Source organism: Rhipicephalus microplus, unplaced genomic scaffold (genome assembly GCF_043290135.1).
Source record: "Rhipicephalus microplus isolate Deutch F79 unplaced genomic scaffold, USDA_Rmic scaffold_18, whole genome shotgun sequence".
In the NCBI taxonomy this organism is placed as follows: Eukaryota; Metazoa; Arthropoda; class Arachnida; order Ixodida; family Ixodidae; genus Rhipicephalus; species Rhipicephalus microplus.
In genome coordinates, this window is record NW_027464591.1 from 8,918,279 (window position 1) to 9,062,457 (window position 144,179).

Here is a 144,179-nt window from a genome sequence, read left to right on the forward strand (position 1 = left end):
GTGTACCTGCAAGACGCCTTTGCTTGTAACTAATAATGTACCGGCCAGCACCTACATTGTACGCCTGACTTTGAAGAAAACTTGCATGCACAATGTGAGATTTTGTAATCTGCCAGAGTTGCTTTTTATAAAATAATACACTGCCAGCATGTTCAAAATATGTTTCGCTGCTGTGTGGCAGGGGTGCGGTTATCACGCTGTTGTGTAGTTGCTGATGCAAGCACTTATAGTTTTGATGCGTTAATATTTCTCATCTAACTCATCAGGTGTTTGGCTGTTTCAGCACAAACAAGGCAAAGAGAGAAGGAAGACGGGTAATGACAGGACCAGTGCTGACTTTTGTTTGCAGGAGAATACCCATGTTGGTGTATTTATTGTGACAGCCTTTCTGTGTTGCTTTTTTGCCCAATTTATGCAACAACACAGTTGTCAGCAATATGAGAGAGAACACTGAAATTTGCTTTTAAAGATCATGGAGACTAAATGCCTAGTAACTCACAGCACAAAGTAACAACAAAAGACATCAGTATGATCAATGTGGATGAGTACAGTCTTGCATCTAAAAAATATATTGTGCAAAATGTTGCCTAAGTAAGAAACCTCTCTATGTTTGCAAATAGTGTGACGTCACTTCGAGCACCGTGCCAGCCATTCCCTCCCTCTGTGCAAGGGCTGGTTGGCAAGGAAGTTGTTTGTGACGTTCCTGATAGACCACTGAGATGTATGCGATTCTAAACCTGTAGCCTAATATATACGTAATCTTTTGTGCAGTTACATCGCTGCATCTGACACCTACAACTTATTTGCATATTTACATTGCTCCCTTAGGACCTAACAAACAAACTTGTTGTTTACATTGTCACTTCATGAATATCGAGCGGTAAAGGTACTGAGTATATGTGAAACAAGAATCTCTGCTTATTACATGAAGACATATGAGGCCTTCGATAAAACGAGTTATACCTTCATTGAGCTTGCGTACTCGTCGGGGCGATTCATACATGCAGCTTCAGCAAATGGTATCTTCCAGCCCGGTGACCTTGCAATTTTTTTCTGCACACAGCGCAAACACCGAGATGTACCCACTCGCAGATGGTCGCGTCAAGTGCATATTTACCTTGACTAAAATGTCGAATCAAGTTTTTCATCGACCGGTCCCTGCCATGAGTGCTAACGTCTTCGCAAACAAGACACATTGTTATTGACACTGCACACACCACACACAGTATTCTCAGTTGAACCGATATTCTCAATACCTTTCAATGCACACTACATGCCGCAATCAACAGTGCACATTTTTGAAGACTATGCCGCTGTTGCTCGCACAGGCCACCACGTGTGTTCACTTCAAGATAAACAGACAGCGTGGCAAATATTTTACCACACAGTTTACCACACAGCTGGATGTTTGCTGACACATACTACAGCTAATGTCGACATTGTAACGTGAAGTGTAAGCTTTGAAAAATTAAAACTTGCCCCAAACACCGCACGACTGTACCGGGCTGAGCCACCAGCGGGAGTGTTTTTCCAGCCACACCTTTTACATTTGCCAGTGACATCATGCTGTGACGTACCTCGGTAGGGGCCTATCGCTGCATACTTTATGTGAATGAGGGTCCTGTTAGTGAAAGCAGGCATTGTTGATTTCGTAACTTGTTCATGCCCAACTGGACCTTCATTTGCACAAGTTGTCTGACTGATATTCAGGCGAACTTTTGTGTAATAATGTATACAGTTGGCAGTCTGTGCTTGCCCCATACTGTTGTTACTGGTGTTTCTTGTTGTTACTTTGCACTGCTCATTACTGCTCACCTACAGAAACTAGCCTATCTTGCTGCTGTTTTGGACAAGATGCAGCTGGCAAGTGCGATAGTGTTCATAACTCTAAATTCTCGAGCAAAAATTATCGTTTCATATTCAGTTAGTTGCATTCATATAAGTACATTATAAGAAATCATTGATTAAACATGAATCCGTGTTCCTTTACATAATGCTCACAACTTTTATATCAAATTGAATGGTGTTTATAAAAAACATGGGTTTTAGCTGAACTTCATGCTCTTTTCTCGAACAGCTGACAAAACCCTATTGCATGCTTACTTGCCATGAATCGGACTGTGTTCGAAATACATTGCAATTCTTCACCGGACTGCCAGTACACTTCACATTGGGGGAACATTTATTAACCATGGATTGATTAATTAAGAACGGAAAGAAAGAAGCGGCAGGCCGGGATACTTGATATTGGCATCCGTTTTGCTACCCAGCGCATTATCATGCAAACTTCCCATAGAGTGGTTATGCGTCTTGCATGTGTGTCTGTAACCCAAGAACTTTGGGTAGAACTATATTTATCTTACAAATGGTTGCAGGACTGTGGAGGCTGTAGGGCTGCCTAGAGATGGTGGAATCCCTGGACATGTGTTCAACCTTGCTGCATCAGCTCCTTGGTGTTTTCACGGCATATTTACAGATGTGTTGGGTGAGTAAAGCAAGCAGGTTTCAACACAAGGAAAAGTATAATATGGCAGCACCTCTTGTGCGTGCCTTACATCCCAAGTATATCAAATATTTATCTTGCCTTGTGGCCTGTAATTTTTAAAGAGACACTTTTTTTTGCTTTATATTTGAGTCTTGATGCTTCGACAGCAATGTATTTGTGTTTGACAGCAAGTGTTCTTGAACAAATAACTGATCTCAATAATGACAAAACACCCTTCATACTTGGTCCTTAGCATAACCTAGCACATATCTGTAGCAGATTCAATTATTCATTTTTCGCTGGGAGGATAATGGGCAAGTAGCAAAGGCAAGTTCAGATTGGAGTGGTCGGTGACGTCTGTTTAGGCTCTGCCATATTGCTTTGCAACCAGAGTCACTTGTGGCCACATATACAATGAAGCCACATGACGTGCATTCTAAATGAGATTACCATATCACATTTCACTGCATCTTAGTATGTGCCAAACAAATGCAGATATCATTAGCTTACCACTATAAAGGGATCCTAAACCAACACAAGGTTGAAATTTAGTCGTGGTGTTGCAGCTGTGTATGACTCTACAATGGATGCATAGCCGTGATAATTTGTCTCTATGTTGTCGCAATTGTAATGTTACACACATTGTACGATACAAAAGAAGTCCTCGCTTATTTCGCTTTTTTTCGCTATGCTTCTTTCTTGTCTCTTCTTGCCATGTGTTCCTCCTCACTGTACAAGGAGCAAGAGCAGTGGGCACACAAACACGTATTAAAAAAAAATGTTGTAAGGTGAGCACTGAGAAGCTGAACACTTCCAAAAGGCTCAAAAAGGTAAAGGTATTGTTTCTAGCTACTTTTTGGGCACCCATAGCTAGTTGTGCTGCTGCAGTTAAAAAATAAGTTAAATGTTAAAAATTAATTGGAGATGGTTTGGCACCCATAATTGCAGTTACATACAGAACTAGGTTTCAATGCGTAAGCAAAATCTGTTCACTCTAAATCAATCCTAATGATATCTGAAATTCAGGAAATATTCACAGAAAAGCTCAGGAAAAGGCTAAGTGGTTGCCCTTTGAACGTGAAGGAGATACCCTTCTTCTAAAAGGTCAATAGACAGTCTAGTAGTCTCGATATTACATGCACTATAAAATATTCTGGTGTGGTGCTTTTCATGCATGTTATAAAGAGAGGGGTTTTTAATAGAACTGTTGTCACTTTGCCCTGCATTGCTGAAATTGTTCACATAGTTATAATTCATGAATCACTTTATGCCTTTTGATTTTATGCAAATGGTTTGCTTACCCAGTCGGTTTAACTTGATTTGGATAAAATCATAAATGCTCTAAATTTTTTTTTTACTATACAGCAGGTTTATTTTTAAAATACGCGACCATTGATGTGAACGCAGTTGGTGGCGTGCTTGATTAATCCTTCACTATCACCACTCTAACTACACCTGCTACAGTGCATAGTGCGACAAAAGTAATGGTACTTAACATTACTGGCAGCATACACTTTCATGTCTCAAAATAGGTTAAAAAGCCAGGTAAAAATGTGTGTACGTTTTTTTTTCGCTCCAACTAAATATTCTGGTCTACTCAAAGTAGCTTCCGCTCTTTTAAGGTCCTCAAACTTTTAGGTGTTCAAAAGAAGTATCAATGCCATATACTTTCTTTGTCAGCCTACTGACCACTCTAATAATGAGAATTACCCGACAACATTACCCACTAAAATAAAGGGATGTTATAAAAAGTAATGTCAATTCAATTGTCAAAAAACGTTGCCAAGTTACGTTTTTGTTCACTTTTCTTTTCACAACTTTGTTAAAGTTACTTTTGATAACTTCCCCTATAGTTTGTTTGGCATCATTTTCTGCTAGTTCTCATTATAATGTGTTCAATAAAGACAACAAACCCTTGAATTTATAGTTCTTTCCTTTACTCATGAATCTGAAACAGTGAATCTCAGTAATCTTAGCGGTGTGTGACTTGTTTTTTTTTATCAGTTGTGCATGTGTTCAAGTACATGCATTTAGGTGGGAGGGCAAACTATTGCCTCCTCCTGTGACTAGCAGGTTTTCTGAGAACTGACAGATGCATAATGCTGCCAAAGAAGTATAGGGATATTGGAAGTAATCGTAACGTAATTGCAATCGTAATGTAATTGCCAGTAGGCAAAAAAAAGGTGTCCCACACTCGCCATAATGGTAACAGGCAGCGCTGACTGACTCTTCCATGTATAAATGCACATATATACCGTACAAAATGAAAGAGGGATAGCCGCCATGGTAGCTCAGTTGATAGAGCATCGGACATGTTGTTCGAAGTTCGCAGGCTCGGTCCCTGTACAGGGCAGGTTATCTTTTTTTTTCCTTCCCCGCCATGGTGGTCTAGTGGCTAAGGTACTCGGCTGCTGACCCGCAGGTCGCGGGTTCGAATCCCGGCTGTGGCGGCTGCATTTCCGATGGAGGCGGAAATGTTGTAGGCCCGTGTACTCAGATTTGGGTGCACGTTAAAGAACCCCAGGTGGTCAAAATTTCCGGAGCCCTCCACTACGGCGTCTCTCATAATCATATGGTGGTTTTGGGACGTTAAACCCCACAAATCAATGAATATCTTTTTTTCCTTCTACTTTTCTTTCTTCACAATTACAACACTTCTATTCTTCTTGAAGATTTTCTGGTGTAAAAAAGGTACCTTATAATCTGAAGAGGCAAACAGAATGTGCCAGCGTACGAGTTAGCTCTTGTAGTGGGTACAAGTAAGATATGTTTTGAAGAATAAATCATTCTGCCACTTGCCTAAAGAATGGCTACAGGACATGGCGCTGGATGCACTTTGTTATTTTTGAATCAAGCTATCTTGTATTCTATTTTTATAAATTACATGGGATACACATGACGGTATCACACACTTTAACGCCACAAAGATTATGCAGCGAACAATGTTATAAATGCGAAATTGCATAAGGATAAGGTGAAAACTGCACCCTCAACGAGAATGTACAGAAAGCACAGGGTGCAGGCGTCATTCCTTCTGCCCGTGCTTTTCAAGTGCGAGCTGTTTTCACCTCGTTCTGACCAACTAACTAGATTGAGATGTGTTGTTATAGTGCAAGAGGATGCTCCACGGGAAACTAGGTTTGTCTCAAAGTCTGTGTGTGTCTTTCAACCTATATGGTGCCCGGTTGAAGAGTTCATGCAGACCAGATCGTATAAAACAGGACCGTGTAAATAAAATAAAATGGACCATGTAAATAAACAGGATCGTGTAAAATGTCATGTTGTGCTGAATGACCTTTCTTTATATACACTACATAACAAACTTGCTTCGAGTGCATCTTCGGATGCACTCGAAGCAAGTTTCGAGTGCTTCGGATGCACTCGAAGCAAGTTTCGAGCAAGCAAGAGTCGAGTGCATCTTCGGATCGATTGTAAATGTTTGCATATGCGAGGCCTTAAGTTTTATAAGAAATTCCTCAGTGTGCCACGAGGAAATGTATGTTCAGCGAAAATTTGTATATCATTATATACAACTCTTAAAGCCTCGTCTACAACTTTACACAGGTTGACCTTGAGCAGAAAACGAGGAGCGGCAGCAGCCCCCAGAAAAGAGCAAGCACCCTCCAAGCTCCCGAAGCTCTCTTCGACAGGAACAGCAAGGTCACTGTGTGGCATTGAAAACCATTGCAAGGAGTGCCTTATCAGTACACTGTGCTGCTCTTTCATCGCAGAAGACGAAGTTGACCACTCCAGAGGAACTTCACGCTGTGTATTGTGAGTGCTTCAGTGGTTTTGTTTTTGTCCAGCCAGCAGTTAAGAAATCATGTGTCAGATTCAGCCAGGATGGCTAGAGGGAGTCGGGCAGGCATGTTTGGAAATTTGTCTAGCCAAGTAGTGCCAATTTTTGCACTGGTCCTGTTGGAGTTACTGCCACAATCACAGAAGCTACGTCACCTCTCTAAATGTACAGATGTGTCGGGGAAGATTAGCTGCATTAGGTTTTTCTATAACTGATAGCTGCCAACATTCTTCATTATACAGGAGTTTTGTTCCTCACTTATGGGTGTAAAGCCCTCTACAGAAAAAATGCAACACGTCTACTTCCAGAAGACTCCAAGGCCCTACTTGTAGATTTTTTCGGCTTGTATCATAAGCACCTCGTTTGGGGTACATGAACATTTTATAAACCTGTACAGCGAAAATTTTGGGTGGCTGGTCGTTTTGTCGTTATCTTGTTCCTCGCAGTATTCTTAAGCATGTTGTGCATTACGTTGTCAATCTGGTTCTTGTGCATAGAAGACATTACGAAGTTTCAGGCTACAGTATAAAAAGCCTGGAAGCAAGCTATCAGTAATTTTTTAACAGAGTTGCTTAATCTGATACATGATACATCACTAAACTTTCGTGCGTATTCATCAATGTAAGCTCGTCTTAGTGTTATCCAAAATGAAGATGTGAGTCGACAGATGGAAACATCTAGTGGGGTAATCAGGGTGAACAGTAGAAGTGCTTCAGACAGGCTGGCCGATGTTGCGATAGGAGGACCTATTTTTTAGAAGTCACCTTGTCATCCTTGGCGTGTTAGTTTAAATGGGGTCAGTAATGACATCATCTTTTGGTATAGGCGTGTGTGCCTGTTGGAAATGTTTGTCTGAAAAAAAAAAACCTATAACGCAGAACAGTGCAGCCCTTGCTTCTTTTCAAGTTAGGTTGCGCTGATACAAAGTGTTCTCCTGTCGGAGGTTGGGGGTAAGGGAAGCAAAAAAAAGATAAATGATAGAAAAGAAGAAAAAAGAAGAAAGAAAAGGGGAATGCAAAGTAAAAGTAGTGCTACACTGCTCCTACTTTGCATCCCCCCTTTTCTTCTTTTTTTTCCCTTGTTTTCTTTTTTCACCTTTTTTGTTACATTTGCATTGTCCCATCTAGTGCATGAATCAATGACACATGGCCTTGCTATAGCAAAGATGCCTTTGTGGTGTTGAATTGAACAGTGCATTGTACTTCATTTAGTTAATTACAGACTGATCAGTCTTGCAATAAGTGCTTCCTGTCTATCACCACACATGTTCAATTGAAAAGTTTGTGCTTGGCTCTTAGTATGCTGGTATATAGCTTGTGTCTTGGACTACTCAAAATGAATGTTATTTTGCTGCTGTTTATGGTAATGAATTTATCCAACATGAAAATATCTTGCCTTGTGAACTTTGTCGGACCTGCCTTTCTTTTTCTTTCCTATGCAGGCATTGTATGTGAGGGAGGCAGTAACAGAGAGGTGATAGCTTGAGCTTCGGAAGAATAAATGCTGGCAGTGAGGCAATTACGCATCAAACATCCCAGCCATTTTGCCAACCGTCCTAAATGTGTTTTGAAAAAAAAATATTGTGCTCGTTTACTGTATTTTTCTGAAAACAGCAAAATGCTAAAGTATATCGCAGAGAACAAAATATTAGGCCACGTTGGTGCCTTCTGGACTTCCCAGGATGTCGTCTGGGTGTTGTTTGTAAAAAGTAAAGTGTTTCAAAAATACTGCCTCTTCTACACCAAATTCGGTCTTGGTATTAAGTAAAGGTGATTGTGTGTAGTGCATGAAGCTCAGTAATATCAGTGCAATTTTTTCGCCACATCAAAAGCAAGGAAGCAGTTCTCTTTATATGGCAAGTTATATGATTACACTTTGTCCTAAAGTAGAAATGAATTTTTGAAGTTTTCTTATGATGGCTGTTTTCTGCATTTGATGTACGACAGCTTCCGTTCCGAAGTTCCCCATGGCCCTCAATAGGAGACTTCAAAAATTATTTTCCTCATTTAAACAAAAATTGTAATGATAACACTTGCCATGTAACAAGAACTGTTTATTTGCTTTCAACTTACATATAAAAGTAATTTTCAATTAGGCAAACACACAGCTCAAGTTGCATATCAATGTGGACAAAAACGATTATATAGTGATATTTGTAATCTGGACCTAACATTACTTTTTTTCGTAAAATATAACTTCTGTGCAGTGAGTATTTGTGGCTCAAATATTCATACAAAATGCAGTATTGCCATACAAGAAATGCAAACGATAAACAGTTTGGCTGAATTCTTCAAAGCCTATGTAGCAGAAAAATTGCACTAATGTTACTTGACTTCAAATACTTTAAGAAGCATCTTTACTTAATATGTAGATCAACTTTGATATGGCAAGAAAAAGCGGTACTTTGAAATTTTTCTCACAAATAACACCTGCACGACATTCTGCGAAATTCTGAAGGTACCCACGTGACCACTACTCTTTTCTCTTCAAAACATTTCTGCGAATAACTATTTTCAGAAGAGTAAATTACCATCATTTTTTAAACTATACATCTGTGATGGTGGCCAGGCAGTATGGTTTGCATGTTTGGTGTAGAATAGCCCAGTGCAAAAAACAACAAATGGCTGAGCATCGTTTGACGATCGGGCAATTTCGAAAGCATTTGTTTGTTAGCAGCAATTCAGTTAAGCCCTTGTCTTTATGCTTAGGCCCAGAAACAAAACACAAGTAACTAAAGTAGTCCTAAGGGTCATGTAGTCTCACTCTTCCAAGGCTTGTGGAGCCTAATTTAGTGCAAGCTTCACCATTTTTCAAAAATTCAGATTCAACCAACAGGTTTTGGAGGCACAGTGCATTTTCAGCTAACTTGTTTCACACCAGTTACTTAGATAAAAAGCGGAAAGTAGAGGTAAAAATACCATTTTAAAGGCATTGTAGGTAATAACAAAAAGGACTGCTTTCTTTTTTTGTGTGGTGCTTTGCCTGAAGGCTGTGCTTTTTGTGGTATAGTTCATTGTCTAGTGAACATAGGCCTTAAAGACTAACATTAGCCATGTTGAGGTAGATTTCTTGGTTATAGTCATAGTAGCGATATAAATAATTATTACTTCAAACTTGATTGTTCTTTTGAAGATTTTTTTCTTGCATAATGATATTTGAGAGTCTTAGTCAATTTTGTTATAAGAAAACGTGATGTCATAATAGGGTCACTTTTTGTAGAGTCGTTCAGTTCTACCTTACCTTTTACATTCCTAATAGAGCAGTTATTTTCAATACCGGTATTTAAAATGGAATGAGCATGCTGTATGTAGTAAGGTGTAAGCACTTACAGATAGCACATGCACCCAACTTTTCTGTTGGCAGTTTATTTCTGTTATTCTTGATTTATATGTGGGGTTTCACGTCCGAAAACCACTATATGATTATGAGAGACGCCGTAGTGGAGGGCACTGGAAACTTCGACCACTTGGGGTTCTTTAACGTACACCCAAATCTGAGCACACGTGCCTACAGCATTTCTGCCTCCATCGGAAATGGAGCCGGGGTTTGATACCGCGACATGCGGGTCAGCAGCCGAATTTCTGTTACTCTTGTTCCCCTATATGTGTGCAGTTCGGTTATAGTTATCTGGCTTGCACAGATTTTTAATGGCACCTGCCTGGTCCTGCTTGCTTTCATGGTGATTTTAACCTTCATAAGTTGCATAGGTTTAACTCTCAAAATTGTTCAAGATGCCAATTTTGTGCACAAACTGTATAGTATAAAGGCAGCAGATGTACATGCACACACTATTAAATGAACATTGAGAGCTTTCACTTGCAGTTTCTAAAGTTTTAATGTGCAGGAAGCGTTTAAATCATAATTTCATAAGGACATAATAATCGATTATCTCTACCATTGAAAATCGTGACAACCTAGTTATTTTCACTGTGATAAGCATGCTGTTTTTTTTGATGTGGCAGAACTAATTTATACACTCATTCCTTTTATTATTCACATATGCATAACATGAAGGATTGTGTGCCTTAAATTTTCAGTTTCATTCTGTGTGTTATATTTCTTGTGCATGTAAACTATTGTGCTAACATGTGTCTCTGACATTATTTGTGCCAATTATTTTCATTTCCAGGTGCCTATGAAGGACACATAAGTTCTATCGCAGTGACCTTCAAAATTTACAGTGGTGCCGGAGCCTCAAGCAGCATTTCGCCGATCTCCACAAGGCATTCATGATATAAACACAGCGCCACACTTTCACAGTGCTATGATTATTATTTATGTTTAAACATTTCGTTCTAAAATTGCTGTTACCTTGTGCCACCATCCTGTGGCTTAGGTGGAGCTCGTGAAATTGCGGTGCAGTCACCTCATTTGTGTACGATCAACACTGCAATGTCACTATTCACAGCTGGAGCATACAGACAAATAAAAAAACATATTTATTGTAGCAGGGCTGATGTGTATATTAATGCTTCTCTATTGATAATAATAACTTTATAAGTTCTTTAAGTCTTGCATAGAACACTGCATTAATGTGTTGCAATGTAACCACCATTTATGATCGCTAGCATGTTAATTTAGTAGTTTTGTAATGTATTTTATTTAAAAGGTAATTTTGCTTCCGCAACACGACAATTAGTAAGATGCCGATGATTCAATCCCTCATCATGCACATTTAAGAAATATTGTGATTTGTACACAGTATTGCATGTACTCAAGATGTGGACGTCTATTCAATTTACACTTTATATCGCTTTGCACTATATTGAGACGTAACATGCACACATTTCAGTAATTTCCGCATGATACGTCTTTCCATAAGGTGCGGAGTCCGCATCATACGTCTTATGCGGAGACCGCATCATACGTCTTCCATATTCCAATAATTCCGTATGTGAGGTCTCCGCATCTTACGGAACGTTTCAGTAGGGATAGTCGCAACATAGCAGTTATGGACATTTTCCAGTTCTTTCCAGCGAAGAACTTGAACAAATGACAGATGCCTGTCAATCGCCTTTTCATGTATGATACATGTGAGCTCCATGAGAGGTCTCTGTCAATTATAACACCTAGGAACTTGTATAATCGGAGGTGACGTATTCTTTCGCTGTTTATCAGAACGCTGTAGTTATGCATTGGTTTGTGCGTAAATGCCACTAGTGCACGTTTCTCAGAGGAAATTGCCAGACCTCGTTGACGGAGTTAAATAGCAACTTGAGTGGCAGCTCTCTGAATTCGCGCACGCAGCTGTAGACGTGTTACTGCAGACGTCCAAACGAAGATGTCGTCCGCGTACATTGACAATCTGACAGTACTTGGCAGATGCTCATTGAGAGCTATTAGCGTCAGGTTGAATAGTACAGGGCTAAGTATGCCACCCTGGGGAACACCACGGTGGCTGTAATGTAGCGAAGTGTCACCATCCTCGGTTCTCACGAAAAAGGATCGCTCAGAGAGATAGCTGCGTAGCCACTGAATTATTCGACCACCCACTTCTACCTCCTTGAGAGCGGTGAGGACAGCTTCATGTGTGACGTTATCGTACGCCCCTTTAACATCAAAAAAATAAAGAAGCGCAGAGACGCTTACGGCCTTTTTCATGTTGCACGTAGCTGACCAGGTCTATGACGCTATAAATTGATGACCGGCCACAGCGAAATCCCGTCATAGCGTCCGGGTAGATGTTGTGATGCTCCAGGAACCATTCTAGCCGTCCGAGTACATTCCTCTCCATCACTTTGCCCAAGCAAATAGCCAGTGCAATCGGGCGGTATGATGTGAGCACCAATGGTGACTTGCCAGACTTCAGTATTGGAACCAAACGGCTGGTCTTCCAGTTAACTGGGAGGGTGCCCTCTCGCCACGAATCGTTGTATGTCTCGAGGAGGGCACTCCTTGTACACTCACTAAGGTGACACAGTGCTCTGTATGATATTCCATCAGGCCCGGGTGCTGATGTTCGTCTACACAAAGCCAGAGCTGCTTTAAGCTCATGAATAGAAACAAATTGGTCCATGTGGTGATCGTGTGATGTCGTCCCACAACGTGAGAGCGTGGAGATGTTGGGATCTGCGAGTTGACCAGATAAGTTGGCACAGAACTCTTCTGCCACGTCAACCTCCGATCTCTGTTGAGAGAGGGCTAGAGCCTTGAATGGAGACCGCTGAATGGGAGATGTCCGGAGCCCTCTTATTGTCCTTCACAAGTGTGATAAAGGCTTGCGAGGATCTAACGAAGCGCAGAAGGCTGCCCAACGTTGTGACTCTAGCTTGTCTATGCGGCGTTGTATCTTCTTCTGAAGACGTCTAGCGATTCGTAAATCGTCGATTGCTTTCGTGCGTCAGTACCTTCGTTCCGCACGCCGTCGGAAAGCCCGAAGTCATTCTAATTCCACATTAAATTCGGTTACTCTCGAAGAGCATGTGAGGGTGCACACTGTGTCTTTCACTGTGGACTTGACCTAGGGCAAACATTATATTACAATGCTGGTGGTCATAGTGGGCTTTTTCCATATCCTGTGATCTGGTTAAAGGAGACTGATCAGCTTGACGAGCCATGTGAGCCCGATCAATAGCTTCGCGAGCGTACACTAAAGCAGATGGCATGAGAGGCAAGGTGGTTCCAAATGGCAATATGGTGTCGCGACCATACAGGAGATAAGCAAGTGAAAATTCTGTTATGTCATGTCGAGAAAAATTGAATGCGAAAGTCACATACACCAACGTGGTGTCCCAGTCTCGATAATTTTGGGAGACTTACATTGAAAGCATCTTTGTGAGCGTGCGGTTGAGACATTAGGTTAGGCCATTAGCTTGTGGGTGCCAGGTGGAATATAGCTTGGGCGCTGGAGCAGACGATCGAAGGAGGTCGCGACAACTCTGGACAAGAATGAGCGGCTATGGTCCGTAAGCAGCTGTCGGGTTGCACCGTCGTGTAAGATGACGTCATCAAGGAGGAAATGCGCGACGTCAGTGGCGCAACTGGTTGGCGTGGTTTTTGTTATCGCGTAACGGGTCGCATAATCTGTGGCGACGGCGATCCATTTATTTCCCAGTGTCGTCATCGCAAAAAGACCAATCGAGTTTCATGCGGCGAAATGGTTCAGAGAGGGCTTCAATCGGGTCAAGATATCCAGCTGGCAACAAAGAAGGTTTTTTACGATGCTGGCAGAGGTCGCAAGTGGCTCCACATTGACGCACATTGCGGCACAGCCCAGGCTAGAAAAACTGACGTCGCACGTGGTCGTATGTGCGGGAAACGTCGCGGTGTCCCGCCATTGGTTTGGAGGGCATTCGTTCAAGTAAGGCAGGCTGTAGATGACAAGAAATGACAAGTAGAGGCTCAGGGCTCTCAGCGCTGACGTTGCGACGGTGGAGGATGCCGCCATGCAGCACGAACATACGGGATTCAGCATGACGGCTGTCAGGCTGGATTATGTCAATGAGAGTGCGCGCTGACTCATCCTGTCGTTGTTCGATGCGAATATCGTTGATGTTAGTAAGCGCCATTACACGGCTCTGCAGGTCAGGCACAAGATCGGGAGGATCCACTGGATGACGAGAAAGACAGTCTGCGTCCTTGTGCAAACGGTCAGACTTGTAACTGACGCTAAACGTAAATTCCTGGAGCCTCAGAGCCCAGTGACCCAGACGTCCCGTCGGGTCTTTCAGAGAAGTCAGCCAGCAGAGGGCGTGGTGGTCCGTAACGACGGAGAATGTGCGACCGTATAAATATGGCCGGAACTTGTTGACGGCCCAAACTGAAGCTAAACACTCTCTCTCGGTGTTAAAATAATTTCTCTCAGGGGGAGAAAGTAGGCGACTGGCGTAAGCTACCACGGACTGTCCACCGTGGTGCCGCTGAGCGAGAACAGAGCCGACACCGTGGCCACTTGCGTCGGTGAGAACCTCTGTGGCAGCAGAAGGATTAAAGTATGCAAGTATGGATGGCGTAGTTAAGTAGCCGATGAGAGCAGTGAACGCTTGAGCCTGCTCAGGACTTAGGAGAATGTGGTATCCTTCTTCAGCAAATATGTGAGTGGCCTGGCAACATCGGCGAAGTTTTTGCACAAAACGACGAAAGTACGAACGTAAGCCCACAAAGCTCCGGACGTCAGATGTAGAACGGGGCACCGGAAAGCTGTGGATGGTGCGGATGTTTTCGGGATCTGGTTGGACTCTATCGGCGTTTACAAGATGACCCAGAACGGCAATCTAATGGCGGCGAAATTGTCATTTCTTGGAATTCAGTTATAGCCCAGCTGTTCTGAAGACTGCGAGAATTGTAGCGAGACGGGTCAGCTGTCTATCGAAAGTAGATGAAAAAACCATCACATTGTCCAAGTAGCAGAGACAGGTAGACCACTTACAACCGCGAAGGAGACAGTCCATCATCCGTTCGAATGTCGCAGGGGCTTTACATAGTCCAAAAGGCACGACCATAAACTGGTATAAACCATCAGGTGTAATAAAGGCCGTCTTCTCATGGTCCATTGCGACAGAAATCTGCCGGTAGCCGGACCAAATATAAATAGACGAGAACTATGCAGCGCCGTGTAAGCATTCTAATGCGTCGTCGATGCGTGGTAGCGGGTATACGTTTTTTCGCGTGATCTTGTTGAGGTGACAATAGTGAACGCAGAAGTGCCAGGTACCGTACTTTTTCTTCACAAGGACTACAGGAGAGGCGCAAGGACTATTTGATGGTTCTATGCCACCTTTGTTGAGCATTTTCTCAACTTCTGTTTGGATAACTCTACGCTCAGTGTGGGAGACATGATAGGGGCGTCGGCGAATAGGACTGGTGTCACCAGTGTTTATACTGTGCTCCACGGCAGATGTTTGTTCCAGAGGTCTGTCGTCAAAATAAAAAATGTCGGTATTTGACGCTAGAAGGTGACAGGTGTCGTTGCTTGCGCAGGGTTGAGGTCGGGTGCAATCATCTTTGAGAAACGATCTGGCAGAGAGCAGGTGCTGTAAGCTACAGGAGACTCAAGTAAATCAATCTCGGTAGTGAGAGCCACTATTGCGAATTCGTCAGCATTACATATATTGAGCAAAAACATGCCACGAGGAATCATTTGAAGGCAGAAGCTGAAATTAGGTGGGAGCAAGGTACAGTTGTTAGTGACAGTCACAAGCGTATGGAGAATGGTGATGTTGCGGCTCAAAAGGACGTCGGCGAGAGGGAAAAGGACATATTGACCATCGGGAACCTGTGACTGTGCGGTCATAACGACGTAGGTAGCTGCCTGAGGTGGCAGCCGTGCGTCCTGAGGAGAGCACAGGAACGGCAGGGCAAGGTAGGGTTCCGCGACTCTATGAGGCAGCTCTAGCTGAATGACGCCGGTAGCACAATCGATAAGAGCAGAATGATTTGACAAGAAGTCCAGGCCTAGGATAACGTCATAAGGGCAGTGGTCAATCACGGCTAAAATGATAAAAGTAGTGTGGTCCTTTATTCTTAAGCGGGCAGTGCAGAAACCGAGAACCATCGGCTTGCTGCCATCGGCCACACGGAGCATTTGTGCAGCCACCGGTGTCAGAACTTTCTCTAAACGTGTGCGTAGGCTTGAAGTCATGACCAAAACGCTATATATATGAGGCAGCTCTAGCTGAATGACGCCGGTAGCACAATCGATAAGAGCAGAATGATTTGACAAGAAGTCCAGGCCTAGGATAACGTCATAAGGGCAGTGGTCAATCACGGCTAAAATGATAAAAGTAGTGTGGTCCTTTATTCTTAAGCGGGCAGTGCAGAAACCGAGAACCATCGGCTTGCTGCCATCGGCCACACGGAGCATTTGTGCAGCCACCGGTGTCAGAACTTTCTCTAAACGTGTGCGTAGGCTTGAAGTCATGACCAAAACGCTTGCGCAGGTGTCGACAAGTGCTTGTACAAGTACGCCGTTTACTTCAATGTCTATTACGCTTCGTCTGATGGGAACGGAGAGAGGATTTGCTGCGGAAATCGTCGATGCAGCACCACCTCCGGGGGCTGCATTTCTCAGTTTTCCTAGACGCTGTGGCCGGAAGCCACGGGGTACGAGAAGCGCCATGGCTGTCGTGAACTGAACGATGGGCGACGTGTTTGCGATGAACGAGACTGGTGCCCACGAGGTGAAGGCGAGTGGCTGTACCAAGTGTTCCGAGAATTGTCACCGGCATTAAACTCATGGGCAGGTGAAAAGTTGCAGGCCGTACCATCACAACGGGTCATATTGGTCGTTTCACGAGGTGCCGAAGACCATGTGTTGCTACAGTAATGAACAATACGTCCGACGCGGTGGCAGTTAAAACATATAGGGTGGTCATCTGCAGTTCACCACTACGCCGGGCTGTGAGTGGGTTTAAAAAACCATCGGTCGGAGGAGAACACCGCGAAAGGGCGTTCGCTGACTTTGGGCGCGGTGACATGACGCACGGAATGCACTCTAATGTTTCCAAGCTCTTGGCGCACTATGACTTGAACAAGAGGAACAGTGACAGGAGTGGCATCGGTGCTGCGCGAATATAAATCTGAGGGCGATATTGCTTCCAGTTCACTATGAACAATGCGTGTCAGGTCTCCGGGCAGCCTTGGATGTTGTGGTGTGGACTTGTCCTCACAAGTCGATGTCGCAGGTGTGTTCGGAAGTCGGGCGGATGTTTGCAGAATGCAGCAACTTTTCACTTCTTCAAAGAGACGAAACTCTTCGATGATCGCGTCCACGGGGGAACAACCCTTGGGCATTGGGAGATTGAAAGCGTCGTCGGCAATCCCTTTCAGGACATGCCCGACCTTGCCACTTTCTGTGATATCGCTTTCGGCATTTTGGCAAAAGGCCAGCACGTCTTGAATGTGTGCAGGTATGGTTCCGGGGGAAATTCGTCAGGGCAGGCCAATTCCTTTTCGGCGACGATCCTACAACTAGCGGTTTTGCCAAACCCCTCTAGAGTCTTTGCTTTGGTCCCAGCTTGCGAGTTCCTCATTGTTTTCATACCACACCTTGGCCGTACCTCTCAAGTAAAACAGCACATTAGCCAACTGAAGGATCCCATATGTTTCGCACACTGACTCGTTCGAACATGGCCAACCAATCATCAACGTCGACGCCATCGATCCCGCAGAATGTACCGGGATCTTTATGTGGCGTGAAAACATGTGGTTGCAACGCCATGTTCGTCGGAAACGCTGACGTTGACGCGGAGAACTCAGCATTCACAATGGCTGGAAAAGCGATGCGACGTCCACTGCGGAGCTTCGTTGCCTGATGGTTACCCAGCACCTCTCACCAATATGTTACGGGGTTGGTGACTTCTGTACAATATGCATTTACAGAGAAAAACCACAGTCAAGAGTCACAATGGCTGATTGGCACATTGGCGCGCCTGCCAGCTCCTTCTACCCTTCGTATTCCTTTACTTCATCTCTATGACAATATTTTGCTGGGAACATGGGTAGAGGAGTGAAAAAACAGTCACACTTGCATACCATGCCAGTGTCAAGTTAGGTTGGCAGTTCCATTATCACACGCGGTCACGTTGATTGCAAAGGGGACCTTTCAGTACCATTTAATTAAAATACGCTAGAAGGCCCAGAACTTTTAAATTAAATTCTCCAGGGGAACCGCCCGAGGTCTCATACTTAGGGTTATCACGAGACTAAGGCTCTGCGTAAAATAACAGTAATAATCAGCTATGTTGATTATATGTAATCAGAAATCACGTTCCTAAGGTATTGACTATAGGGACAAAAGATGTAGTAAAGCAAAAAAAGAATAGCAGAACTCCGAAGATTTCTTCGCTACGTTATCAATAGAGCGAGAAACAACATGAATGCACGTGAAAATGTTTCGTATAATAAATAACTGTTAACACATCCAGTCGTGCATAACAGCTGCTACTACATTCGCGTGTGTTGATTTCTCGGCAGAAAACTGAGATGCATTCACTAATGCATTTCGAAATCAGAGCTGAAGAGCGTGAAGTTTACCACGTCATATTGCCTGCTACAAGGATGACTGTCCGTGGCGTGATGGCGACAAATATGATTCACATAACATGAGAAACTCCTCAACGCTATGCCACCATAATTCAATTATAACATTGAACCAATGAAAGCTACAGCTCTCATACCTTGCGGGACTGCTGTCTCTCGTAAATGAAACTAGGCTTGCGCGTGAGGCCATTGGGTTCCTGAACTGAAAATCACTGCATCTATCCTTTTGAAGAATATTCCTGTTTCTTTGTTGTTCTTTGTCGTTATTTGTTGATCTCTCGTCTAATTGAGTTAACGTATACATGCCTAGCCATATACCGACACGGCCGTGTGCCGTCCCATCAGTTGCAAATCTAGAGCATAAAAAATAGGCCTGCATGTGCTTCTCAATCTCTCATTTGTTGTTTTCAGAATAATATTTCTGATGAAACAATGTTCATTTCCTAATCAAAACTTTACGGTTAATGTGGCCGCTACAATAAAAGTTTAAGTAAATAGGTATGCCGTCTAGGCCTTCTACAGAAAAAAAGAATAAAATAAGATGAAGGCATGGCACACAAGAAATGATTCCACTGTATCTCGGCTCTTCGTTATAGCTAGACTTAATTCCTTGAGGCAGGACCACTGATGTGGTCGATCGCAGAATTTTAGCAAAGAGTGAAACTTTACTGAAACGGCAAATTCAGAACGTAATGTTTATGTCCTAAAGTATGTCTTGGTAGTCCGGTAAAGTAGACTTATCGTGTCATAGCTGACTAACTAGTGCATAACTGCAGGGACGATGAAAACTTAAAGAGATGAGAAACCCTTGCACAGGGGACGTCACCGCAGTCGACGTCTCGGCAGACTACTTTTGATGGACTTTAAGAAAGGCAAGTCGGTTTGTCCAAACGCGTGCTACAGCGACCCCTTGTGTTCTAATATGTGTCCTCGGCGCAAACTAGCTAGTGAAGAAGTGAAATAAATTATTTCTAGCCCACCTCAGCTAGTCACAAAATTACTGCTTCAAAAGAAAGAATTTTCACATTTGTTGATGTTTTCATACTCCCTTAAAGAGTATAGACACTACTGCGGTTAAAAGAGTGTTTTGTAAGCAAATACATTAAGTGTGAATCAATATGTAAGCTCCGTTGAAGGTGAAGGCTACTGGATGACATTTAATTGGTGTTGTCAAAAACACTAAATTTTTCCACTGGTTCGCTTGCACAAGCGTGGCGTACAAGCGTGAAACCTTAAGCAAGTCTGTTGCGGTGACCTATAACGGCATATACACCGGAAAATTAAGTTGGGATAATAGACGACATTTGGAAGGGGTGCGTATAGAAAGAAAAAAAAATAGAGGACAAATAATTTCGGCCGAAGTCTCATCTCGATATTTTTTTCTGGGTGTGTGTGTGTTTTGTTCTGAACCATTATTTATATGACCATTGGAACAGTAGAACCACTTCTCGTTGTCATACGCTTTTCTTAACGCGAGAAATGAAATTGCTGGCTTGTTCCCATCTATACTACCTATAAATATTTTTCATTACTTTTGTTACACGGAAGTTGAACGCTTATGATTATGTTCTGCACTATCCTTGTTCCTAGTGTGCACCCTACCGTAAGTCATGATTCCTAATTGACTAGCCCACTAGTACCTCTTCATCAAAATGATATTCTATGGAGCCAAACTGCATTGTATACCTCCCTATGGGTGCGCAGCATATGACTGGAGTGCGCAGTACAAGCGAGTCGTCATGATGGTTGACCAAATACCCAACCTTCCCGCTAGCCTTTCAACGTGCTCAATTCTTGCCGGACTGACTTGGTTCGTTTTCCCGGAGACTACAATTCCGTTCCACCATGTTGTGAAGGAAATGGAATAGCCTTTACAACTGAATAAACAAGAAATGAAAGCCCGTAGAGTGCGCTTATGCACCCAACGAAAAAATCAGAAAATAAGTAGAAAAGACCATCGATGTAGGCTGTCGGTAAGAAGCGGGGTATAAACACCTCGCGATAAAAATGGCGGCGCGTCTTTCGTGGCTACGTTTGGGAAATTAGGGTAAGCCGATTGCACACTCGCTCGATTGCATCTGCAGAGGACGACGCGTTCAGCCTCGGGTACCACACTGGAAAAACGAGCTTAGAAGAAATGCGCGCAGATTTTTACAAGTGCTGACTCGCCTCCCCCTTCACGACGTGTGTCGCGACGAGCCAGGTGTGCCGTGACAATCTACGATATTGGTGGAGACCCGCACGTTCAAGATTTTCTTTTTTTTTGGCAAGGTTGAGTCGAGGTCACGCATTAGTTGCACGACTGCATGGTGACAGCGTTAGAAGTGGATAATGGCCAGTGACAGCGCAGATCGGTGGCTCTTCTTTTGGCATGAGGCTTATAAAGGTTAGTTCTGACATGTAGCTGTAAGTGCAGCGTCTGTCATTACAGCTGGCTGTCGTAAATTACCGTTTAGTAAATCAGTGTCCGTATGCGTTGACGTTGTAGATGTTGGCGAGGTATGTGCAAGACACTCCTAATTGCAGTTGTATGAAGAGAGTACGGCTGAGTCCGTGTGGAGTGCAACGATGGGAAGAAGCTTGGAACAGCAGGTGTTAAACCTGGAAGGTGGGGAAGGAAGCAATTCAATCTACGATGTTTTTTTCGCATGCCGAAGGAAACACAAGAGTAGGCTGCATGTCACGACAGCCTACATTTATTTTCGGCACATTTATTTCGGCACTTTTATTTTCAAGGCGAAAGCCTTATATCCCTCATCAAACCTTTTTGGGGAGAAGCTCCTTAGGGTCGTTCTCTCTTAGAAATAATGTGTTGTTGTAGTACCCAATTCTAGTTATTTTTTAAAATTTCTGACTACATGGAGTTGTGTGTATATGTCCTATATATCCTTAGAAATATCACTAGATGTCGTTGTGTATATATGTCCTTGGAAATAATTTTCCATGGACATATATACATGGTGAAAAAATGTGTGTTATTATACTCGGCACTTTTATTTTCAAGGTGGAAACCTTATATCCCTCATCAAACCTTTTTGGGGAGAAGCTCCTTAGGGTCGTTCTCTCTTAGAAATAATGTGTTGTAGTAGTAGCCAGTTCTAGTTAGTTTTAAAAATTGCTGACTACATGGAGTTGTGTGTATATGTCCTATATATCCTTAGAAATATCACTAGATGTCGTTGTGTATATGTGTCATTGGAAATAATTTCACTAGACGACGTTAATAGTTTTCGCATATTTAAGAAGTTCACAGCATAAACACGGTGTGAATTATGATGAGTGAGGCGAAGCATCCGTCTGTCCGATGCGTGCTCTAGTGTGATAGGAGCGGATGGACGGACTGCCGAATGGACGGACAGACAGACAGACACACAGACACGAAGACAGCCAGTTGTACTGATGGATGGACAGACAGACGAGTCGATCGACAGTAAGATGGACAGATGGACAGACGCTTTGCCTCACTCATCAATATTCACTCCTAAGATACCCTGTAAAGTTTTCGGTTTTTATTCTTTATTTTTGTATTATCATAACTGTATTAGGCGTCCGTTTAGCATTATATATATATTACCTTGCCTGACCGACAACTGTGACTCCTACGTCGCTATAGTTCTCCACGTAAAATTGCGATGCCTGTTTTTGGTCATTCATTCACATGCAGACTTCATTCAGTATGCAACACCCACTTTTTCTGACTATATGCAATAATAAAGATCACCTTGGTGATCCGCACACGTGGTCGATACTATTATTCAGTCAGCCAGTCAACTAATCCATCAATCAATCAATTAATCAATTAAATCATTCGACGCTTCATATTTTTTACCAAAATCAGCTGTGAATCTCATGATCTTTTTTATTTGATGATGGCTTGCCACCTATGTGTCTTTGTTCTAATATAACTCGATCTTTCTTTTTCATGTCACGGGTATGATTTTTTAACGCTGCGTCTTAAGACTACTCTAGTAAATTAAACGCTATAATGCGGCGTAGCTTTTATGATTAAAATTACTTTATTTTTTAAAATTTTATTAATTATTTATTATTAAAATTTTCTTAATTAAAAATTTATTAATTATTTTAAGCTTCACTTATTTCTCGCTAAGAACCAGCAGCCGGAATGCAGATAGACACGCATATTGACCAAAGTTTCACCCTACCAGACTCAACGACATCATCTAGGAGCCAAGATCGATCACCTTCATGCAAGGCTGCTATCCGAAGACAAGTTTCTGGGATTTAAGTCCATGGTTTCCCGCATGCGCAAGGCCACGAAAGCACTGCTGAGCCTCCTATGGGCGACTGGATTTCATGAGTCTCTGTGAACCTCCAGCAGAAGTTCGTGCTGTGTGTGTTCTCATTAACTGTCGACTGTTTTCTTTCTCTTGTTAGTTCTTACCCGTCTTATCTCTTATATGCGAAGCAGCTCTTTCACTAGCTTGCATAACGTGGTCCGTCCGTGTCTCCGTGCCAAGGCCACGCTACCACGTTACCCTCACTGTAGTTGCTAGAACGATGCCAAGTAGGTCAAGTCGCAGCTGGACGTTGACGGCATTCTCTCTCTCAACCGCAGCGGCTGCTGTCTCCACCGCCAGCTCCCAACATGATTCTGTCTCGCTTCACCTTCTCCAGGGCCCGCAACGATCCACCAAACGTCGAGTGCAACGACTCGCTTGTCTGCGATGAAACTCACACGAAACCTAACCCGCCTCCCATGTCTTTGCATTTTAAACAAACTTTTACTCGAGTAATTGCACATAGTTTCGTTTCAAAACGTTCTTCCGCACCCGCGTCGACACCCGGGGTCAAAGCCGTGTGCACCGGTGCTGCTTCGCATCTCGTTGGTCAGGTTACCTTCAGAAAAATGGTGCATAACTTTTTCTCATTCCGTAATCCCACGTGTAGGATATGAAACTGGGTCAAGCTTGGTCAATTTCACCGCCTTTCATCTTCATTTCTCTCCATCTGTACCGAAACAGAGCCGTAGCTATAATTGGAATGCAGAGCCAATATTCAGCAGTATTACCTCAAGCACGACCAATATAGCAGAAGTACTTTATTGAGAGTGGCGTGCCATCGAACACTTAACTATGCGTGCGTGTCCTTTTGATTGCTATTAGAGGTGAGTCGAAATTCCCCATAGCTCTCAAGCCGCACAACGAAAAGAAACTGTCTCGCTGGCCAAAGCATTCTTTCGCATAGCAGATGTCACCACAAAATGACGGAGTGGCTATATCAGGAGATGGTGCCTTTATTGCGGACATAGCTTTTCATAAGGTTTTTCGTTATGCTGCATGTAAAAATAAATCCTTCAGTGATTTTATCTCCTTATTATGGTCAACCCTTATGCGAATGAACTTTTTTTGATCACCAACGATTATTTCGGTGAAAGCGTTATAATTTGGGAATCTATTCATCGAAATTAGGCAGTGTTTTCATTATAATAGCGAAGTATTTTCAGCGCTTCAAAATATTTTTTGTAAAAAGACAAAAAATGAAGGGAATGTGTGCTTGTTTTTTAAGGAAAATAACAGTGCTAGAAAAGAACCTGGAGGTGTTTTATTGACTGCAGTTCACGCTACGACATAAATTAAATTCAATTCTATAACTGTGTTTCCTCGGAGACAGTGAAGACAGTGACGTTGATCTCTCACGCCAGTGCAGAAAAAATTAGAAAGAAAACTGTAGCTCAGATCATACAAGGGATTTATGCGCATTACCAGCAAAGACGTGTAAGAAAAATTTCGTGGAGACCACGAAAGCAAATATCAGTGATCTATACCGTCACTGGGTCGCATAGTTATAGCCACAAGCTGCTCAAACGCTCGAAAACAACAGCGCCCAGTATGCAAATTCTTTCTCTTTGGCTCACCATTCATCATTTCTCATAATACAAATATAACAAGCAATATTTCACAAATATGTTTTGAACAAGCTTGGCCTTGAATGCTTTTGATCTTTACTATAAACAGAAGTGGGAAATTAACTAAGCATCATGCATAATTCACATAACTTCTACGTCTTGCTTTCCCATTTTTTTTTGTAAGGGGTAAGGGGAATGAGACTATGTGGCAGTAGTGCTATGAAGAGCAAAAAACCAGAGAGAAGCACCACGAGCACTCTCGACAGAGTTTCGAACTTTTCTGGTGTGTTGTAACACGCAAATACGTGTTTTGTTGGGGCCATAGAGCGTAAAAAAATCACAGCATATCCACGCAGTGCATGATGATGAGTGTGGGGAAGCACCGTATGTCCGTCTGTGCCGCCATTCGTCCGTTCGTTCTTGCTTCCGTCCATCCTTGCGCCCATCTGTGTGACCTTACGTCTGTCCATCCGTCCGTGAATCCATCAGCCCGTCCATCCATCCATCCGTGCATCTATCTTTTTCTCCATACGTGCGTCTGTCCATCCCTCCGTCCATCTAGTGAGCTCTCCAAGTACCGCCATCTCGCATCTTTTCATCATATAGAAGTACCGCCACCCAACAGACATTCCAAGGACTAAACGAGAGGTGGCACGGCTGGACTAGAGGAGCGGCATGTGCGCACTTTCTTACGGCCTGCGCTTCGTGTCTAGTTCCCACATTTCGCCACCCCTAGTTATTGGAACTGCGGCCCAGCACTCGATAAACCATGCTACACCCAAGGAGGCTACGCCCAGCGAGTTCAACGTGGCAACCAGATAGGGCTCAAAGTGCGTCCTTCTGATACTAGTTTTTTAATGAGCATCAAGTATGTTCTGTTTTGATTCAGACATTGGTGTATAACTGTTAGTTGGACAGAGAACAGAATCAGCAATCAGAGTGTTTGCCACGTAGTTACTAGAGAATTGCCCATCAACTGCGGGCTTAGGCCATTCAAAAAACGCGGCTAACGCTTTTTCTTAGTTCCTGCTCTGCGAGTACATGAAATGATACACCGTAAACCACGCTTTAAACCAATGCTCTGAAATAAAAAAATCAAAGCATATCCACGGATTGCATGAGGACTAGGGCGAGGCATCCGTCAGTCCGTCCGTGCGTCAGTCCGTCCGTTCGTTCTTGCTTCCATTCGTTCATGCGTCCGTCTGTGCAACCGTCCATGCTTTCATCCGTCTGTCCACGTGTCCCTCTGTGCGTCCATCCATCCATCTGTTCGCGCGTCCGTCCGTTCATCCGTCCATTCTTCCGTGTGTCCGTGCGTGCGTCCATCCATACGCCCATCCTTCCATCCATTCGTCCATCCGTTCACCCGTGCGTCTGTCCATTTGTCTGTCCATCTAGTGAACATTCCAAGTACCGCCACATGGCATATTTTCATCATATTATCACAGTTATTAGCCGTAAGCACAACAAAGGAGGAAGAAGCCAGCATCACGAGTGGCAGTCTCTGGCGTTTTTCAAGGAAGATGACGTTACGCGTCTGCACTTGCGCTTTGTTTTTGTGTGCGAATGGAGCCTTGCTGTTCAAGTCGAAACAAAGTCTTGTGTCCTGTTCTTTGCACGTTGCGACGATATATTCATCATATAGAAATACCGCCATCCAGTGGACATTTCAAGGACTAAACGAGAGGAGGCACGCGCGCACTCTCTTACGGCCTGCGGTTCGTGTCTAGTTCCCATCTTTCACCGCCGCTAGTTCATGGCACTGCGGCCCAACCCTCGCTAAACCTTGCTAAAACGAAGGAGGTTACGCCCAGCGAGTTTAACGTGGTAACCTTTTCTGGTAATATAGTGCTCAAACTGTGTCCTTCCCTTACTAGTATTTTTTTAGTAAAAATCAAATTCAACACAAGATTTATTGATGATTAGGTCACCGATACTCGTCTCCGTCGGTTCTTTATTGAGAAACAACAATCTTTTATTATAATTAACGCACGTGGGTTTCCTCTTCAATTCAAATGAGTGCACGCGTGCCGCTCCTCTAGTCCAGCTGTGGAGGTGGCTACGCACTACTACGACGACGAATACTACTACTACATACATCGCGGACGCACGAGCGACGGCTTAAGGAGCTTCGCATCTAAAACAAGTGATCCGTCGCACATTGCGGCAAAACATAATTTTGTTCGCATCGAAAGGTCGCCGAAAGCGTCGTTGAAAAAACACCATCATTCCCAAAGACAGAGCGTCGCTGCGTCCCTCGAATACCATCTCCACTGTTTAACGGCCACATACACATCGCGAAACATACAAGGTGAGCTCTATACGTTTTCGCGTAGCTGGTGGAGGACGTAGCTGATTGAAAAAAAAATGATTTAACTCGTTTGATCTGCTGAAAAAAATACAGGCAGCTTTGAACCAGTGACACCAAGCTTGAGCGAAGTGCGCAGCAGGGTAGCCTTCTCAGTTTATTACGTTTTTGTTTCTGTCTGTCCTTTTTATTTCTTTTTCTCTTTTTCTCTTTTTTTTATTGGTCACTTTGTCTCAATACTTTTATTTATGTATTTTTGTCCGTAGTTTTTCTTTCCTTCAGTCGTAATGGGTTCATGTTTCACGTGGCGACAAACAGGCTCGTAGAGTGGGCCAGACTCGCCCGCCATGGCTACAGATGGCGCTGACTGACACTCCCACGTTTCATTCACATATATATCGAATAAAGGGAGGGAAACTAGAAAAAAGGAAGGCAGGGAGAATAACCAGATGCTAGTATCTGGTATGCTACCCTACACTGGGGTAGGCGAATAAGGGGTTCAAAGATAGAGATAAAGTTAAAAAATAAATAGGAGCAAAAGACGGACACACACGCACACACAAAATTAGTCCACTCAGAGGCGACAGGCCAGTAGTTCGCAAGAAGCCCAGTCAGCTTGCATGGCCTTCTTCTGTGATGATGAGTCATGACGATGGCGCAGTATACTTTCTTCTGACAGCTGCTGGTCATCTAACTTGTTTAGTGTATTAGAACGGTATTGTCTTTCTAGGTTATATTGCGGGCAGTCTCACAGGACGTGTCCAATTGTCTCTTCATCTCTGCAGTATGCACAGGCGGCGGTGTCGGCCATCACTATGCGGAACGCGTACGCACTGGCAAACACGACTCCCAACCATAGTCTGCACAGAGCAGTATGTAGCGTCACCTTGTCGAAGTTTTGTTGAAAATCGGGAGCTTAACGTAGTATCAAGAGATTATAATCTTGCATGCCTAAAAACAGGCTCATACCAAAGTGACATGGAGCATTTGCGAGCAAGCATGCGGAGCCTCCTAGCAGCGTCCGTCCTAGAGAGAGGTATTTACTGGTCTTTGTCTTCTGTATGGGCTGAACGGGTAGCTTGATCGGACCGTTTATTGCCAATAATTCCACAGTGGCTTGACAACCGCTGAAATATAACGTGGTGCCCTTTCTCGGCTACATGGTGTAGCATTTCTGCCGTCGCAAATACCAACTGCTCGTGCGGACCACGGCCTAGATTTGACAGAAGTGACTGCAGTGGCACCTTGCACTCACAAAGATCGTCCACCGTTGCGTGCTTTGCTGCAAGCTCTGCTGTCGCTGATGTGATTGCATGAGCTGTCCTGAATTTGAGTGTTGCGGCGCGCGTTGGAATAACGACCGCCGCTGTTGAGCTGTTTGGCAGGTTGGAGCCGTCGGTGTAGACGTGGGTGCAGCATTGGTACTTCTTGAACAGCAGAAGTAAGGCGAGCTGCTTGACGGCTGGTATTGACAAATCTTCTCTTTCTAGATGGCTGGTATTGTCAGGTTGATGACTGGCTGTTTGAGACACCATGGAGGGACTGAAGGTCTTACTGCGTAAAACTAGTTTGTAGACAGTCACCATGTGCAGTTATTACTCAACAAGAGGAAGTATGAAGCCTATCCGCTTCTAGAGAGGCTAGGTGTTGGCGGGAATTCCGTGCCACATGCCTTATGTGTGTCCTCAGAGCTGCAATTTGAATATAGGTCTGCACGAGGTGGTTCGAAGGCCGCAGGTTACGTTCCTGCCCACGGCAAGTTATCTTTCTAGCAACGTTTCTTTCTTCCCAGTAACATAACGTTCGGCCTAATAACTTCCCCTATATACGATTCACTCTAATAACTTTCCCTGTACGTTTCTTGGCATCATCGTCTATTAGATTTCATATATCTACATATATACGACTGCGTAAATATTTACCTGTGCCATATGTATAAGGCATGCCTTTGCGTCGATAAAACAAACGGACTGCGCTATCGCGAACTGTCCCCGGACCGTATTGCAGTATCTACGCAACGCGTACTCACTCGACCGCATAGAAAGAGAGCCAACTTCCTCGTCCTGGCTGTTGCCTCACACAACTTTGCGATTCGTTGGAAAAGCTAGATGGCCATAATAGGAAATGGCACTGTGGTTCACTAATGCGCCGCTGCCATGGGCCCTGGTTCACGCTCGCCGAAGGACCATAATGGTCATGCTGCTTTTGCGCCGAGAACTCGCCGGAAACACAGCTTCCACTGCATACTTTCTCGCCGGCTTCCCTAGAGAGCAAATTACGCCGCTTGTCGAGGAGGCAAAGTAAATCACCATGCAAGGCTAGACAAATCTACCTGAGCGGCTTTGCTAAGCGGGTCAATCCGAACTTCTGCTGATTGTTTCCATCGGGAAGACAAGAACACAGAAAGAAGAAATAATCGAGTGGCATATTTCCGTGTATACTTAGCAGTCGTCGTTGAGTCCTCCTTGAAGTCGACGTCGTAGAAATCGCCCACTGCACGCTTTCAAGATGTGACAGCAAGGGCACTTAAAGGCTCAGTTTACTTATACTAGTTAAACAGAAATAGAATCCTATTGTCATACCTAGGTAAGCTACTGAGAACAAGTATTGTTTTACACATATCGACACTTGCAACTTCGGTTGCGACGTCATAGTAACTTTATACTAAGCTTCGACTTTCGCAATTGAAGGATTGTTAATACTAAAGAAGGTAAGACTTGTTCAAGGATATTGGCATGTTTTTTTTTAATCAAAATTTATGTTCATAGGTCAGGTGTTCCAGAAAACCAAGGTTCAGTATATGGCTTCTGGAGGCAATAAATGTCACTAGAAGGCATATTCACGTTAAACGGTGCACAGTTCGTTGCACCCAGCGCTTTAGAAGAAGGGTGAACAGGTAAGTCATTCATGTAAAAAAAAATTGGTGAAGTTTCCTGTAAACTACTAAACAACGAAAACGCTAAACTGGACGAATGTAATGACTATCATATATATATATATATATATATATATATGGTTTCTCCATGGGTTCCTCCATGGCTGAAGTAAAAAAGTCATTTTTGATTAATAAATTCAAAACACTATCTGCCGGCATGCACGAGAGACCGGGTACGCTTACTTGCATATTGCCTTAGTAAATCGCTTTTTTGTTTTACTGACAAGTGTATATTCTTCGCACGATATTGGCCTATTGTCAATTAATACCTACATATTATAGGTGGCCTTTGTCACTCCATCATTTTACTCGCATTCATTTTGCTCTGCCTGCTTTGTGATTTTGTTTATCTCTCTAAACTTCTTTTTCTTTTTTGAAGGCTTACTGAATGTTTTTAGGCTGTGATTATCCCGCAGAACGTATGACCAAGTGAGCTACTGCGTGCGCAGTCTGTCATTTTGCTGATCTGTTTCATTCCACACAAGTTGTAGGGTATCAAATACGTGCCAATTCACTATTGTATAAAGACACGCGTTTTCAGCTGTATATGCACTATAGCCGCGTACCTTTGGTGATATATAATCTTGTTTCTTAAACTACTGATAATGACTTAGCCGTGTGATACGCAAAGAAGCGGCTTATATATGTGCCCTGTGTGCCATGTGTAACCATTCACTCCGACGAAGGCAGCCCCACCTGCCGAAACGTTAGTAAAACTAGTGTTTTTTCGCACGTTTGTCGACCTCTTTTTCTACCATATATATATATATATATATATATATATATATATATATATATATATATATATATATATATATATATATAAATATATATATATATATATATATATATATAAGGGAAAGAAGTGTATACCTAAGGGCTCGTTTTTCCGTGTTTTTAACACAATAATAATGAGATATAACAGACAGTAATGCCAAGGAATGTACAGGGGAAGTTATTAACATTAATGGAATGTAAATAAGAAGAAAGAAAAGTGGATGAAAAAATTACCAACTGTAAGCAGGAATCGAACCTACGACCTTCGAATTACGCGTTCGATAATCTAACCACTGAGCTATTACAGCGGCCCTCCCTCCATCCACTTTTTTGGGTTTATCTGTGAATTAAGAAGTAGGAGCGACAGTCAGCGCCATCTATAAGCCAAACAACGAGTGTGAAAACACTCTTATGCGCATGTTTGGCGTCACGTAGCACGTGAACTTATTATGAGCGGGCAGCTGATTAATTGTCCCTCTTATACAACCTAAACACACCAAGTCTGCCAGTACGAGACCCTCGTTCAATGAAAATAAGGGAAAGAAGTGTATACCTAAGGGCTCGTTTTTCCGTGTTTTTAACACAATAATAATGAGATATAACAGACAGTAATGCCAAGGAATGTACAGGGGAAGTTATTAACATTAATGGAATGTAAATAAGAAGAAAGAAAAGTGGATGAAAAAATTACCAACTGTAAGCAGGAATCGAACCTACGACCTTCGAATTACGCGTTCGATGCTCTAACCACTGAGCTATTACAGCGGCCCTCCCTCCATCCACTTTTTTGGGTTTATCTGTGAATTTAGAAGTAGGGTTATCTGTGAATTTAGAAGTGTCGCTCCTACTTCTAAATTCACAGATAAACCCAAAAAAGTGGATGGAGGGAGGGCCGCTGTAATAGCTCAGTGGTTAGAGCATCGAACGCGTAATTCGAAGGTCGTAGGTTCGATTCCTGCTTACAGTTGGTAATTTTTTCATCCACTTTTCTTTCTTCTTATTTACATTCCATTAATGTTAATAACTTCCCCTGTACATTCCTTGGCATTACTGTCTGTTATATCTCATTATTATTGTGTTAAAAACACGGAAAAACGAGCCCTTAGGTATACACTTCTTTCCCTTATTTTCATTGAACGAGGGTCTCGTACTGGCAGACTTGGTGTGTTTAGGTTGTATAAGAGGGACAATTAATCAGCTGCCCGCTCATAATAAGTTCACGTGCTACGTGACGCCAAACATGCGCATAAGAGTGTTTTCACACTCGTTGTTTGGCTTATAGATGGCGCTGACTGTCGCTCCTACTTCTAAATTCACAGATAAACCCAAAAAAGTGGATGGAGGGAGGGCCGCTGTAATAGCTCAGTGGTTAGAGCATCGAACGCGTAATTCGAAGGTCGTAGGTTCGATTCCTGCTTACAGTTGGTAATTTTTTCATCCACTTTTCTTTCTTCTTATTTACATTCCATTGATGTTAATAACTTCCCCTGTACATTCCTTGACATTACTGTCTGTTATATCTCATTATTATTGTGTTAAAAACACGGAAAAATGAGCCCTTAGGTATACACTTCTTTCCCTTATTTTCATTGAACGAGGGTCTCGTACTGGCAGACTTGGTGTGTTTAGGTTGTATAAGAGGGACAATTAATCAGCTGCCCGCTCATAATAAGTTCACGTGCTACGTGACGCCAAACATGCGCATAAGAGTGTTTTCACACTCGTTGTTTGGCTTATAGATGGCGCTGACTGTCGCTCCTACTTCTAAATTCACAGATAAACCCAAAAAAGTGGATGGAGGGAGGGCCGCTGTAATAGCTCAGTGGTTAGAGCATCGAACGCGTAATTCGAAGGTCGTAGGTTCGATTCCTGCTTACAGTTGGTAATTTTTTCATCCACTTTTCTTTCTTCTTATTTACATTCCATTAATGTTAATAACTTCCCCTGTACATTCCTTGGCATTACTGTCTGTTATATCTCATTATTATTGTGTTAAAAACACGGAAAAACGAGCCCTTAGGTATACACTTCTTTCCCTTATTTTCATTGAACGAGGGTCTCGTACTGGCAGACTTGGTGTGTTTAGGTTGTATAAGAGGGACAATTAATCAGCTGCCCGCTCATAATAAGTTCACGTGCTACGTGACGCCAAACATGCGCATAAGAGTGTTTTCACACTCGTTGTTTGGCTTATAGATGGCGCTGACTGTCGCTCCTACTTCTAAATTCACAGATAAACCCAAAAAGATGGAGGGAGGGCCGCTGTAATAGCTCAGTGGTTAGAGCATCGAACGCGTAATTCGAAGGTCGTAGGTTCGATTCCTGCTTACAGTTGGTAATTTTTTCATCCACTTTTCTTTCTTCTTATTTACATTCCATTAATGTTAATAACTTCCCCTGTACATTCCTTGGCATTACTGTCTGTTATATCTCATTATATATATATATATATATATATATATATATATATATATATATATTGTTATAGTGAAAGAAGAATGTTTAGTTGTATTTAAAGCACTACAGGTACTGCATCATCTCCCGACTGTCTACACAGACCCCGAGCCTGTGCCATATACCACCAGCAAAAAGTATGGTGCTAATTCTATAGTACCCCTGCCATGTCCCTTGCTAAGCGCGGTTACGACCAACCACGGTTCGCCGATGTTACACAGCTACTATAGAGATGGAAACGCATACCGCGTCTCTCTCAAACAAAAAAACTCCACGCGCACTCGCGGCATGCACCCATCGGGGGTGGGCGCCGCAATTTTCTCGGTTATCTGCCTAAGCGAGGTTGCTAAGCTCTGTTTCTTAAACCGCGGTAGGTGGCATAACTGCGGTTTCATGTACCATGCAACATCATAGAATCACGCTTAACGTTACCGTAGTTAGCATAACCGCAGTTTAGACGGCCTGTGTCACAAGGTAGAGTGTAACAAGGTATGTAACAAGCTCAGAGTTGCCTGTTTTAGCTATAGTCAACGAAGCTCCCATGCACGTCAGAGCCAAAGAAGAACAAAATGCATATTTAGCACAGAATTAAACTACGACTTTGGGAAGCACATCTGGCTGAAGCGACAAGTAACAGTCTGGTATTGCAGCAACTTGTGTTATTTTTATTCATACTTTACATACGTTCTTCAAAACATCCACTGGTTGAGAACGCGCATGCTAACAAATATTTAAAGGGTAGAGCTGAATCTTGCTTACCTAAGGAGTGGATGCAGTACTGTAGACGTGACATGTTTTATTCAGAACCCCGTATTTAGTGCTCAAGAGATCCTCGCCGTCCAAGCTCGTTTCTTCACCTGTTGTCTTGTAGTGGCTCACCGTTAGAGCGCACACCAATAAGAAGCTTAGTGTTCCGCCTTCCGTTGAATTAATAAACAGAGGAGTTGGGCGCTGAGCATGGCAGCTTCATATAGAGTGGCTCTACAGGCAGGGAGCTTATGAAACTCCAACTGGGAAGATAGTCTACATGGAAAAACTCCAATTACGAAGTAGCTGGAACTCTTGAAGAAAGAAACGCGCTTCAAGAGTTTCTAAAAACGCTCGCATACATGACAACTGAGTTCAAGCTTCATAATCAAACGCTCCTGGTTACGTTAAATATTGGGATGCCCAGTACATCCGTTAGGGTGCCTGAGCCGTACCAAATGCATCTCTTAATAAAAGAAAAACACAACGTAAGCGTTTATTTCGATTCCGATTATACGATTACCTTCGAAATAGATATGTAGTGGTGGGGTCTTTATCCATTACGCCAGTCTTTTGTATAGACATCGCCTTCATATTGACCAGTCAAGAAAAAACTGTGACACGCAAGCGCTGAGTTTTTTTCTTATCAAAAACATGATGAATGCGCATGCAGAAACTCATTTTCTTTAAACGAAAAAGACCTATCGAAGGAGTGCTGTATGTATGTATGTATGTATGTATGTATGTATGTATGTATGTATGTATGTATGTATGTATGTATGTATGTATGTATGTATGTATGTATGTATGTATGTACGTACGTATGTATGTATGTATGTCGCATGTTTGTCTGTCTCTATGTTTGTCCATTCGTCCGTCTATCTAGTGAACATTCCAAGTACCACCATCTCGCAAGCATCAAAAAGGTACTAGGCCTACCTATGAGCACCAGCACGGACCGGCTCATGAGTCTGGGCATGCACAACACCCTCACGGAGGTGACCGAGGCACAAACACTAGCTCAGGTCACGCGACTCTCCTCCACGAAAGCTGGCCAGCGTCTCCTACAGTCGCTGGAATATCATCATACAGCAGGGGAGGAACAGATCTTCTTATCACAAACAATGAAGGGCATGTACGAGGTGACACCCTTGCCGCGTAATGTTCATCCACAGTACAATGTTGGCTGGCGAAAGGCACGGGCCAAGTCTCTCCTTGATTTCGTAGCTAAGTCCACGGGTAGTGTAGCTTTCGTCGATGCGGCGCAGTACGGCCGCTCCGATCGTTTTGCAGCTGTGGTCGTTGATCATCGCGGTCGCGTACTCAACTCAGCTTCCATGAGGAAAGCGTCTGCCTCCGTAGCAGAGCAGGTAGCTATAGCCTTGGTGATGACAGACCTTTCACGTCCAGAGATATTTACTGACTCCAGGGGTGCCGCCCAGGCGTTTGCCTCGAGGGTAATCTTCAGGAAGGCTGCCGCTATTCTAAATTCCAGGGAGGTAGTAGGCCACCACACAATCGCCTGGTTTCCGGCCCACATGGGCTCAGAGGTGCATGCGACTCTTCCAAGCGCCAAAGAACTTGCCCATAACCGTGCGCGAGAAATCACGTGCCGCGGCGGTCCGGGCGGATACGGAGATGGGCTCGCGGATAACTTTAACGATCCACTTGGCACCTTTAACGAAGTGACGTCCCATTATCAGTTGTCTAGGCGGAGGTACCCGCTTCCGCATTCCAAGCTCACTCGGCCACAGTCGTCGGTTCTTCGGATGCTACAGGCAGGTTCATTCCCATCTCGTAGCACATTCAGCCACTTTGCTGATGGCATAACTCCAGGATGCCCTAGTTGGGAGGCACATAACTGCACACTCTCTCACATGCTCTGGCAGTGCCCGGCGTTACATGGCGCAAAGTTCAGCACAGAAGAAGACTGGGAGAGAGCTCTTAAAAGCACCGAACTCTCAGTCCAATACTCGGCAGTCCAGGAGGCCTGCGAACCGGTGGAGAGCCACGGTCTTCCAGTCCTGGCGTGGACGCGGCCAGCAACTGCGGCGGACACCTCTTAGGGGGCGTCTGACCAGTTCCTCAGGACCAAGTAAAGTTCATTTCACTCACTCATCATCTCCCATCTTTTCATCATATAGTCATCATGCACAGGTACCGCCATCCAGCGGACTTTCCAAGGACAAAATCAAGAGGTGGCTTTAACATACAGGAGGCCTACGACCCACACCTTAAGGAGCTTTGCCCCGAAAACAGCGAAGAAACAACAAGGAGGAGACAGTAGAAACAGAACAAACAGAGAAACTCTCTGTCATGTTCTGTTTATTCTGTCTCTTTTTTGTTGTTTTTGCGTTGTTATAATTGCTTGCTCCTTTCACTCGCGGCTTGTCCTATTACAGAGGGTGGCGTGTACACCAATGTTGCATGTACACTTCTGTGGTCACACTCAAGTATGCCTCCCCTGTGGTTCCAACAATGCTCACTAGGTGGCGCACCACCACCCTAGGCGCTTTTTTTCTCGTAGTGCAGGGGTCGAGTTTAGTAATTATCGAGTATAGGGACAATTGGTATCAGAAAGGCATGGTTAAAAAGACTGTAAAGTGTTCAGGATGTGGAGTGGGTTTCAAAGTGGACCCAAGCGTAGAAGCGGATGGAGAAGAGGCTGACGCGAAGTGTAGGCAATGTGAGGTCGAGAAAAAAATAGAGAAAATGATGGTTGCCCAGAGTGAACTGCTGATGAGAATTGCTGAGCTCGAGACTGCGTTGGCGACAGAGCAAGAGAAAACGAGGGCAACGGAAGAAAGACTGAAGTCCGCCTAGGAAGCGCTACCGAAGCTGAACAAAGAAGCGACCTACCGAGAGAACAATAGGGAACCGGATACCAGAACGGTGGAGAAGGAAAAGCAAGCAAGTTTGGAAAAAACAGGTTTAGCCGGTTCAACTGTCGCAAGGCCCAGCTTCAGCGAGGTAGTGGTGGGGCAGGGAGGGAACAAAGCAGCCGGCATCACAGGTGCAAGTAGGCCCCAGGTGCAGAACGCTCCAGCTGAAAAGTCACAGCATGTGATAATCACCGGGGACTCGAATTTAAATCGATGCACAGAAGCCATCAAAGAGAGGGTAAGAGGTGACAAGAGGGTTGCAGTAGGGGCGTTCCCAGGACGCAAGCTGGAAGCAGTCATGAGGCAAGCGAGCGCAAAGCTCAAAACGACAGCTGATAGACGAAACCTCGAGATAATTTCAGGCGGTTTAAACGATGTCCTAAATGAAGATGCAGCAGGACTAGCTGCCACACTGGCGAAAGGCGTCGATGACAGGCGCGCCACTTCTCCTAAGGTACAGGTAGTGATATGCACGATACCGGAGGTACTGGTGCGTGATAGCAACCTGCAAAGAGTGGTGGTCAACGAAAACCAAGAGATATGGCGGATGAGTCGAGAGAAAGGCTTTGAGGTGGTGGAAAAAAACAGAGAGGTGCATAGGGGGGGGGGGGGGGTTCAACGAGACGGAATTCACTTCGATGGGCGGCTAGGTCATGAGGTGGGTTGGCGACTTGCAGGACGCGCAGCAGCTTTTTTGGGGGGCAAGCGAGCCCTTCGGGGTGCAGGATAGCTAGTAACGAGGAAAACAACCAGGGAGACTCTTCGACAGGTGGTATGGACAGATACGATACCAAAGTGGCACCAATATCTAAGATAGGTAGAGTCCGGGGCCTAAATAGACGTAGCCACGAGCGCCGAGCCAATTCAGACATAGGGTATATTAACATGCAGGGTGGCAAGAACAGGCTGAAGTGGGAAGAGATAGAAGAACAGCTAAGAGAAGAGAGGCCGATGGTATACGGTTTTGCAGAAACACATCTCAGGGACATGGAACAAGCTCCTAACAATCCGGACTACGCGTGAGAATATTGTAATAGAACAGAAAGCAGCAGAAAAGGGGGTGGTATTGGGGCATTCATTCATAAAAGTACAGACTGGGAAAGGGTCAAGCAGGAGTGCAAGGAACATTTATAGCTAATAGGGAAAGTGGCAGATCAAATGACACTCCTTGGTTTTGTGTACTTGTGGACGGGAGCAAAGGCCAGAGAGGAAAACCAGACAATGGTAGAGTGTATATCAAAGGACATTCAAGAGTTAGGAAGAGAGTGCGAGATAATTATACTAGGAGACATGAATGCGCACATAGAAGATATAGATGGGTATACCAACCAGACAGGCAAAATGATCATGGATATGTGTGAAAGGGTTGATTTGATCATTTGCAACAGTACCAAGAAGTGTGAAGGGCAAATAACATGGGAGGTAGGAAGGCTTCAGTCGACGATAGATTATGCACTGATGTCGCATAGGGTGTATGATAAGCTCAAGGGAATGCACATTGATGAAGGTGGCTCCAGAAGTCTGGGTAGCGATCACAAACGTATCAAGCTAAGTTTTGGAAGAGCAGTGAAAGTGGGAAGGAGACAAGATGAGCAACTACAGGAAAATTTTTATCCAGAAAGGCAAATTGAAATAGCCACTAAACAAATTGAGAAAGTAATCACAGAGGATAATAAGACAGTGTGGACATACACGAATCTAATTAGACTCTTTGAGCTAGAGCTTGCTAAGACGCATGACAAGTCACTCCGGAAAAGAAGACACAAACCCAAAAGTTGGTGGGATGAGGAAGTTAAGAGAGCCATAGCAAAACGTCAGGAAGCCTCTAGGGAACACAGACATGCTAAGCAGCGGGGTGAACCGACAGATGATGTTGAAAGAAAATGGGCAACCTTTCTAAGCTGTAGAAGGGATGCATCCCTTCTGATCAATGAAAAAATTAGAAGGCCGGCAGATCAGTGGCTGGCAGAAGTACATAAAAAAGATAGAAAGGCAGCTGCGAAATTTTGGAGCCATCTAAACTCCCTAAGAAATGAGACGAGCCTAGAGCAGAGTTTTATAACTACAGCCCAAGGTGCTAGGCTAGAAGGGGATGAAGCTATTGAATATATAAGAACAAGGGTGACAGAAAAATTTCAACAAAGAAGTACTTTATGCACCACAATAGACAAGGACGATTCAAGTGGTGCAATGGCTCCATTTTCACAACAAGAGTGGGAAAGGGCTTAGAAAAGGGTTCGTAGTGGTACATCAACAGGCCCAGATGGCATTCCAATTAGGCTGACAAAGACATTAGGTCCGAAGTCTAAGCAGGCTTTGAGAGAGGCAGTGAGCACAATAATAATCGATGGTGAAGTTCCCGATGGATGGAAACTTAGCAGGATGAGCATGACCTATAAAGGAAAGGGGGACAAAGCTGACATAAACAACTACCGTCCTATAACAGTGACATCAGTGGTCTACAGGCTGGCGATGCAGATTATAAAGGAAAGACTGCAGGCGTGGATAGAGGATGGGGGAGTGCTGGGGGAACTGCAAAATGGGCTTCGGAAACACAGGAGGTTGGAAGACAATCTGTTCTCACTGACGCAGTGCATCGAAATAGCAGAAAAGGAACACAGGCCCCTGTGGCTAGCATTTTTGGATATCAAGGGAGCGTACGATAGCGTGGTTCAAGAGGAATTGTGGGGAATACTGGACACACTAGGCGTGGAACATGTAGTCACTAATCTTTTAAAGGGTATCTATAAAGGTAACAAGGTAGTTATAAAGTGGGAAAAACAGGTATCCAAGCCTGCAGAGGTAAAACGGGGGCTTAGGCAGGGGTGCCCCCTGTCACCCTTATTATTCATGATGTACCTACAAGGATTAGAGGCAAAATTAGAAGGAAGTGGACTGGGCTTCAACCCCTCTTCAGTCAAACAAGGAAAACTTATTGATCAGGCACTACCAGCTTTAATGTACGCAGATGATATAGTGCTAATGGCCAACAACAAGGAATATTTGCAGAGATTGATGGACATCTGCGGTAATGAGGGAGATAGGTTAGATTTTAGATTCAGTAAGGAAAAATCAGCAGTCATGATTTTCAATGACAACAAAGGTAGTGAGCTTAGAATACAGGAGGTCACGCTAGAGATAACAGATAAATACAAATATCTGGGCGTATGGATAAGCAATGGGACCGAGTATCTGAGGGAACACAAAATATACGTGACGACTAAAGGTAACAGGAATACAGCAGTCATGAAAAATAGGGCACTGTGTAATTACAATAGGTATGATGTGTTGAGAGGAATATGGAAAGGGGTCATGGTTCCTGGGCTGACGTTCGGCAATGCGGTCTTGTGCATGAGATCAGAAGTTCAAGCAAGATTAGAAATAAAGCAACGTGGAATAGGTAGGCTTGCTTTAGGAGCTCACGGGAATACACCAAATCAGGGAGTACAAGGTGATATGGGATGGACATCATTTGAGGGCAGGGAAGCTAGCAGCAAGATAAAATTTGAGAAGCGATTGAGAGAAATGGGGGAAGAGCGTTGGGCTAGGAAGGTTTTCAGCTACTTGTACTAGGAGAATGTCGATACAAAATGGAGGAAGCGAACCAGGAAGTTGACTGGTAAATACTTAGAAAACAGCAGGTGGCCAAACTAAAAAGAACTATTGGTTAAGAAGAAAGTGAAGGAAACGGAGACTGACATGTGGAGAATGGGCATGATTAAGAAGTCCGCACTAGAGATCTATCGAACTTTTAAGCAGGAAATTGCCATGGAAAGGATCTATGATAATACTTGGGGTAGTTCTCTACGGTTTGAGGCCAGGACGGGAGTACTGCGAACCAAGACATATCGGGCCAAATACGAAGGGGTAGACACAGTATGCAGTGCGTGTGGAGAGGAAGAAGAAACTGCCGAACACTTGATAATGTTCTGTTAAGAGCTTCACCCTGGGCGTTCGCTGCTGGCGGCTGCGTTCCTTGTTCGTGCCTGCGGCTGTGTTCCTTGTTCCATCCTCAGGGTTGCGGTCAAGTAGCCGGCGGTTACTTTTATTTTATTTTATTAGATCTACCTCTTGTTCCGCAACTGTTTTAGTGCATTGATAAGTGTAACTTCTTATTTCATGTCTGTTTCTTCTCCGGGCCAGAGGCCTGCCCTCTGGTCAGCCTCTGTTCCCCCTCAAGATCTTCCTCTGGAGTTGTTTCTCCGCAATGGAACCCGTAGCGTTCCTGTCGCTTTGGTGCCGACCACCGGTGGGTTCATCCGCATGAAAAACCCCAAGACAATCCAAACGGAACTTCGTGCGATCACTCCCCACTCTCTACTGATAACAGAGGTTCGTCAGTTTGGACGCGGGGGGATACTATGCTGCTCACCAGACAAGGCCTGCATCCAAGACCTTCTGAAGTGCACTACTTTTGCATCACATCCGGTGAGCTCTTTTATCCCACCTCATCTAGCTTGCTGCAAAGGATTGGTTCGGGGGGTAGACGCAAGTCTAAGCCCAGCAGAAGTCTTGGACATCTTTTCCCCAGCAGGTGTTATTTCTGTTTACCGCTGTACCAAACAGGAAAACCAACAGAAAGTTCCCACTGAAACTGTAATTGCCACATTCGCTGGAACAGTTCGCCCTTCGGAGATCAAGGCATGGCCGCTTATTTATAAGGTCGAAGCTTTGGCTCCCCGTCCGCTGCAATGTGCTAAATGTTGGCGCTTTGGACACAGTACTAAAGGTTGCCGATCGGAGACTCGATGCCGCATATGCGGAGCCATATACGGGGCTGGTCATAGTACTGCTGAGTGTCAATCAGACAATAAGACATGCTGTTTGTGCAAGGCAAATCACGCTGCAGACGATCCTAACTGCCCTGCAAGATCAAAGAAACTTCAGGTGATTGAAATCATTGAAAGGAGGCGATGCTCTCGTAGAGAAGCAATTGCAGAAATTCAAAGCAGGAGTCAGGGTTATGCCGGTATAGCAGCTCGTCCACCTCTTTCTATGGATGCATCACTTTCTCAGTCCATTTCTGCTATGGTAGAAAAGGCCGTAGAAAAAGTATTAGAAAAATTTTTACTCAATCTGTCCGACTCACTCAATAGTATTATGGATTCACAGATGTCGGGTACATCTGATCGAATAACTAAGCGTATCCAACCTCCTAGTGCCTCAATTAGTAAACCTGCCGAACATCTGTCAGATGTCTCTATCGATAATGAGGCAATGCTTTCCAGTCCTAACACAACTGAGCAGGAAGGTGTATCTGATTCAGAATCAATAATTAATCGAGATGTAGATATGGATGCTCGCCTTTTGAAACGCACCAGATCACCCACTAGCAAACTTAATAATTCTTCTCATCCGAAAACAAAAAAGAGTGTGAAGGAACCTAGGACTAAAGCGGACTTCTTAAAAGATAGTATCTTAGATCAAGCAGTTGCTACTGCTTGCTTATCATCATAGGGTACCTTAGAGTACTTCAGTGGAACTGCCGTTCAATTCTCTCTGCAACTACAGACTTATTATATCTAATTTCTCAACAATCTCCAGACGTCATAATTTTACAAAAAACTTGGCTGTCTTCTGATCAAAACTTCTATCTAAAAGACTATCAGTGCTTTCGACTGGACCGAGACTCACGTGGTGGAGGATTAATGTTTTTCATTTCATCCAAAATTTGCCATAAAGCACACTTAGTTTACCAACAAATATCACACGATTATGAAGTATTGGTTCTGGAAATTCACTTTCCCGGATGCGCGCCACTATCTATAGTCAACAACTACTTTCCGGCTGGAATACAAGATGAAAGAGCCCTTGACGTGACTGCGAGTTTTTGCAGAAACAGTATGCTATTTGTGGGAGACTTCAATTCCCATCACGTTTCATGGGGATTCCGCACTGATTCATCAGGAAAACGGTTGTGGGACTGGACTAACCGGAATAACCTTATTTGTTGGAACTCCAGAGTTCCGACATTCGTTCGATGTAATTCGAGGTCCGTCTTAGACTTGACATTTGCTAGCTCAAGTGTGACAATATTGTCTTGGACTGTTCTTGATACTGCTACAAGTAGTGATCACTGCCCCCTGTTATTTGAAGTAAGCATTCCTTTAGTGACGGTGGATCGCCAGGTGCAAAGTTTTGTAAACTACTCTAAATTTAAAAAGAACTTACAGTCAACGCTGTCTTCTTTGCCCAATATGGAAACAAATATGAAAGCTATGAGCCTTTGTTCCACCCTAAAGTGTACAATTAAAAAATCACAGTTCACTATATCTTCAACAAAGGGAAAATTCATATCTGCCTGGTGGAATGCGGATTGCGCCAGAGATTATAGACGCCGCAACGCTGCATGGAAAAAACTCCTCACCAACCAATGTCCGACTAATTGGAGAAACTATTTATTTGCTAAAGCTACCTTTAGGAGAACAGTTTCATTAGCGAAAGACGATTATGAAGAAAAACGGTACAGCTACTTATCCAAGAGTGGCAACAAGAAAGCTCTATTCAGATTTCTCCGTAATTGTAAAGCTATTACAGCACACGTAAATATTGACTCAGTTATTTTTTCTCCAACTGATTTGGAAAATACATTAACAGAAATTGCAATAGAATTGGAGAAGAGATTTACATCACAAATCAAAATAAAGTGTGCAAAACCGTCATTTGAAAATGATTTTATTGAAGTAAGTAGGGATGAACTTGCGCACGTCGTTCGTATTCTGCCAAACACAGGTCCTGGACCAGATGGCGTCACTTCGGAAATGTTAAAAATATTATTCGACATCTCTCCTGAAGACCTCCTTAACGTTGTCAACTATTCACTTGAAAATAGTTGGATACCTCCTGACTGGAGACTTGCAAAAATAATACCACTTCTTAAAAAACAGGGACTAGGAATGCAGATAGATAACATTAGGCCAATCGCTTTAACATCACACGTAGTTAAGTTAATAGAAAGAATACTTTACATTAGAGTTACGAAGTTCATAACAGATAATGCGATACTCAGTGCGTGCCAGATTGGATTTAGACCAGGTTACTCTATAAGGTGGGCGCATGTTGATTTAGAGGCTCGTATAAAGCTTGCTCGGCACAGACGACAATATGCAGCCCTAGTAACCCTTGATTTAGCCAAGGCATATGACAGTGTTGAACATGCTATTCTTATCAATGTCCTAAATGATCTTACGTTCCCGCAGTACATAACAAATTGGATATACGAATTTTTAAAAGACAGAAAATTTTATTGCTTCCAACGAGGTATTTCCACGCCGAAGTATAGCCAAACGAGAGGTGTTCCTCAAGGCTCTGTTCTATCGCCTGTGCTATTTAACATTTTGTTAAGTTCAATACCACAGAGTGATAAGGTACACGTATATGTATATGCAGATGATATCGCGTTCTTTGCATCTGACAACGATATTTATTCACTACATTCGACTTTACAGTGTTATTTGGCAACATTAGAAACCTGGTTTCAGAAAATTCATATGAACCTGAACGTAACTAAAAGTGCTCTAATAGTTTTTCCGTTGGACGCACCAGTTACTATTACTCTTCAGTACCATCAAGAAATAATACCCCAGGTTAATTGTATTAAATATCTGGGTGTACTGTACGATCAAAAACTGAGCTGGCGTGACCACATTGAATATATTAAAAGTAAGGCTACACGCGCTGTTGGAATGATAAGTAGGCTTGGCCGCCTCCGTTCCGGTCTTCGCAGAGATACGATGATCATGATTTATCGCATGTACGTTCGTCCGATTCTTGAATTTGGATGTGTACTATTCTCTGGTGGACCAGCATACAAAATAAACCCCCTCATTCTCTTAGAGCGGGAAGCCCTACGTAGTTGTTTAGGTGTGCCAAAATTCACAGCTAACAATGTTTTGTATCAAGAAGCTCGGATACCCACCCTTGCTTGCAGATTTCGTATTTTAACAGTAAACACCTATTTAAAATTTTCTGAATCCACTTTAAGAAGGCGACAATTTGTATTCTTTGCCGAGCCTGGTGTCTTTTTCAATGAGCATTGGTCCCGTGTATATAAACCCCAAGTGCTATTTGTTCAAACACTTCTAGATGCTTTAAATGTTAATATATTCGAGATCACACCACCTGTCAAACCAATCGGCCAAGTGCAAATAGAATTTGACGATATCTTTCCCATGAACGCTAAATACTTGCCCTCTAAATATTTGATTGGTTTATTAGAACAACACCTGTCTCAATTAGGTACTAATACAGTATTGCAACGGATGCATCTATGAGTGGCGAGAAGGCAGGTGTGGGTATTTTTTCTCTCTCATTATTCTGGTCATTTTCATTACGCTTCCCAGATTATACACCAATATTTGAAGCGGAATTAACGGCCGTTGTACTAGCTATTCGTAAACTTCCTGTGACTCATTCGACAGCTGTGATAGTGACTGACTCGTATTTTGTGTGTTCATTCTTATCATCGTCGTCGATCTCAGCAGTACTAGAGACTTTTAAATCATTAATCCCAGCAAACATCCGTCTAGTGCGAATGATATGGGTGCCAGGCCATCGTAGTATATTTATAAACGAGATGGCTGACAAACTTGCGCGAACATCTCTTGATCTTCCGATTGTGCCAATCATGCCTCCTACAGCTTATGTAACAGCAGCGAGGTTTAGAAAACTTTCCCTTCTTGAAGACTCATCAAAAACCATGATACCGAATCCAGATTTTTCGCACCTGCACTTCACATGGAATAATAAATGGTGTCTCACGCGTAAATTGGAAGTCTTGGTAACAAAATTACGTTGCCGTGTACCACCTCTTAATTTCTACTTAAACAGGTCTGGTCTGGTGCCATCCCCTCTGTGCTCAAGCTGTAACGAACCTGAACATATCGACCATTTTCTTATCACATGTCACCGATTCAAAAATCAAAGAAAAAACTGCTTCAAAATTTTATTCAGAAAGTTAGGAATATCACTTAATACTCCCAATATTTTGTCTTTTGGGGCCATTTCATTGGGACATAGCGACAGGAACATCTGCGGGGCTCTCTGCGATTTCATATATAACACAAGAAGATTACCTTGCTGAGTCAGCAATCAGCTCTCGAATTTTACTAGTCACACTACCACTTACTATTTAGCTGATACACTGCAATGATTCAACTTTCAGGAGAATTTCATATAACGATTCCACCACAGATATTTAACAAATTCTATTATTTCTCCCCCCCCCCCTTTTGTTTGTTTTTTTTTCTTTTTTTAACATTGCGCCAAATTAATTTCACAGTCAAAACACAGTATTCATATTCCCCTAATCTAGAAAATCTATAGGTATTTACTTGCATTAACCACCGGCTTCTTGGCCAATCCCCCTTAGTGGGTGAGAGCCACAAAAGAAAGGAACAAGCAAGCAAGCTTCACCCTATAGTTCAGGGTGATGGCGCAGAGTTTTTCAAAGCACTGGGGTTTAGGGACCGGGAGGGCAAAATAAACTTTAGGCGGGTAGACTTAACTAGAAGGAGGTTATCGATTGGTGGGTAAAGTCAAGGCACGGCTGAAAATTAAACTCTTCACTGCATAGTACGTAGCCTCAAACTCACTTTAAAAAAATCTAGTTTTTGGTTCATTAAGTATTACGGCTTGGTGGCGCTAGCCACCGCCCGATATAAAGGGTACAGCCATATCCATCTATCCATCCATCCATCCGTCGGTTTTCGATGGCCCGCACGCTCGCCTCCTCTAAGTGGATTTCGAAGAAAAAGAAGCGAAGAGAAAAATCTGTCATCGTAACTGTCTCTCTCTCAGGAGGTTCCCTGAGCAACGCCATACGGGGGATTGGTAGTGGGGAGAGAAAGAAGTGTGAAAGAGAAAGCAAAAGAGGAGGGTGTCAGTGGCATTTGGTGTGGCCACGCGCGACCGCGTGCGACCTCCGAGCCAGCAGGAGAGAGAAAAAAAAATTGGTTCCAAATCTGCGTGCTACACCCCAAATGTCGTCGAAAGACGATAGTCTTGCGTGTGGAGAGAGTGGACAAAAGGTCTATTTGGTGTTCTGCGCAAGAAAATTCGAGAATGGTATTCTGGAGGCGCTGCGTTAGAGTGGCTCGAGCGTGTAGCGGAGGCGAACGAGCGCATCGAGGCACGTTAAACACAAACTACATCAGGCAATTATCTTCGAAAACGAAGGCGTGCAGCCCGCGGAGAAAGATGCGCGCCAGTCTCGGAGGTGATAAGGTGTAGAATACAAAGTGACGGGCAGGTGCCACCACCGTGATATCCTAACAAAGCGTTGGAAACACCTTTCTGAGCATCACGTTGCACTGTCAGCGCAGCAGCGCGATAAACGCTACATTCCTTAGAGGTACTTGTGTGTGCCTCTTTAAGTATAAAGGCAGACATACAATACATCGAAGCGTTGTTGTAGTGCCTCAGATATGCGCAATATTTGCTTTTTAATTGCCAATCGCACAGCTATGAACGCTAAACCTTAAGCAATAATTGTGAGCGCTGCAAATGGGGTTAGCCGTTTGGTGCCGTTTGAGGTATCCTTTGGACGATCAAACAGACAAATGTACAGACAGACAGACATATCAAAATTTTTTCGTCGAAGGTCCCCAAGAAAGAGTTAAAAAACGTCAAGTAGGCGAGCAGAGGGAGGATCGTCACTTCGTAGGCGCGGCAGGACGTGAACGTTTCCCTACGATGAGGTTTACGCACGGACACCAATATCCTCTCAAGCCCCCTCACCTGCCTGTTCTCCACCATGTTGAAAAACACCTAATAGCTCCACGTCTATCATTTATCAGCGTTAAGCATTTGAATCACAGCAGCGGCCAGTATGGCACAAAGGGGCAGGTGGCCAACGTTCCGATCGACGTGGCCAACACTGTCAAGTGCTGGCCGCGGAACGTGCCCAACAACGCTGCCTTCGACGTACATATCACGCGCAGGCTAGTTAACAAGCCTTTCTACAGAAATGGTCTCACCGAGAAAGATCCCGTGCACCTCCGAGAAAGCTCCTCTAACATCTTTAACTTTGTGGATATGGCAGTCATCTTCTGAAGTGTGAATATCTTATAATGGCTTTCACCGCGGGTGCATTCCGTTGTTTGTCAAGTCGGTTACGGTATCTGAAAAGCGGGGGCAGATCACACATAAAATTATACAAGCGGACTTGATTGATAAGCTGGGTGATCAGTACGCTTGCACTCCTTCGATATGTCTTCTTCGTAAAGAAAAGGAGTTTCTGGGCAAGTAGTAATCATGCTTCTTGTGATGTGTCAGCGCTAGTAATTCTGTGTATCTTACGAAATAAGCCCATTCGAAGTCAAGAAAACAAAATACTTTGAGTTATGCACCCCTTTAAGTGTTTTCAAGGCGAAGTGTTTGTCGACCGGCTGTTGAAGTGCGAACTATACGAGGCGTCTCCAATGCACAAAGGCTCTTTTTAAAGGTGACAAATTGTTGCTAGGTATATTAACATAATTGAGCCGCGAAATAACACAAACACAAAGTAAATAAACCCACGACGACAAGGACAGACTTACGATGTTGTCGACGCTAGTATGCAAGCTGGGAGAAGACATACACGAAGACATGCCAGTTGCCCTAGAACTGTGACTGAATATATATATATATATATATATATATATATATATATATATATATATATATATATATATATATATATATATACATATATATATAAATATAGCGTCAACACTGAATACCATGAAAACGAAAATTCTGTTTTGAGATGTCTCAAATTCTGTCAGTACTCCACTAAGGGACGCACTGTGTATCAAGGCACCTACGCGTGATTATAATTATACTCTCTTTCTCAACACTGCTTTGTCTCGTGAACGCATCGAATAGCCAACCATCGCTGGCGATCTCAGCGCGCTTAACATGTCAAGCTCCATCGAGTGCACCCAACATCATGCGCTGTCAAGCAAAAGACGATACGATAAGCGCTGTCATTTTTCCTCTCCACAAGCCTCTTTTCAGGAGTATGTCACGTGGGATTCTGCACAATATTCAGTACAGTTCAGTTTATTATTCATTTAAAATACAAAAGTTCACGTTTTGTAGTATGCAAACAGTAGTCCGAAGGTCAAGCGACTGCAGCGGGATTTTCACTTAACAACAACACAAGAAACAGGAATTAGGCAAGGTGTCAAAATTACATAGCGCAAGTGAAAGTATATAGTGAACGATTCAGAAAAAAACAAAAAACACTTTGAATGCTTACACTAAGTGCAAAAGAATTGGTTTAGGCGTAAATATGCAGGTGATAAAATATAAATTGAAGTTACAAATGAGTGGGAGTTAGGTACCATATATTTAGACAGCTAATAATTATCGATGATAAGCTAACTCTGCAATATAAAACTTTTAGTTCATGTTTTAATGTTTGCTATAACCATGATGACTTTAGCGTGTATGTCAAATAATTGCAAGATTGATTGATTGATCGATATGTGGGGTTTAACGTTCCAAATGCCATTAATTATGAGTGACGCCGTAGTGGAGGGCTCCGGAAATTCGGACCACCTCGGGTTCCTTAACGTGTACCTGAATCTGAGCACTCGGGCCTACAGCATTTTCGCCTCCATCGAAAATGCAGCCGCTGGAGGCAGGATTCGATCGCGCGAACTGCGGATGAGCTGCCGTGTGCCTTAGCCACTAGGCCACCACGGCAAGGCATGCCAAGATTTATTCACCGCGAGGGAGGATGTCATTTTGCCACATTTGGTGTTACATTTAGGTAAAATGGCGTTGTCAATATACACTAACCTAGTGCTATTAGTGTTCGTGAGTAATCTAGGATCAATTATTTAACACACCAGGTGCTTGTTAAGTTGTTAAAGTAACATTATGATTGAGTGAAATCTAAACAAGCCAGGCACAATAAGAATGAAGTTACCCTGAAGGAGTGGAAAAGCATCAGAATGAAAATAACTTTTGGTAATAATGCAAATGACCTGATTCTAGATGTCATACATGAATGAAAGATGAGTGTTATATGTATTTCCCCAAGAAGTAGTATCATAGGTGATGTGATTGTACATGAAGTTGAATAGTAGAAAAAATAAGGCGTCAAGTGTAAAAAACGAGCCTTGATGAGTGATTTTATACCGAACACTGCTTTCTGTTTGTGGAAAACGATGTGGTAATTGAAGTTGAAATAACGGTCTAATTTTATGCCTAGAAAAACATATAGTAAGATGAAGGAGTGAAATGATGGTCAATGGACACTTGCGGCATGAATAGAAGCACTTTTTGAAAAATTGTAAAAACGATCAATTGAGCTTTAAGAGGGTTTAAAATTAAGTTCTTTGAACGCCGTCATTTAACGTCATTGGTCAGCGTTGTTTAGCTTAGTGATCAGACTTGTTAATTTTTTCGAAGTAGAAATAGTCGTATTACCAGTGTAAAAAGTAACTTTAGAATCATTGAGGGAGTTACATAAATCATTAATGTAAACTCGAAATATTGAGAGCCCAGAAATGGAATCCTGTTGTAACACTTGATTAATTAAACAACCCCTATGCAGACTGATTGTTCGCGATGAAGTAGGTAATCTTTATGAGGGTTAAGGATGAACAAGTGATGCGCAAAGACTGTAGTTTTGTAAATGGGATGATATGACTAATAGTGTCAAATGCTTCCGTGAAATCAAGAAATACAGATCTGGTAAGATTACCGTCATCTCTAAAAAATTTTAAGATATCGGTTAATGAAAGTACTGCTAAATTTGCTAAGCTACCTGCACGGAAATCAATTGGACAAAGTTTTACCAACTTGGATGTGTTGAGGTACTTATTAATTCCTTTGAAAGATATGTTTTCAATAACTTTGCTGATTGATAACCGAAGAGAAATCGTATCGCATGTCGTATCGCATGTATTTGAGCGCTAGAATTCACTCAGCCATTATTAGTGAGCTAGGAAACGTGCGACACTCAAAAATGATAATAAATATATTAGTTAATACTTTTGAAATAAGTGGCGCAGCAAGCTTTAGATGAAATGCTAATATATTGTCGAGCTCTGCGCTACAGTTGCTTAGATTTAGGAGAGTAGAATAAACTTCTTCAGAGAAACAAAAAAAAACTAGTGAGGGCAACGGGGGAAGAGGTATGACGAAACTTTGGCCCTGACACTGTATACTTAGAAGTATTCACTGAATGACCCAGCTATACCACAGGATTCAGTATATAATTGATGTTTATACCTAATTTTATCAATGACAGTACTGACCTGGTGTCTCATTAAAACGTCGTTGAAAAGCTTTCATTTCTCATCGTGTTGTCGTATTGTTGTTTTTGACTTACACAGCTATTTTTCATAGTAACGTTGTTTGGATTTTCTCAGATTGTTATTCAAGATGTTGGACGATTTTTTATACCTAGGTCACAGACCCAATCTAAATGCCTGTTTTTTCTAGTTTTCTTGTAGAAATTGACTTTTTTTCGCATGCCTGTTAAGTAACCTTCAGTTAGCCAGGGATTACGGTGAAACTGATATGTTTTCCTATTTGTAACATTTTTAGTACTTGCACAGAAAGCTTTAATAAATAAGGCACAGAAATATTTATTGCTTCGTCGGGATTTTCAGGTTACCCCTGGATGTCCATTCACTACCACGAATTACCTTAATAAATTTATCCTGGCTAAAATTTGCAGTGATGTGACACGTGTTGTGACGAGATAGAATTGCGGCGTAAGTCACAAATCGGGAAGATGATCAGTGATGAGCACATCATTGACTCCTGCGCTTGGTGTTGGAGTGATATTATACTTATTGCGTGGTCAATAAAGGTATTCATTGGACTGCGTTAAAAATCGGGTAGGGGATGAAATTAGAGATTCAAGCCCGAAGGCAACAAAACAATCACTCTGCGCTTTGGTGCTGTTATTCCACAAGTGACAAAACGTCACTTTTCTCCCGAGCCTGCCCTAATCATTGGGATGAAATAAAATTGAATTGAATTGAATTGAGTTGAATTATCTGTATCCATTAGGTTAATGTTGATGTCACCAAAGAGTACAACCTTTTTATTTCCAACGGTGACAATGTTGAGCACAGCAGCTAGATTGTGTATTAAGTTCGGAATAGATCAAGACGGCGAACGGTAATTTCATTCAATGACCAGTTTATTTAGTTTGTTATTTGCGCTGCAGAAATAGGCGTCACTTTAAAGTTGACGAAGCAAACTTCGCTGTCGCTTATCGTACATGGCACAGCGTAACCTGAGCTGATAGCAAGAGGAACAAGGATCTCAATGTCTTTTTTAACGTTCATAATCAAAACATTGCTTTGATTCTTTTCAACACCTAATGAGTTGCTAAGGTTAGGTCGGGCTTAATCTTAACTAAGTGCGCAAAAAAAAAAGTTAAGATGAATCACTCACTCACCCAGCAGTCCGCTCTTCTCAGACATAACACAGTGAACTCTCAGTGTGCGAACTTCTTGCGACCCATACAAAATAGCTCCCTTAAGTGAAAGTTCATTAACTTGTAGAGTCACTTGTAGAATACGGGACAGTGTAGGGCAAATAAAAATCAAATCGGACGTGTGAAAAGAATTTTTAATAAATTCATGATTTTAGTTTAAAGGGGTGTCCATGATGCGCAAGATCAAACAGAGCTGCCCAGAGAGAGAGAAAGAGAGAGAGTGTACGTTTCTGGGCACATCCTCAGCTTTGAAACCTGCTTCAACCATTACTTTTTTATCGCACTCTTCGAGCACCTACTCTTCTACTGTCTCTTCCTTAGCTTTCAGATGAAAAGTGAAAAGAATTACTAAATCTTAATGAAATGCATCGGTACTAAAGCGTAAGTGGTTTGTTTCAGTCTCCCGCACGGCCGCTTTGTCTCGGCGAGGCTGCATGTACAAGTGATCGTGCACCGGCGACGATGAATGGGTGATTTGGGGGTGTGACGCATCGGCTACTGCAGTGCTTCAGAGCGCTAAACTTCAATAACTAATCTCAAAAGTCAGCCAAGGTCGGCAGATGAAAATTCTTCAAGTGAAATATTCACTGATCCGAAGTTTGTCCAACTGAAAGATTTTCGCATAGATTACATAAAAATGCCGTCCAAGATTTCCCAAATGTTCATTAGTTCCTCAATATTCGTTAAACCGACATTCTTACAAGAGATAATTCATCGTATTTCTTTTCTCCAGCAAATAAAATGAGCGTCGTCATATCATTGTTGCTTGCATATTAAAAGTACTGAAATGTTCTCTTTATAAGCATCATAAAACAAATGCTACTATGTGTTTCTTACGTATGACAGAAAAAGGTTTCTTTGCACTTAAAATGCTGAAATAACTTCAACCGCTTCACTCACTAAGATAACGGCAAAAAAAATTAAAACTTTTTTTTCTTTTCATTTCGCCTCCAGAGATTACATCCTGGCCTATCTTCGCAATCCTTTGCTCAAACCAAGGCGGTACGAAACTGTCACTCCGGCGAGCCGAATTCTAGCCTTCGTACTGTCATGCTACAGTTTTCAGACGGCCCTCCCCGAGGGTATCAAAATAGGATGTATTGCTTCTTCCCTTTTTGAAAAAGGGAACAACGTCGAAGCTTACTCTATACCGGCAGACTCTGCTTCATCTATACAGCTTTCGACAGCTCTCCGTGCACCGCTAAAGAAGAATGAATACTTTTCGATATGAAAAACAATCAATTGTTTTTCACCCAGCGTAACACCTATCTATCTATCTATCTATCTATCTATCTATCTATCTATCTATCTATCTATCTATCTATCTATCTATCTATCTATCTATCTATCTATCTATCTATCTATCTATCAACCTATCTATCTGTCTATCTATCTATCTATCTATCTATCTATTATCAGACCATCCGTCCACATGCGTTTCAACTTTTTTTCTGGCAATATTGCAATGGGTCCCGAACTTCCAACCTTACGAGGAACTTCAATGTAGATCAGCAACCACCTTGTTAACACTACTGGTAAAGTAGTATGGTTCCCAGTTCCACAGCTACTGGCACGCGACCTTTTTCACCGCTGTCACCTATTTATTTCACAAAATTACAAATGAAAACAATAATAAAGCTACAAATTGGTTCCACCAAGCTTTCTTCAGATTGATCAACGAAAAAAAGATAAGGCCGAACTTTGTGCGCAGTCGATGCTGAGTGATTTCTAAGAAACCACGAAGGTATACGCTGGCTTCCTATTATAGTACATCGTTTACTAAAAAAATTTCACCTTATATCATGTCGCGTAATTTTGCGCAACAGGAATGACTTGAAGATGTCGATAACGACTGTTGATGTTTATTTCACGAATGCCTTGCCAGGTTATATTAGCTGCGCCCTCACCCTTCACGCCTTGCACTCGAAATAGCTTAGGCATCCAGGCTGACGATGAGTTGGTTGGTACGGTTCTGCTTAACGCGACGATGTACGTTATAATTAACGTGCCGTTTTCGGTGAAGCACCAGCCGAGCAAGAAGCATCTTCTGGGAAGAAGCAGTTATCCAGGGCTCAACATTACTTTTTTTTCGCTTTGTATTTGCGCGCGTCTGTGTCAAAAAAGGAGCTCTATTTTCGGCCTGTGACTAACTGAGGCGCTTGGGCAACGTCAGTAAAAGCAAGCGGCTTCGCAGCTCACGTTTCTGATCCAGTTTCTCAGTTAATTACCGCACGACCCAGCATCGCTCAGCCGTTCCCTATCCTGCATCGTTAATGAGTGAGCTCTTCGGGATCATGTGGCGCTTCAGCGGCCTTCGACGGGCTGTAATCGCACGCGTGTTATCCCGTGGCAGTGACAGCGAGTATATCACCGTGTAAGTTATAGTGAAGAACATGTATTGCCTTAGGCTGACGGTGCAGCAACATGGATGCAGAAAGAAAACACTGCTCGCTTCGAGGAAGTTATTTTCGGAGGAGTCGATGTATCAGAAACATTCGGATGCTATTCCTTAAGATTATCATATGATTCAATTCAGCTGTGCAACCGCATTTGAGGGGCTGATCAGCATGTCAGCAAGCACAATCACATACATATATAAGAGTCCTTTTCAAGGTACTGTGGGCATATCGCTTAAGCGTCACTGCAGTTTATCTTTTTAGCTAGGCTGCCACGAAGTGGAAACCTTGTCGTATGCTCATTGAAATTCAGAGCAGGAATTGACTATCGTTCTTTACCATTGGATGTAAATGGCATAATTGGTGAACGCTGTGCCTTCACGATGTAAATTTGATGCAGTGAATGTATACTTCAACCGAGTGTCATGCTCTTTTCCGTGCTTTCACGAAGGTGAAAAGGGCTGTACAGCTGCATAGATAGGCAGCAACTGCACCTTGATGAGATAATTTCTCGCTTACAGTCATCATAAAGGAATACATGAGAGACCAAGTGATTTTCGGAGACTGACGAATAAAGCACATCAGATTAGAAACCTAGATAACATGGACGAGAAGGAGTTCTCTTTATTGAGGTTCTTGTGGCCCGGAAGATATTCTGTGTTGATTCAGACATTGTTGTAAAACTGTTAGTTGGGCAGACAACATGATCAACCATCAGAATGTTTGCCGCGTACTTACTAGAGAAGTGCACATCAACTGCGGGCTTGGGCAATTCACAAAACGTGGCTAACCCTTTTTCTCCTTTCCTGCTTGTGCGAGTACATAGAATGTTGCACCGTAAACCGCACTTTGAACCAATGCTTTGAAATAAAAATGTAACAACATATCTACGGGGTGCATGATGATGAGTGGGGCGAAGCATCCATTGGTCCGTCTGCGCGTTCATCCATCCGTTCATTCCTGACTCAATCCGTTCGTGCATCCGTCTGTGCAACCGTCCATGCTTCCATCCCTCTGTGCGTCCATCCATCCGTCCATTCACGCGTCGACCCGTCCATTCATCCGTGCTTCCGTCCATTCTTCCGTGTGTCCGTTCGTACGTCTGTCCATGAGTCCTTCCGTGCGTCTGTCCAATTGCCCCTAAATTCGTCCGTACAACCAACCGTGCGTCCATCTGTCCTTGCGTGTGTCCGTCAATACATGCGTCCGTCTGTGCGTTCATCCGTGCATCTGTCTGTCTGTCAATCCGTTCGTCTGTGCGTCTGTCCATTTGTCCGTCCATATAGTAAACAGTCCAAGGACCGTGACCTCGCATCTTTTCATCATATATTCATCATACAGAAGTACCGCCATCCAGTGGACATTATAAGGGCTAAGCAAGAGGTGACATGGCTGCACTTGAGGATTTGCCTGTGCGCACTCTCTTACAGCCTGCGCTTCGTGTCTAGTTCCCACCTTTCACCACCCCTAGTTCCTGGCACGGCAGCCCAACCCTCGCTAAACCTTGTTAAAACCAAGGAGATTAGCCCAGAGAGTTTAACGTGGGAACCTGTTCTGGCCAGAGAGTGCTCAAAGTGCGTCATTCCGTTACTAGTTTTTAAATGCGAAGCATTTCTGAGCGAACTTCGGTGAGTTTGAGCACGTCTATCTATCTATCTATCTATCTATCTATCTATCTATCTATCTATCTATCTATCTATCTATCTATCTGTCTATTTATCTATCTATATATCTAGCCGCATACGACTTTTAGCTCTCCTGGCTGTTTCAATAATGGTATCAATACCAAACTTGATGATGATGAGTAGTTCTTTATGGCGCAAGGGCCAATTTATGGCCAAAGAGCGCCATTTCTATTGACTAGGGATATGTACAATGATATGATGTGTGGCTGTAAAGGGGCCTGAAAATTCCTCGCGCTAATGCGGGTTGAAACATGAAAGTAATAAAATTATCACAGTGGTGTGATCAATACCAAGCTTGGTATGGCATAACATGACTATATGATGAGCATATTTGACTAGTCATAACATGAAAATCATGACACATACGTCAAGAATGTCATGATATACACTTCATTGTCTTGCTGCTCTAGCGGTGGTTTCGTTCACAGGAAATGTTGCAAAACTTGTATGGTATGACAAGATTGCGTGGCAAACACAAGTGACAGACCTTAACATGAGAATCATGGCATGCGTGTCATGGAACAACATGACTACATGCTAGGCCTATGATGCACTCGCGGTCGTTTCGCTGGCGTCACATATACCAAATTTGGTATTACAGTACGTGAATGGATGATGAAGGTATGTGATTGGTGCAAACATGATAATCATGAGATGCGTGTCATGTGACAAGATGACTACATGCCACGCTCATGATGCGCTCACGGCCGTTTCACTAGCGTCACATATACAGTGTTTGGTATTACGGGGCCTGAATGGATGACTAAGATATTTGACTGGTGCAAACATGATAACAATCAGTGTAGGTGCTTGTCATGTAACAATGTGACTACATTTCACGCTCATGATGTGCTCGCGGCCGTTTCACTAGCTTCACATATACCGAATCAGGTACTACGTGTCGTCAATGGAGGGCGAAGGTATGTGACTGGTGCAAACATGATAATCATGAGATGCGTGTCACGTGAGAACATGACTACAAGCCACAGTCAAGGTGCCAATACACTTCGATGTGACCCGGCGCGCGTGCGCACAGGCGTTAGTTTCGTCGCGTCACGCCGGCGTTGCCACACCAGGCGCCGGTCCTTCCATATACTCGCAGGCGCGCGCAGCGTTTCTTGGACCCATGCTCGTTTCAGCACATCCGGCATCCCTCCTTCTCGGAAATAGGCAGACGTAGTGCTGTAGGTAACGAATTGGCGCCAAATGCTGTAGATCGCATTTCGCGCTGGTTGCCGTCGGGCCGCGAGGATGGACGCTGGTGTCAAAGAGCCCTCGTGGCCATGGCGCGTGCCGCCGCGGAAGCCGCAGGGGTCCCGGACTAGGGACTCCTCCTATAGTTTATACAGTGTCGGGCTTTAAGGCCACCCTTACCTCTCTTACTTGTAAATAAATGTTTTTCACCACCACGTCGTCACACTATAGAGTGCTCGCGTTTTGCTAGCGTGGTGTCACTGTGCCCAGCGTGCACGTGTGTCAACGTTACGTTGAAGTATATTGGGCCCTTCAAGATGCACTCGACGCCATTCCGCTAGCTCCACATATACAAAGTTTAGTGTTACGTGACGTCAATGGATGACGAATGTTTATGACTGGTGTAAACATGATAGTCATGAGACGCGTGTCATGTAAAAGCCTGATAACATACCACACTGATAGCGTGCACTCGGTCGTTTCGCTGGCTCCACATATACTAAATTTGGCATCACGTTACGTAAATAGATGACGAAGATAAACGACACATCCAAACATGATAATCATGACACGTAAGTCATGTATGGCATAATTTACGTCCACCTCATAACGTTGTGGTGATTTGAAAGTGGCATATCAACCTTCCTCGTTCGTGCTTCGCATATCACAGATTCCCACTGTACGTGGGATCTGCCAATTTCCTTTTTCTAAGTGAGAATCAAATTCAAAGCAAGCTATAGTGAAGATTAGGTCACTGATCCTCGTATATGTTATTTATTTCATCAAAAACAACTCTATTTCTACTTATGAATAACGTGCGTGGGTTTCGTTCTCAATTGAAAAGAGTGCGCGCGTGCCACTCCTTTAGTCCGGCGATGGAGATGGCTACCTTCTACCAACGGTTTTAGATATTACGACTACTACTACTACATACATTGCGGACGCATGACCCCCGGCCTAAAGAGCTACGCCCCTAAAAAGTTTACTGTGTATGAAGGTTTCCATTTCTAAAAGTTCATTCGAGCACGAACACACGACACGATCACTCACACACGCACACACCCAGGCACCAACCACGTGTGTGAGTGATCGTGTCGTCTGTTCGCGCTCAAATTACCTTTTAGAAATGTTGTACCAACTAGCCCAACCAGAAGTTCTTTTACAGGTGCCCATTTGTGTGTCTGTGGTGGAGCATATGTGATATCACACCGCAGACGAAGCATGCAGAGACAGATTTTAAATTCCCTACATCGTCAGAAGCAGATGCCAGTGGCGCTCCCAGAAGGAGCAAACGGCCCGAAGAATGCAGTCCCGAGACTCCAGCGTCTCCTCTAGCGTCTTTGGCATCCATAAGAGACGCCACTCCGTCACTCCAGCTGCGACGTGCCATAGACGCCACCGGGAGCGGCAGCGTTTTGCAAGCGCTCCGGAAAAATTCTTGTTTCTGACTGTTTAAGTCATTCAATGGCAACTTGACCAAATGTGAAGCTTTCTACGGAATCGACCGCATCATCTGAAGTGATTTCAAGTTACGGCTTTGCAGTTCGCATCAACGAAGATCGACTTTTTGGCAGCGTTCGACTACCTCGGTGGGCCTACCAGCTAGGCCTACCGGCTAAGCCTACCAACATGGTCATCCACGAAACAGAGGGAGAGGAGCATCCCTCCGCCGAAGCTCTCGACGATGATGAAGGCAGCTGGCGTCAAGTGTATGCCAGGGCCAGAAAGCCCGCTTCATCCCCGAAGAAATCAACGCCTGACATCAACACTTCGCAAGAAGAGTCACAGAAATCTCTCCCATCGACTCGTCGCAATGCCCCCAGACCCCCTCTGCTTCCAGCGGACGACTACAAAATAGTTCTGCGAATACGTGGAGGCCTCAGCTGTGCTGACACTCCACTTCCAAAGCTCATTCATTCCGTCCTAAAAGCGGCAGCGCTCACAAGCTCCCTACATGACCAATACCGCATCAACTCTGTAAGCAACATTCTGCTCATAAGCACACCGGACTCGGCACGCACCGAAGCATACCACCGTATCAAGTCCATCAAGATGGACGAGCGCAGCTTTGAAGTGGTCCCCCACATTACCGATCCATCGAATACCTGCCGAGGGGTCATCCGTAGTATTCCTTTGGAACGCACATCTGAAATTATCTTGTCAAGTCTATTGGACAATGACAGACTAGGCCTCATCCTGAGCGGACGCCGCATGGGTTCCACAACGTCCATATTGGTCACCTTCAAAGGTACGCGCGTACTTTTCTACATAAGTTATCAGGGTGGCATCACCAGATGCATACGCTATCGTCATAAGACGGAAGCCTGTTCTCTGCCACAAGCTTGGCCACAGACCAGACGTATGCCCAGGCGCCCCTCAGCCTTTATGTCCAATGTGTGGCAATCCGAATCCACTCCTTGATCACGAAAGTGCACCTAAGTGTGTGGTGTGCAACAGTGACCACCCCACGGGCTCGCCCCAGTGCCCACAGCTCTACAAGCCCAAACCAAAGCACGCACCCTCAACTTTCCAGCAAGATGCAGTTCCATTCCTCGACCCAAGCGCATCTTTCAAGAACGCCCCTAGAGAACGCTCACCCAGTATCACAAGACAGCAAAACCGAAAAAGTCGCAGTCGCAGCCGAAGCCGCAACAAAAGCATTCATCAAGACCCCAGCCCTCGGACTGGCCCTGGACACGAGGTGAGCTGGGCTGATGTAGCCTCCCCTGAAAGCTCCATTCAAAAGCAGCTCAAGCTATTACAGGATGAGATGGCTAAATTGAGGGCAGAAAATGAAAAACCTACGCCCAGAGCTTCAGTCCTTCAAACAACAATCTACCTCCCTACACCTCCCCACTTCATCTTTCACTCCTACACCCATCTCACTAGCACCAGCTCCTCTCTCAACCACCCCTACAGCTGGGCACCCCACTCAACCACCTGCGCAAAAATGAAAAGTCTCTACTCCCACATTGTCATTCGATTAGCGAGTAGACCAAGTCGAAGCAACACTAGAGAAGGTTGACAAACAGAAAGCAAAAGTAACCAAACTTGAGGAAAAGCTAGACAATTTTATAACCTTCTCGACAGCTTCTTTGCAGAAGCTACATGAGTCCGTGGCCTCGATACAACAAGCCGTGTTACCGATGCAACAAACCCTAGATAGAGCCACGCGGTGGATCGACACGGTCCATGCTAACTATCCAGAGCTCGCCCAACCTAAGCCAAATCAACCTAGCGAAAATGGCTGCTCGTAACCAGAATGAACTTTGCGTATGGCAATGGAACTGCAGGGGGTTTCGCTGAAAAAAGGCAAACCTCCTGCAGTACATCAAATCACAAACTACCCCTCCTCCAATCATTTTGTTACAAGAAACAAATTCTGTAGTGCAGCTTCCAGGCTATAGAACGCATCAAAACCCGGATGATACTAAACCAAACACTGCTGTCTCAACTCAAAAGTACCTTACAGTTACCTATTCAAAATTTGCTGACATCGATATTGAGCACGACTTTCTCCACATACTACCTGATAAACTCAACTTACCATTCTTATACAATCTCAACGGATATAGTAGACCACAATAGCAAAGGCACCGTTTCGATTCCCTATTTGCCCGAGCTACATCCTCGGCAGGCAGACACACCCTCCTCATAGTGGGGGATTTCAACGCCTCCCACCCAACGTGGGGTTACACCGCATCTACACCGAAAGGTAGAGCCCTCTGGTTCCATATCCAGGCACATCGTTTTACACTGCACAACGACCCGGAGGAGCCTACTCGTTAGGGGAACAGTGTGAACAAAGATACAACCCCCGATCTTACCCTCACTCACAATGCCCCCAGAATGGTTTGGACTAACACCCAAACTAATCTTGGCACATTATTAGCATTACTTTACAACTAAAACCCAGACCCATTGCACCTAAACCACTGATACTCACATAATGGGACAAATTAAGAGAGATCCGCAACAGCACCTCTCCCTCACGTATTGCAGACCTTACCGAGTGGATTCAACAGCTTCAAAAAGATGTTGAAATTCACACGAAAACTCTACCCCCCGACACCCCGATAACTACTCTCGACTCCAAGCTTCTCCATATGTGGGAAGCAAAACAGTCATGTCTGCGACGGTGGAAACACCAGCACCACAACAGGAAACTCCGCATTAGGATAGCGAAGCTAGACCAACAAATCGAGCGATACACGACTCAATTGGTGGCACAACAATGGGGTCAGCTTTGTGAAAAAATGCATGACCACCTCAGTAATAAACGAACGTAGCAACTTCTTAGACATCTGCTAGACCCCGGCACTTTTCGCGCGCGACACTTTCACGCTATCACTAAACTGTTACACAAGCACAGTGACCATTTAGCACAGCTCTTCGATAACCTCCGCACGTTGAATTTGCCTTAATTACGTAAGCATTTTATACCATCTTACACAGGCAAACCTAATGAGTCGTTAGATGCGCCGATAACGGAAGCGGAAGTTAGGCACACCCTCGCAACACTCCGTACCACGTCGGCTTCAGGCCCCGATGCGTTAACGAGAAATTACTAAGAAGTCTTGACCCTATTTCTATTAAAGCTTTGACTGAGTACTTTAACGACTGTTTTGACACGAGCACCCTTCCACCTTAGTAGAAAAATGACAGAGTCATATTTATACCTAAATCGAACAAAGCTACCTCAGTAGAAAATCTGAGGCCCATTTCCTTAACATCGTGTCTCGGAAAAACTATGGAGCATGGTGTGCTTGCACGCCTCCAGAGACACGTGGAGGATAATGGACTACTGCCTCCAGAAATGATTGGTTTTAGGCCCTCACTATCAGCACAAGATGCGATGCTTCGCCTTCAACACGGCATCACAACTCCTAACCAGAGCGAGGATACTCAGGCAATCTTTGGTCTGGACATACATGGAGCATTCAATAACGTAGCCCTCTCAGCTATATATGCTGGCCTCAACTGCATTTCTTGTGCCGCTAAAATTTACTCTTACATTAAAAGCTTCCTCACAGACCGCACAGCTACATTAACATCAGGACCAGAACATTCCTCACCCTATACAATCGGCAGCTTCGGAACACCTCAAGGGTCAGTGCTCTCTCCAATTCTTTTTAACCTGGCTATGCTACCTATGTATACCTAACGCTCTTTAACGTATCCCTGACTTGAACTTCTCCATCTATGCCGATGGTCTCACCTTATGGGTGAAAGGAGGCTCAGATGGACACATTCAAGACACCCTACAGACAGCTGTAGATATAATAGCAGCACTAACATCTCAGATGGATCTCTATTGTACCCCAACTAAATCAGAGTTACTCCTTCTACTAACTAATCGTATGAACAAACATATTCCAATGATCGAAGTTCACATAAATGGGTGCCTCATTCCTAGAGTATCACGCATTCTTGTGCTAGGTTTATTTATCCAAAACAACCGACTTTATACGTACACACTCGAAGCTTTACGCAATACCATTGAAAACACCTTAAGAATGATAGGAAGAATCTCAGGGAAAAATGAAGGGCTCCGAGAGTCAGAGTTACTTCGTGTAATACAAGCTTTTGTGATTAGTAATATCACATATGCCCTCCCTTACCTTCACCCTAAATTAGTCGAGGAGGAATCGGTCAACACCCTCCTCCGCAGAGTTTACAAATACGTGCTAGGCATTGCAATCAATATCTCTAACGCACTACTCCACCAGATAGGAGTCATAAATACCCTGCGTGAAATCCGTGAAGCCCATTTAATAGCTCAATACGCAAGGCTCGCGACCACTAGCGCCGGTCGCCACATTTTATCGTCTACCCGAATTAACTTCACCTCACTCACCAATGCTAACTACAACACTCCCCAAAACATACACAAACAATTACTCATACCACCCCTTCCTAAAAACATGCATCCAACATATCACACAAAGGATAGAATCCAAACAGCAAAAGCTTTTCAGAAAAAAATGCATGGAGCCAATGACGTGCTCTATGACGATGCGGCAGAATACCCATCCTCCTCATCCTATGTCCTCTCTGCTGTCGACTATAACGGCAAGGTGCCCACAACGGCATGCATCACTGTCAACTCTTCGGAGGAGGCAGAGGAGGCTGCCATCGCTTTAGGTCTATCCCTCCCCAATATCACTATGATTGTAAGTGACTCCAAAACTGCCATACGCAACTTCAGCGCAGGTCGCATCTCATCAACTGCCTTTTCAACTCTTAAGAAACATCCTCCCACGCAAGACGTTGTTGAGGCGGCTCATACTTGTGCTCAAGGAATGACCGGCCGAGCGCAGGCCTCTGATGGCGCCTTAGACCACGCGGCCTTTTTCAGCGCGAGAGATCGTCTTTTGACCTTCCACGATATAATAAATCACTACCGCCTACAGCGCACTATATACCCCCCCCCTTACATCATGGAGCTTCGCGCTATCATGAAATACTATGGCGCCAGTTAGAGACACGTACGTTTCCTACCCCATCCTTTCGCCATCTTATACACCCTGCGATATAACCCTCCCCTTTGTGAACTTTCTGTCAACAAAGAGCTAACCTATACCATATCATGTTGGGGTGTACTCGAAACCCCCCACCCAATTTTCTACACATTGATAGTAAGGAGCAGTGGAAGGCTGCTATGTGCAGCTCGGCACCCGAGCTCCAGGACCAGATCTTGGATTGGGCCAAGAGGGTAGTGGAGACCTACGCTGGGTAGGCTCCTCTGACACTCCACCACCGCACCTTTCCCTTTTGGGATGAATAAAGTTTTCTCCTCCTCCTCCAGCTGCGCGGCAGTGCAACGCCATGAGGAGCCGCTCGCGTTCCAGCGGGCGGGCGTTCGGCGTCTTGGACGAGATTGCAGGAGGAGCTCACATGAGCTGATCGGATCAGGCAGAAGACATAAAAAAATACAGCATGTCAACGGAGTGAATGATGATGAGTGGGGCGAAGCTTCGATGGCTTTTATCGGTAAACTGTGAATCGTCTGTCCATCCGTCCATCCGTCTGTCTGTCCGTCCGCACCAGCTGATTGAGTCATAGCACTAGGCGGTCACGTACCAAGAGAGACATGATTTACAGACCCAGGAGCTTCGCCCCTAGAAATCGCAGCATATCCATGGAGTTAATGATTATGAGTGGGTGTAGCGTCCATCCGTCCGTCCTTCTGTCTGTCTGTCTGTCTGTCTGTCTGTCTGTCTGTCTGTCTGTCTGTTTGTTTCTCTTTCCACCCGTCCTTCTATTACACATCTATTGAAATTTTTTTAAAGGACATAGACACAAAACGACATTTATTTACCATTCATAAACTAGAGGTGTCTACCTACTACTAGTACTACTACTACTACTACTACTTCTACTACTACTACTTCTACTACTACTACTACTACTACAGAGAAGGGATCGACCCCCATTCATTATATAGGCCCATATTCACAAACCATTATCAGCCTTACCCCAAGTTTTTCTCATCGGTTATAAGCTTTTATCGAACTTGGTGTAGAAAGCAGGATTCATGAACGAATCGTGTTGTGGTTTTTTACCTCATTACTATTTTTTGTGCCTTTATAACGCATTCAAAGGGTACCGAAACTTGAGAAAAACTCGAGGCAATGTCAAGGATGGTTGTAATTACGGGCCTTAGTTGCTTCGCCACAAAGTGGCACACCATTAGGCAAACACACGAACTTATACGCCTTTTTCTTAAAATTGTATGCAGTTTTCAAGAAACAACACTCAAGAAAATTTCTGTGCCTCTCACACGTTGTGCGAATCGGTGTCGGGCGTAGCTGTCAGAACGGAGCTGCCTGTTTTGCGACTCTCGGCGTTAGGTGAAGTGTTACTAAGCTTACCGACGACTTTCCTCAAAGTAAGCAATTCTGTACCATAGATGATCTTAGGAGCAACAATTGACGGGTGGTTTGTTGAGAAGCTTTCGGCTCAAAGTGAAACTACACGTGAAAACCAAATGGCTCTTTGGTAGCCTATAGAACATAAGACTGACTTAGAAAATGGCGGTAGAACTAATTCCAAACTATGTAGAAACTGCGGAAACACTCCTTTCGGGATTTCAAACTCTGCAATGAACACCGGCGGCCACCGGTTGAGGCTCGCGTGTTCTGCTGGGAAAAGATCTGTTGCCCCATTAGTGTAGTTTCGTCAGTGCCTGATTGTAGGCCATCGGTCTGACGAAAGAAAACCATACGCAGTTATTCAGGGCTTCTATATTTTACCCAAATTTTTTAATAAACGTCGTGAAATTTTCCCGGTTTTGAAGTATTAAATTGAGTGTCGCACTGGTTAATTATTTCTGTTTTTATTTTTGTTCATTTTTGCTGAGTTTTCAAAATTGTGGTATCTCTTACTCTCTTGCACGGTTAGTTCCATTTTCTTTGTTTCGATCATAAATCAAGTATCAATTGTCACGCCTGGTTAGACCATTTACACACTGTTCGTCAAAAGCCAACTGATAGAAAGCAGCCATAATGAGGCAGTCGAAAATCCCGAGAACCCAGAGAAGTATTTGTTGAGTGCATTGAAGAGAGGCTTCGCACGCAGCCGCTTGTTAGGAGTACGTTTGTTCTTGTTAGGTGGCGCACGTGCATTTCTGAGGTTAAGCTGTTACACCTGTCGCCGCAGCATAGCCTTTTATGACAATATTATTTATATACATTCGTAGCACCTTTGGTCCTTGTTGTTTACGTTTGCTCTGGTGTCAAATGCTTTAACGCCAGCGACGTTATTGCAATGTTTTCTTAAAAGTAACGGTGATTCAAAGCTCGTGCCAGTCAGTTTACATGCTCAGTTTGTCTTCTATTTCACGTTCTACCGCTAGAGAGTAGCTTAAACTTTGATTCTACCATTAACGACCTCTCGGCCGTTTTGTGTACTCATGATTGTTTTGTCTGGCTTGCAACTGTGAAAACGTTGTTCTTGTAATTTTTAGCTTCCTATTCAGCAAGCACGAAACTACAGCGCAAGGTTCACGGCTTCTTTTTGAAATAAAAAGATAGAAAAGCTACGACACTGTCAAAAAAATTCACGACCTCTTGCCCTATCGAAAAATTTCGACCAAGCGAAGCTTGGCGTCTGCATGCCCGACCTCCTACTTCATTCCTTTCTTCTTTTTTTTCATTTTACAGTCGGTTGTTTACAGTCGGTTGTTTTCTTGCTATCTTTTTATTTTTTGTTTTGTTTTTCTCTTCTCTTTCTTTTTCTTCACTTCTGGTCTGGCTTTTTGTGCTCATTCTTTTTCTCATTTCTCTTTGTTTCTTTCCAGTTTCTAGCTTTCCTTTCTTTTTCTTTCTTTTCTTCTTTTCGTTCTATTGCAGTGCGTAATGCTCCCTCAGAATTGTCACCTTGCTCTATGTCGGGATTAAAACTTTCATGGATGATTTTTCAGATGCAAAAAGTCAGTCGCTACAGACTCCAAAGACGGCCATGCGTTCATTCCCAGGCAAAGATCAATCGTCCCAACGTGGAATGAAAAGCCACTTCGATGAAAGATCAGATTTTCATAATAGCCCACCATATCATATTGTAGATTGTCACCGACTAGCCCACGATCAAGTGAGCATTAATTATTGAAAACCTACGCATACACACACGTAAGTCACCGGCCCAACTTCAAATTGCTTACTTGTATTCGCTCGCTGGTGCCGGTCTCATCACATACGATGTCACCCCAGAAGCTTCAACAAGTTTTGCTTCAAAATTTGTCGTTGCCCGAGACCTATACACCTGCGATGGGAATGTATGAGGAGTTGAATAACCATGCTAATTTCCACGAGGTGTCGGGGAAACCAATGACTTTATCAGTGTCTGTCAACACTTACATCTTAGGTCGGACACTCCAACGACCAAATACGGTTGTTACAAGGACGTCCCAGAACCAAGTATTGTACAATAACCACAAAGATGCTGAAATGCCAGTGTGGGAGCAGATATATCTTTGAAATGGCAAACAAAGCGCACAAACCGATAAACCACACATTTTTGTAAGCAGCCTCAATTAGCACTTATATGCGTTTATTCCCACGAAATGAATAAAAAATACAGATTACAAAAGACGTTGTTCGTCACAGTGAATGCTCATTTAGCATTGGTATTGAACAAATGTTTCATTTAGATATTTTTCTAGCCTTACCCACATTCAATTGAACGTTCCTTCGGCGACATACCGCCATTATTGAGAAAATACGCTATGACAATTGAAATGTTAGTTCGAATGATGGAAGTCTTTGGGGGACAACCAGTGCTGAGGGAAACACGACGAGTCTCTGAAAGGTCGCATCGTTACGCTTAGCATTCTCAAAGGAGCCGCAATCTTTCTAATGAGGCGTACATACCCTTTTGGCGTAGTGCTTCAAGCGCTGCGCTTCAGTGCTGTAGAGGCCCAGAATTCGAAGGTAGTGGTAGCCACATGCTTACGTTTCAGCGGTGTGAGTATATTCGCTGCGCTGATACTTCCTGAGTTTGCGCATCGTACGAGACTTCATTTGTGGCTACACGAGTTTTAGGGGTGAAGCTCTTTAGGGTGTGACTCTGTCCACCCTCCGATGGTGTTGTAGCCACTGATTGCACATACCCGAAAGATCGGTCTTTAGAATTGTTACGACCGTCATAATAATTGAATTTTTTCGGCCTTTGTAAATGGGTCGAAAATATTTCGGCGCATTTCAAGCGAGAGTGTACTGCCAAAAAGGGTTGGTTTCCTGTCAGGAAAACGTGAAAAGGGGCCAGGACCGGTCTGCACAAGGAAGGCACAAGGAAGGCACACGAGCCAAGAAAGCCCATTGTGTTTGCTGGGAGCAAGGCTTTCGAAGCAGACACGAAGGCAGCTGGGCCATTTTCTAGGTCACCGAGGATCTGGAAATCTCGGAACCAGCATGGTATTTGCAGTTCAGGCTGCAAGCTAAAACCAAATTGGTTGTGGCTGCATCTTGCGAGGACAAGCGAAGCCCCGGGATATGCGCTGCTAGGTCACAGCTTCTAGCAAACAACCAGGATGGAATGTGGAGGTGAAGAAAAGGATAATGCACTATGTTCTGCAGCCTTGCCGGAGCCCGCCTAAGCCACAAGGGATTAGTTGACTATTCTTTTTCCCCTTTCTCCATAGGATCGGCTGAGTGGCGTGGCATATTTTGAAGATATGCTTACCCACCACTACATTGTCCTACCCAAACAGTCAGGCAAGTTTGACACGTGTACTGGCAGCCGGTTTTTCGAAGCTCACCCAGCTGCCGGAAGAGTCTTCGAAGCCAATATCATCGGACGTGCGCGAAACTTGGGGTAGGTAGGTAGGTAGTAAACTTTATTCACTCAGTTGACAGGAGAGAGTGTGGGACGGCTTTAAGGGCCGGCCCCTTACAAAATCTAGGAGGAGTCCCTAGTCCGGGACCCCTGTGGCTTCTGCTGCAGCACGCGCTCGAGCCACTAGGGCACGCTGGTCCTCTAGGGTCGAGCAACCGAGCAGGGCAGCCTCCCAGCTCTCTCGGGTAGGGAGGGAAGGGGAAGGAAGTTGCGGGACCGCCGGATTTGAGGGGCATGCCCACACTATATGGAAAGTATCCGCGAACGGATTGCCACAGTGCGGGCATTCCCCAGAGAATGCCGGATTGAAATGTTTGAGTATCGCCGGGCACAGTACTGTATTGGTATAGAGACGGAGGAGCCAGCGCTCGTCCTTCTTGGGCAGGCCCGATGCTGGGGGTGGGAAGCGGAGCCTGTTCGATTTGTACATAGCGGTGATTTCTCTGAAAGAGGTAGCCGGATTGGGTTCTGGAACATCAGGCAATGGAGGGCGAGGCGGGTCCCGGTAATTAAGTGCGCGGGCCGAGGCATCTGCAGCCTCGTTTCCAACTAGCCCCGTATGAGCAGGAGTCCAGATGACGGTGCGTGGATTTGGGCGATCTAGATAATAGCATCGCTTAAGGATTTCGGAGGCGCGATCATTGATGCAACCCCGTGTGAGATTTTGGCACGCCCTCCGCGAATCGGTTATAATTATCCGAGATGCGGGGTCCGCTGCGGCGAGGGCTATGGCGACCTCCTCCGCGTGTGTGATGTCCGGTGCTCAAAAGGTGAGCCCTTGAATAGGTACGTTTTGGTGAACCACAGCGGCCATGTACCAACCGCCGTGGTGGGGGCCGGATGCGTCCGTGTAGATGACTCCCGGGCGTGAGCCATACCGTTGCTGTAGGGCTGTAGCCCGCGCTGTACGCCGCCCATCGTGAGTCCCATTTGTCATGTTTTGGGGCAGAGGCGGAATAATCAGTGCACCACGCCAATCCTCGGGGATCGCGGTACGCTCTTCCACCTTGTGGGTGTTGGAAATGTGGAGGTGGTGTAGCAGGTTGTTCCCACCCTGAGACCTACTAAGGCGCAGGTACTGGTTATTGAGATGAGCCTCTTCAAGTTCCCCATACGTGTTTGTCATGCCCAGGTCTGCGAGACGTTGGTTCGACGTTGAGATGGGGAGGTCCGGGGCACGTTTGTAAATTTTGCGGAGTATACAGTCTAGTGTATTCTCGTCGCATTTACGCAGACGCAGGTAAGGTGTCGAATAAAGGATCCGGCTGGTCACGAAAGCGTTGGCGAGGCGCAGAGCAGCACGGCTCTTGAGACCTCCTCGCTTGTTCGAAACCCGGCGGATCATGCAGCCCACCTGATCCCCCACAGTGCGTAGTTTGCGCAGAGTGGTTTCAATTTTGCGGTGTTTGTGTATGAAGAGTCCCAGGACTCTGATTTCGTCGCGTTCCGGAATGGCCCTGTTACACAAAGTGAGTTCAATTTGTGTCGTGTCGTTCCGTTTGGGGCGAAGATGCACGTATTCCGATTTGGTGGGTGAGCATTCGAGACCGCAGCCGCGGGCGTAGCTGTCAACTATCGACGCGGCATGTTGCAGGCATGTCTCGATGCTACCAAGGGAACCCTGAGTTGCCCATAGCGTGATGTCGTCGGCGTACAGAGCGTGCTGCACGCCTGGGACATCGTTTAGCAATGAGGGAAGGTGAGCCATGGCAAGATTGAACAGAAGAGGGGAGAGGACTGCTCCCTGTGGTGTTCCGCGCGTACCGAGGGGGTACGCTCCATGCTCCTTGTCTTGAATACGCAGGTATGTCTGCCGTTCTATGAGGAATTGGCGGACGTACCTAAAAGCATTATGCCCACAGTTTGTTTGTGATAGGTTGGTAAGGATGATGTCATGGGTAACGTTATCGAAAGCTCCCTTGAGATCTAAGGCGAGGACTACCTTGTCGTCACTGGGATGTTCGACCGGTTCGACAACGTCACGATGGAGTTGCAGGAGGATGTCTTGAGCAGAGCGATGTGGGCGGAAGCCGTACATAGTGTCTGCAAATGTGTGTCGGGCCTCTAAGTATTCAGAGAGCCTGTCCCGGACCATGGCTTCCATAAGTTTCCCTACGCATGAGGTTAGGGAAATTGGTCTGAGATTGTCGATGTTTACAGATTTGCCTGATTTAGGGATGAAAGTTACTAAGGCCGTTTTCCAATCGAGCGGTAGGGGTTCGCGCCCCTCCCAGATCTGATTGAAGTAGTCGAGGAGGTGAATGTACACCGAGTCAGGGAGGTTGGCTAGGAGCCGAACCGTCACTCGATCCCGACCTAGCGCTGTGCCTCATTTCATTTTGGACAGGGCCGCCTTCAGATGGTGGAGCTCAAAGCAACGATCCAACTCGGCGTTTTCCGTGCCTGCATATGAATACGCCGGTCCGATGGGGTCCTGTTGGCTACAGAGATATTTGTCTCTGAGAGCCTGTGCCAATTTTTCCGCGTCACCCGCATAGGCGTGAAACGCGCGCTGAAGGTGTTTCTGTGTTTCTGTGCGTGTTTGGCTAGGGTCGATGAGAGCCCTAAAGAGACGCCAGGTGTTGCGGCTTGACATCTGTGTGGCGGCAGTGTTGCAGCGCTCTACCCAGTTTGAGTCGGCGAGCTGGGCCGCGTACTCGTCAGCCTCTAGGGTGAGAGCCGCTATGCGGATTTTGAGCTGTCGGTTGTGTTTCTGTCGGCGCCATCGGCGCACTAGGCTGTGCCGAGCCTCCCAGAGATGCAGGAGATGGTTGTCCCCCGCCGGCGTGGCCTCTGAAAGTTGAACCGTCTGCTCGATTTTGTGGAGTGAGTTTACGAGATGTTGGGACCAAGTGTAGTATCCTTGGTGAGCTATGGGGGTCGGATTGGAGTATACCAAGCGAAATTTGGTCCAGTCTGGAAGTTTCGCTTGGTGGTGGGGACGAGTAAGGGGGTGTGTCCGGATTGTGGTAATGACAATGCAGTGGTCACTACCGAGGGTTTCCTCGGTATTGAGCCAATCTGCGTGTTTGATGTTTTTGGTGAGTGTGAGATCGGGACATGTGTCTCGGGTAACAGAGTTTCCAATGCGGGTTGGGTGTGTGGGGTCCGTCAGGATGGTTAGGCCCATGGTGGAAATGAGTTCCGCCAATTTCCGACCACGTCGTTCCTCCCGACGATAACCCCAGTGAGTGCTGGGGGCATTGAAATCGCCTACTATGACTAGTGGTTCTCTTCCTGCCACCGTGTGAGCTTTGCTAAAGATGTCGGCGTATGTTATGTTGGGCAGTTTGGGCGAACTGTAGAAGAATGTGTATGGATGGGTCCTGATTCCTAAGAGGGAGGAGAGTCACCATAGCATACGAGTAAGCCGGGTTGCATTCGAGATCCACCAAACTGGCGGTGTAATTTCGATGCACGCAAAGTGCCGTTTGCGCGTCCCTTTGATACACAGTATAGTTTGTAAGGGCGGCGTGTTCGCCCGGTTCCTGTAGGGCCACTACCGCGGGTAATTGGGGATAGGTTTCTAAGTGGAGCCGGAGAGCAGCCCGCTTAGTGCGAGCCCGAAATCCCCGGCAGTTCCATTGGAGGATTGTGAACGGGTCCGAATTAACGTGGGCGCGGCGCGATCTAGAGGCGTTGCCCGCCATCATGGGTATTAGAATTTTGGGTAGCCTCCAGGAGAGCAGAGAGATCCAGAGGTGCTCCACCGCTCGGTCCGGGGCTTGCTGCTGATGTTGCAGTCAATATGGTAGGCTGCCTGTCAGCCTCAGCCCTTTGGGGAAGTAGCCGGGGCGTCTGAAGTTTATTAACCCGCTTAAGTTTTGGGGTGAGACGACGGGTGCTGGAAGCGAGTTGGGGCAGCTGGGCCACTATCATGCCCGGGATTCTGGCGAATACGGTTTGGAGGGTGGCAGCCAAGCGATCCTCGATAGTAGTCACTATGGAGGCCACCCGGCCCTCCAGGCTATTTAGACGCGCCTCAATCGGAGCGAGGAGTTCCGTGGTGTCCCTTTGTTCCGAGGGGGCACTATCCATCGCTTCCGGCGCCTGTCCGGAAGTTGTCGAGTTAGATGGAGGCGGGCGGTTTGCGAGTGCCTCCATTGCACGGGTCAACGAGGCCATTCGGGCCCGGAGCTGTTAAATTTCGAGTTCTTCCCGTGTGGGGGCGGAAGAGGTTTGAGGTTTGGGTGGGTTCGAGGGGGTTCCGGATGGGGAGGCTGCCCCGCCCGAGTCGCTCACCTCGGGTCCTTGTCGGACGCGAGCGGCCCATGTGGCATCCCCTTGGGCAGCAGGCTGGATTCCGGGTGACGGCGGGTGCGGTGTAGGGGAGGCAGGTGGGCCCTGGCTCGAGGTGGACCTCGCGGCGGGAGGTCCGGCCAAGGTGGGGCCTCGCTTGGAGGGCCCGGGAGCCCCCGCGCCAGGATGCGGGGGTGGAGGAGTAGGTTTGGTGGCAGGAGGCTGGGCCCCCTGCGGTGAAGTCCCGGTGGTCGGCCTGCTTAGCTTCCGTGTTCGCCGGCGTTTGCGTTTCTTGGAGCCAGTTTGGTTCTTCGGTAGAAGAGTGGATGGTTTTGGTGGTGGTGCCCTGTAACGTTCCTTACAGCACCGGTCCCCGGCGACGTGGGGTCCGGCGCATAGAGCACACTTCGGCGTGCATTCGTGAGGTGCGCGAGCACCATCTATGAGTGGCACTGTGTTGCCACAGGTACCACAGAGGTCCGGTTTAGGGCCAGGGCAAGCGTCGGGTCGATGCCCAACTGAGCCGCACTGGTTGCAGGCTGGTACAGGTTTTCTGTATGGCTGCACCGGGATCAGCAGGGCGTCATAGGTGACGTACCTGGGCTTCACCTTTCCTGCAAAAGTGAGCCGCACCTTGTTGGAGGTGCCCAAACGCCGGATCTGCAGTATTTCGCCTTCCGGCCAGTAGAAGCGTTGGCGAAGTTCGGCTTCAGAGTCAGAGCTGCGCACTGTCACCACTCCGTAGCAGGAGTCCTGGGTGTCCGCGCGGAGATACCCGAACAGGGGCACCGGTCCAACGGATGAAGGAACTGTCAGTTCACCAATTGGTTTGTCCGCAATAAGCGGATGTGGGGTGTAGGCCAGGATGAGGTTTTGGTCCTGCACCATCACGACTGTGACCAGCCGGTTCGCGTTCGCTCCGAGGTGGGCGATGAGCGCGCTGCCGGCTCCGTTCTCGGGGAAAACGGCGGTGAGGGATAGTTGTGTCCGTGCTTTCAGAACAACAACAAAATCAGTTTCCTTCGGCTTCGGCAGAGGCCGAGGCTGCCACGAGGGCCGCCTCCTTCCCTGTTGTGGGCCCGCGGAGCGCGGCGCAGGCGGCGGAAGTGTGGAGGAGGAGCGGGCTGCCTCGTCGACAGCCGTGGTCGGGGAGGCCGCGATGGCGGACGCCGCCACTGCCGCGTCGCTCGTTCGCTCGCGTCTTGCCACCGCGGCAGCAAGCGCGGTGCTCTTAAATGTTTGGGGCAGCTCCGGCCTGCTGTCCGAGGTAGAGATGGTAGTCCACATCATGCTGTGGGGGTCGTATCCGGTGTAGGTGTCCGCCACGGTGACGGTCGTGGTGTGGGACCGATCGCCCATTTTGCCGGGGGGCGCCATAGCCAGTAGGCCGAGGGGGGCCGCCTCCGGCGCCCAGATGTAAGTCGCCCGTGAAAGTTGTGAGGTGGGTCCACTTGCCGAAATGGGGTGTCCAGATGAACCGGATCACATTCCGGTGACGGTGGAGAGGTTTTCTTGAGGGTCCGAAGAGGTGGTCAGGGGTTCCGATCGAAAAACGATGGAGCCGAAACGCTGCATCCCCTAATCGGTTGCGCGCTGGCAGCGCCCCCCCCAAACTTGGGAACGTGTGCGAAAAGGTCGGTGCAGTGCGTTTGTGACCATATTTGGGCATCGTGTAGACTGTGCCCTCTCCTCATTCATTGTGTAGTGCCTGTCCTCTCCTTCGTGGGTGGAGCATCTAGACCATGGAGCGCCGTATTGGCTGAAGCCGCGGACAGTGCGCCCAGCGTTGGCAACGCGGTGCTATATAAGCGGAAGACTCTTGTGTATTTTACTTTCTAAAGTTCTACAGTTCAACTGCTCTCCTCTGCAGTTCAGATCACTTTATCACGTCCTTTCTAATTCTCAGTTACTAACCATGTAAATAAATTGTTGTCGTTATTACGAGCGCCACATCTGACTTGTTCGACGATGGGTCCTAGGACGGGGGCCCACTACTAAACTGAGACCCGCAGGACTCGGAGTCGCAACAACTGGATGGCAACGGTGGGATAGCGTCAACCCAGGTCGCAACCACTGGATTCAGCGGAGAGATGGCGTCAACCCAGGTAGCAACGACTCGAAGACAGCCGTCAGATGCTACGACCCCATCGACTTCGAGAGGCGATTGGACGACAACGGTCGGATGATCCGAGCTCATCGACTTGAGAGGCAGCCGAACGACAGTTATGGGCTGACACGAGGTCATAGAGTGCGAGAGGCAAATGGAAGGCACTGCTGAGATGCACGACGCTGGAGGTACGACTGCAAGCCGGGTGAGTGCCGACTTTCTCTGTTAAACTTTACCAGGCATTTACTAATGGGCGAGTAAAAGCTGGTAGGGAGCATACCTTTTTTGGTCATTGTGTAACTGGCGTCAGGCAGATTGTGAGATAGCTTGATTAAGCTATAGTCTGTGGGTGACGGCAAGGTTAATCGTGACAGGGCTGTTTTAGTCATTAGGTTAACAGATAACTTGCGTCAGGCAGATAATTGTGAGATAGCTTGTTTAAGCTATAGTCTGTGGGTGACGGCAAGGTTAACAGTGACAGAACAGGATTCCGTGTAAGAGCTTAAGGAAGCTTTTGCAGTCTAAATTAACAGGTAACTTGAGGCAAGGCAGAGAGCTAGAGCTGTCGTTGTTGTCAGGGTTAATTAGCTGCAAGGAATCATTTGTGAAACAGACAACGGTACCGGAAGTAGTCATGAATCTGAAAGCCCTGCGAAAACCCGTATTGCTAGCGATCCAAGTGGAGTTGAAACTGGATGTGTCTGACTCCCCAAACAGAACAGAACTGATCGAGCGGATCGTCGGGACAGGGACAAGCAATGAGGATCTCTCAGAGTATGTCGAGAGCATTCAACAGGCAAAAGCCCAGAGAGAAGAGGCAGAAGAAGCCGAAAGAATACGTATACACGAGGCTAAAATACGAGCTTTAGACGAAAACATTGCAAGGATGAATCGTATAACTAGGGCACAGCATCGGAAGCGTTTTTGGTCGTGTATATGTGCAGTATGTGTAGAGCCTGAAAGGTGCAGTGAAGTGGCGAATATGGTGCAGTGTGAAGTCACCGAGAAAGCCGCTGTTTGCGAGGTAGCGCCCTAGAAAGGTACGTGTCTCTATCAGTGCGACATGCAAAGTGATCCTTCGGCGGGGAGAAAAGAGCAACAGGTCGTTAGTGAAATTGCGCCTAGGGAACGTACGCGACTCTCCAATGGTGCGAAGGTAGTGCATGTAGAGAGCAGGACGGGGGATGGTATGCAAACTGTAGCAAGTCCAAAGAGTGTTCCATGTGAGACCGAGGCTGGTTCCAGTTGCCCTGATGGGGTCAGTGAACAGATTGGTGAGCTGGAGACCATGCTCGATCCTCAGCAGGGGAATTACTTTTCGGACGTTGAAAGAGAGGACAACGAAGGTAGTCCTAAATGTAGCGAAGACATAACGCTACTAGAACTCGACAGTACTGCCAGTGAGGGCGAGCTACTGTTGAAAGCATTTCCTACAGATAGCGTGGGAAATGCCTCAGAGAGTGAGAAAGTACATTGCGAGGCTGTCGTAGGTGTACAAACAGGCACAACTTTGGTGTAGGATCGTTTCGAGGAAGAGTCTAATCCCAGCAGCATGAACAGATATTGTGGGTTGTTAGAGACATGCCTCGTGCAGCGGCACGTAAACGATCGACCGGACGGTAAAAACTACCCGGAAATAAAGCGGCACGCTACTTTCCAAGAGGTCAGATCTGTGGAGGGCCAAGAGTCTGGTTTTGTGAGGGGCAGTGCCGATAAATTAGCCCGTCCGAGCAATGGAGCGGGGAAACCGAAGGGCAAAGGCTGCAGAAAGGGTGGTGCACAGGCACACCTTAACTGTACGGTTGCCGATGACGCAACCAAGGAAGTTTGTAACAACCAAAGAAAGGTTGTACGTAAGCGTCACCGCAAAAGAAGGAAGCGGGGACGTGCGGCACCACAACAGGTGGAGGCAGAAAGCACGCCGCAGCGAAAACGGAAAGGTTGGCCACCGGGCAATTCAATAAAAGGTCCTTTGACGCGTCCTGTTAGGCGAAATTGGCGAGAGAAAAGTAGCGGAAAGGGACACGTGTCCCCAAAAGGGAAGGCGCGGTTGAAAGGAACAGGTTCGCATCGACAACAATGTCGACAGGTTCCTCAAAGAAAGGCTTCTGGTCCTACATTCAGGGTGAAACCAATTGCCAAAGGACAATGGCGAAACTTTCTTCCGCACTTCAAGAATCTTCGGTGTCCCGAAGAAAGCCGGCGAGAATCAGGAATGAGCCGAGATAGCAAAGTTGGGCTAGGAACTCGCGCTCGTTGTGGCCTCTGCCGATCGCGAAAACGGCAGCGAACACGACCGCCTCGTGCAAGGCTGAAAGCGTGGAAGTCAGCTGCAAGCTTTTCGCAGAATGCAACCCAGAGTTTCTGGAAAGGAGCTTTTCTCAATATTTTTCCTGTTTTGAAACTTTAAAGTAAAGTTTTTCTTTGTATGTAAGGTTTCATAAGAAAACAAAGACTAGTTTCAAGGGATTCATGCTAAACGTGGATTGTGTTACATTTAAAATCAAGTGAGTGTTTAGAAGATTTTAGATGGTACGGAGGCGTACGTTTAGTCGCGAAATGTTACAGCGCTCTATAAGTGCGAATAGAGCTAAAGGACCTGAAATAACCCAGCGCGTTCTTTATCCAAGTGGCTAGCATGATAATGTAACATTAACCAAACAAGACTATTATGCAAGGTTTAGTTCCGTCCATTTCTTTTTGATCGAATGCTTAGGTATCGTGCGATAGTTTAAGCGAAGCGTTACGTGTTACCGAAAGTCGAGGTTAGAGTAACATTTCGGACAGTTAGAGGATGCAGATGAATCTAATCTGAAAGATTTGAGCCTGTCTAGGTGTGTCCTACTAAAGACGGTAACGGTAACGTTTGATGAATAGGGAGTTTTAGCTTGTACGTATACTTCTTTACGTTACCGTGTTACCGGTTTACGTTTACCGTGTTACCGGCGCCCGAGTTTTAGCAGCGTTTTGCTACACATACGGGAACCTTTACGTTCGTACGTAAAAGTTTACGTTCGGCGATGATGATGATCATGAATGCAAACATATTCGTTTTCTTTTAAATAAAAGTTAAGCAGCGCTGCGGCGCAAGTATAATAACTTTTAACATGTAAAATTATCAAGTGTTTTGGTGCTATATAATCACCTAACCCATTAAAGTTGGCTGCGTGCAGAAGGCTATAAGGAGCCACCGCATAATTCTTTAAGCCTCTCTGGATAAGCCTCTCTGGTTGAACGGTCAGCGGCTAGCCGCATTCGCAAAGAAGTGGTCGTCGATATGGCAAAGAGTGTGCTCCAAGATCCATTCCTGGCTCAAAATCTACCGTGGAAGTACATCGACGATCTACTGATTATGGATCTGCTACAGCCGCAGCCGCGGAGGAACCTTCACGAGAACGGCGTGTTGGATATCGACACCATCGATGGAACAACCTTTTATCATAACTTCAGGTTCCACAAAGGTGATTTGGACGACCTGATTGTTGGCCTGCTCATTCCCGGCGAAGTGATGAGTGCGCAGCGCGTCCGAGTGTCAGATCGCGAGGCTTTGTGTATGTCACTGCGGCGCCTCGCTTCTCCAAATCGACTTTGTGACCTGGAGACGATAGTCAACCGCCACAGCTCCGTGATCTCAAGTGTGGTGTCCAAAGTAATGTGTCACCTCGAATATTCCTTTGGACAGTGTAAGCAGTCGGACTAGTCTAAGCAGTTGGACTAGTGTAAGCAGTCGGGCTCTGTGCCAGAGCTCAGATTCTGCTGGAGTCCAACAGAAATCTATTGGCCGCGAGATCGAGCAATGTTGTCGCCTGGTGGATTGCGCCGTGCGTCGTCTGCTAGCCACGTCATGCTTCTACGTGCGCGTACGTCTTGGAAATTTTCAAAGTGTGGTTTGTCCAGTCATGTCAGTGCGAGTGTAACTGTTTTACCTATGCCTATAACGACGTACGAGAGCATTTTATCTTTCGGATGCTTATGCATTGTAATAAGATCAGCGAGTGCAACTTTCCAAAGTGCCGTTTATTGTCGTTGTACCCTCTATTCACCAGAATAATTTCAGAGTGGGTGCCGCTTTCTGTTTCAAGCATATCACAAAATGCTCTGGGCATCCTCCCGAACATGAGGACTATTAAATAGTGTATAAATGCAGCGTGTTACTATAGAGACTCGGTAGCCAAAAAAAACAGGCTCTAGGTCATACATTTGGGTGCTGTTAGTAGGTGTACAATTACAGCACTGTAGTTTATTGATCGTGCTAGAAGCCTTAGTTGTGTTTATCTGGGTGTGGTATCGCTACATAGGAATATTACTACCACATAAACAGTGACACATCGGTACTTAAACTGTACTGAAAACAGGGTTACCGCGTGCAACGTGTGCTTAGATTTAAGAATGCTTTAAAGAAGCCAGACATTGGAAATAATTCAGACGGCATGCCTTATATGTAATGTCGTGTAACTTAACTGAAAATTTCATCTTTGTTACATTGTCTTCAGCATTTATGTGGCATTGTTAGTGACTGACAGAAGGCAGTAATAATTTTTGTAAAAAAACATGCTTGTCTCATTAATCAGGCTTTTGTTGTAGCACTGTCATGCATGTAATCAATCGATGAAAGCTTTCTGCTGAACTCTTATATAAGATTTTTATGTTATTACTCGTGCGAGAACATGTGCGTACATGTGGTAAATGCAGTATAGTGTCAGCCCCTGAGCCACTGAACGAAGCGCGGCTGCGAGTATTTGTATATGCGCCGTCGACCGCCTATCCACACTTGCGCGGGTGCGGTGCTGGCACCTATAGCCCGATCTTTGGGAGGTTGCCCGATATGACAAATCCTTGAGCCGCTAGACACCAATGGCTAAGGTACCCCTTATTGGCTGCTGTGCTTCGCTTTAGGCATCTTCTTCATAATTTACCTTGACGAGATCAGCTCCTGTGTCATCGCTTCTCTCTGAACAAAACAGTATGTTAAAAACAAAGTAGTGCACAACTGTCTGACACTAGGCATGTAGCTTATGCCTTTCTTCATGACTTATCTTCAGATGAAGGGGTGATTATTTCTACACTGTTATCTTCTGTCTTTTTAGGTGTTATGTGTTCTGGTTTAAGTGCAATTGTTCTCTAGTGGTGTCAGTTCTTCAAGGAGTGTTTAGAAGACGCCTCTGACATTCCAAAAATAACAAAACTTGCTCGTTGTGCCAACAGAACCTAACGGCTACTCATGTCGGCGTTTTCCCATTAGTCTATTGAAAGATGGTCTGTTGAAGGTCGCGATTAAGTTTCGTGAACTACATGTGTGTGTGTGTATGCACATGACAAGGTAATCATGGTGATGTTATCGGGTCGCTCCACACCTAAAAATCTCCAACTTTTTTTATGAACCACGATGTAATGAAAATACGGGGATGAGAGCCAGACGCCTTGCTATGTGGAAGGAGTGAAAGCAACTACCTGTAGCAGCACCCTCTGCCGATGCTCGTGCTCTAAACACATTTTTATTTATTTGCAACACACCTTAAATGTATTTAGAGCAAACATTTATGCCCATTTTGCAAAATATGCAGATATATATATATCCATTTTGATGCACATAGCTGGGCAATTATGGTCAAATATTTTGCAAAGGTTGCTTGTGCTAAGTCTGCGAAATATCGAGTGCCAAAAATGAGACACCCAATCAAAATTACGCACCACGCAGAGTTTCACACCGATGGCACGCTTAATTATGCTTGTTGAGTGCTTCTGGTGGGACTTCGTACACGACTTTGAAGACTTCTGTTGTGTCTGTTTCAGCATATCTTTCCTGTTCACGCATGCCCAACACACATAAAAAGGCCCTTAAAATACTTTGTGCCTTTTAGGTTATGCATTTTTAGGATTTGTGGTTACATTGATGTATAATTTGATGGGATGTTTGCAGTTGCATAGATGTATATCTGTTTGGTGCTGAAAGATGTGTACACTTTATGCAGCTTTCTGCAGCTGTGTGAAACTGAAGGATTGTTCAGTATCTCACCCAGTGTCGATGTTTAGAAATAGCATACAGTAGTCTGGAGTAGAAAAATCACCGCCTTGGGTAGAGACTCATTGCTCACTCAAAGTCGCAAAGTGTGCATGAAATTGTGACATAAACCTGGTGAAAAAATATTTGGTCTTATTTTTTTTCATATTTTATTACTAAAGTCACTACTCCGCTGGGGCACTCAAGGTTTCCAAAGCATCTTTGTAAAATTTCAGGTACAAGAAGCATCACAGAATGTATCACACGAGACCACAAAATGAAAACTTTTTTAGCCCAGCCAGAAACTTTGATCTACAAAGTGAAAGCAAGAGGCAACATCTGAACAAGAGCCGGCTAAGCAATGTAAATATACTTGAGTTTATTGTCTATCACATAATTAACCGACTAGATTTATTGAGAAGTAGCTCGGGGACATTGAAGATCTTAAGTACATGTAACAAATTTCAGGTACATCTAGTATCACAATAATATATCATGATAGCCCCTGCGATGAAGACACTTTCTGCACAGCCAAAAAATTTCATCTAGCTTTTGACCAAGCTGGGTATGCATAACACCGTAAAAGAAATAGCCAAAGCACAATGCATTTCGCAGCTTGAATGCGTGTCAACCACTACCATAAGAAAACAAATTATGAACAAGCTTGGCACAATTTACGACCAGCATGGCCAGAAAATTTATATCTCAAGAAAAATTGGAAACACCGTTGCAGTGGCTAATATTCATGGACACGTGCACCTCGACTACAACAGAGGCCGACGAAAGGCCAAAGCGGAAGCTTTGCTTTGTTTTTTTGGCAGAGAGAAAAATGCATGCTTTGTTGACGTGACCAAGTGTCGTAATTGTGACAAGGGTCACAATTACACTGCCATAAGAATAGACAGGTTTCAAAGCTGAAATTACATGCAGCATGCGCATGGAACATTTGGAAATAGCAGATGAAGTAGCCATATTGTTGCAGGAAAAAACATGCACACGAGTGCAGAGTTGGTGTTTTGACAGTATTTGTAGTGATTGTGCAGATTGTGATCAGTCAGGCCAATTTCCTCCAATCTAAGCGAGCTTTCTCGTTCTTTTTAGTGCAACATCATCCTCCCGGCAAGCGTAGCACCATCCGGGTACAAATCATGGAGCATTAGTTAAGGCGAAGTATATATGGTTTCAGCCTGGCGACATGAACGTCACTATTGACGTGACGTAGCAAAAACACGTCAGCTGGTGCTATTTCGTATACCATGTCACAAAATTGGCGTAAGGTCTTGTACGGACCAGAATGACAAGACAGCAGTTTTTCCGCCGAGCTAACACGGCACGAGGGCGTCCATAGCAGTACAAGAGAACCAAGGGGCAAGTGTGTCTTTGTGCTGATGATCGTAGCGTCGCTTTTGAGAAGGTTGCGACATTGCGAGGTCTTGACGAGCGACCTCTCGGGCATGGACGGCCGAAGTGATTGCATCGTGGGCGTAATTGGTCGTTGAGAATATAACACCAGATGGTAGGAATGTGTCGAACGGCAAGACAGGGCTGCAGCCATACAAAAAAGAATGGGGAAAATTGAGCGGTTTCGTGACAAGATGAATTGTAAGCAAGATGATGGTACAGTAAAGCGGTGGACAAAGTGATGGGGATTGTCAGAAACGTACATGGCCAGCATGTCAGTTAGGAGTGTGGTTTAGTCGCTCAGTGAGCCCTTTCCTTTGATGGTGGTATGCGGTAGCAATTTTGTGTTCAGAAGCTCAAAAGCGGAAAGGGCCATCGTCGACCTTTGACAAAAAGTGACGGACACGATCCGTTAGTAACTGTGGAAGGGTGCTGTGATGTAGAGTAACATCGGGGAGTAGGAAGTCCACGACATCTGCTGCACAGCTGGTCGGCATTGCTTGTGCAACGGCGTATCTTGCTGCATAATCTGTCACAATGGCAATCCACCTGTAGCGGGAGAGGAAGACGGTACTGCGGCCAACGTGGTTGTGTCAAACTCGCTGCTTCATTCGATTGCCGAAGTGGAGCGGCGGCGGCTGCCACGCCAAAACCGCCAGGCGCGTGAGCTTGTTCTAATCCTCACGCAGCTCGAGCTAGCATCAGCTGCGCGAGAGGCGCGGCGCGGTGATCGAGAAATGACGATGATAGTCATGCGTATAGCCCCCCCCCCAGCGCTTTGCGCGATTAGAAGTGTATATAACAAAGAAAGAGACTATACACGTGAACGACAATCCGCAAGGTGTCCGTTTGGGAAGTCCAGTTTGTCAACGTGTACTGACCATCGAGAACCAGTGGGTCTCTGGTGGGCGACACTGGGAGTTGCGCAGTGGACGAAGAAGTAAGCGTTCGGTCGCTGTGTTTGCAACACAAGTGGGTGACAAGATGACCAGCTGGGGCCAGCTGGGAGCGCACAGGGTGTCGCAAGTGAGCATTGCAGGTAGAGGTGCGTTCAGGGTGAGATGAGGGCAGATGTACAAAAGTCGATTTAGCCCCTGCGCGCGAAGCAAGAACTCAGTAGGAGGCATGTCATGTGATCCAGCAGATGTGAATTCTGGAGGAGGCTCAGTGGGCGTTCCTTGACTTGGGGAAGCACCTTCAGTAGTCGGTGCATGTGGGTTCGTGTGCAGGTGAGTATAAAGACGGGTGCCTGTATGGCAGGCGTGAGATGTGCGGTTTGCTGTGACATAGGCGGACCAGGCACATTGTCCTCAGGAGCATCGGTCATATTCGCAGCCTCTCGGAAGTATGGCCGTGGTCGATGGCTGGTGGCTTTAACTTCGGCTGCGGGAGACTGTAAGGGCGATGATGGTCACTGCTGGCGGGACGCCCAGAGCGTTGAGGCTGGTAGAGAGTCCCCTTCGGACATTGGGGATGGTGAAGGTTCAGTGACCGGGAGGTGAATAGCGGGTGGAAGGATGTCTGCGCCAGACTCCGAGGCGTGCGGCCAGGTAGCCGTCGTAGAGTCGGATAGGGCCACGGTGTCGTGTGCCGTTGATTTCGCGGAAGATGTGAATGTGGCAGGCACGTGCGACGAAGCTGCGCATGGGGGCTCTGGGGGAATGTACCTCTCGGAGGGGAGGCAAGTCGCAGTGGGGGCGTCTTCTACCTTGTGGTCATGGCCAGATGCAGGAGTGGATATTTCTGCGACTGGATCAGGGGTAGAAGTAGTCGAAGCTGGGGTACCGAGGTAGCAGTCAATGGAGGGCTGCGGACCGGTTCGTACCTTGCTCTGCGACGCCTGGGAAACCTGCCAGGTTTCCCAGGCACATTGGCCACTTTAAGCGCTACCTAGTTTTCGGAAGTGAAGTGGCCTGTGTATGGGGACAAAGAGTGGTGCATGAGCGGCGAACGTGTCCGATGACCTGGCAAAAACGGGGAGTGGTAAGATTTTGGCGAGAAATTTATCTGGTTGACGATAGTGATCTGCTTCGGCGTGTAGGGCGAGAAGGTATGATCATCGAGCAGCAGGTGGTTGCGACTGGCATAACCGTTGACGCTTGGTTTGCCATTGTCTGTCGGTTTTCCTGGGTGGCGGCAAGCACATGACGTTTACTGCAAAGCTTCATCGTGGTACCCAGCACATCCACCAGATGTTGCGGGAAGACTGCAGAGGCACACGAGTGCATAGTTGGTGTAATTACAATAATTTCAGCAGTTGTCCAGGGGGTGACGAGTCGCGTCATCTGCTTCAAATTTGAGCGAGTTTCTTCGTTCTCTATATTGCAACAATATTCCACTGACCCTAAGAAATCAGGTATGCGAAGTTGTCTAATGCAAATCCGAAACAGCAATAAAAAAACTTCGCTAAAAGCACGATTCCCAAGGAAGCCTTGGACATTCTGGCAAAAGCGGGCAGATCCCCAAACGTGAGCTCGACCATATTGTAGTTCCCCACTCACATCACCACAGAACGTGATATCCTCCCAAATAAAAACGAGACTACACACTTGATGGCCAGAGACATGCTGCGCTGAACACGGACATGCCTATCGTACAATAAGGAACATACCTCATGTATAAGGATAGGATCACTAGCTATAATGAGAAAAACAAAAGCATATGTTAACACAAGAAGGATATTCCCACCGCTTAGTCCCAAACAAAACAGCAGACAGGCCATTTTCTGGGGGTAGCTCTAGATGAACAACTTCCCTAATCCAGTCCGTCTAAGAAGGATATATTCGAACAACCATCAGAACGGCACGTAAAAGTCGTACCAGAAAGGACGTGCAACACTCTAACACATGTTATAGGGTTGTAGTTATGTTGCCAGAATGCTTGCAGTTACTCTGGAGACCCTTTCATTGAGGTTGTCTACTGCTCTGCACATCTAAAACTTTGGCGTCTAAATGTGAGCAGTCCAGCAAGCTCACGAGGCGGCTTTGAGGCAAAGCTTTGACGTTTTCCCGTGCGAGACCAAGCCGATATTTCATTAAACCTTGATAGACATTCGATAAAGTTGTATCTATAATGAAAAAATTGGAAGCGTAAACCAACGGGACACAAGAGAAGAGACAAACAAGCCCGTTGTCCCGTTGGTTTGCGCTTCCATTTTTTTTCATTATGAATTTGTACCAACTAGCCCGCCTGTCAACCCTTCTGAAAGTTGTATCCTTTGAATCATAAAGTGAGAGAAAGAGGCAACATCTGAATCTCGAGCTTGTGCCCCATAGCTAAAATGTATCAGCCTGAAATAAAATTAGGGAAACAACAAATTCAACAATGAAGAGGAGGCTGTAACTCAATGAAAGCATATATCAATGCACCTGCAGGCATCATAAGAGGTCGGTTAGAAAAGTATCCAAACATTGGTGGAACAGCAAAAAAGGGCATTATTGGAGCATTGTAAACCTAAACACCCTCGAAGTAGTCCCCTTGGGACTCTAGAGACTGCTCTTAGAGGTGCTGCCATTGCTGGAAGCATTCTAGCACTGCTCCAGTCACTCCCTCATTTTCCTTGCAATGAAAAACCAATGAGAGCACTGTGCATACCTCACTCAAACACTGCATCCCAGCGACTGACGAAATTGCCAGGCAAGAAAAAATTCACACGTGCACACGAAGGTTCAAAATCGGCTAATAAAAGCGCACTTGTTCGAAATTCATGAAGTGCTTGCAAAAAAAGGGGGCCGGATACTTTTCTAACAGACCTCGTACAATTTCCACTGGCCTTATGTGAGACAGAGGGGCAATGTATTGGCAACAGCGAGTGGCAAACGGGAGGCGCTATCTGCAGAGCTTGTTGAACAGCTAACAGCAAAGCATCATCAAGAGCAGCTGTTGCAGTTTTGTACAGCCATACAATTGTTCATAAAATATGCATAAACTTCCATGTAACAAAGTACGAAACATCACCGATACAAATCATCGCATTGAAGGTTCTTCGCATAAGAGTTGGTACTTCTATGGTGAAACCCTCTGCAGTGCTATTCAAGTGATTTTATGACTACTGTATTAGATTACCACACTGCATTTTTTCTACTTCAACTCTTTCCAAAATTTAGAAAAATGTATTCCCCTTCAACTGTAGTGGCTGGTCTCTGTTGCACGGAAGATGACTTGACACACGCTAAAACTACATGTTTTGACCACTGGCACTAGCAGATGTTTTAGTGTATTGCCTTCCTTTATCAATTTTTTATAAAGCGCATAGACATATAGGTGCTAAAGAAAAATGAAACTTCACCCTTAATTTTCTCCACGAATAATTAATTTCCAACTGTGAAACATGGGGTTAGAGTTCTCAGAGTGCAGTTTGTCAACCTAAAACCAAGTCACTGTATCTCTTTAATGTTCATTCCAAGGAGCCATGAGAAGCAATTTTCATAATCTGTATTATAAAAGTTGGTCCTTTGCTGTTGACAAATGAGCTGGTGAAATTTCAGCACATTTGGCTGAACACTTAATTCATAATGAGGATTGTTATAAACACGCATGTGGCCCGGTAGCCTCACAACAGTACATGTGAACCATGACATAATAAGACACTTGCTTTGTGAGCGTTATTATTCCGCCCAATAATTGTTTCATGGTCAGTTGCGGTACAATGGAGCTACTTCAACTTTTGTATGCCCTGGAATTGAAAAATTGAAGAATTTGCACTGGCTGAAGTTCGAGAGAGACAGATCTCCTGCATGAAACACATGACGTCCCACACCCCATGGCAACATAACGGTAGCTGGAAGTGGGCGGAGTTTATAGCTGGAGACTTTTATAGCTGACTTAGCAATTACATTATATTTTTTAATGTCTGTTTTTCATACACTTACAGGCACAATAGACGCTCAACAATTTTTAGCTGAGAATAGCAGTACGGAGGGTGACCTTGTCATGGCCCCGAATAAGTACTTAGTTATGGCGGACTTAGTTACATGGAGGTTTAAACGGATACATCTACTTATTTATGAATGACTTTATGATTTCAAGCTGCGCTTCTTGATAGCCCCTGTTGTGCCTGCGCTCCTCAGCTAGCGCCTCTAGCTCAAGCTCCTTTAGCTTGAATTTTGCCTCCTGCTCCGCCTGCCTCTGTTGAAGCTCCATTTCTTTCAGCTTCATTTTCTGCTCATGGCGCTTTATCTCGAACCGGAGCCGGTCCTTTTCAAGTTGGAGGCGGCGGTTCTCGATTGCAGTGTCCCGATCACAGCGGGCCTCAGTGAGGGTATATGTTGCCTCAGCGTACCGCTGTGGACCTGCAAAAATTTACAAGGAACAGTTAACTGTCTTAGGTTCAAATGGATGAGCAAGTGCAACAGTTTACAAAGCACCATGATATTCTACTGAGCACACATGGTTCTTTTTAACACAGTAGACCCTCAGTAAACTGAAATCTATTAAAGGAAATTGTTGCTTAAATGAAACAACTTCATTCAACACGGTTGCTTTCGTACTTAGATTCTCCACTTTTTTTTATCTCGGAGCTACTGTTAAATGGAGAACATTTTCTAGTCTCTACACATTCCATTTAACGAGAGTCTACTGTACAGTACTATTCCAAAACACTAGACTTATTAAACGCAGGCAGGTAAATACTGTAATAATAGTCAAGCTGCCGCTGTACACACAAAATTGCTTGCAACAAAATGTTGCGATTACTTTAAAAAGTATTGGGAGAAATCTTATAAGTTTTTTCTATACATCAAATGAAAGGTCAAGCCCTCAAAACCAAGAAAGGTCTTTTATACACTTGACTACACTTTAAAAAGCAAATGCAACACGTTTTTAAAAAGCTGGTTCTGTTTCGTATACTGTATACTGACGTCAAGACACACTGTAGCCACATGAGTTGGCGACATGCTCACGCTAGATATGGTGATATGGTGACATTACACGGACGTTCCATCATCTATTGCTATACACATATGGGTCAAAGAAGGACCAAGTGTTGTTCTGGCTGGCATCCAGTTGCTGCACACTTGTTGTAGCACCCAATAGTGAGCGAATCTATGGAACTTGTATCTATTGCGGCCTGTTTTGCTACTGAAAGTTTATACAGGGTAAAATGTTGCTGTCATGACAACAAATCGCAATAAAATTATTTCCTTACCTTGTGATCAATTTAGACGATGTTGGAATGCACACACAACGACAGAAGCCATGTTTTACTTTGCTCGATTGAAAGGTATGATGAACTACTGCAATCGAACAGCGAGGAGAAGTGACAGGAAAAGCAACATGTAAGCAGCAATTTCGTATGCTTTGGTATCTGACATCGCATGTGTTCATTTGGGTGTGTGAAGTCACCAGAATTGATACTGTAGCCTGACGTCATGCATGTACCGTTCAAGTCTTAGCAGCCCTTCCGGACCTTTATATTCGCTCAGAGACGTGTCTGTATAGAGGAGATTTGTATAAGAGAGTGAACCCAGCTTTGAAAATCGGTGTTGGTGCGCTTACAACTGCCCCGCCACGGTAGTCTAGTGGCTAAGGTACTCGGCTGCTCACCCACAGGTCACGGGTTCAAATCCCGGCTGTGGCGGCTGCATTTCCTATGGAGGCGGAAATGCTGTAGGCCCGTGTACTCAGATTTGGGTGCACGTTAAGGAACCCCAGGTGGTCGAAATTTTCGGAGCCCTTCACTACGGCGTCTCTCATAATCAAATAGTGGTTTTGAGACGTTAAACCCCACAAATCAATCAATCAAATGACTTACAACTGCCTACATGCATACCTCTGATTGGAGTGGTTCGGGGGTGCACTGGTGTTGTGCGAGTCGCAGCAGTCAACGGTGAGCATGGGCTACTTTGAGTCCTGCGCTGCTGCGAATCAACTGGAAACTTTGAAAGGGCAATCAGTAACTGAGTCATGCGAATTTATGCAATACATTTCAACCCCCCCCCCTTTTTTTTAACTGGCTGATTCTGTTCGATTTCTGATACAGTAAAAGCTCGTTAAGTCAAACAACACAGGACCAAAAAATGTTTTAGTTATTTAATCTTGAATTGTCAATAGTATCAAGAAAACGAAGAAATGCTTGTTATACCCCTATCACACCTGGCAATATAAGTGCACTTCGAGCGAGTACACTTAGCTTCGAGTGTCATTTGCGCGTTGTCACACGAGCAAGATTAGTGTCACTCGCCGCAAAGTACACTTGCTGGCAAGCGTGTTCCCTAACCTCACTTCGCTTTGACCAAGTTTGTAGCCTCGGTCCCAGTGGCTTGCACAGAAATACGCTGTTGCCTAAAGCGGTCCTCATACTATTTTTGAACTATTGTTTTCATTATAAGGGATTCTGATATATACTAAAACAAGTCATAAATCAACAATTCTCGCTACTCTTTCCCTCAGGCAGTTTGCGGCCACATCCGCTGTGGGGATGCGGCACCTCATGCTTGGTGGGCTTCGCGTATCATTCATATTACCCACGTTGGAACCAAATGTAACCGAATCAACAGGTTTGAAGGCAATAAACTATACAAATACTGGCCGGGGCCTAGAAAAACTCCCGAGTCATCCAATTTTATTAATAATTCATTCAGGTCAAATTAACGGGCTTGTTCTGCTTGATTGATATGGGGGGTTTAACGTCCCAAAACCACTATATGATTATGAGAGACGCCGTAGTGGAGGGCTCCGGAAATTTAGACCACCTGGGGTTCTTTAACATGCACCCAAATCTGAGCACAGGGGCCTACAACATTTCCGCTTCCATCGGAAATGCAGCCGCCGCAGCCGGGATTCGAACCCGCGCCCTGCGGGTCAGCAGCCGAGTACCTTAGCCACTAGACCACCGCGGTGGGGAGGGGCTTGTTTTGTATTACTCATGAAGCTGCATGGACTTGTTAGAGAAAATCATGCACAAATTTCCAAAAATATAATCTTAAAACAAAGATGACCTACTCTATGTCTATGGCTCTTTAAAGTTAATGCAAAGGCTCTCTGGCTACACACATGATATATTTTCTGGCAGCGGAGCAAAGGTGACGACATTTTTATTAACAATTTAGTCCTGGAATATTTACTGGAATAGTTCCATAGTCTCCTATTGCAGCAAATGCTTCATATCAGTCATACTATGCAACACTTCACTGCACTAAAAAGTAGCACCTTTTATTGCCACCTTGACTTCACTTCAAGTTCACATCATTGCAACCGGCTGCAAGATGATTTAGTGTGCTCAAACATTCCTCACAGTGAGTGTGGCCACATGTCCCTGAGAGTGTGGATCTATTGAAGGCCACAACAGCACCCAGACAATGGAACACCTAAGCACATGCCACGTCATAAATTTCCCTAACATAAAAGGACACATGAGACTCCAGTTTACCCATGTCTCCTTTCCTTGCCAAGACTAAAGATGCGATAAAGCCATATACTCGGAGATTTTAGGGGACAGAGAAATAAGCTTTCTCAAAGAAAGATTTACTACACAATTAAAGTGTTTTTTTTTCTCTTGCCTTCAATAGCAAGCATCTTCATTTATTATTGTGTACCTGCCTTTTGAATGATACTCTTGTTTTCTACTAGGCAAAATACAAGATACACTGACATGACCAATCTTTCTTTTTTTTTTGTACACAACTTGCAGAGGCACACGAGTGTTGGCCACCCGTCTGGTTTCACCAGTGTGGGAATCAGGGGGGCTCCCATGCGCAGTTGCATTGCCTGGTAGTCCAAGAGATCACAAGTAAACAAGTTCACAACGAGGCTGCTACTTGAGTCTAATGCACATAAAGCAGACTTATTCTCAGGGAGACAAAAAAAAAGATAGAAAAGCAGCAAGGGCAACTAAAAGAAGTGGATCCATGATGAAACTATGCAACTAGTTTTTGAACATACTGAAACTACTTACACTTATTAGGTACCTATTCTCTTATTAATTTAATATTGCATAGGACTAAAATATTGTACTGAAAAACAAAACAATGTCTTTCGCTGAGCTCATATTATTTAATTAAGGACTTGGTGCAAATGTTAGCAGCAGCTAAATACTGACCCTGTATTTCTTTCAGAGCACAAAATAGAATTTTTCAGGCCATCTTGAATGGTTTCCTAGACTCAATAGCTGCACCTAAAGTCGCTTTTGTTGATGTTGAAAGCACTAATGATGAAAATCATTTGAATCTGTAGGCATGCACCAACAAAACTAGGGATTACAAACCTGCATCTGCAACCTCTGAAGGACTAGATGTTGGGGATAGAGCCCGACTGGGTGCAGCAGTTGTGATGCGGTGAGGTGCTGGGCATGAGGCCGTCCGGTTGTCTTCGAGTTCTGTACATCACAAGTGAACCAACATAAGAGCTGTGCTGTGTGCTTTGAGCTTGAACCCAGCTTTCCTTTCCAATACACATCGGCAATAACTCCTCTTATGCAGCAGCTCTTTTGATGAAAAATACAGGCTCTTCCTAGTGCCTTATTTACATGCTGTAGGCTAGGGCCCAATAGTGCCGGTGCAATTACTTGAAAAACTTTATTTTCTATGATCTCCCAGGTATAACATGGACCAAAAAATGACAAACAACACAGGGTGATGCACAAGCTATCAACTAGCCCCTATTGCTGCCTTAGTAGCTTCAAAAACGCACTGCAAGGCTAAAAATGACTGGTAGAAGAAAAGAGAAAAATAATGGAAATTAATTTCAGGCCATGCTGAGAGGCCCACCTGACTGGAAACGGCTATTTAGGACTATTTTAAGGGGTCCATGGTGTTGTCATTTTTTCCGTGTGTTCGTGTACGTGCATTTTCCAGTCGTAAAATGAATTAACAGCAACTATCCTAATTATGCGTGCTACAGCATTTACTAGTTTACGCAACAGTGTATTCAGCACGCGTGTAATGAAAAACGTTTAGTGTTTCTCACTGTACTTTCACTCACCACAGTCAGGCAGATCTATGTGAATCTCTATGTTCTCCGGCTCATACATTGAATTAAGAAGTGTCTGAGTCAGTGACATGCTTGCACCATCTGCTGGTCAGGAAGAAAACATAAAGTTTTATTGAGCTCTACTTAATACAGCCAGCAGAAATTTGATTTGTTATAAAATAAGGACTCTAAACCAAGGAACAAGAAACAAAAGAGAGGGGATAAAAGTACTTATACATAATGAGTAGGTTACACATAAATAAGAATAATTATAGAAAAATAGAGAACCATGCTAAAAAACATCTACAAACTCCAGCTAGACATTTATTTCAGGTACACTTATATATAGTCTATTTCAGCCTTGTGCAAAGCTGTTGAAGGCAAAAGTGTCACCTAATTCCTTGAAAAAAAAATTCATCACTTTCACATGTTGCTTGATCCTTAAATATAGCCAGTACCTCAGCTTAACAATCTGTCATACATTGAATCCCACTGTTTGGTTCAGAAGAGTGAAGTTGTTCTAATCTTTGCTAGACACTAAATGGCATATCACAGCCTTCTTTGGTGAGACAGCTATTCCTCAACCTTTGGCAGAATAGTTCAAGCTCTGACTTAGTAAAATGTTATGTAACTGGTGAAATGATTATGTAACATAGAAAACAATTGCATACTCATAAAAATTTCATGTCTACTGCAGGATGAAGGCTTGCATGAAGATATTCTAATTCGCCCATGTTGTGCAAGCAGACTGCATGTCATGTCTATAGCATTGTCAATTTTGCCCCTTGATATAACTCATGTTCAAGGTTCTCTGCGTGACTCTTTTCTGAGCATGTGTGTGTTTGTGAGTAGACATATTTTTTGCACATGTGATCCTTTTTTACATCATGGTAATCACCTGACACCAGAAGTAGCAAGCTAGGCAACCAAGCAAACATTTCCGGGAATCTTATTAAACATTGCTATGTCTCTGTCTCCATCTACCTGGTAAATATACCACAGTGCCACACAGGTAGCACCTAACTGAGTCATACAACAGGCCGCAAAGTGTGCTGCAAGCATGGCTGCTGCCTTCAGATTTCACACAGAAAACTTCCAGAGGTTGTGCCTGCTATGATCGTGCAGAAAGCAAACGTTTACAAATATTTGTCCAGTTTGGTATGCTCTCTTCTTAACTTACTCAACCGGTGAAGCACTGTAGTATCACGCAATTGATCAAATGACACCACCTGTAAATTCAACGCAGGCCAAGTGTACGGCTCACTATCAGTTAAGTACGAGTAGGAATTGCGAAATCAGCACATTTCTTACCAGGCTCAACACCGTTTCCCGCTGTGAACTCCGCGTAGGCCGCCAGGGCATCTTCTTCCCTGTTGTCGACGCGACGTTTCGCTGTCGGGCGGGCGACCGAGTTTCTTGTGGCTCTTTTTTTGGTGTCGTCGCCTTCAGCGAGCTGTCGTGCAGTTGACGGCGGTGGCGTGTAGCCGCACTCGCGCGCTATGTCAGCCGCTTGCTGCAGGAGGTCCTCCAGTACGGACTGCTCCTCTTCTGTACCGGAGCTATTGCGGAGCATGTAATCACAATTTTTGTCAATGGGAAAGAACAGTACATAACAAAGTCCAATACGAGACGCACTTACCTATTAATTTTCTTCTTCTGATCCCGCGAAAAACGCAGGAGGATTAAGTTAAGCCTTTCCCTGACACTGCGAATGCTGAAGCACCTGCCGAGCACCTCGGAGAGCCGATCGGCTATCTTCAGCCACCTCGCAGGGTCAAGGAAAGGATTTACATATAACACCTCCTTTACTAGAGCGATGTCATCGCTGAGCGTAAATCGCTTGCGCCCAGACATCGATTCCGCTGATGACAGAGCGAATGTAAACAACGTGTTCGCCGTTGGCGCTTCTGCTTCGGCTTGTCTTGACTCGGTGGCTTGCTCCGGGCCGTGAACGTAAAGCCTATCCGGCGAGTAGTTTACGTCACGTAAAGGTTCACGTTCCGTAAAGACTCGCGCATGCGCAGATTCTATCCGGTATCCGGTAACACGGTAACGTAAAGAATTATATGTACAAACTAAAACTCCCTAATAACAATGAATAACGGTAACGTTTGAGCTTGGGTTATAGCGTCCGCAGAGAACTCCACGCAGGCTTAAGTTTTTCTTTGTGCGTAAACGGAACTCATGCGAGAATTCTTTGTTTTGAGCTTTTCGTTATTTTGAAAGTTTTCTGTTTAGGTGGAGGAAAAGCCTAGTGAAGGCAGCTCGGAAAACTAGCTTACTAGATTACCAGTTGAGTTTTATCGAGGTAGAGCATTGTCCTCTCTCGGAGCTACTGCATTTGTTCTCTAAAAATGGCCGCCTGCTGCGTGCAAGCCTCGTTTTAAAACAGTATACGTTTGATATACGTTTCGAAGGGAAGGATACCCCATGGCAACGCTGAGTGTTTAAGTCACTGTCCCTGACACGAACGGCATTCTCGAGAGTTCTGCGATATTTCTGACCATTGATTAGGTTTTGTTCTTGTTTTGTTGCGTTTTAGAGTTCGTTGAACTCATGGTGAGTACTTTTAAGGCACCACTATTCAGGGTTTCAGGTTGGGTGTGCTTCTGATACTGTTATTCTGTTTCACTCAAACGTAGGAGAGGAATTCAGAATAACTAGTGTACTTCTTTTAATTAGGTAAAAGGGTAAATATGCCTGGTGGGGTTTGACGGAATTGTCTGGCGCTCACTAGGTGAGCGGTTGTGTTTCATATCCGTATGTGATGTCTGTTGAGCCAAAATGAAACAGGTGGTCACTACTTTATCAAGGACAGTCTTCACCAGACCAGACATCAGCGCTGATCTCTCCGAATTGTCGCTGCAAACCTCAGCCCATCGAGATCTTGACCCCACTGCACGAGAGACTGTTACGACCGTCATAATTATTGAATTTTTTCGGCCTTTGTGAATGGGTCGAAAATATTTCGGCGCATTCCAAGCGAGGGTGTGCTGTCAAGACAGGTTGGTTTCCTGTCAGCAAAACGTGAAAAGGGGCCAGGACCGGTCTGCGCAAGGAAGGCACACGAGCCAAGAAAGCCCATTGTGTTTGGTGGGAGCAAGGCTTTCGAAGCAGACACGAGGGCAGCTGGGACATTTTCTAGGTCACCGAGGATCTGGAAATCTCGGAACCAGCATGGTATTTGCAGTTCAGGCTGCAAGCTAAAGCCAAATTGGTTGTGGCTGCATCTTGCGAGGACAAGCGGAACCCCGGGATATGCGCTGCTAGGCCACAGCTTCTAGCAAACAACCAGGATGGAATGTGGGGGTGAAGAAAAGGATAATGCACTATGTTCTCAAGCCTTGCCGGAGCTCGCCTCAGCCACAAGGAATTCGTTCACTATTCCTTTTTCCCTTTCTCCATAGGATCGGCTGAATGTGGTGGCATATTTTGAAGATATGCTGGCCCACCCCTACATTGCCCTACCCAAACAGTCAGGCAAGTTTGACACGTGTACTGGCCGCCGGTTTTTCGAACCTCACCCAGCTGCCGGAAGAGTCTTCGAAGCCAATATCAACGGACGTGCGCGAAACTTGGTGACGTGTGCGAAAACGTCGGTGCAGTGCGTTTGTGACCATATTTGGGCATCGTGTAGACTGTGCCCTCTCCTCATGCATTGTGTGGTGCCTTTCCTCTCCTTCGTGGGTGGAGCACCTAGACTATGGAGCGCCGTATTGGCTTAAGCCGCGGACAGTGCGTCCAGCGTTGGCAACGCGGCGCTATATAAACGGAAGACTCTTGTGTATTTTAAGTTCTAAAGTTCTACAGTTCAAGTGCTCTCCTCTACAGTTTAGATCACTTGATCACGTCCTTTCTAATTCTCAGTTACTAACCATGTAAATAAATTGTTGTCGTTATTATGAGCGCCTCATCTGACTTGTTAGACGATGGGTCCTAGGACGGGGGCCCGCTACCAAACTGAGACCCGCAGGACCCAGAGTCGCAACAGAATGTTCGCTGGATGGCGGCACTTGTATATGATGAATACATGGGGGAAAGATGCGAGATGGCAGTACTTGGAGTGTTCACTAGATAGACGGACGGACGGATGGACATAAAGATAAATTGAAGGACTGATGGACGCACAGACAGAGGGGCAGACGCGTGGACGGACAGGCGGATGGACAGACAGACAGACAGACAGACAGACAGACAGACAGACAGACAGACAGACAGACAGACAGAGGGGTGACCACACGAACAGTCGCACGGACGTAGGGATGGACATACGGAAGAATGGACGTACGGATGGGTGCATGGAGGGACGCACGGAAGGACGACTGCACCGATGGTCACATGCATGGACGGACGGACGCATGGACAAACGCAAGGACAGACGGTGAAAATACTGACTATGAGCGCGCTGGGTTCTCTATTATTGTTACACTTTGGTTTCTCCGGTGTTTAGTGCTTATCTGTGGACTATACGAGGTAAGCGGGTACCTCTATAGATGCAAAAATGAGAACGTATAGATGGAGTGCTTTCCACAACCTTGCCTCTAGTGCCCGGGCTTCTCGAAAACAAAAAAGAGTTGGAAGGAAACCGTTCTTGAAATGCGATATGCCAGTGGTTCTCGGCCCTCACCAGGCCCGTAGCAAGGGCCAGAGCAACGCTGACTAAATTTCTAGGCCGGAAGGCTGCCGCAGTGACGTCAGAGGGTGGGGGCCCAGTTACGCCACGAACGCGGCGGATAGCCTGTGTTTCGTTCACGTTTTAGGAGAACCAACGCTCCCGCTCTCACAGCTGCTGCGGCTTGATTGGGCCGAATAGGAGATGTGGAAAAAAAAGTCTTACTGAGCATGCTCAGTTGGGCAACTGGGCCCGCAACCTCTGACGTCACTGCGGCAGCCTTTCGGCCTTGAAATTTAGTCGGCGTTGGCCAGAGGCGCTAAGCTTCCTCCCTCCTCACCCCAGAATCTCTAGGAGAGGGGGGTACTTAACGAAAATAGGTCTTTTTCTGAAATCGCCAAGGCCTTTAACAACCTCGCTCCTCCCACCCTTCCCTCCCCCCCCCCCAAAAAAAAGAAGACCTGGCTTCGATATTGATATGTAGAGTTTAACGTCCCAAAATCACTAATGATTATGAGAGACACCGTAGTGAAGGGCTCCGTAAATTTCGCCCACCTGGGGTTCTCTAACGTGCGCCCAAATCTGAGCACACGGGCCTACAACATTTCCACCTCCATCGGAAATGCAGCCGCCGCAGCCGGGATTCGATTCCGCGACCTGCGGGTCAGCAGCCGAGTACCTTAGTCACAAAACCACCGCGGCTGGGCGACCTGGCTCCGATCTTGGCCACTATTATAATCAAAATCTACACGAGCATACCCCGCATAATAAGTAAGGACGGGACAGGTTTGGCTGGGTAAAATATATGAGGCAAAACTTGCACCTCCTTCAAAAGGTAAAAAGAGAAGGAAATTACCCTGTTGCCCCCCCCCCCGCCCCATTCTTTTACGCGTGCTTGTGGGTGGGATACAAAAAAAATGAGCACACGTTGAAGTATGCTATAAGAAAGAATCCTTTCTCAAGTTCTTCATTCTATGGAAATAAGTGGGGCCACAGAACAGGGATCGCAAATATCATTGCGTTCGGAACGAGAAAATACTTGCACGAAGACGAACGTATGAAGGATGTGTTGCGAGTTGTGCGCCTCGCGCATTTTAGATAAGAGCAATGCTCAAGTGGGATTTCGAAGAAATCTTCGTTTTCAGAACCTGGCAAGACGATCGCGAAAAAAATATGAAGTGATCGCGCTGAGAGTGCTGCGCAGTCTAAAGAGGTCCGCGCAAAGGTACTGTCGCAGTCGGCAAGGGTTTAGAAATGGAACGTTGAAGTTTCTACATCTCCCTTCCAAGAAATAGATAGCTCCCCTGCGTAGGATGCACGAGTAAATAGCGCTACCATTGCTCAAAAACTTCTGTCTTGATAAAAGGAGGAAGTAAACTCACTTCGTTTTCTCAAGTTTTTCTAAGCATCCAGGAAAATGTCAGAGCCCTGAATGCAGCAGCCTAATAAAAGAGAGATTTCTTACAAACTATTTTGCATGTTGGGGGCAAGTTTAAAGATGCAAAAGAAACCCCCTTCTTAAAAAAAAAGAGACGAAAAAAAAAACAGCAGCTTCCGAAGTGCAGCGCATTTAGCCCTCCCCCCAATCTTTTTTTTTCGATACTGAATAAGCATCAGCATTCCAATTAAAAACACACACAAACGCACAAAACTTACTGCACTTTTTATCTGTAACTTTCTTATGCCTTATGAAGTGATTTGAAATAAGATTTTATTGGTTTAATAAAGTATGTTGGCTAAATAATTTATAAAAACAAGGTTTCGCCAATGGAAAACTAAACATTCCGTTAGACTATTACGAATATTGCAACTTTAGCTACATCAAAATCCAGTGCCTTCGTATGACTGTAGGTAAATTTTATCTGAAAATGCCAACGCCTATTAACAATATGCACAGTTCCGCATTCCTGGGGTCTCAATCAGCCGATTTCGCTTATTCTTGAGCTCTATACTTTGTCCTATCGCTTAGCCAGTGACGTCGTGTTCCGGTAATTTACTTAAGGGATTGCATATTCCATTCTAAATTCATAAATAAATCAACGTACGCTTGCAGCAGTGAGCACGACAAGACATTGTGACTACCTTCCATGGCTTCCATTCGATGCAGCACTGATCTAGTTATATCAAAATGTAAAGGCAGAATTTCACGTTTATCTTCTTACCGGTGCTGTTTACATCAGATGCAACACACACAGGGAGTAAACGAGAACGAGAGAGAAAGACAGGTGAGGTAAACGGAGGAATGTTAGGGACAAGATAGCTAACTAAATGTGCTTGAGGAAAAGAGAAACATTCGACTACATTGAGAATCAACTTGGCCCAAACAAGAAACATATCAGGAACCAAATGGATTGGCCAAGTCTTGTCAAAATGTTGCTTTTCGGCCACTTTCGTTCATTGAGTTTCCATCGACTTGAAGGCTTTCGCGTCGTTGACATGACAGGTTCTATGGTCAGGTGAATTCCCCTAAAATAGCTCGTGTTAAACTTGAGAATTAGTCATACAGGTGACCACGTTTATCTGGTAGGGAAGAGGCGTTGTTTCTGATGCAATTAGCTTTTGAGACTCCGAAGAATAACGTATAAGGAAAGTAATTTTATTAAAATAAAAACAGATTGCAGAAAGACGCGGCTCAGATGCGCATAATTGTGCAGAAACGTTTTCTTCAAACTTGTTTACATGTGCGTATAACTCGTTTGGTTAGTTCGCCGTCGCATCGATTTGTATATTATTTAGCGCAGTGATTGTCGTACACGAGTAAACACCGGCCTAGCAAACTAACGTCGCATGCGCGTGGTGATGTGAGAGCTCGTCATTTAGGCCCACGAAATGCCGTTTCCGTCTAGAGGGAAAGCGACATCGAGGGAGACTGTGTCTCCCTACGCGCGACCGCGTCTCGCCGATTTGTGCAACGGAGATTAATAAGTAATGCCCTTTCTGCGAAATAACGCTCCGCGTGTTTCCGACGTCGGCATCGCAGCGCGCCAGAATAAAGCCCCATACGCGAGCCTGCCACCCCCTGGTGGGACTGCGTGAGGCTTAACAGAGATTCTAGTCAGGCGGACGGAAACGTCTCGCTGGATGATTTCTCAAATATGCGACCATATACGCACCCCATTGCGTCTGATGTGATGTCAAAGGAAGGGCGGGGTACAACAACGGCGAGGCATCAGCTACTCGCCGACGAACAAATAACGCGCACAGAGGCGAGGGTTCTTGGCAATGTTAGTCCCGCTGACAGTTTGTGTACGAGATCGGGGGGAAAAAAGTTCACAGGAAGCATTCGTGGTATCGCCTCTAGTTTACATACAGTGGTTCGCCGCGTGAAAACTACTACACTGAGAAACGGTTGCTGGAGAAGCTTGCGCGGAGTTTCCTGTCGCAGTGAGAGTGAGAGTGTTTACGGTGAGGATGGAGATCCAGCGTTCTGCGCTGCGCCGAACATTCAACCATTCAGAGAATTCGTCGCTTCTATGACTGGAGTGGTCGAGTTCTTGATTTATATAGCGCCATCCCCACGTTTATACTTATTCGGATTTTATTCGGATTCGAGTTTTAGAACTGTATCAAATTAATAACGCGTCCACGGTCAATTTATTCATACATGTAGTTTCCTTCTTCTTAACTTGTACTTGCTGAGCAACGCTGCTCCGACTGAATTGTGTTGTTACTTTTGATGTGCCTGTTTTTTGTGCTTTTATTTTTGCTACCACTCCTGCAAAAATCCTCCGAAGGGTTAACAGTATGTCGAAAATGGAATAAATAAAATAAATTCGGGCAAGCGCTGTGCCAAGTAGCTACACTACTGGTAAGCTAAGTATGTTCTCCATGTTAGTCAGTTGTTACATACAAAAAAAATAATTCCAAAATGCTTTCGTATCTGGGAAGGGATGTTCCAGATGCAATGAGCTTTGGACTAGACTGTTTTCACATTAAACGTAAATTCTATTCGGTCTTTAGTATTTATTTTGCAATATACAAAGAGTTTATTTTGTGACACCTATACACAGTCTTATAGCCCAAGAATAAGCTCCACCGAAATGCTTTGAGATGCTTGTCAGAGCGTGTACCTCTTCTAAGGGTACATCTCGTAAAAATTCAGGCCTTTTGTTGGCTCAGGTAAAATGAAGTAAAATACTCATTTCGACCAATTTTCCGTTCCCCTACCCTAGATGAAAATCATGTTCGTTTCATCCCTTATTTGACTGCAGTTTTCATTTTGTTACAATCTTTTCTTATAAAAGCGGAATTTATTACGTTATGCAAAGATAGAAGTTTGCGTGCACTGTTATTAGACAAGAGTTACCGTCTGCATGCGGAAGAACGCGCAACACGACATTTGTTGCGATCATTCAAATCCCAGAAGTTGCTCGAGGTGCCTGGTATACTAACCTATGGCGTAAGATTATTCTATTGTGAGAAAATGAGAGATCTGTGATGTTTTATAGAAGAAATGGTCTTTTCCAAATAGCTCGCCGGTTTAAACAACGGCAAGACTGATTTAGACTGACAGCACTGCGAACCTAACCACACAATCATACAGAATCTGTTTTTGAAAGTGAAAATCACCTACATATATGTCCCCCAAACAATCTGCTTAAATAGTTCGTTAGACTTGCTGAACACGTTGCAATGGAACTGATCGATTTGATAGCGAACGAAGGGCATTCGTATGTTCACAAGTAAATTGAAGAGAAATATGCCAAACACGACTGCTTTGAAGGACGTTATTTATGGCATTGTGCTAACAGAGCTCAATTAGGTACTGAGTATATATACATAGGACTTTGTCATTTCAACGTTTTTGTAACAAGAAAGGAGATGTTATGGGAACGTATTGTGGCGATTTATCTTGATTCGCTCAAAGTAAAGCTTTTTCACAATATGATGGATTTGAACACAATTATATAGCTCTAATTTACGAAAGTTAAAAACATGTTGGTTATATCACAACGTTAAACATGTATGAATAAAACCGCAAAGCATATGACTTATTCGTGAGTGTCATTACAGCAATATATTGCACCATTCTTAAGATACACGAAAACAAATTAATATTCTATGCTCTTAATGCCAGCTTTTGCAGGAAGATTAAAGACAAAGTTCTATTTTAATTTTTCAAGCTGAGAGATCAAGTGACCACATTTTCAACAACGAGGACAACTTCAACCTCATTACAGTGCGAATGACAATGACGTCAATGACAAATAATTAACTCAGGTATAGTTCTTTCATTAGAACATCCCTATAAGACAACCGCAAAAAAAAGCCAAAGCCAGTTTAACGCCTGTGAAATCTGAGCAAACGGTGGAGGAGGCAAGCAAGAGCCGCCAACTTATCGGAAGCAGATTAGGTTATTTCTTCCTCTTTTCTCTCTTCCAAATTTTTTATTCAATTTTTGTACATCTTCTTCGTGTTGTTTCATCTTTATTACATTTTTTACATATTTACAAGTAGCCCCCTCTTTTCGTCACATCACTCTTCACCCCGACTTTTGTTCCCTCCCCCCTAGCTGTGTAATACCGTGCATGGCTTCTCTATGGTTAACTCTTTCACCCCATCCTTTTTCCCTGTTTTCCCTCCTCCAAACCATTACATCGGTACTTCCCATCCCATTCATTTATTCCCTCCCCCCAGACCTCCCTTGCTGTACTATTGCACGCATGGATGTGCTATGCTAGGACCTGCTTGGCACATACGCACTGCCTATGGCATGTAAGCTTTACTATACGGGACAGAAAGAGTACCTTCAGCTTGTCTGTGCATATTGTGACTGAAGTATCGCCCACTTAGACGGGAACAGTGCACGCAACACGACACAAGCGTTTGCGTCGTGTTGCTTACTCCATCCTGGTCAAGTGCGTGCTATAGGTTCTTGTCGAATTTATAAAGTTAGCTATGCTGCTTTGCAGTTTGAGCAACTAATGGCAGCCTATTATTCAGTACAAATAGCCTGTTCAATCCCAGTTTGCTTACGCAATGACATGGAAGATTTTTGAGTTGCCTCTCTTGATATAAACATGCCTAATAGTCCAATCCCAGCACGTTTCGCTATAGGACCATGCGTCAGCTTGAAACACAACATGTGCTGCCGTTTCTTGTTCAAATATGCAGTGCAGAAGACCTGCACTTGCGAATTACGAAAATAATTCATTCCACTCACACATAATGTACGAGTCTTTGCCATGCTTTACGGTGCTTGTGCTAGTGACCCGAAGGTGACGAGTTGGAGCCCGGCGGCGAAGGTCGCATTTGGATGGAAGACCAGAGGCTCATTTACGTAGACTTAGTCGCATTTTAAATAAATCCAGGAGGTGAAACTTTTTGGAGCTTTTTGCTAAGACGTGCCCCAAAAACACATTATTGTTTTGGTGCGTGAAACCAAAAAAATTAAAATTATAGTCAAAGCAGTCACACAAACGGTGTAGTCCCAGCATATAAATGTTACCTGACCATTATAGCCCAAAAAAGAACTTTAAATATTTTTTTTATTTAGAAGTGGGAAACGCATAACATACATTGCAGTATTACTGGTATGCTAGCAGTAGTTAACTTACGCTTAGTGAAGCACGCATAATTACCAATAAATCTCACTGCTCTCACTTAGACCATATAGCATGAACTCCATCCATTTCCTTATTGATGTTTTAGTTATTATAGGACACAAAAATATAGGTGAAAACGTTGCAAAGATTTTTGCTGTCCTTAAACAATACGTAGTCGTACCACGGCTAACAAAGCTCTTGTTGATTATGGTGTACAGCAGATGGTACGGGAAGTACACGTTCCTGCTCTTTTTTTAATTCAGTAGAAGCCAAAATTTGTTAATCAAATAAGTAAGCAGCAGCTACGCTTAACACAGTGGTGCGTATACAAGGAGGCTGCGCTATGCCGTGTTGGATGTTACCGGAAGAGCATGACATCTGTGATGCGACGCAAATGATACAGTGAGTAAAATAGTGACGTGGGACAGCGTGACGCTCGACTTGGTTCAGGTGCGCGCTCTTTCCGCTACCGTAGGTTTCAGTCTTGTCATGTTTGTGTAACGCTGTCATCAGTCATCTCAATAACCTGAGCACGTTCGTTTATGTGAATGTGAAACTAATGTGAAACTAATGGGTGCTACTGTTTATAAAACTCGCAAAAACTACAACTTTCGCTATACCGTGAGTTAGAAGGAAGAACAAGAGAGAAGGCAGCGTGGTTAACCAGGCATATGCCCGGTTGGCTACCCTATGCTGAGGCCATAGGAAACTGCAGTGTCAAGCTGAGAGAGAAAATAGAAGGGAAAGAGACGCGAAAATAGCCAGTACATGGGCTGACACGTATGCAGGGATGGTACTACGCAAAAGTCAAAGGCGTTCACAGGAGCTCGTAGTCCTCAGAACGAGCAGGAGGGCTTTGACTGCGTTGTGAGTCGACGAAAGGTGAGGACGACAGTCCAGTAGCATCTGCATGGAGAGGTGCCGATCGTCCTCCTCTCTCTACGCATGAGAAAGGTTCCGTCTCTCAGAGTCAAAGTAAGGAGATATATAATTAATTGTACACAATAGGAAATCTATTGCCAGAACACTTGCAAACGTAAGAAGTAGCAGTAGATTCAAGCTACAAAGATGGCGCATGTGTAATCGATGAAAATAAAGAGAGATAGAGAGAGATAATACGTTGCCATTGTGGTCCTTTTACAATTTTCTATGCTTTTCTGCGCAATTAAAGTGTATATGTACATCGATGGTCGTTCAAACTACGAGCATTGCGTTTCTCTTTACTCCTGTAAAAATTTCGGCTATAGATTAAGGTATCGGAGGGACGCGCCGTTTTACTGTTCAGGTAACTTCATTCATAAGGATTGAAGATTGATCTCGGTGCAAAAAAATCAACGTTTTTTTATCCTTTATTTAGATCGTTATGTGACAAAATTTCATGAAGAAGGAGATGGTATCAGGCAGGACTCAATTCACGTCAAGTGAAATCGAAACAACGGTGAAAGTTTAATATAAATACGACAATTAGAGCTAAGAAAAACGACAAATATTGCGAACAGCTAAGCAAAACTGTTCCTGTGTGGTCCAAGTCAACACAAAATAACAGATTTAACTACAGACCTACGTTAGCTATTCTTAGCTCCTATGTTGGGACACCCTGAAATCTCTGCACGCAGAATGAAAACATTTTTTAGGGGCGAAGCTCCTTATGACGTGGCTTGGGCGTCCCTCGTATGTAACCACCAGTGGCACATACCCGAAATAGGTATAACACTTGACCTCCAAGGTGGTGCCAGTGAGAGATTTCTTCTGTGCGTTGTTTAACAATAAAAAATAGTGCTCAATGTATATGCCAATGGCTGCTAATGGGGAATGAGAGACATGAGCATTCGGCTTTTAGTCAACGCGCACGCTGCGATCCCCATTAGCAGCCATTGGCATGTACATTGAGCACTATCGGACAAGAAAGGGATGCTACATTATACTCGCTGGGTGTAACCTCCTTAGCTTTAGAAAGGTTTAGCGAGCGTTGAGCCGCAGTGCCATGAATACAATGAACTTGTATATACCATGAATGAACTCAAGGTGGTTAAAAATGAGAAGTAGATACGAAGCGCAAGCCGTAAGAAAGTAAACGCCGAATCCTCCTGTCTCTCATTTCTCATTAGCAGCCATTGGCATGTAAATTGAGCCCTATCTGACAGGGAAAGGTTGCTACGTTATACTCGCTGGGCGTAACCTCCTTGGTTTTCGAAAGGTTTAGCGAGCGTTTGGTCGCAGTGCCATGAATACAGTGAACTAGAATATACCATGAACTCGAGGTGGTTAAAGGTGGGAAGTGGACCCAAAGCGCAGGCCGTAAGAAAGTGTGCGTGTGCCACCTCTCGTTTAGTCCTTGGAGTGTCCGCTCGATGGCGGTGCTTCTATATGGGGAATATATGATAAAAAGATGCGAGATGGTGGGACTTGGAGTGTTGAATAGATGAACGAACGGACACACAAACAGATGCATGGATGGACGCATGAACGGACGCAGGGGCGGATGCATGAAAGAACGCAGGGACGGGCGCACAAACAGACGCAAGGACGGTCACACAGACGGACGCATGGACGAACGAATGCTTCGCCCCACTCTCCATCATTCACTCCGTGGATATGCTGCCATTTTTTCTTGTTGCAGAAAAGTGATGCGTTCGGTGCTCGACTTTCTTTCTGTCTATCTCTTTCTTTGAAGCTCGCGAGTCAATCTGTCGGTAGGAAGCGTAATCTGAAAAATCACTATTGTGGTACTTGATAGCGAAGCAACATTTTCTGTTTGTATTCTGTTCCATCCCACTGTGCGGCTTAAAAATGTTGACCTCCTTTGATAGTTCTTCCTCTCAGTCCTCACATTTCTTGTTTACATTTTGCCAGTTGGTTAGTTTTTTTTTATTGAAGTCTTTCCATGGCCGAGCACAAATGTGGGTGCTCTGTCATTTGGTATAAGCCTGTTCCAATCAATGACACTCGTGTAGTGCACCTCATATCTTCACCCAACTTCCAAAGCGAAGTTCAGGAACTGTTTCTCTTAGGTATGTGCTTGAAAACTGAAAGCAAGGGCTTCCACGATCGTAGACGATAGATAATTACAACGTGATAATGTGGCATTGGTGATAATAAATGTTGACCTGTTTTCAGTGTTGTAACTTTTCTTCTCTGAAATGTTGAGAAATCAAGGAGAACAGGAATGACAGGTGTATCCACCTTCACGTAAGTCGCGGGAAAAAAAACCGCTGTACTGAGAGTAAACTTAGGAATATGAGCCTTTCTCTAAAAAGTTTGAGGCTTGCATCGCCATCGCAACTACAACTTTACGATTCTTGTTGGATGTTTCGGTACCCCAAGTTTAGGTTGAAACATTGCTTCCAACTCCATCTTCTTTGAAAAACAAGGCCGAGTGAGCAGTGGTATGATGATATTCAGGAAAAAAAAGATGTTAGCTTTCTTGAACAAAGTTATTCTTCTGAGAACGACTTTTCTGTGTGTATTTGCAGCACCTTTAAATCAGCGTCATGAAAATGCTGAGACAACATTTAGGACGCTCAATTTAGGATATTACTACTCTACTGTTAAAAAGCAGTTTTTTTTTTACTAACATGAAGGTATACACACTAAATTCTTGTCGTAACAACACAGCCTCTTTAGTAACTGTTACTAACTTTACTTCCAGGAGACTTACTAGTAAATGTCACTACCTACAGTAAAGATAGAAGTTAGAAGATGAACGAACGTTATATCTGTCACCCCTCTAATGATTGAAGTTCCAAAATCAAATATTAAAAATATGTATCCGTTGTAAATTGAAATGCCTTCATCTGAGAGTGTAGTGCATTGAGGTAGCACGAGCGCCCTTAACAGCGACGTCATTGGTCTTGCAAATGATGGACGCGCTTGTAGACACGTTAGCACGGCAAGCAATTATATCCTCTACGGAATAATTTTATGTATGCACTTTCATGCGCAAGTGCTTGTACACGCACGCAAGGATTGATACGGGCAGGCACTCACTCATGCCCTCACTCACTTCATATCTTCCTGAATCTCTTGCTCTCTCACTGACTCTCTCATTCGTTCATTCGTCCACTCTCTCTTTCACTCTTTCACTCATTGACTCTATGATAGTCTCTCACTCGCTGACTCTCTCACTCGCTGACTCTCTCACTTGCTCACTTTCTTACTATCATTCCCTCTCTTACTCGCTCACTGACGCAATCACTCACATGAACAAACCTTCAACCCACTGGTAAAAATAGTGTTCGGCCTACACAGGAGGCTGCTGATCATTTATCTTTCCGGAAATGACGCACCTCTCCCAAGAAAGAAGCATGGCCAGACGTATGTGTAGGCGACTGTGCACCGGCAGTGCAATTCTCCTGTGAAACCGCGTTTTAGAAAGGTCCGTGTCTTCTTACATTCTTTATATATGTAGGGAGTTCCTAGCAGGAGTTTTCTTGCTTTCAAAAAAACGACCGCACGTTCGTTTCACTGCGTCTATACGGCTAAAGCGCAGCACGGTGAGGTTAGCAGCGATAAGCTTTCCGAGACCAGGCGCGAAGGCGTCTTCGCACTGCAGGTCACGTTGACAGGGTCGACTGTTTCTCCAACACGCATTCGCGACTGGCACCGAAGATGCAGTGCGTTTCTTGCGAAACTGCTCAGGAGCAATGTCGTCGTAGGCAAAAAAAAAAACAAAGTGCACCGAAGCGTGGCGCTGGGCTGCGGACTACAAGACATTGCCCAGTGACTCAATTTTTATCTCCTTGAACTTTCCGGACACGTGCGCTTTCTCCTGCGTGTTTTAGAGGTGGAGTCCCTCAAAGGCCGTCGCAGGCGATTTGATACATTTTAACCGTATGTGAGACTTGTTTTTTTGTTCTTCGCCTTGCTGGATTACACATAGCCATTGGTCTTACTCGTTTGGAGTTTTATGGTCATTTGTCAATTAATTGCATTTGTCACAGCTGGTAAGCGCGACAGGCCACCGCAAATGCTCAGCGGATGAGCTTGTCGATATATATATATATATATATATATATATATATATATATATATATATATATATATATATATATATATATATAATATATATATATATATAAATCCAAACACACACAGCGTGTGTGTGTGTGTGTGTGTGTGTGTGTGTGTCTGTCTGTCTGTCTAACATGTCACATCTTTCGATAGTTGTGCCGGATGTCGTGGCTAATGTGCTCGTGCTCGGAGGTTGTTTTCAGCTTGCGGTTGGTATAAAGTCTAAATATAGAAAAAAGAGACGATAGCTTATGGAAATCAGTAAGTATGCAAAGAATTATGCATTTTAAAAAATGTAAACCTAATACCTCACTACGTCTGCTACTTTCTGACGTCGAGCCGAGTAGTTTGATTTTATTCGAAAAGCGTGGGGCTCAATTATTTACATGCTGCGCCTAATACAAGTAGTTTGTATGTACGAGGAAGAAAGAAATGCCGCAGATATAGTAAATTCACAAGAAAACAAAGGTGCACTTTTTTTCGCATGAATGCATATGTATGATAAACAGGAAATAGATTACTCATTTTTAGGCTTACTTAAAATAAAAGAGGAACAAAATAAAGTATGCTTGTACACGTACTAGATGCAAAGGCCCATGTAGGAATAGATCAGCTGTTTGCTTTTATATATAAAATGTGCATGTAAGGAGACCCGTGGAATTATGTGGTACTGCTACTTTTCAACTGTTGTACAAGCTGTCATCATAAAGCACTGGACAATTACAAACTGCACATTTAGGGGCATGGACAAACACTCACACACTTAGCATCGGTACTTCAATACAAAGAAAGGGTCAGCGAATATAACATTTTCCGAAACATAAATGTGCTCGCGACGGTGACATAAACGTGTAACACGAGTTCACCAATATGATGTGAGAGTGGTTTCCATACATTTGCATTGTTTCCTCCTAGCCACACGGTCATGTTCGAAGAACCAAGTGCTACATACCACAAAAGGTTACAAAAAATGCTGGAAAATGTAACCAGTCCCACCTGTTAACCCACAATTTGAGCGATGAGTTTTTATTTATTTTCTATCTTGGTAATACTTTCTGTTGCGAAATTTCAGTAAAATCCGAAGGAAGCCTTCAAAATTTTTATGTTGGTCATGGGCCTAATACTTTTGGAAATGATATTGGCCACGTATCTAAACAACTTTGTTCTTTGAAAAAGTTCTTTGCGGGAAGCATAATAATTTATACAATGTAGAATAATGTGCTCTATATCTTAGCTTTTTTTATCGAACACATTGTAGTGTTACTTTCTCTTACCCTGTACAGGAATCACTTTGTATAAGAAGTGCTTGCCGAAGGATAATAAATACTGTTTCTACAGATCGGCTAGTTGTTGTCGGAATAGTACATTCGATCCTAGCATCAAACCACATAATTCAGAATCTTACGCACTATTTCTGATGAAAGCTTTCTTCGACAATCGAACACATTGTTTGATCATTAATTATTGTGCATGCCTCGTCACTACAGGTAGTAATGACACACTCTACCATTGCACTGTATGTGCCATGGTATCAGCTGTGGCATTTACTATTATTGCATAGATTTATTTGTAATTCGCCGCAAACATTATCGGGATTTAAATATCTTTATAGTCTACGTCGTGTGTGTTAACTATGCCGGTGTGCTGCTTGTTTGTTTTTTCCTAAGCTCATTCATTTCACACAGACTAACGAGGCTTTTGGGTCACTCAGTCAGAACTGAAGACGTGTGAAGCCAGCGAAGAGAACTGCCTGTTCACATACCTGATTAAGAGACACATTGGTGAACAAGAAAATATTTTGCCAAGAAAAGTCGAGAATTATCCTCTCACTACTTTCTAGTGTAGTATGAGCCAGTAATTGTGGTGATGATAATCAAAGATTTGAATAAAATTTTTTATCTCATTGTACTTCGAATCGTCAAGGTGTCACTAAGGAACTAAAGGGCACTAAGAACAAAACACAGCGATTCCTGTGACAGCATATGCCATGTTAACCTTTTTTTTCCTTCGCGTCAAAAGAATAAAATATAGGAATTGTGAAAAATGTCACATTTATTTGCTGTCCCCCATGTCCTATACAATGCTTTATTCAATCATATTTATTTTGTTTTTTATTATAAGCGAGAATTAAACATGGTGTAACACAATCGAAACGCTGGATTCAAAATTGTATATAAGCGGTGTTTGTATCTTGAAAAACGAGCCTGGCGCAACACAGAATGTCGCTTTGACGTCTAGGTCAACGGCGGTGGCTGAGAAACGTGATATCGCACTTATTTGAGCGTCTACGGCATTGAAGATCGCACAGTGGCGCATTCTGTTCAGCTGTCGTGTTTCTCGGAGGTGGGGCCGTTGGTGCTGTCGCTGCTACTTTCGAGAGCTGTCATCTCCACCAAATGCGAAACGCACGACTGATCATGCCTGTCGACTTTGTCGTTTCGTGCTATAGATGCGGGGTATAACAACGCTGTGAAAGCGAGTTGTCACTCATACTATCTTGGGGACACGCAGAAGGCGCCGTGGGAAAACTGCGTTACGAGGCTGCGGTTGAAGAACGACGTTTGTAGGAACAATCTTATGACGGCTGTGGAATGCGTGCAGCAGTGATGCGCCGTGGTGGTCTAGTGGCTAAGGTACTCGGATACTAACCCGAAGGTTGCGGGATCGAATCCCAGCCACGGCGGCTGCATTTTCAATGCAGGCGGAAATGCTGTACGTTCGTGTGCTCAGATTTGGGTGCACCCAAAGAACGCTGGGTGGTTGAAATTTCGGGAGCCCTCCACTACGGCATCTCTCATAATCATATGGCGGCTTTGGGACGTTAAATCCTACATATCAATCAATAAAATGCGGGCGGCGGAAAAAATACAGTGTATTTTGTGCAAACAACATGTCACGTAATGGCTTGGTTTACAGATCGGTAGGATGCGGCCAATAATACAAATGGATTTTCGCAATCTCATACTTGATAGTGCTTTTTTTTTCTAGTGATAGTTCTTTTTTTTTACATCAATCAAGCCAAGTGCTTGTGACGCTCTGCCCCTATAATTGCTGCGAATTTCAATTTTCGACTTTGTCAGCGCATTTATTATTTTTTTCTTCTCAACTTTCTACACTTATCAAGTCATGACCATCTGATGTTCGATACTTTGTATCGTGAAGTGCCATTCTGCACGAGGTCTAGCTCAATCGCGATCAGTGGGAGCCACTTATCACAATTGCTACATGCTACAGTGGTGTAAGCCAGCCGATATTTGTGGTGTATAACTTCGCTGCCTTTTTTACCATGCTTTGACTGAACCAGAAGGCACGAGTGTCTAGAAAATGCAGCTTGGTTACCCACTCTTTTGCCGAACAAAGGGCTGTCCTGAAACAGTCTATACAAAAAGGAGTTTAGAGAAACGCGCATTTATGATTTCGTCATGCCATATGAATTCTAATGTATTATAGAATAAGGACTATTCATTCGGCTAGATCACATAAGAAAATTATTTATGACGTGCATCCAACAAGCAAGCAAGTTTTTTTCTTATGCTTGGTTAGGAGAAGAATAAACCTGCATTGGTCTTCAATACATGAGCAGTCAAGCGTAAAGATAATAAACCAGCACTACGCAAACAAGCCGGGGTACACTTCGTGAAAGGACCACGACCTTTACTCTTACGCAGTCTCATTTTATTCACTAGGTTAATCTCTAGGGTTCATACTTTAGCAACACTTCGCCCCATACGCTTTCCTTTTCTGTTCATCAACAGTACACATTTGCGACGTACGTGGCATAGTACTTTATAAAGAGTTTCTTATCTGATAGTTCCTTCCTTTTCAGGTGCACGACATTTCCCCAGTGCTAACGGAGCGCACAACAATTCGCATCATCTGAAGTACACCATTTTTCTTTCGTGCAACCCCGTTGTCTCCCCAACCCCCACCCTCATGTGTCTCATTATAAGCTGTGTAGTGAAACAACAGTACCAGCTCAGATACACGAAAATTATTCGGACATACTGGCCTAAAATTGAAAAGAAAAACATGAATAGAAATCACCAAAAACGTGGAAGCCAGTGATCGAGGAGAAAACTCACTTCTGGTCATCACTATAATGCCAATCCTTGCAAGTTTACCTCCCTGTCCTTCCTCATTTATTCCTCCTCCTCCTTGCAAGTTTATCTGTGATGCACACGACATGGTCTTCGAATACGTTGCAGCCTTACATATATACTTAAGCAATTCGAAATGCTAGCACGCACGTAAAGGTAATCAGAGGTCCTGCTGCGGTTCCGGAGCTTGTTTATAGGTGATATAGGTGGACTGGCACAGTGCTCAGTTACCTGCATAGAGGTCGTACTCGAGACGTATTTATTCATCATCTTCATTAGGCATTATCACAAAAGGCGTCCCGCAGTGATATAAAATATAGATAATGTGAGTGGGCCTTCGAAGAGCTCATAACTGATCAGAACGAATGCATTTGACTTTGAGGACAATCTAGAAAAAGACAACGCGTTTACGCGTGACTGAATCACTGCCGAAGGCCATCTACGAGTGCTTACTGAATACGGTCATTAATATATGTAATAGACATATGCTTACTCTTTCTTTATTGACAAAACGTTAGCAGAGGCTTCTGTTATCAAACGGCTAAAAATTCTCTGCTAGAATGGTTCTCGCGTCCTCGGGATTCTAGTTGGCGTCCAGGCATTCTGGTTTTTTTTCTGATGCATGCTTATTATTTTGTTACTTTATAGTCATTCGATTTTAGAAAACACCCTTGACAAGCATAATCTCTGCTCTTACGATATGTGCCTAAGTTCAATAGAATGGCGTTATCATGAGTAAGGCGGCCTGTTATCTGATGCTCTCATGAGGCATCATGATGTTTCAATAATATTGTCCGCACACCCTAACATGAAGACGTGACAGCTACGTCATTTATCAGCTCCTTACAGCCTCCTGCAGTAAAGTGTGGGAGCGGGCGAAATATTATTCCTGTATAGAACTCCTTGGTGCATTTTAAGTAAGGGTTGCATGCACAGAATTCGTGGTAGTCATTCTGCAAAAAAGAAGAAAAGGAATGAATTGATGGCGATTATTGACCATGAAGTGTAGAGCAGATAGAAACTGAACCAGTTTCTTCTTCGGCGCCATAGCAGACTCTACAAAAAGCATTCTGCAAGAATGCTTCACACTAAAGAGAGAGTCGGCCTTACAAACAGCGTCAGCACAACCATCTCTTTTTTTTTTTTACAGCGTAAGAAAGACGAGGACGAAAGTCGTCCTTTCCGCGCTGTAACCGAAAAAGCATTCGTACCAACTAGCCCAGCTTTCAATACAATCAAAACCATCTCTCCAGGAACAACGTTCACCGTGGAAAAGAAATGTTGACCTCCAGAACTGCTCTCGCTTGTGCGAAACTTTCCTTAACAAAAAGTGTTCATGAGCTTTGCCAGCACTTGTCTAAAAAAAATGTCCCAGTTTCTGCTGGTCTTTGGTATTTTGTGCGTGCCCTGTGTACTTTTTCTTCTTGTTCAGTTCTTGTTCCCGTTTAGTTTCTGTTGCGGACATACCAATAATGTTACGGTATCATCGGCAGAGAAATATGCGTGACATAATATTGTTTATTTTCAGAAATCTACAAACTATCTTCCCTTTCTAGCCAAAAAGCACAAGTGTTCCTCTTTGAAACTGTATAGAACTCAATCTTCGCTCTTGTAGCGGCAAATGTTTCTTGAAGTTAAGTGAGCGCGTTAATTATTACAATGATTTCAACTCAAACGCACTCTGCATCACTCAATGCTATTTAAATCAGCGCCATCTAGGCGCACTAGATTAGGTCCTGTATAGACACCGCAGTGAGAGAATATTCATGAAAAGAATTATAGAGTTAGGACGACTGGCACCCAGAGTTCTTCTTGCATAGAGAATGCTTTACAAAATTGCTTACTGTGAACCTTCCGGGAAAAATTGCTCCGAGCATGTCTGTGAATACGTACTAGCTGATTATGCGGGTCAGCGATTGAGATGAATATCAATTAAACGTAATCAGTATCTAGCCGACAGATAAGTACACCTTGTGTCGGAGGAACTTAATCTGCTAATAAATCTGCGACGCCTTCGAGCATCCACCCATTTACAGTAATATTCACAGAGACCAAAAGCAAACCAGAATAAAGCAAAAAAAGATAAAGAGGAGCCACTAACGTCTGAACGCCTATCCGCGTTCGTGCCTCGGAGCCTTTCCCGAAGCCACGCCTATAAAAGACAGCATAAGGTTAGCCACCTGATTCTGGTAAGTGGTGCACTTGAAATTGACAGTATATACTGTTCTTTATCCGAGCTGTCTTGTCGACCGCCCATCATGCAGGAGTGTGGGACAACATGCTTTTTTTCACGTCATTTATGAAAAAGCTGAGAATCACTGCTTTTTTTTTCAATTTACAGGCATCTATACTGCAGGATATCAGCAGCCCTACCCGTTACGTGTTTATTCTCTTCTTTACGTGTTTACTCTCTTCCTTCTACTGTCCCAGCCGCGGAACATCTTCCTTTTTCCCTAGCCTCATCGCAGTGCATAGGAGCATAACACTGTGTATAAAAAACAGTCCTAATTTACCCATGGACAAGGAAAGAGCATGAGGACAGCACCTGTCGAGATGGTTCCCTCTCCTGCCTGCCTGAAAATTTATCGCTCTTGATTTTTCTGTCGATGGATTTTTACCAACAAGCAAACTTGTTGGTAAAAAACACAATTAGGTTGCGCTCTGCTTTTTGTTCACTACTTGGCACTTTTTATTCGTAAAACAGTCCTATTCTTTATTCTTTTTTTTTCTTTTTGAGGAGGGCGGGTTTCTAAAGACATGTAGAAAACGTATTTGCCATAATTAGCCCTTGCGATAGGCGGCCGGATAAAAGTGCGAAATCACCTTTGTTTTTACCAGCACAGACTATTCAATCGAAAAGTGTACAACGTTGTGGGGAACTGATTACGATGCTCGGCTGCCTAACCGAAGGACGCGGGTGGCATCTTGGCCGCAGTGGTCTCATTTAGATGGAGGCAACATATTAGAATCCGATGTACTGCTCGATGTCAATGCGTGTTAAACAAACACCACATGGTCGAAATTTCCGGAGTTCTCCGCTGGGCGTGCATCGTAATCATATTGTGATCTTCACCCGTCAATCGCAAGATACTATCACTGATCGCCAGAGGAGATAGAACGTGATACATACAGAACAGTATAATCCATCTCTCCAATAAATACCCAGCATTGCGTTTTATGGAAACGCCTTGGCGAAAATATGCGTATTAGTAGCATTCGTGCAACAGCGCCACTGACGCTGAGTTATATTATTTGACACAGGCGTAATAAGAAAACTTAAGCGCGCAAATGAACAAGTTACTTTTAGTTTGGATACTGCTTTATGTTACTTTGTACGATTTGGTCCCCTAACCAAAGTAGTTAAGGTAGACGATGACAGTCTTATTGGGTGTAGCTGCTCCATTTATTTCAGGTTGCAATGAGCGTAATTCCAATTTAACGTGACTGAAGCTGGTCATGTCGTTTCGGAAACTGAGACTCTCTTGTGCGACATTGCGCAATCTGGGCTAATTTTCTAGCTTTCATTGCTGAAGTATATTTCCCACCTGCATTGCGGTACATGTTACGAGGTATACCGGGTGTATGAGAAAGTGTGTCCAAAATTTTCGCAAAATGTGTAAAATGCGACATTTGCTCACTGTTTTCAAAACTGCTTTTTCAGTGGGGGCTGGCTTCTTAAGATGCTTGAAATAATAATTTGAGGCAGTAATAAATAAGGTTTATATTACTTATCCACCTAATTAGATGAGTTGTTTGGTGCAGTCAAACGGGGGAATGGAAGTCATTCATGCGGAGGCCCCAATGTGGTGTGACTAAGCTACGTGTTCGACAAAAACTAGACATAAACTTAAGCCTAGAGTGCACTGGGATTTCTAATTCATATTTTCCTTTCCTTCCCCCCCCCCCCCCGGGATTCATGTTGCGAAAAAACTTAAACATAACAAGGTTTACCTGCATAACAACGAAAGCTGCGAAAGAGTGGCCTCACTGCTTTATGCTTCCATTCTCTGAGAGCGTATTCTTGAAACACAAAATGGCGTGCAATTTAGCTGTTTTGCGGATGAAATTTTTTTAGGTTATAAAAGACAATTTTTCAGGATCACTTATGGCTTGAAATAAATTAAATAATTGGTATTGAGAGTGGAGTTTGGTGTTCAGATGCTCAACTATAAGTTTCAGCTCCTTACGCCCTGCTTCACAGTTCTGCCACTTGAAGAGCCAGAAGACCGCATAGCTCATTTTTGTGGGTGTGCTATAGTACAGTTTGTTTTTGGTGATCGCAGCCACCAGTACTAATGTGCCCCAAGTGGTTTACGGACACTAGTTGTTGAGGAAGAGAGAGAAACAAGAAAAAAAAAGGAAGGCAGGGAGGTTAACCAGATGCTAGTATCCGGTATGCTACCCTACACTGGGATTGGCGAATAAGAGGTTCAAAGAGAGAGAAAGAGAGAGAGAGAGAGTTAAAAATAAATAAAAGCAAAACACTCACGCACACGCACACACAAAATCAGTCCACTCAGAGGCGACAGGCCAGTAGTTCGCAAGAAGCCCACTAAAGCTTGCACGGCCTTCTCCTGTGATGATAAGTCATGACGAAGGCGCAGAGTACTTTCTTCTGACAGCGGCTGGTCATCTAACTTGTTTAGTGTATTAGAACGGTATTGTCTTTCTAGGTTATATTCCGGGCAGTCACACAGGACGTGTCCAATTCGCTCTTCATCTCCGCAGTGTGCGCATGAGGCGTTTTTGCCATCGCTATGCGGAACGCGTACGCACGGGTAAATGCGACTCCCAATCATAGTCTGCACAGACCAGTATCGTCACCTCGTCGAAGCTTTGTTGCAAGCCGTAAGCTTAACGTAGGATTAAGGGATCGTAATCTTGCAGGCGTCAAAAGAGGCCCATTCCAAAGTGACATAGAGCATTGGCGAGCAAGCATGCGGAGCCTCCTAGCAGTGTCCGTCCTAGAGAGAGGTATTGACTGGTCATTGTCTCCTGTAGGGGCTGAACGGGCAGCTTGATCGGCCCGTTCATTACCGTTAATTCCACAGTGGCTTGGCAACCACTCAAATATAACGTGGTGATCTTTATCTGTTATATGGTGTAGCATTTCTGCCGTCTCAACTACCAGCTTATCGTGCGGACCACGGCGTAGATTTGACATAAGTGACTGCAGTGCCGCCTTACAGTCACAAAGATCGTCCACCGTTGTGTGCTTTGCTGCAAGCTCTGCTGCCGTTGATGTGGTTGCATTAGCTGTCCTGAATTTGATGGTTGTGGCGTGCGTTGGAATAATGACCGCCGCTGTTGGGCTGTTGGGCTGTTTGGCAGGACGGAGTCGTCTGTGTAGACGTGGGTGCAGTCTTGGTACTTCTCGTTCAGCAGAAGTAAGGCGAGCTGCTTGCGGGCTGGTATTAACAAATCTTGTTTTTTTTTCTAGATGCCTGGTAGTGCCAGGTTGATGACTGACTGTATGAAACACCATGGAGGAATTGAACGTCTCGCCGCGGGCGTTGAACTTTTGCTGAACTTTAGCATGTAGCATGCTCTTGGTATGTGCGTATATGGCGGCATGCATCGTGTATTTTAGAACGCAGTACCATAGTCTCAAGCAGCTTGGTTCCTTCGCGTATTGCGAGCAGGTATAATGACTCTTGGAACGCGAAGGTCTGTGCACACTTACAAGATCAGGACCTCACTAGCACAGCAGACACTGAAAAATATGGTCGTATGCAAGCTACTCGCCCTCTGCAATCTTCTATCTAAATAATGCGAGCACTCTAACGCTTCTTTTATAGTATTTGAGTACATAAAGTGATTTTTACTTGCTGGCGTCCAATCTACAGCCTTGGTTGACAAAACTTCGAACATGTTGAATTTATCTCGAAGCAACAAACGAATGCAGTCACCTATGCTTTTGATTGAATTTCTAAGCATTGATGGGAACCATCTTAGCAACACCTTTTTACGGTCTTCCAACTTGCCAATACTTTGACCATAATGCCGAGGCTACAGACATGGAGCGTTTCGGAGATAATACAAGCCTTTGTTCTCTTCTCCTGTCTCAAGTACACGGTGGCTCTGGTGTCAGCGCTTCAAGGGCCTCCAGAGAATAATGGTGCCTCATAACCAAAGGGTAACGTCTTCAGACGACGTCGACACGGGGGAATTCCGAGCATGGTATGCCAGTGATAACAGTGGAATACAAAGGGTAGCGAAAGAGGTGGGGCATTAAATATACGAACTGCATAAGTTGAGCAAGCAATATATTGGGAATTCGTGAAGCCGCCGAAGCCATCACTTTGAAAACGTTTTTCTTGTTTCTTAGAGTGGGAGCGATTGATAGATCGTCGAGTGCAATGTCCTCGGAAAAAGAAGAGTCAAAATGCGCAACACGTGAAAAAAAAAAAAGCAAGAATGCGCCAGAAAGCGTCCGAATTACGGTTATGTGAATTGCTATCTTGAAAAGGAAAAAAATGGCAGATTCCACGTACCTTGAGAATAGACGCTTCGCGAAGCATGCGGATGAAAGGACGTTAGCTACACGCACTACACGCACTACCAGCATGAACAGTGGTAGGCTGAATTGTTTCATTAGCACGGGGATGGTAGTTATGTGCACACATAATACTAATACGCGTACATCTGTGACATATCTGTGACTTCTACTGTGTTGGTGGGTCATGAATATGCGTCGAGTGAGCTGTAGACACCTCCTTAACTTAGGCCGAATCCCTGCGAAATGTCAGCACCATCAGTAGAAATATAAATGTTCCTATAATCGTCCGCTAATGTGGAGAAGAGGAGCCTACGTGCACTGAAGTATGACGTAATTTCAGTCGCTTAAAATTGCTCATACCTGTTTAGATGAAGTGAATAATGACACCTCCGTTCTTCTTCGTAGGCATGAAATCTTGGAAGGCTCTGCGTACATAGAAGGCAACTTTTATATATTGTGTGAACCAAGCCTTGTTCTACTTTGAAAAGTTGACATCAACGTCGCCAGCAACGAAGAGAAGCGGTAAGCTGACATGTAGCGCAGACGAATGACTTTCAGTAGATGGATCTTCACTGCAATTTTCGTTATCTCGAAGTTATGACTGTACGGTAGAAGTAAGCATGTACTGTTAATGAGATTAGATGCTCAGCCCTGCAACCACATTTGACTTTTCACTTGAAGACTAGTTTGGAGACCTTGCGCGACTCCCTTGTAGAATAGTTGATTGTCGCGACGAATGTGGGGTCCATTCCTGCTGGGACCATGATATTTATTTGATGCGTTCGTCGGGTCAACGTTACCAATGCCAGATTTTCGTGGTGAAGCTTCTTAGAGCCTACCTAATTCATTTCATTTCATTTATTGGTCAACATAACGCCCCACAAAGCACAAACCGAAAGTGAACACCTGCACAACAAAAAACAAAAACATGAACTTGTGTAAAGAACCGACTTCGTGAGTAATCAACTACACCACAGTAAAATGCATTGCCACCCACGCTTTCCGTCTGGCCGTCCGTCCATGAATGTGTCAGTCAGTCTATCTGAACATTGATCTCTCCGTCCGCAGCTGTGTCCGTGCTTTCGTCAGTGCATCCTACCGTCCGGGCACCCATGCATACGTCCACCTTTCCATCATCCGTCCATGTGTTGGTTCGTCCATCTGTCCGTCCTTTATACAAGTACACAACTTCAACGTAGACATTATAATGTCCGTATACGGACCTTAGGAACTATTGCTTCGACAATTCCTCGTTACTCACTTCGTGGAGATTCACTGATGTTTCTTAACGCTGACGAAACAAAATTAACTATGTCTGATCGCACCAGTCCTTCTTGGTTGATTTAAACTTTCAATCACCTTCATGATTATTTCAGCGCTGGTGACATAGAATTACTATTGTCTGTTCTCTTTTCGGTTCAAACTCTCAATCACTTTCAGTGCATTGCGCTTAACTACACTGGATCTTGGCCTGAATGAGAGCTGTATCGGAGTACATATGTATGTTTTAAAAATTGGATAGCCATCACTGCATCTCCGATTGACGCTTCACGAAGGTTACGGTCTATTTGAAAAGCAGTTGCGAGACCTAGCATGGCTCTGTGGTAGAATACTTGGTTTCCACACCAAATGCCCGGGTTCAATTTTTGCTGCGACCATGACATTTTTTTCTTTGCATTCGCTGGTTCAAGGCAGCTGATGTCAGCTCTTTGTTAGAGCTCACGCGTTAAAAAATGCGATGTGTGTTCTCACCGTTCCTAGGTAAATATAAACGGTAAGTCACATGTGACACATACCCGCCCGAGCGTATGACCCCTTGTCCGGCGGGAAGTGTTTGACGACGTCGGCAACAGGATCGAGACATTATTCATGCGTGTCATGGCCAGCGAGTAGTATTCGTCAAACCATCTTACCTCCCCATACTAATTTTGGTTTTCTCCAAGTAAAGGAAGTGATCACGAGAGCACCCAGTCGTAGGCGCACGGCTTGATAAATGCGTAAGAGGCGCCAAAAGTACCTGCAGTATGCAAAGAAATGCTTCGCATTTGAAAGCCACGCATCTCCAAGGCGTGGATGACGAGAGGGCCAGGTAGTAAGGTCTATAAAATCTACGTTGAAGTTGGCGACTAGTATAAAGGACGAATGCATGAATGAACGAACGGACGGACGCATGGTTTCATGGACAGAAGGGCGGACGCATGCACGTACGGATATACTGACAGACGGGTGTAGAAATGGGCAGACAGGAGGATGGACGGACATACAGATTGACGCATGGGCGAATAGACGGACAGTGTAGGTGATCATGGACGGACAGATGTGCAGGCCGACGGACTGACAGACAGATGAACGGATGGTCGGTATTGCATACGTACGCGCACGGATGAATGGATAGACGTATGGATAGATGGATGGATGGACAGATACACGGATGCACGGATGGTGCAGGGGGATTAGTCAATTTTTCGAACGATACGTGCATAGGCGCGTTGTGCGCAGATGCTTCGCACCTGCGCTCAACTGTGAACTTGGGACACGGATTGCAGCCGGATGGACATAATGATGTCTTAAGGTACTTCGTCCGTAAAAAAAGTAATTTCTTTGAAGGGAAAGCCTTAAAAAGCTTCATCAACATTGAAAGTGACATGGTGTTCTTGAACTTGAATACCGTATGGGTTGAATATTTGTAGCGATATGAAATTTTGTACCATTTACGTTCTGTGTTCCACACTTCTAATAGACTCAGTGTGCCGGCATATCCTCAATTCCTATTAATAAAAAATAAAGAAAACTGGTTTTGGGCATCGGCTGCAACACCAGTAATGCGAAATGTCATCATGTGATGACGTCGTCATATGTCATCGTCATGTTGTCACGGATCATGAAAATATGCCTTGTCACTATGACTACCTCAGATGAAATCGTAGCCTGGTCAAGGTCGCGCCAATCGCGAAGGCCGTGCGAAACTAGGTGAGGAGAATATTATTTGGAATGACTCTGATCCTGGAGGCAATATATACCATATGAAGTTCCAAAGATCTCTGAGGGAGAAGGAACCAACCATACACCGACTGGGAAGAAAAGAAGAGATCTTTTATATTTGTGTCATCTGGGCCAAATGCTTAAGAGGCCTTGCCGCATCAATTTTCTAGCATTTATAAAAAAAACTAGAAGCAGCTTTGGACTGAAGGTCTGAGTTTTAAACTTTCGTGTAGGAGAATCTTCAGCACAACCGAATAAATATAAACATGAAAAGCTCTAAAAAATGCGCGAGAGACTTAGTAATGCCATGCTCACATTTAGTTAGTGCTAAATAGTCTACAAGGATAAATAAAATCACAAACACGCGCACACACCCACACGAACGCGCGTGCTTTTCTACTTGTTTCATCTGTGATATTTGAAAGGTCAGCCATGTCACGCGGCTGGATGCTTGTCAGAATTCACGCAAATATATTGCGGTCATCGTGCCTGCATATAGTGGGTGGGTGCCCCAAATCTAGCGTTCCCGACTTCCTGTCTGTATGGCTTTTGCGACATTCCTCACAATAATCTCCTATGATCCCTTTGTTGGAGATTCGAAAATTTTTTGATGTGTTGCTTGGGTGAGGTTTAAGCACGCATGAAAGGGAATGGCTGACGCTATAGGAAGATCAAGAGCTTTGAAATAAAGCGCCTTGAGTTATTCTCCTAAATGCACGCATCAACACTATTCTTTGTGGATGCATGCCTGCCGGGGTATCGGCTGAGGAACGTGCAATTACGCAGGAGTCATTACATATAGCTACTGTACAATAAAAAGTAACGTCACATACGACAACAGCGAAGGAGTTCAAAAACAACAGACTGCACGTTGTTAGAAATGGTGTTACATGGCTTACATTGCGTCGATTATAAAAGTGCACGAATAACGGGAATAGAAGCAGTTGGGATAAATTTCCATAATAAAGCGTCCGAAAAGGGAAACACTTTTCACTAATCCTTCGTTTTCTGTCGCTCGTAAGTGCGTTGCGTAGAATTTGCGTTTCAGCTTACCCCGTCGTGACCACGGCATTCTTGCCTTTTTTCCATCGGAAATTGTATTCATTGCGCAAAATTGCGTATGTAATTCATTGCAGAAAAAGAAATACCCCATAATGCGCATTGAGGAACAAATATTAGTACAGACTTTGCGTTCTGCGCCTCTTTTCAATGTCCACTATATAGACAGTTATGTGAGAGCGGGGATGACGGGGGTGATGTTGACAGTATCGAAGTGACCGTGGCGGTGATGGACAATCGTATTAAGCGTGTGTGGATGAAACAATACATGAAGCAATGCTCGTTGTTTAAGAGCACAGTATAAAGAAGTTGAAAAAAACACTTATTTCCGGGCCTACCATGGTGAGGAATCGGCTGTAAGCGAGACGACATGGGGACCTAATTGGCAAGTGTGATTGTCACCTTGCTAATGATCGAGTTTAGGTAATTCCCAATCTATCGCGTGCTTTTCAAGTGCCAGAGAAATTTTCGTTTTCGATGTGTCTATTTTACGCCCTCCATTGCCCTCACACAACAAGTTTCTAATTGTCTTTAAGCCACACTGTCACACCGTGAAAACATTGTTAGGGGATGTTATGCTTATCCCGCTGGCATTTTATGTTTCATATGAAGAGTAAAAAAAGAACAGGCGAGAAAATGAAATACGTAGACGTTAACTAGCTCAGCACCCCTCGCTGGTCAAAATTTCCTGAGCCCTACACTACGGCGGCTCTCATAAACATATGGTGGTTTTGGGACGTTAAATATCACATATATTAAACTAGCTCAGCATAATCGGAATGCAGAAATACCGCTAATACCCTTCGGCATCCTGGCCAGAGAGTGTAGAACAAACTTATTCGAGGCGGGCATGCCTACGTTAATGACCAAACCTTGAAAGTTGCGCGGCTTGATACGGGAACATCATCAAAATGTACTGCGCAGCAGAATATGACACGAAGAAAAATGCGACAAAGTCGAGCGCTTGTCTTTACCATTTTTTTTTCGTGTCTCGTCCTGCTGAACAGTTTCATTTGAAGACTTACGTTGACGCTTCAACGCTGATATTGTTGCTGCACAGCTGTGTAGTAGGCAAGTTCGAGGAAAGTGGTGCTGTAGCTTAGTAATGACGAAAACTTCGAAGACGGTGCAGCTCAGCTTAGAAGTGTATATCGCGATAGCGTATTCGGGCCTCTTTCGCATCGCCTTCGATATCGCTAGCCTGGCTTCGGTTCTTGGTGGTGAGAGACCACGCCTCAAAGAAAGGGAAGCCTGCGCGCGTAACAACAGGTGTTTCAGTTTATTTTTTAATACCTACAGCTATTTGCGGAGTTTCCAATACACACTTATTCATTCTTTTTTTGCAAATTGGTCAAGTATCGGTTGTGCGTGAGTTAGGTTACACGCACACCTACGTGAAGGCGCACTAGGTTACTTCCATTGCCGATAACAATAAGTAATTATGCCTGCGTGTTTTGTGAATGGTGGGCCTGTAAATCAAGAAATCATCGGGCGATTTCCATAATTTAGCGTCCGGTGAGTGTTTGTGCTAATAAAGAGTAGATGCGTTGCGGAGACTGCTCAGGTTACATACCCATCATATGAAATTTTTATTTAGAAAACAATTTCATACACTGGCGTATCTGTGGCCTAGAATACGTGCTTGCCATTCCAAACATGTGGATTTGATTCCCACTGTGAACGAATATATTTATTATATAATTATGTCTGTTTCAAACTTCCTTCGTGGACAACACAGATCTTTTGATCGCAACCAATTACTACAATGCGAACCCTGAAATTTCTCGGAAGCAATATTTCAACGCAAATTTGCGTTTAACATGCCAGCGCAAATATTTGATTATCATACGTGTCATTGTGGAGGGCTCAGCAAGTTTTATTATAGGGTGTTTTTTAACATATATTGACATTTTGCAGCCCACAGACATGTATAGCGTTTCGCCTCCATCCAAATGTAGCCGCCACAGCCGATATCGAGCTTGCGACCTTCTAGTGAGCCACCGAGCATCGTAAGCACTGTGTCACCATGTCTGCAAAAAGGGAGAAAGTGAAGAAACATACTGGTAAGGACAATAAGGTGTTCAGACATGATATAACCTTGTAACGGAATGATTTCACTGCAGGTAGTGACCAGTCGCGTACCGCTATACCACCCTACCATGCATCGCGGTGGACTTGGAGCCGTAGTTTACCTTCTCAATTATTGCCCTTATGGTGATCTGATTTATAGAGATTCTGTGTCAGCATGGTTGGCAGCAGCCGCCTTCATTCACGTGCGAGTTATGCGCGTGGTTAAGAGCCCTTTGGTTTTGCGCCACAGTAACAGGGGCCTCGTTTTGAACAGCGGAACTACTGTGGCCAACTTGTGCTCCGTCGTGAAGCATTACCATTATTAACCGGCGCGTGCTCCCTTCAGTAATTTTACTGTGAAGCTCTTTAAGCTATCGGGAACTTCTGCTCCGTCCTTACGAAACCCTCAGATGGGTATGCGCCACGTGCGCTAATCGGGCAAGCCTTACTGCCGAGTACAGCGGGTGGAACTGTCAAACTAAAACGAGCGCGTCTAAATAAAAGAGAAAGGGGGGAGAAAAAATTCAAAAGAAAAATAAAGGAATGAAGGCATAAAAAGGAGAGATTGCAATTACATAAAAATAAAAAAATTAAATAGAAAAAAAGATAAAAAAACAGAGGACAAGACGGCAAAAGCAAGAAATCTAAAAATAAAGAGAAAACAGAAAAGGAGAGACAGGAAGGGAAGAAAAAAAGTAAAGGTAGACAGAGTGAGAAAGGGAACGAAACAAGTATAGAGAGAAAGAAAGAAAGAAAGAGAAAGAAAGAAACAGATACCTCAAGGATACAATGAACAAAGAGTAATAGGAAACTTAAAATGTAAAAAGAAACATGGAACGCCGCCTAGCTGGCCTCCCCCTTCAGTCATGGCACTCCTAGTGCGAATCCGCAACATGTTTTATCTAAGATGCTCCTCCTACTCTCTCTATTTGTCTCAATGCATGTACGCTCACCACCAAAACATATTGATTTCTCATTTTTCTCCTCACCTTCATCCTTTCCTTAGCTCTACTCTCAGGCAGGAAAACGTGAAAAATTTTATATACCTTGGGGCGTGCGGATGACTGGGCAAGAACAGCGCAAACCAAATAATGAGGCTCCCTCTGGATACCAACTTGTTTCCATACTCGTGGCAATGATAATGCAAGTTGCAGAACACAAAAGCAAGTTTCGGCTCTTCATTGCATGACACGTCGGCCTTTTTTTTGAAGTAATTTAAACAAAAGCCAACTCCCTGAAAGCACAATAATTCTGAAAATTCTTCGACATTGCCTCGTGTTCAAAGGTTGTTGCAATGGTTCTGCACAGCTACTGGTAGTGTTTGTCACGAGAAAATAGAAGTCAAAATGAAATTGTATCCAAAACTGTCAAAAACTCCTGCACGGTTTCGTGTGCCAAATAAACGTCTTGGGAATGAAAGCAATAGGATGAAAATGGAGTGTTACAAACCCGAACTAGAAGGCACCCGGATAGGTTTAGATGGACCCATTCACTGGCGACAATGGACACAATTTATCGTACTGCTGAAAACCAGAAACCAAAAAGATTGGACAGGAGAGTGTGTGGACACTTGAGCGTACAACAAAAGAAGCAATACTGACAAAGCATCGATGTGTTGAATGCCTGCGACTACGGTGACATCAGCAATAATGGTGACACGCTTCTCTGTGGCATTTAATTCCCGAGACACGAATGTTGGCTTGTACAGCAGTCTACTCTTCGAACTGCCTTTACTTGTGTTGCAATGTCATCCGACATAGGAGAGAGGTCTGGGCAATGCAATGGGAAACACTGTCACTCGAGTTGTCCGTATTGCTTACGGTACTGGAGAGCAGTTATGTACAAATAAGTCACACAAAGAACAACATGCAGTTATTGTATGGTACCTGTGGAATAGTGCTGAAAGCTGTTAGGGCTGTCTCCGAAATGCAAGTATATGCTCATGGTAAGGAAACAAAGAAAAAAGCTCGTCCTGGTTAAATTGAATTGTCTCTGCATGCTCCTTTTCTAAAACTTAAGATCATCAGGTAGCATACTTTTGTATGTGCAACCAACTTGCCCAGTCAGCCACTTCATCAGGCAGCAGCTTTCAATTGATGATAATTGTAAACAGTGAGAATGAGGAACGTACGCAGCAATACATATCTTTGCAATTTAAGTTGGATAAGATTGTCAAAAGGCCCACTAAAGTCTACATTGGCTGATGAAAAAATGAACCATGAAACACACAAGACATGCGCAAAATATCATACCAAACAATGAAACAGCCTCGTCCGATTTTCCTGTCTCTGTGAAACGCAACTCAGAGGTCATTTTTGTCGGAGATAGTTTACATTTTAGATATTTGTCTTTGAAAGAATACATGATTCGCTACCGAATAGTTATAGCAATAGAGTAGCTAAATGCCATACATACGTGCATATCAGGTTCGAATATTGTTGCTGCTCACGCATTACCAGGGAGTGTAGAATGCTGGAGTAGGACTAATGAAAGGTTAATAAAAGCTACGTACAACACCAACACTATGTTTACACGGAGAATGTTTCCCACTTTACTAGGAGTTCTTTTGTATGCGGGATTCGAACCCAGTGTGAAGGCATTTCCGTGAGACATACCGTTTAGCAAAATTTGTCTGAAATATCCATGGATGCTTTTTCGGAATGTAGACATCTCTGATGCCGATAATTTGTCGAAATGAGAGTAGACCCAGACATTGGGAAACACAGATAAAGAAATGCGCCCAACACAATCAGCGGACGGTCATAAAAGATCCGATGTCGCTAATGAGAACACGTCATTGTAGCATTCAATGTTATGGGCACGTCTAGCCATCGGCCCAGGAACACGGAGTAAGCACACTACACCATGCACTGCAAGCTCCATGCCGAGGACATTTTCCTTGTTATTCCAGTGAACAATACTTATATACAAGGACGCTGCAGCGCCATCTGTAGCACGTGACCAGAGTCACGTTTGCAGAGTCATCTGCGGTAAAGGCATGATGCTCCCCGTTGTTCTTGATCAAACGAAGATGGAAGGTTTCACCTAATTGTCAAGCTGCTAGCAGAAGTACACCTTTTTGTATTTATCATTTTCTTTTCACGGAAAGTCAAACTAAAAAAATATTTTGACTTATTTGAATTGAAACTCAAGTTCTTTACGTTATGGCTGTTCGATCGTGTATCAGCACAGACGCTGGCTGCGGTGACGCGAAGTCACGTACTGCAGACGAATTCCTAACGAGACGGATGGCACTCCATCTCGTACCCTTTGATATGATCGTGATGTCAGAATGCCCTTTACAATAGAAGTATAGACAAGCCGTAGCCATTGCTTCTTGACTAGATAGAAAATGTACAATTTGCAAAGAAAAATGACCTCTTAACGTGATTTAGATGTGCGCGCTTTCGGCTTACTCTTTCAAGAGGCAACGTTGACCTTATACGAATAAAACAAACTCTCCAGCCATTTTCAGTTAATTTTTTTAATAATAAAACAAAAACGGGCCTTACCTTTCACGACCCATTGGGTCTCTTTTTCCAGGGGAACTGTCCGGCCGGCTCCAGAACTAGTGACTTTTCTTTGTGGCTGTCCACTTCTCCAACGTAAAGCCAGACTTTATTTCTAATGTTAAAAGCTATAAACTAAACGTGATCAGAGTTTTTATTTTATTTGTATAATTTGTGTCTAGCCAGGCGGATCTCTGTCAAATATGTTTACCTTTAAAACGTTAACTTTGAAAGTGCAGTGTTTCGAGAAGGTTCAAGCTAGTTTGTATTGACACATTTGCAGTGTCAAAGCCACTAGCTTCCTGTCCTGCCTCAAACTTTCTTGTCCTTCAGGTTTTCTTGAATAATGTAACACTGTAACAGCAAATGTAGCGCAGTGAAAGATCGTTTATTGAGAGAAACCATTTTAACTTCAACCGAAAAGTACTTAAAAATGCATAAACCCAACGTTTCGGAAACAACTTGGTTCCTTCTTCGAGAGGGACTGGGGCTACGTTGCAGCGGCGTCTTCAAGGCACTAGCGGGGCGGTTAATGACCCCCTCTCCCGTTTTGCCACGGAGCGTAGTTCCAATGTACACAGTGGGAGCTGGGTTCCGAGAGAACGGTTGATGCTTTGGGCTGTACACTGTATATGCCACTACTTGAGTAGTAACCATCTCGTCCAGTTAGTCTCCCTCTCTAGGATGGTCACTACGTCTAAATTTTCCGGTGGTCAAACGTCTCAGCATGCTCCACGACGACGCTGGGCTCATTGTAGAGCTCCCGGACGTCGTTGGTGTGTTGTTTAAGTCGTTCCGGTCAATGTTTTGTCTCTCCCCAATACGAAGAAGAGCACTCGGTGCACGGGATTTCGTAAGCAACACCAGAGCTCCTGTCCATTGTTGGGTGGTTTTTCACTCGGGAGAGGATGCGGCCCAGGGTACATGAAGGCACCGGCGTGATGTGCACCTTTTCTTTTTGAAGACCCGCGCCATCATCTCGCTGGTTCTTTGGACGTATGGGACCGATACGCGTTTCAGAGGGCTGCCAATTAATGCTGATAGGGATTCCATATACTATGTTTCTCTGCGCTTTCACGTACTTTTTGTTTGAAGTTAAAATCGTTTCGCAGTTCATATACAAAACCAGACAAATATCTGTCGAATGTTTACATTCGTATGTGGTGATTTGATGGATATGAAGCAAATTGTCTGAATTCACTGACTGTTGAAGTATCAAAAGAATCAAGAAAAAAATTTTCGCCCCGTATCTGCATGTTTCACTACAAATATCGTCGAAAGACGATAGTCTTGCGTGAAGAGAGAGTGACCAAAACGTTTATCTGATGTTCTGCGCGAGAACATTTGTGAATTGTATTTTGGAAGCGCTGCGTTAGAGTCTCGATTTGTGTAGCGAAAACGAACGAGTGCATCGATGCAAGTTAGACACGATGGAGCGTTATCTGGCAGTTATCGTCGAAAACAAAGGAAGGCGTGCGCGCCCACGGAGAAAGCTGCGCGCCTGTCTTGGAGGCGATAATGTGTAGAAAGCAAAGCGACGGGCAGGTGCCACCACTGTGTCATCTTAGCAAAACGTCGGAAACCCTTGCCTTTTTCAGCATCGCGTTGCACTGTTAGCACAGCGTGATAAATGCTGCGGTCCTTAGAATGTGTGCCATCTCTACTACAGGGCCACACAATCAAATTATTGAAATGTTGTTATGGTGCTTCTGATATGCCCAATAATTGATTTATTTGACAATCGCACAAGTATGAACGCTGAAACGAGCAATATTGGTGAGTGCTGTGGATGGGGTTGGCCATTAGGTGTATTGCTTTGTGTCGTTTCAGGTATACTTATAGTAGAAACACAGACAGACAGACAGACAGACAGACAGACAGACAGACAGACAGACAGACAGACAGACAGACAGACAGACAGACAGACAGACTTCAAGAAAGACTATCGTCTTTAAAATAAATAAACGCCTTTCGCTTCAGTGCACCTTCTTTTATTCATGGACACGTAAATTGTTTACTTAAATTGTGTAAGATGAACGCTACAGATGAAGGTTTGTCCTATAGCGAGTGTGGCGCTGGACGCTTTTGATTAATTAGCCCGGTACGTGTTCTGCGCTCATCCCTTATTACGTACCACCCACTATAGCAGCACGGCAAGCACATGACAGTAGTTTTATTTTTTCTGTCGGTTAAATGGCAGTCGGCTGATTGTTCACCACCATGATGTATCCAGCGAATTTCATTCCAGCATTCGAATTCCGGCTGAGTTCAACAGCTCATGTTCAACAGCTTTCGTCATGCTTTTCTTCTTTTCATTCCTTTTCCATTTCTTCTCTATCATACCTTTCATCCCGCCGAGGTGGTCTCGTGTATAGGGTACTTGGCTGCTGACCCACATGGCACGGGATCGAATCCCGGCTGCGGCGGCTGCATTTTCGATGGAGGAGAAAATGCTGTGAGCCCATGTGTTCAGATTAGAGTGCACGTTAAGAACCCCAGGTGGTCGAAATTTTCTGAGCTCCTTACTACGAGGCTTCTCATAATCATATTGTGGTCTCGGGGCGTTAAACCCCACATATTGACCATTCTATCTATCAGATCTATTTTTCCCCTTTCCCCCCCGGCACTTGTAGGATAGCCAACCGAGCCAAAGCTTGGTTAACCTCCCAGATTTTCAGCTTCGTTTGTGTCTTCTTTTTCTTCTGCGTTGTACCATCTTTCGCTCTGTTATAGGATAAAATTTGATGTAGCCACACGCTTTTCGATATATTGTGTCATACCTTAGCGCCTTAGCGCCTTAGTGGATTTATCTCATTGCCACGTTAAATTGTGGACTACAAAAACAGTCTTCTTGGCCACGAACAATTTCTTCATTTTTAGTAGTGAATAATCCAAGTGGGAACAAACAGTACGAAATGCCTTTTTTGTTGAGTAAGACACATGATGAGAACATACGGCCGATGAGTGAGTAGAGCATCGTAACGGATACCAAGAGATAGCAAAAACTGCCTCGCATGCCAAAAAGCTTAGGTGGAGCGATGATATTGGGAATTTGGCACGCTGTAAATGAAATGAGCCAGCGCAGGACAAGGTGTATTGACATTGGCAGATGCCCTCGTCCTAATTGATTGATTGATTGATTGATAGGTTGGGTTTTTGTCCCGAAACTACCAAATGATTACGAGAGACGCGGTAGTGGAGGGCTCCGGAAATTTCGACCACCTGGGGTTTTTTACAGTGCACCCAAATCTGAGCACACGGGCCTACAGCATTTCCGCCTCCATCGGAAATGCAGCCGCCGCAGCCGGAATTTCATCCCGCGACCTGCGGGTCAGCAGCCGAGTACCTTAGCCACTAGACCACCGCGGAGGCCCTCGTCCTGCTGTGAACAAATATATGCTGATGGTAACCTAAAAAGACCCTGTGACGCATTTAATGACGAAAGCCTTTAATGGCTCATACTAGTGGCCTCCAACCATTCGTCCGTCCATCCATACCTTGGATCGGTGCCAGCTGTAAACTCTTCACTTCACACTCTCTCAGCAATCCCGTGATTGCACAGTGGTGCACGCGGCAACGCTTCTTTGTCAGACATCTGGTTGCAGCAGTTAAGTTCGTAGGATGGCTCCCAAGCTGTTCGTAGATGATAACGCATGACAAGTGGTTTGAATAAACAACCAAAAAACGTGGATTCCCTCGATACAAAGGGCCAGACAAAGAATGAGCAAATGCGCGTGCGACGGGTGATTCTGAAATGTGTTCGGCGCAAGCCTGTGTCCATTGCACTGGCAGGGTCATGGAAAAAAAAGCAGACATGGCATAATCAACAGAACAGCCACAGGCTTTCACCAAATGCACTTTGGAACTAGCAAAGGGTGCGTCAATGTTTAGCATGGTCATAAAACTGCGCTGATTGGTAGTGAAGACTCCCTTGGACATGTCCAAACGTTGCAGTGCGGCACGGGGCCTCGGGTATAAAATGAATTCTCAAGATGAGCTCGAAATCGCTCAGTTTTCTCTCGGAGAATGATGCCTTAAACCTAAAAGACGGCGTCACAAACTCGGACTATGGTCACTAGCTTTGAATATTGACAGCTGCATAGATGGCGCTTCCACCGCGCAATGCCTCCGCGTATACACGCACTCTCACTCGCGTATACACTAAAAGTAAGCCTATAATACAACGAAAAAGAAAAAAAAATGTCGAAGGTGATGACGCGTGTGACGAATGATCAAAGCGTCTAGTGCCCTCTTCATCCTGCTCTCCTCTGCAGCTTTCAAAGCGTGCGCTGGTATGCTAGAAGAGCAAAGGCGCTTCAAGCGTGTGGGCAATTTCTGTAACTTCGCTCAAGGCAAAGATCCTTGTGCCGTGGGTCGTGCGTCCGCGATGTATGTAGTCTGTCCGCGATGTATGTAGTATGTAGCAATAGTCGGTAGCTACCTCCAGGGCCGTACTATAGAAGCGGCACATGCGCGCCCTTTTTAATTCAGGAGGAAACCCGCGCACTTTAATCGAAATAAAAAGATATTTGTATCTGATGAAATAACTTACAGAGACGAGTATTGCTGAATTAATCTCTAATAAAATTTGATTTGCATTTAATGCTCACTAAAAAAATCACAGCATATCCACGGAGTGCATGATGATGGGTGGGGTGAAGCGTCCATCCGTCCGTTCGTTCTTGCTTCCGTTCGTCCGTGCGTCCGTCTGCGCGAGCATCCGTGCGTCCTTCCATCCGTCTGTGCGTCCATTCGTGCAGCCGTCCCTGCGTTCGTCCCTGCGTCCGTCCATTCATGCGTGCGTCCGTCCATCCATTCGTGCGTCTGTCCGTGCATTGGTCTATCTGTCTGTCCATCCATGCGTCCGTCCATCTAGTGAACACTCTAAGTACCCCTATCTCGCATTTTTTTGTCATATATTCGGCATATAGAAGAACCGTTATCCAGTGGACATTTCATAGACTAAACGAAAAATTGCAATCACGCATTTTTTACGGCCTGCGCTTTGCGTCTACTTCCCACCTTTCACCGCCTCTAGTTGTGGCTGTATACTAGTTCACTACATTCATGGCACTGCAGCCAAACCCTCGCTAAACATTGATAAAACTAAGGACGTTACGCCCAGCGAGTTTTACAAAGCAACCCTTTCTTCTCAGATAGTGCTCTGGGTGCGTCCTTTTGGTACTAGCTTTTCTTTAGGCATGAAATGCAAGGCTAACTTTATTGGAGATTAAGACACCAATACTTGTCTCTGCGTATTATTTCATCTAAAACAACTATTTTTTTACTTATGATTAACGTGCGTGGGCTTCCTCAATTGAAAAGGATGCGCGCGTACCGCTATTCTAGTCCAGCTGTTGAGGTGGCCACCAACTACGGCGACGACTACTAAATACATCACGGACGCATGACTCACGGCATAAGGAGCTTCGCCCCAAAAGAACTACTATCAGAAGGATGCTCTTTGAGCACTATCTTACCAGAAAGGGTTTCCATCTTAGACTCGCTGGGCGTAACCTGTTTGGTTTCGGCAAGGTTTAGCGAGGGTTGGGCCGCAGGGATATGAATATAGTGAACTAGTGTACGGAAAGGACTTAAAGACGCCGAGGACCGTCAAACCAAAACTGAAGAAGACGAGCGGAGGGCAGGTGGCACGAAGGCGACAACAAAAAATGAAGAAGAAGAGAAGAAGAAGGCTCGTGCGATTACGAGGCAACTGTGCGCCAATCAGCTGATGACCAGTGGTGGCCCATAGAGGTGGCGTGCCACGATTGGGCCACGTGCGACCATTACGTGGCAGTAGGCTGTGTGTCTAAGGACGAGCCGGAGCAGCGGCAGACAGAAGACAGCGGGCCGAAGCGTCGGACGCAGGCGATCCAGGTTCCGGCCAGGGAACGTGGCCGTCCACGCTGCTGCCGTCCAACCACCAGCTGGGGCGGCATTGCCGGCACGAGTACTGCATCTCGGGGCGCGGCCTGGCCTGCTGTTCTCTTCCTTGCCGAGGGCATCGCGGATCTCGGAGAGGCGTCTCCATGGTCAGCCATTCGACACAGCGATGAACGTGGCCTGGCTAATGGTCATGGTTGCATCGAGCATCGCGTCTCGACGCACGCTCTTCGCTGGATGGGCTGGCCATTCTCCGCATGGAGCATCGCGTCTCCGATGCGGGTTGACTGCTCAGTAGTCACACCCATGCCACCAAGCGCCGGTGTCACCAGAGTGTCGCACATCGGCAAGGGACGAGTGAGACGTTCTGCCGGGCGAGACGCAGGCGTGTGCACGGAGGACCACGGAGCCGGGCGAGGTCCAGGGTGGCCGAAGATCCAGGTGCCAGGGGAGTTGCTGGCTGAATCGAGGATCGCCAGCGGTGCCGAGCCGTACCGAGAAACGTGCGAAAAAGAGCTCGAGGCTGGAGGCCGCGAAGGCAGAGGAAGCGGTGCGCCGCTCGAGAGGACGAGTTCCTGGCAGCGTTCCTGAGCCGGACGTGGGACCCGTATGTGTCGGCCAGGTCGAGCTCCGGTGTGTCGGTTCGAGGTCGAGTCCGTCGGCCTGTACAAGGTCCAAGGATGGGGCCTGCTGAATGGCTCCTGCCTGGGTGCAGTGGCCGGGAGCAGGTTCGTGGGTGATACCAACCGGGTGTGGTCCTCGTGAGCCGTGGCCTGATCCTGGACCTCGGGAGTTGCGACCCAGGCTGCTGGGTTGGTCGCGACGTCCGATTCAACGGCGCTGCACACGGTAGCGCATCCGTGTGCGGTCAGCCATTCCAGCCGTGCCACCTTTGCCCTCGCGCACGTCGACGACCGCATCATGTCGGGACGACGGGGACCAAAATGCGACGTTCCCATTCTTGGACCAGGAAGTGCACAAAACCGAGAAGAACAAGGTGTGCCTGTACAAGTAGGTGTTTCCGCCGCACCTGCCGCACCCGACGCTGGCCTTCATCGGGCTGCTGCAGCTGCTTGGGGGCGTGTTTCCCGCGCAGGAGGCGCAGAGCCATTGGTTCGCGCAGAACATCAACAAGAAAGTGTCACTTCCTTCTCTAGTGTGCAATATAAAGCTTATTTTGTTCGCATCAATTGTTGATGTTAATCCTTTTTCGTCCGCTATCGACAAACATATTGACGAACGTCCGTAACCATCACAACTAGTATACAGCCACTGGAACGATTCTGTTGTAGTTACCAGGCGCACAAAGGTCACTGCATTTGTTGCACAGCCTTAGTTTGCGAAAAGGGTGCGCTTTTCAGACACACAGAAGTAACAACTGAGACGCTTATTCGCGTTAATCTGTGCCTGTGAGTACTTTTCGTGCGTCATTTGTGCATAAAGGATGCGGGGCACGTTTTGATCCACTGGCCATTCTGCGCGAGAACTTCCAATACGTGGCTATCGCGTTCATTGCTTCGCCTTTGCGGCAAAGCTGTGATGTTTAGGGGCGAAGCTTAATACAGCGGCACCCGTTCATCCCTCGTCGTAGTGCATAATCAGCCTTATGTTTTGACCTGCAAGGTGGTGCCGGTGGTAGATTTCTCATGTGCACTGTTAAACAATAAAACATTCGCAGCGCGCATGTTAACTGAAAGCCGAATTCTCCTGTCTCTCATTCCCCATTAGCAGCCATTGGCATGTACATTGAGCACTATCTGACAAGAAAGGGTTGCTACGTTATACTTGCTGAGCGTAACCTCCTTGGTTTTAGAAAGGTTTAGCGAGCGTTAGGCCGCAGCGCCATGAATACAGTGAACTAGTATATACAATGAACTCAAGGTGGCTAAAGGTGGGAAGTAGACATGAAGCGCAAGACGTAAGAAAGTCTGCGTGTGCCACCTCTTGTTTAGTCCTTGGAATGTTCGTTGGATGGCGGTGCTTAATTAGGCGAAATATATGATGAAAAGATGCGAGATGGTGTTACTTGGAATGCTGACTAGATGGATGAACGGACACACACACAAATGCATGAACGGACGCACGGATGGCTGCACAAACGGATGGACGCAGGGGTGAATGCATGGACGAACGCAGGGACGGATGCACGGATGGACGTGCGAACGCACGAACAGACGCACGCACGGCTGGTTGGCTGGACACACGAACGGTCACACAGACGGACAGATCTCTCCCTCATTCACCCCATAGATATGCTGCCACTTTTTTGTTGCGGTAGTCGATTAAGGAGGCGATGAACTTCCTTAATAAAGTGATTTGATGATTACTTTAAAACGTGGCGCAGGCCCCGTTTAGTGCCGAATTGTTTTTCTACTATTTCGTTTTGCATGACGTCGGCCTTTAGCGAACGCTCATGCGAAATTGAGTCAATGTCACACTTCTCTCGAATCCCCGCCGCAGCACATAAAAGTAATCATGAAACCATAAATGACTTATTGGTGGAACAAGTGCAATTGACAAAGTAGGTGCGGATAGTTCTAAATTTATTTAAGCTCAATATCATTAAAATATCCCAAGGAACTCCTTTAATTAATGTGGAGGTGACAGAAACCTTTGGCATGGTTGTATTGTAGTGGTACTCGCACCTGGGTCATTGTGTGTCCTGTTGCATTCCTTGGGTTAACTTCAGGGCATCTTAGTGAACCTGACTTGACTATACTTTGCTTTGTCCAATATTCGTGGCGCATGTGTTTTTGCCTGCAGACACATTTTAATTTCTGTGAATCAGTCGTGAGTAGTGCAGGTTTCATCAACAGCTTCATAACGATCACCAGCGGTGGTGGTCTGGTGTTTATGGATGTTGACTGCTGATTTGCAGGTCCCATGAATTAAATCCCGCTGTGGCGGCCACATTATCATTGAAAGCTGAAATATTTGAGTTTTGTTCGCTTGACTTTAGGCGTATTTAAATAGCGTGATTTAAAATCACGCTGAAAGAACACCAGGTGATCGAAATCACAGGAGCCCTTCACTTTGTCGTATCTCCTAATTATATTGTTGTGTTTGGACGTTAGACACCCGCCGTTGTTATTATAACAATGATCATTATGTTCATTTTTTCTCTGTATGCACTGTATGGGTCTTCTTTCACTAAAGTTTATTTTTATTCTATTGCAAGGAAGCTGGTTTCATTTTAACCCTCCCTCCCATTGATTTTGTAACCCACTCTAAACTAAGACGAAGCAAAAAGGCTTATATGAGGCATCAACCTATAGCGCCACACAATCGTTATGTGTCTGCGCGCTTTTTTTTGCGTTATTGCGAGGCGGTTGTCATTGGTCAGTCTCGTACGTTGCGTGGCTATCAGCGTGACATCGCAATCTTGATGAAGAATGGACATGAGAGCACAGTTTTTGCAAAAGGAAATGCAAGCCATCTATATGAGTGTTATTTCTGTGTACTCCAATTTACCTTGAAATGTGTCTGATGTCATGGTGACTACGATGAATGAAATTCATACGAGTTGGTAGCCTTATAACACCGACTGTTCTGGCTTTTATCAAAATTTTTGATGTGACCGATTGTGTTCAGTGACTATAAGTAGTATACATGCATATTCATTGCGTTGCGAACAAAACCCCTACCTTTGAATTTGCGCCATTTGGCTGCTAGGAGCTAAAACTGGGCATTGTTCTGACACATGTGATCTGTGCATCTGCTGTAATTACCACCAGCATCGAATTCCGGCCACAATGCTAGGCAAACATCCCTTCGGGTGCGAAACAACTTCCTGGTGGCCAGACCGCACTATAAAGCATTTAAAAACAATCGACAACTATTGGCCGTGTACAGTTTTGCTACAGAATCGGGCCGCACATTTTTGGGACACCGTCTACGCCATCTGAGAATGCATGTGTGACTTGTGACTCAGCGTGTGTGCCTGTACTCTAGCTTGCGTCCCCCCCCCCCCCACCCCCACCCTCGATGTGGAGCCACAGCGCAACAACAACAAAAACAACAGCAAAATGAATTCATTTAAATACGTTTTCATAAACTACAAAATGAGGAACCTTATAGGTTTGGGATCGAAACATGCTCATCTTCTCACAAAAGATGCAAAGCTCTTCTTACGTAAAGGTGTAAAAGGTTTCTTTGGGTAGTGGCGGCTTGCCTCGCTGTCAGAAAAAAAAAAGTCAGTAATGTACCACGTGAAACAGTATACTGACAGGAATCGAAGCAACGTGGGAGGTTATAAAAGAATCTCTTTGCTTGTACGCTCTCCACGGTTTTCGAGTGACTGTTGCTTGGGCCTCTCGCTCCGCTTGTTAAATCCCAAGCTTAAGGTCGCAGCGGAACGCAGGCTGTTGCTAAGTTTGCATGCCAAAGGTTCTAAAGCCCGTTTCATAAGATCCGCTTTGCGCAAATATAACTCAGTCGCGCGGAAGGGAAACTCGAAGCCATTTTTTGTATACGGGCTTCAATGCGCTTTGGCCGAGCATACGCAATGTGGGCGTGTATAGTTGCAACATGAAACGAGACTGTTGTATATGGAACTCCAGCGTTGCGTATACCTCGACAAGGCACTTTTTAATCTGTGTATTTAGTGATCTCACTATAATGGTGTTGCGCTGGCTTGCTTAAATGGATTGACTTATTGCTGAAGACGGTGAATCCCTTGGCTCGAAATTATGGCAAGCCAAGGCATTTATAGTCAGTGTTGCAAAGCTTATCGCTCACGATCCTCTGCGCGAAAAGTGTCACTAAAGCTTGTTAGTTTGAAACAGTGGCAAAAATCTTTACCAACACTCGTGTTCGCGAATGCAATACAACCCTTCAGTTCGTATTCCAGCAAATGCTAGTTTTCCTTCTCTTATGCAACATGTAAAGGCTTACTGCCGGAGATTCAAGGGTGTTGGTGAGGCGCGGAAAACGACAGTTTTGGCACGTGTTGTCAGTCGCAGTTCATGCGCTTTCAGTAGGCGAATGCAGAGAAGGAAACGTGGGTTCCAGTAGACCCAGCAAAGCATCTGTCACCCTCGCGACAGCTTTGAAATATTCTCCGAAGCGTCTAGTCTTACTACTACAGTAATGTCCAGGCAAATGATCGCAAAAAAAAAAAGATGGTGAACGCACGGGGGGCGGCTAAAAACAGGAGCGACTTTTCAAGACGCACGTATCAACTCTTTTTTTAGACGAATCATCGCATAATTTTAATTGTTTGCTTATAATTTTATTCTATTACCGAGGTAGTCAACCTATGGAAGCTAAAGGGAATCACGGGAATGTCTCCATTAGTCCTTGAAAAAACTTGCTTCTGTTTTTTATAAAGGATAATTTACGCAGCGGTGACTATTACGTCGTACTTGCAAGACCACTGTATGTGCCCGATGTCTTATGAGGAAATTAATCAATAAATGTAATAAAACAAAATATGGTGTTCAACGAAAAAAAAAACTAACGAAATATTGTATAGAGTAAATCTCCTTCAGATGCCTACCAGTCATCAATACGCACTGCTCTCGATATTTTTTAAGAAAGAAACAATAATAAATCTTTCTTTTATAATTTTAATTTTTTTTTTCCAAAACTGCTAAATTGCTACGCAAGACCGTGCCAAAACAAACAAACAAAGAAGGTTGAAGAAGGGGGGAGGGGGGTGGCGCCATCTTTACATTCGAGCAATGGTGACAAACATTGTTTGATTGCTTCTGCTACATACCTATAGTACTTAATCAGTAAAAATGATGATATTACTTGCTTTTCTACAGCCGGAGTTTAGCCCGCAAAAACGATATGATCGTTAGAAACGTTGCCTTGAATGGTTCTGGAAAAGTACACCCTCTGCTGTTCTTTAAGGCGCACTGACACCGCACAGTACAGGAGCCTTTTCCGCTTCACTCAATTGAAATGTGACCGTGCTGACTCTGATCCTTGGGTCTGCCGCCGAGCACCACTACGTCTGCCCCACAACGGCGACCAATCAGTGATATTGAAGTTCATCGTTTTCTGAGGTTGTCATACGCATGCCATGCCAGTTTTCAGAAACTTTGGTATATAGTCGATGCCTTCAAAGTACGAAAAATGCACTTTAAAACTCTTACGTCAAGCAAGCACATTTCGTTGCGAAATTCCAAAATCATATTTTTACCTTTATTTCCTCCTCTATTAAAACCAGTTGATGGTGAAATAAACCACATTATGATTTTGGGAACATAATTTGTTACTCTACAAACTAATTCATTATTTCACTAACACGCCGCTTTATATGCCCCGTTCTTTCAAACAAGGAGAGCTTGAAGACACCTCAGAGACCTCGGACCACACTTATAGAACTAAGCTTTTGGTTACAAGAAATAGTTGCTAGCTTTCAAGTACACAAATGACCAGGGATATATAGAGAGCAGTTTATTAGTGCGCTTGTGGGCAACACCTAATCGCATAATCAATAACGGCTGGCTACACTGAATCCTTCGCATTGCTGGAAACGACAACGATCGGCTTAAACAATGCCTTGTCATTCCCCCACCATAAAAAATAAATCAGAGACATAAAATAAAATACACACCAATCGGCTACCTTAGGCATCGATTCACACACGAATGGCTCGAATAGCGGCCATCCCCAGACGAACATTGCCATCGATTCCCTATCTGCTCTCTCGCCGACAATAGGACCAATGCGGGGCCCCAAAGTATGACGGCCTTTCCAGGCCGTGATACTAGTGTTCTGCTTGTCCTGCGAATGTCCTGCTCACCCATGCGACCTCGTTGATACACCTTGTCTCTCCTAACTGTTCTAGTTCCCAATAAATGGCTGATATCTGCTACTGTGGTCTGGTGAAATGGCTCCTGGTTTCTGAAACATTTCGTTTATGTTATTTCTCATCACTGATCGTTTACATATATGTCATAATTATCAGACGACAATGAAATGTCCAAGTAAAAAAAAAGCTTTCAATAACATTGAAACAAAAATAATGGTAGGGTTGATGCACAAGGTATGAAATCGTCGTATTGTTTTTGGTATCAAGTTTGCATGTCTATGTGTAATGAAGTAACAGAACTAATAGTATTTTTGTAGCAGAATTTCAGGGATGACACCATGAAGGAGAGCATAACTAATCAACCTAGCCTTGAACCAGCTCGACAAAATAAATAATTACTAGTCTATTTTTCCTCTTAAGTGAATTTGGAGAGGGCCAACTTCGGTCAGTGAAATCAGGCACAATACGTAAGTAAAGTAAGGCTGTGAAGGCCGTGCCTGACCTGTGTAGGGGCAATTCGAACAGTGTGATCCGAACTTACTGTACACCGTGTTCATTTTCTTTCTCGTCGTAAATGCCAATGCGTTTAGCGCTTTGCGTACTTGATCTCGAGCAAAGTTTTTTTGTAGACAGGTCATATGCGAACAGCAGGAAAAAATGGCAGCATATCCACAAAGTGAATGATGCAGAGTGGGGCGAAGCATCCGTCCATCCATTCGTTCTTGCTTCCGTCCGTCCATGCGAGCGTCTGTGTGGCCGCCCGTGCGTCCATCCACCCGTCCGTGCGTGCGTCTGTTCGTGCGTCCTCACGTCCATCTGTGCGTCCGTCCCTGCGTTCGTCTATGCATCCACTCCTGCGACCGTCCATGCGTCCATCCGTCCGTGAGGCCATTCGCGCGTCCGTCAATGCACCTGTCTGTGTCCGTTAGTCCACCTATTCAACACTCCAAGTACCACCATCTCGCATCTTTTCATCATATATTCCTTATATAGAAGCAGCGCCATCCAGCGGACATTCCAAAGACTGAACGAGAGGAGGCACACGCACACTTTCTTACGGCTTGCACTTCGTGTCTACTTCCCACCTTTAACCACCTCGAGTTCATGGTATATGCTTATACACTGTATTCATGGCGCTGCGGCCAAACGCTCGCTAAACCTTTCTAAAACCAAAGAGGTTACGCCCAGCGAGTATAACGTAGCAACCCTTTCTTGTCAGATAGTACTCAATCTACATGCCAATGGCTGCTAAGGGGGAATGAGAGACAGGAGAATTCAGCTTTTAGTTAACGCGCACGCTGCGAATTTTTTAGTGTTCAACAACGCACAGAAGAAATCTCCAACCGGCACCACCTTGAAGGTCAAAATATAAGACTGGTTACACACTACTACTACGACTACGAGAGACGAACGGGTGCCGCTGTAAGGAGCTTCGCCCCTAAAAAGGATGAGGGAAGACATGACCGAGCTTGCGAGCTTGCGTGCGTTGTTGTTCACGCGGTCACCTTTCTTTCGCATTGCTCATCAAGCTTTCCTTCATGTAAATGGTTTGCTACTAAGCTCTCTCTCTCTCTTTCTCATTTCCCACAACGCGATGCTGTTATGCAGTTCGTTGAATACTCGATGGTCAAACTTTGACTTTTCTGTGTTGTCTCGAGTTACATAGATCAAGTTGGCGACCTTTCTGCAGTGGATCAGCTTTTTTCTTTATTTTTTATTTAATTTTTTATGGTTAGCATATGGTGACTACTAATGTTCAAGTGTTTAGTTGAGGTATGCGCAGCAATGGTGGTATATATATATATATATATATATATATATATATATATATATATATATATATATATATTTATATATATATATATATATATATATATATATATATATATATATATAATAAGGGAAAGAAGTGTATACCTAAGGGCTCGTTTTTCTGTGTTTTAACACAATATTAATGAGATCTAACAGACAGCACTGCCAAGAAATGTACAGGGGAAGTTATTAGAACCAATGGAATGTAAATAAGAATAAAGAAGAAAGAAAAGTGGATGAAAAAATAACCAGCCGTGAGCAGGAATCGAACCTACGTCCTTCGAATAACGCGTTCGATGCTCTAACCACTGAGCTATCACAGCGGCCTTCCCTCCATCCACTTTTTTGGGTTTATTTCTGAATTTAGAAGTAGGAGTGACAGTCAGCGCCATCTATAAGCCAAACGACGAGTGTGAAAACACTCTTATGCGCATGTTTTGCGTCACGTAGCACGTGAACCTATTATGAGCGGACAGCTGATTAATTGTCCCTCTTATACAACCTAAACACACCAAGTCTGCCAGTACGAGACCGTCGTTCAATGAAATAAGGGAAAGAAGTGTATACCTAAGGGCTCGTTTTTTCGTGTTTTAACACAATATTATTGAGATCTAACAGACAGTAATGCCAAGGAATGTACAGGGGAAGTTATTAGAACCAATGGAATGTAAATAAGAAGAGAGAAAAGTGGATGAAAGAATAACCAGCCGTGAGCAGGAATCGAACCTACGACCTTCGAATAACGCTTTCGATGCTCTAACCACTGAGCTATCACAGCGGCCTTCCGTCCATCCACTTTTTTGGGTTTATATGTGAATTTAGAAGTAGGAGTGACTGCGCCATCTATAAGCCATATATATATATATATATATATATATATATATATATACATGAGTCATAGTCATGTCATCTAACTTCAGAACAGTCGGACGGCTTCTAAAAAGTAGTAGCGAAAAAAATTGAAAAGAGTTGAATTTATTGGCATCGTTATAAATGACGTGGTGGCTACTAATGAAGAACAGCTAAATTTACAGCTTGCGAATCATCTGGCCAACCTGCACACACGTCATTATGACGGTGGCTACTAAACAAAGACACAAAAAATTGCTTAGACAACGAACTGTACATTACTCGTGTGCGGTTATGAAGTAGGCTTGCACCAACGTCTCCTTTGTTTTATTCAATGCTAGCGTAAATGCGTGCTCTTCAACGAAAGCCGTTGGTCCGCCTTATTAGTTTAGAGAGTGGCCGTGATGCGACGCCACATGAGGGGCAGGGCTGCTTGCATCATACGTGCTTCCGAGCACTTTACCCCGGAGTTGCGATAGACGTGTTTCCCACGACAATATCGTACGTCTGTCAATTTTTTTTACTTGGTGCTCTTGTGTGTGT